This window comes from Mixophyes fleayi, chromosome 4 (genome assembly GCF_038048845.1).
Source record: "Mixophyes fleayi isolate aMixFle1 chromosome 4, aMixFle1.hap1, whole genome shotgun sequence".
Classification (NCBI taxonomy): domain Eukaryota; kingdom Metazoa; phylum Chordata; class Amphibia; order Anura; family Limnodynastidae; genus Mixophyes; species Mixophyes fleayi.
In genome coordinates this window covers 136,094,688-136,208,869 of record NC_134405.1, presented here as the reverse complement: position 1 = coordinate 136,208,869, position 114,182 = coordinate 136,094,688, and the positions used below count along the sequence as shown (strand labels likewise).

Sequence of the window (114,182 nt, the reverse complement as noted above, 5' to 3'; positions counted from 1 at the left end):
TTTTACTGATATATAAATGATCTCAACTGATGTATAAGATAGAGGGCCAAATATATCAATCGTTACGGGAAGAACTAAAATTACCAAATCAAATAAGTAAAATGTGCAGCAAGTGACCACTTTTTTCATGCTGCGCTTTGACATATCTGCCAGTCTAACCTTGCTAATTAGAATCTACTTCCAGAGAATACTATTCCTGCAAGTTGCAACCCATAGTCTGGGAATTTACAGATGAGCCAGAAAAACTTGTGAGAACACAAGACAGCAAACGTGCATGGTAGAGAAGAAACTACAAATAGACTAAATCCTCAGGTTCTCCATATAATGTATTTGGACTATCCACATGTCTAGCCAAATTGTTTGTTGCTCTTTTGGTAGTTGAATGTCCACAACATATGTGGGCTTCTCTAGTGAGAGAAACTTTTTTGCAGTTCTTTGATTGGGTAGAGCATATTTATATAAAAAGATGTGTTTTGGATAACACATCTTTGAAAGCCTGTTTCCTATACACTCCTGTGGAATGTATATATGCATTTGTATAAGAAGAAGACCCGCTCTGGTGAGGAAATTATATATTATGCTTTTTATTAAGATAGATAACTATAGAAACCCAGTTACTAACATTTAATCCACACCTGTGCTGTTGGTGTACTGGAGAAAGCATTTTTTACACATCTGGACACATTTAGTAACATTACATTGAAGTTCAAAATATGCAACGAATAACAGAATCCACTTGCTTGCATTGTCCAACTTACATTAGACAGGTAAAAGCTAATTGCTGATTGGGTGCTGTCTCAACATACATCAGGACCAATAACTAGGAGGAGAGGGAGTGATACTCATAAGTTTCAGTCTGCTGCTTGCTCGTTGGTAAGGTGAAGAGCTGTCATTATGATCTTGCACATAGATTGGTAACCTGATATACTTCAAGGGCTGCATGTGCGTCCCTCAAACATTCAGAGTCCGCACATTAACCTTAATTTCAATGACAAAAAAATCAGTCAGAGAACAACCACGGCAACCTCAGCCTTACATGTCCTCAGGCTACACTTGCCACAAAATGCACTCAGATCCCTACAAACCCTCACATCCTACATGTACTTTCTGAAATGCCAGTCAGACCTCCCTACATGCCCCTCAAACCTCCCCACATACCCATCAGACATCCCCTCATGCTCATGAGACCTACCTCACATACCCATCAAACCATTCGACATGCCCATCAGACTTCCCCACAAGACCCTTACATGCCCATCAAACCTCCTCACGTGCCCATCAGAAATCCCCTCATGCTCATGAGACCTACCTCACATACCCATCAAACCATTCGACATGCCCATCAGACCTCCCCACGTGACCCTTACATGCCCATCAAACCTCCATATGCTCTTCAGACCTCCCCCAATTTACCTACTTTTACAGCTAGTGCTACTAGCTTTTGCTCTCGATCTTGCCTGCAGTGGAAGGAGGGAGAGCACTTTACACTCATTTCTACTCCCCTCTGTTATTCTCTTATCCTCTGCTTTATAACAAAGCAGAAAATAAGTCAGATTGGGACAACAGGCTGGGGGCCGCAGGTGAATGCTTGCCGGTTTGCCTGTTGCCCATCACTGGTCTAGCAGACAGGCCCTGACATCTCTGATTAATTCATAACCACAGACAGAAAACTATTTGTACAGTGGATTCCTATTGGCTGTTGGAGTCTACTGCATAAGTTGCTTCCACTTCATGGTACTTTTAACAAATCAGAGCTAGAGGTCTGCTAGACACTAATGACAGCCTCCAGCGGCTCTTCCCTGTAACAATGAGTAAGTGACAGATCAGGGGACCAGGCCAGAGTGGGCTGGGAAGCTTATTACCAATTAATTACCCGATTAGAGGGCCTCCAGATTAGAGGTCTGCTGTATGATAGCAACCAGATCAGAAACCTTTTATAAATTATATCCCAGATTGTAGATCTACTATTAAACAGGCTAACAGATTGGAAGTATGCTGTATAACAGTAAACAGATTATAGAGATCTGCCTTATCCACCAACCACCGGACTAATGGACTGATATTCTAGATTGGAAGTCAGAGTTATATCCCAAATCCAAGTACCAAGACGAGCCGGTGCAGTACTTTCCCACATGCTCAGAACTGAAATTGCGGCAAACGTCATTGTCAGATCTCGCGGGTGTCACGGGCACTAGGAGTTCTGCCCAGGATTCACCAGTTGATAATGCTTACCAGAGGGGCGGGGTTTACACAGCGGTCCTCTGGCAGTAGGGTGAATAGTAGGAACGTATATAACAGCAGATGGAGAGAGAATGCCAATGGAATAGATGAGAGTCAGTGACTTGCAGCTATACTGGTAGGAGAGTCAGCGACTTGCAGCTGTACTGGTAGAAGAGTAGAGTGGACGTGAACAGGTGAAGGAAGGTAACGGGAGAGTCAGTGGTCTGCGGATAGCAAGTTGTACCACTGCTGTGAAAGGAAGACTTGTCCAGGTGCAGGTAGGTAGCGGGAGAGTCAGTGGTCTGCATATAGCAAGTTGTACCACTGCTGTGAAGGGAAGACTTGTCCAGGTGCAGGTAGGTAGCGGGAGAGTCAGTGGTCTGCGTATAGCAAGTTGTATCACTGCTGTGAAGGGAAGACTTGTCCAGGTGTAGGTAGGTAACGGGAGAGTCAGTGGTCTGCGTATAGCAAGTTGTACCACTGCTGTGATGAGGTGAGGACTTGTCCAGGTGCGGATAAGTGGAGAAGTGATAAGAGTCTATAACTGTATAAATACAATTGGAGAGCAGAAGAGCTAGTCCCAAACAGATATGCAGCGTCACAGCTAATAGTTTATAGCGGGTATGTATACCGCAGCTGAGTAGAGAGGCTTGTCCAAAGCGGATATGCAGGATAACAACTGATAGTCAATAACAAGTATGCATATCGCTGTTGAGTAGAGAAGCTTGTTCAAACAGATATGCAGCGTAACGGCTAATAGTCTATAGCGGGTATGGATACCGCTGCTGAGTAGAGAAGCTTGTCCAAAGCGGATATGCAGGATAACAGCTGATAGTCAATAACAAGTATGCATACCGCTGCTGAGTAGAGAAGCTTGTCCAACGAGGATATGCAGGCACAGCAGGAGAGCTGAGAGACTGTAGCGGGTATGGGAACCGCAGGTGAGCAGAGCAGGTAATCCAGCAGACAGCTGAAGACACGAGCAGGACACGGGAGTCAGTAGCCGGTATGGGAACCGCCGATGAGCAGAGCAGGTAATCCAGCAGACAGCTGAAGACACGAGCAGGACACAGGAGTCAGTAGCGGGTATGGGAACCGCCGATGAGCAGAGCAGGTAATCCAGCAGGAAACTGAAGATATGAGCAGGACACAGGAGACACCTTCAGAGACTCACAGGGAATGAGACTCAAGATCAGGCAACGATACCATGGCCACAGGTGCCTTAAATAGGGAGAGGTGATTGATCCACCAATTAGGTTAAAAGCAAGGTCATAAGAGTTCATGGATGCTGCGCATGCGCAGTCCATCAAGATGGCGGACGGCCGCGGCTCAGGACAGGTGCCGGCAGGAAGGATAGAGAACTACGCACCAGCGCAGAGGCACTCACGGTCCGGTGAGTGACAGTACCCCCCCTTTTAAAGGTGGGCACAGAACACTTGGAGTCGGGTTTGCCCGGAAACTTGGAGTAAATTTTTTTTAGAAGAGCTGGAGCGTTGAGATCATCTGCGCGGATCCAAGAACGCTCCTCTGGACCAAAGCCCTTCCAATGCACTAGGAAGCGAAGAACTCCTCGCGAAATTTTGGCATCCAGAATATGAGTAATTTCAAACTCCTTCTCTTGATGAACTTGTACTGGCCGAGGTGCTGAAGGAGGAACAGAGAAACGGTTGATGATAAGAGGCTTGAGTAATGACACATGGAAGGCGTTGGAGATACAAAGGTTCTTAGGTAATAGTAGTTTGAAGCATACCCGATTTATCACCTGAGTGATTTTATATGGACTAATGAAACGGGGAGCGAACTTCATGGATGGAACCTTCAGGCGAATATTTTTGGTAGAAAGCCATACGCGGTCTCCAACTTTAAGTGGTGGAATAGCTCGCCTCTTTTTATCAGCAAAACACTTGTATCTGGCAGATGTCTTCTTCAGGGAGGATTTAACCTGAGACCAGATAGTTTTGAAACTCTGACATAAACTCTCCACTGCAGGAACTTGGGTGGGAGGGAGGGCAGGAAATTCTGGGAGAGATGGATGGTGACCGTATACCACAAAGAATGGAGTTTTTGAAGATGACTCGTGATACATATTGTTATGGGCGAATTCAGCCCATGGAAGCAAATCTACCCAATTGTCTTGGTTGGCTGAGGAGAACATCATTATGAAAGTCTCAAGATCTTGGTTGACTCTCTCGGTCTGTCCATTTGATTGAGGATGGTAGGAGGATGATAGTGACAATCGGATACCCAAGGTCTTGCAAAGGGCTCGCCAGAATCTGGAGACTAACTGCACTCCTCTATCCGAAACAATCTCAGATGGACATCCATGAATCCGAAAGATCTCCTTTATAAAATGGTCAGCCAGAGTAGATGAGGAAGGTAATCCGGTCAAAGGAACAAAATGTGCCATTTTCGAAAATCTATCCACCACTACCCAGATGGTATTGCAACTTTTGCTAGGAGGAAGATCGGTGACAAAGTCCATACTAATATGGGTCCATGGTTTGGAAGGAATGGGTAGTGGTTGAAGTAATCCCGCCAGTGTTCTGCGGGGGGTTTTAAACTGGGTACAAACCTCACACGCGGCCACAAATTCTTTGACATCTCTCCTCATAAAGGGCCACCAGTAGCTTCGAGAAAGGATTTCTAATGTCTTACGTTCTCCCGAATGTCCAGAAAAACGGGAAGAATGATACCACGATAATATTTTTTTACATAGAGATGGAGGCACGGGGGTTCTCCCAAATGGTAGCACCTTGGTGGAAGAAGTGGCCAGAGTCACACATTTGGGATCCAATATGGGATGATTAGAACTATCCTTGGTGTCAGAGGACGCCACAAACGCCCGACATAAGGCGTCTGCTTTTCTATTCTTGGAAGCTGGTTTGAAGGTTATGATAAGTTCAAAACGAGAAAAGAAAAGTGACCATCTTGCTTGACGAGGATTCAAACACTGAGCTGACTGCAGATATAACAGGTTTTTGTGGTCAGTAAAAATAGTTACAGGATGACGAGCCCCCTCCAGCAGATATCTCCACTCCTCTAATGCTGCTTTTATGGCCAACAACTCCTTGTCCCCGATGGTATAGTTTCTCTCCCCAGGTAGCAGACCTCGAGAGTAGAAGGCACAAGGAAGGAATTTTTGTTGCTCCGATCTTTGAGATAGAATAGCCCCTAGACCAACATTAGAGGCGTCTACTTCCAGAAAGAAAGGAAGGGTCACGTCAGGCTGTCGAAGAACAGGAGCGGTAGAGAACGCCTTCTTGAGGAAGTGAAAGGCTTGAAGGGCCTCGGAGGACCATTGTTTAGTATTAGCGCCCTTACGGGTCAGAGCCACTATTGGAGAAGCAATGGAGGAAAAACCTTGAATGAAGCCTCTGTAGTAGTTTGCAAACCCTAAAAAGCGTTGGATTGCTCTGAGGGTAGTTGGCTGGGGCCAACGTAGTACAGCGTTCACCTTCTCCGGATCCATCTTTAGACCTACCCTGGACACAATATATCCCAAGAATGGAATCTGGGATAACTCAAAGGAACATTTCTCTAACTTGCAGAATAATGAGTTTCTCCGGAGTCTGGAAAGGACCTCTGCCACATGTTGATGATGAGTGGGCAGATCCTGAGAGAAAATTAATATGTCGTCCAGGTAGACGACGACACAAACATACAACAAGTCCCGGAAGATCTCATTCACAAATCTCTGGAAGACAGCTGGGGCGTTACATAATCCGAAGGGCATAACTAGATATTTATAGTGTCCATCCCTGGTGTTAAAAGCTGTCTTCCATTCGTCTCCGGACTTGATGCGGATTAAGTTATTAGCGCCTCGGAGATCAAGTTTGGTGAATATCTGGGCTCCCTTAATGCGGTGAAAGAGCTCGGTAATTAGCGGAATAGGGTACCGATTTTTAATGGTAATGGCATTAAGTCCACGATAATCTATACAGGGTCGTAATGACCCATCTTTCTTCTTAACAAAAAAGAACCCCGCTCCAGCGGGAGAAGTGGAAGGTCGAATAAAACCACGATGGAGATTCTCCTTGATATAATCAGATATTGCTTGGGTCTCTGGTAGCGAGAGAGGATACACACGACCCCTAGGAGGGTTCTTGCCAGGTTGTAAATCAATCGGACAATCCCACGCCCGATGGGGCGGAAGGCATTCAGACTGGATTTTATCGAACACATCCGCGAAGGAAGCATACTGTGGAGGAAGACCTAGTGGACAGGGTGTAATAGAAGCTTGATTAATTTTGAGTGGAACAACTTGAGACAGACATCTATGACGACAATCCGGACCCCAGGAAGTGACTTGAGGAGTGTTCCAGTCAATCTGAGGAGAATGAAGTTGAAGCCATGGAAGGCCAAGTACAATGGGACTGGTGGTAACAGGAAGGACCAGCAAAGAAATTTTCTCCTGGTGTAAGGCTCCGATTTGAAGGGACAATGGAGTCGTACATTGAGTGATGAGTCCATTAATTATGCGAGAACCATCGATAGCGGTGACAGCGATCGCTGCTTTTAAAGGAATCACTGGTAGGGACCATTGATTCACTAGAGAACTCGAGATAAAGTTTCCAGCAGCTCCAGAGTCTAGAAGCGCTTGAGACATAAATGACTTGGTAGCAAAGGAAACAGTAACATCAAAAGCACAGATTTTAGAATCCATAGAACATGGAGAGGACTCCAGGGACCCTAACCTTACCTCTCCAGAACTGGTTAGGGCCTGGCATTTCCCGACCTTCTAGGGCATGAGTTCAGCATGTGAGTAGAGTCAGCGCAATAGATGCAGAGTCTATTTTTCACTCGTCGCTCCCTCTCTTCAGATGTTAGTTTAGAACGTCCTACCTCCATGGGTTCTACTGGAGGTGGAAGATGACGAACTTGAGATGCTGAGCGAACAGGCGCTTTGGAAGAAGTTACTCTTTCGGAATCTCTCTCATGAAACCTCATGTCTACACAGTGGCATAGAGAAATCAAGTCGTCCAAGGAGGAGGGTAACTCTTGTGAGGTGAGTGCGTCTTTGATCTTGTCGGCAAGACCCTGCCAGAAGGCAGCTATCAGCGCCTCAGTGTTCCATTGAAGCTCGGAGGCAAGAATCCGAAATTGGATGATGTACTGGGCTACTGACCGGGATCCTTGGCGTAGTCGGAGAATACTGGTAGCCGCAGAGATAACACGATCAGGTTCGTCAAAAATTATTCGAAACGTAGAAATAAACATGGCACTATCTTCCAATAAAGGGTCATTTCTTTCCCACAGAGGGGAGGCCCATGCGAGAGCCTGTCCGGAAAACAAAGAGATGAGATAGGCCACTTTGGAACGATGAGTAGAAAAGTTGTGAGGTTGAAGTTCGAAATGAATGGAACATTGGTTAAGAAAACCCCTACAGGTTTTCGGGTCTCCGTCATACTTAGAGGGAGTAGGCAGGTGTAGTGTGGAAACGGTAGACACCTGGGATGGCACTGGGGAAGAAGAAGAAGGTACTGGAGGGTTAACAGTAGCTGCTACATTTTGCGCAGGGATTCCTCGGGAGGCTAGAGCCTGACAACATTGGAATAACTGTTGCTGTCGAACATCTTGTTGTTCAATCCGAGTAACCAGGTACTGCAGCATCTCTTTAACTGTTGGTTCCGATCCTGGGTCTGTCATGGCCTGATCTTACTGTTACGGGCACTAGGAGTTCTGCCCAGGATTCACCAGTTGATAATGCTTACCAGAGGGGCGGGGTTTACACAGCGGTCCTCTGGCAGTAGGGTGAATAGTAGTGTCACGGTTACAAACAGGAGTACAGCTAGGAGTCACGAATATGGTGAAAACACTCTGTTTATTTGCAGAAAAGTATAAATAGCAGGTAATCGAGAGCAGTAGTAAATACCAGGTGCAAGCTGATGCAGGAAATAATAAGAATGTTCAGAAACCAGCAGGTAAACAGCTAATGCAGGGAAGCAGGAGGAATGAACAGGTTCCAAGCAGGCATGAACCAGAGTAGCAAGGCAGGAGGAAGAATCCACAGGTTGCAACAAGGATATGACATCACAGGATGGGACAACAATAACCAGCCATGTGTGCTGGGAATGACAGGTATATAAAGGGAAAACCACACCCAGGTGCATGGGATAATTGGTGAACATGAAGGTTAACCCCTAATGCACACAATAAGGCACAATAGCAGCACCTTTGGTGAATGGAGGTACTGCCAATACAAATACAATAATAAGGACAAAAAGGCAGGAGCTGCCGTGCAAAGCAGCATGTAATGCATAAGCTGTAGGCAGATCGTGACAGTACCCCCTCCCTTAAGGGCGGATTCCAGATGCCCAATTACCAAAAATGTCTGAATTCATCGGAATCATAGTCCAGAATTGGGGGCCTGGCAGAAAAGTCCTCGTCCATGGGTGGACGGGCAAAGGAGACTATGCCAGCTGCCAGTTCAAGCTCCGTAGACCTTGCTCTCTTCTTTCGCTTTTTCTTCTTGCGAGAATTCCCTGGAACAGCAGTTTGAACCAATTGGGTGGAGCACAAAGGAATCTCTAGGCCAGGTGAGATGGGTGGAACTGCTGACAATACGGAGGCCCCGTAAGATGGCATAGCGGGAGGTGTTGGTGAAAACTTGTTGATCACTGCCTCGACAAATAGTTGTAAGTCAGATAGAATGGGGTGATTAGACTCAACCAAATGGTTTGCCCATTCCATAGCCTCTCCTCTAAAATGTGTTAACAAAAACAAAAATTGCCTCTTTGGGTCACTGGCAATGCTAGGTACTGAGGGGAAATAAGCACAAAACCTCAGTAGAGCACTAAATTGAGAAAGGTGCCCCTCAAAGATAGATGACAGCTCACACTTGGCACCCTTGGCAACGGATGGTTCGGACTTGGCAGCAGGCTTGACAGGAGACCCGGACTGGGCGGCAGGCTTGACAGCAGGCCCGGACTGGGAGGCTGGCTTGGCAGCAGGCCCGGACTGGGCGGAAGGCTTGGCAGCAGGCCCGGACTGGGCGGAAGGCTTGGCAGCAGGCCCGGACTAGGCGGAAGGCTTGGCAGCAGGCCCGGACTGGGCGGCAGACTTGAGAGCAGGCCCGGACTGGGTGGCAGACTTGGGAGCAGGCCCGGACTGGGCGGCAGACTTGGGAGCAGGCCCGGACTGGGCGGCAGACTTTAGAGCAGGCCTGGACTGGGCAGAAGGCTTGCCAGCATGCCCGGACTGGGCGGCAGGCCTGGCAGGGACAGCACTTTGAGAATCCTGAGGGCAGACAGCACTTTGAGAAGCCTGAGGGCAGACAGCACTTTGAGAAGCCTGAGGGCAGACAGCACTTTGAGAAGCCTGAGCGCAGACAGCACTTTGAGAAGCCTGAGGGCAGACAGCACCAAGTGGTAACTTGGGCTGAACCGCATGGACTGGCAACTTGGGCTGGACCGCATGGACTGGCAACTCGGGCTGGACCGCATGGACTGGCAACTCTGGAGTGGCCTGGAGGGACAGGACCCCCTCTGGAGTGGACTGTAAGGGCAGCGCCCCCTCTGGAGCAGACTGTAAGGCCAGCGCCTCCTCTGGAGCGGACTGTAAGGGCAGCGCCCCCTCTGGAGCGGACTGTAAAGGCAGCACCCCCTCTAGAGCAGTCTTTAAGGGCAGCGCCCCCTCTGAAGAAGTCTTTAAGGGCAGCACCCCTTCTGGAGCAGACTGGAAGGGCAGCGCCTTCTCTGGAGCAGACTGTAAGGGCAGTGCCCCCTCTGGAGAAGACTGTAAGGGCAGCGCCTCCTCTGGAGAAGACTGTAACAGCAGCGCCCCCTCTGGAGAAGACTGTAACGGCAGCGCCCCCTCTGGAGAAGTCTTTAAGGGCAGCGCCCCCTCTGGAGAAGTCTTTAAGGGCAGCGCCCCCTCTGGAAGAGTCTTTAAGGGCAGCGCCCCCTCTGAAGCAGACTTTAAGGGCAGCGCCCCCTCTGGAGCAGGATGAAGCTCAGGAACAGAGACAGCGGCTGAAGACTCGGAACTGGAGACAGAGGCTGATGACAGAGGCAATTTTGGAATGCGGAGAGGAGATAACGAGATGGTTCAATAAGCTGACGTGGTCTACGGACAGGACAGTACTGCAAGAAATGTGCATTGCTGGCACAGTAGAGACACAACTTGTATGTTATCCTGCGTTCCTCTTCGGTCAGATGGGGGCGTGGACCACCTGTGTACTGGGAATTTGTTACCCCATAGTTCATAGAAAACAGCAAATTTGTAGAAGTACTTTTAAGAGGTGCTGTTTGCACAGGTTCATTAGCAGAGAAGGTGGATTGAGACAGCTCAGCAGCTTCTGAATTAAGAGAGGCAGAATCTGACAGTCTCCTGAGTGGGTCCACAAGTAAAGAGGAAAATCTAGCAAGCTGAAAACGTAGCAATATAATGTCCATCTGTAAAGTTTGTAGCAGTGGCAATTCCATGATTGGTGAAACAGACATGTTACAAAAAATAAATGAAAACTTGATTGCAGAAAAAAGGTCCCAGAATAAAACAAAACTTTCACCTGACTCCAAAGCTGTTTTGTAGGCTGGTTATACTGTCACGGCTACTGGTTCTTTATCTTGTATATATGATTACCTTTCTTCATGACATGAAAGGCAGTTCAGAGGGCACCTTGCGGCTCTTGGGGAAAACCAGGGTGCTCGTTAGACTCTGGACCTCTGTTCTGCTAGCTAAAATTCTAGATGACAATTAAAATCCTCCCTATTGATAAGGCCAGTGGCTATAGATATGAACTTCCAGAACAGGAGACAGAGGTATTCAGCTATAACAGCCACCTTTCCTGTAGAGCTCTATATGCTCACAGGTACTTGGATGCCACCAGGTCTTAAGCTCATGTGTATTGGAAGTTTATATAGTATACCGCTGCTGGTGAATTGGAGGCGGTACCCAAAATAGGAGCAGATTGTCAAAAAGGCCGGGGTCAAGTGTCCGAAGCAGGCAGAGTAGTTAGGTACAGGCTAAAGGGTCAGGACTAACAACGAATAAACAAGTCCAGTATTCAAGCAGAAGTCAGGGCCACAAGCCAAATAGCAAAGTCCAATATTCAGGCAAAGATTGGGGCTACAGGGAATCAGGCAAGGTATAAAAGTTCAGGCAAGGATCACAACAGGAGATAAATCAAAAGTCAGAAGACAAAATAAGAGGTCAGCAAAAACACAGGTAATGAATATATAACCGGCAGGGAGGCTAAGCCCACCTTGCCTTAAATACTTAGACTGCCCAACCAGAAATGAGGAAGCACAGGAGGCTTAATCAGCCACATGAGGCTGTTAATTAATTGATCTCTGTGCATGCACCAAGCTGTGTCTAATACCGGAGCGTGATGCTGTCAGGTCAGGACCCGGAAACCGGAAGTGACGTCCCGGATGTTGCTATGACAGCCGGGATGTGACTAGGAGAGCCGAGTGGCGGGTCGCCGCAGCTCATAACACCTATTGGCAATTGTTCATGACACATGGACAAAATCACATACAACTCAATGATACATGACATTTGTTCTGGCAGGTCTGAAAGCCAAACCCATCATACTTCCCATAGTTATCATCATATTATACTCATTATCAAGCCTACCAGCTGAACATTGACTTTCTCTATTCCATCCCAAGTTCTGTATTATTTCTCTCTCAATATAATAACTATTAACCTGTGAATCTTTTACAAAACTTACAATTATTTTTAATTAATCAATTAATCCTGCTGCATTTCCCAGCTGTTAATGAGCTGCACACTGTCACGAGCTGGCGTGATCTAGCAGCCGGGCGCTAAATCTAGTTTCTATGCTCTTATATTATTCTTTGGGATTATCCTTGTGGCATAGATGTAGGAGGTTATAGGGACATCCTCCAACTCCAGAGGGAGCTCTCATATGATTTAAACTGGTTCATTTATATTTTTATACATGCTTCCTGGTTATGTTATTGCCTATGCTAGTTCTAGCTAGTAATTAATTAGCTGCCTCCTGAGGCTGATTGTCAGCCCTGTCCTCCTCTGTCCTGATTGGCTCTTAGTACTATTTAAGGCAGTGAGGACTGAGCCTCACTGCCAGTTATAGCGTTCGGTTCAGTTCTGCTGCCTTCTCCTGTTCCTATCTGTGGTGTTTAACCTGTGATTGATTAACCGTGTATGACCTTTGCTTGTTCCTGGATTCTGAACTTGTGCTTCTGACCCTGATTTATTGCCTGTACCTGGATTCTGAACCTCTGCTAGTGACCCTGACTTACCGCCTGCCCCTGGATCCTGAACCTGTGCCTGTGACCTTGACCTGCCTGCCTGTACCTGACATACCCTCAGGTGTCCTGTCCACTCTGCTTATCTCTGGCCTGCCGCTACTCCGTCTGCAATTCCTATACCTGTGCGCTGCCGTGTTAACATAAACCCATACTACTCTGAGTATAAGACCTAGGGGCATCTGAGTACCTGTGAGCACAACCAGTGTCTACGGGAAAGGCAGCTGCTAAAGGTGAAGACCTCTTCAACCTGTTCTATGAGTTTATGTTGCACTGGTAGCCATAACACACTCATGGTCAAATTATTGGCGAGCTTTTCTTGTCACACAGTTAAAGTTCTTATAATTTGTTCCTGTTTTTGCTAACTCCAGTTACTGATATCCTGACCCTGGTATCCTGATTCCAGTGTGCAATTCCGAGTTTCTGGCATCTTCTTTCCAATATGCAATCTGGAGCTCGTACCACCTGTTCCCAATGTGCAATACTGAGTTCATGACATCCTCTTACCAGTTTGCAATCCTGAGTTCCTGACACCCTGTTCCTGGTGTGCAATCATGAGTTCCTGACATCTTATTTTCAGTGTGAAATTCTGAGTTGCTGATATCCTGTTTCCAGTGTGCAATTGTGAGTTGCTATCCATGGGCAACCTGAGTAATCTTGAGTTCCCGACTGTAACGCTTGTACCTGTTCCCTGTTCCAGCACTGTCTCTCGCTGCAGCGCTCGGCACTTCAGGGTAGCGGGTCACATGACTGGGCTGCTGGGGCAGGTTATTTGAATCTCCATTATATAACTCAGCACTGACACTTGCTCTGTGTCAGTGCAAGTTGGTTGCTAGCGTCTGATTTCTGTATCCTCTGGGTGCCCTGCTTTCTGTGAGTTGTGTATTGCTGAATTCTCTGTGTACCATTCCTGGATTGTCTGACTACGCTTTATTGGATCATCTGTAGCATGAAAAACCCAGCATCTGTGACAGTGGAGCAACTGCACCATGCCAGAGATGAGGCATGATTTTAAAATCTTCCTACCGTAAGCTATTTACTAAGATTCTAGCAAACAGATAATAGAGGATAGTTAGCTCCTTGGTTCATCCTGACCAAGTGGGATTAATTCCATGACGGCAGGTCTTGCATAATACACTGATTGTATCCATATGGAAAACAGTAGAGGACTCCCTGCTTTGGTGGTGGCCCTCAACACTGAAAAGGCATTTGACATAGTGGTCTGACTGTGCAGCGAGTTCTTGCTCACATGGATTTGCAGGGGGTGTCATTAGGGGTGTTGTGGCTTTATATTTTAATCCATCCCCCCTCCTAGACACTCCAATACTTGTACTCTTTAGGATAGCTGACTTTGACTCCATCCCTATCTTTCCTTAGTTTTCCAGCCCCATTACCCCCTCTACTCTATACGTTTCATAGACTAAAACTTTGACTCAGGAATGTCCAACTGCTATTTGGTCTTCTCAGTAGCATGCACTATTTAAAATGTAATTAAATACAAACAGCCCTCATCCCTTTTATACCACTTTATACATCCAATAGGAATCTTATTTTCTGCAGTAGTCCAAGTGGCCAATAAAAATGCAAATAGACAGCCACAACTTAACATAATATAGTAGTGATGGAAACGAATGTAGTACTATCAGTTGAGTAGTCAATACACAAACAGACGATCTGATGCATGTAGATCAGGGTTTCCCAAACCCAGTGCAGGTTTTCCATATCTCCTTGCAGGAGCACAGGTGTATTCATTAGTGACTGACACATGAAACAGATCCACAGGTGGTACTAATTATGTCACTTGCCATCTGGAAAACCTGTACTGTTAGGGAGCCATGAGGACTGGGGTTTGGAAACCTTGGTATAGATAGTGCTGCTATCTTTCCACAAGACCTCCAGTACCCGTAAAAGATATGTCTCCTAAGAAGCTTATCTGGGGATGTGTCCAAGTCTTGTTAGGTTGCATGTCAGTGGTCATGCTACATTTATGTGTACATGCCCCTTACTGTACTCAGTTAACCCTTGCTTGTCTCCGTTCTGCCTCTCCAGGTATAAGATACAGACAAATCTATATTTCATTGCATTTTAGTGCATATATTTATGGCAGAATAATTGTCGTACGTCCAACTCTAAATTAAGTCCTTAAATTACACAAAACACCAATGTATTATATATTGTTTTATGAAAATAAGGAATAAAGCTAGAAAAATAAAAACATTACGGTGGTAGATTCAATCATTTATTATTTAAACCTCCTCTAGCCAGCACTATAGAGGAATGCTACTAACAATTAGCCCTACTCATTGCTATGATAAAACTTAATTAGATATATTTTTCATTGTTCTACATTGTGGTTCCACGAGTAATGCCTTTACCGCAGGTGATAAAAATCTTAGAATATTGCCATTTAGCACAGTAATGGTGCAATAATATAGTAATTAAAAAAGATATATAAGAAAATGTATGATGATTATATGACTCATACATGTGTCTTGCTATATTGCAGAAACCTTGCTGTTACAGGAAGTAATGACTATCCACATATTCTGAATACTATACCTGGTATAATTGAAGGGTTTATACTTTACTAAATAAGTCTTTAGGGCTTTTTTGTATCTGCAGCAGGTTGTCATGCTAGGGGGAGTTGTTTATCTTACTAAACTGGCATAGAGAGATATGTTTGCAGGAGGCTCCTTTATAGTTGGAGGCATTTGCATCAAAAGTGCAGGCATAAATTACGTTGCACAAAAAAAGCATTGCGCAATTGAAAATAAACACATAAATGTTTCCGTAGAAACATATGTTTAAAGTGTATCATCATGCAGCGGCATGCATGAGACACCATTTACCATCATCATCAATTTGATGATGATAAATGATGTCATTGTGTATAAAAAAATGCTTTAACTATTTTTATTTTTATTTTTTTTGCAATGCAGCGTTCATAGCCTGGTTTGGTAGCAGTAAATGCTGGACGAACAGAGCGAGTTCCATGCAAAAGCTGCTACTAGCACTAGGCTATGACAGGCTGGGCTGGTGACACTAAAACAGAGAAACACCACAAGGGGCTGAATCAGGCTCGCGAGAAAAAAAATGTTAGGCCGGTCCACTGCAGAAAGCGCTAGGGCTCCTCACAATATTACTTCCTGGTAGTTCATAATGGCTAAACCCCACGTTCTGTTTGGTAAGTTACTGAAAAGCTGGGAAACTTATCATTCGCAACGTGGCTTCTGGCGGAGCAATACAAAATGCCTGTAGCCCCCCCCTTCCCCAATTGGATTAAACGCTGGAAGACAGAATCCCCAGGACCCCATCCATGGATAGGGTGTGGGGGGAGTTTTAATTTTAATAAAAGATGTTATCACTGTGTGTTCTTATATAACATTATTTTGTTGCTGCTGCATTAAAGGAGAGCCCTGAATGTAGGCCATTCTGGCACTTGTAGTTCTGACTAAAATGGCCACTACAGGGGCAAAAGCAGGATCTCAAGAGGTTTCAATGCCAGAGAGTGGTTATGACCAGCATGCAAGTGGTGTGGCTTTCATTATACACAGTTCCAGGCTTCTCTCCAACCCCTAACGATTTCCTTAAAATACAAGGTGAATGCTGTCAGTGGGACAGTCATCCCCTAATCACACTTCTGTTTCCCCTCATCACATCTATGTCCCACTCATTACACAATACCTACCATTCTATGGTCTGGTCCCCTCTTCTGTCTACAGTTCTTCCCACCGAGGCTAGAAGGAGGGAGCCAGGCACTGGGCTAGAGGGGGCAGTCGACGCAGATCAGCCCTGGAAAAGAAGCAGCTGGTCTGCTTATCTAAGAGTCGGTACTGTGCCCGCGCAGCACTGACTGTTAGATCGTATTCACCTACTTTTTAAATCTGTACTCCGGGAGAACGGAGTACAGATCACGGGACAGAGGCTAGGAGGGAGCATGATGACGTCATTTCGTCACTATAGCCCTGGCCCCTACCATAAAATACAGACATTCAAGGTATTGAATAGCGGGGGACGGGGCTTAATTACGTGATTAAGCTCCACCCCCGCTATTCAATGGCGTGAATTTCGGCACTTTACAGGGTCTGGGAAGTTTGCCTACTCTTCCCCGAAATTCGTGAGCCTCCCGGAAATTCCGGGAGAGTAGGCAAGTATGTGTTAGATGTGAAAATGAAGCCCAGGATTGCCCAGGATTAAATTAATAGTGCCATCACTGCACTATAATACCACTCTTATATTAAATCAATGATGGACAACCAGATACACTTCGGGGGCCGCATGGTGTAACCCTCTAACATTCAAATATGCCACACATTACCCTTAATCTCAGTAATAAGTTAAAACAATACATTTAATGAATTAATGCGATACCTATACCTATCTGTAAATACATATCACCTGGTGTTTTAAACAAGTGTTACAAGTTATAGCAAGCAAATCTGACAATAAAACAAGAAGAAGCCTAGGGCCGCAGGTAAAGGCTCAGAGGGCCGCCTGTTGCCCACCGTTGTATTAAGTAGTCCCCACCATAAAATAAATAGCCCGGACCACCAATATATTAATTGTTACCATCCACCATTAATGACTAACCCCCACTTACGATTAAGTTAATAGCCCACGCCCTAGCCTATGCTAACACACAGGGATACTAAATAATAAAAATGTTTTACTCCCCCATTGTAAAAAGTATGAGTCATTTAAATGCAATATACTGTTAAATTAGTTGTCATCATATAAATAGAAAACTTAAAATAACATTTGTAAAAGTTCATTTTCAACAGATGTATTTAATTCTACCCAGTTAAAAAAAAAAAATATACAGAAAGCTTATGCAAAATGTATCCTTGTTACTTTCTTTTATTTTCCATCTTTTATAATCCAGTATAACCCCACTGAGACTGAGCAACATAAAAGAGCCGCAAACAGTAAGGTGGCAGGTTCTGGAGGGGGTTGAGCAACCACCACAAAGAATATTGGGCCCTGCTGAGGAATCTGGTGGCCAGGAACAGGGGCGTTTCAGCTCCAATATGGTAGGTACTGATGTGAATGACAAATATTTTCTCTTTCATCCATCTGGGGGACACTGCTTAACCATGGAGTTGAGTAGGGAAGGGAGGAGTCTGGCACCTAAACAGTTAACTTTTTTTTCTGCTGACAGGCATATCCCCCCTACCAATTCCCCACATACCTCAGTTTGAAGTAGGTGCCCTAGGAAGTAGGGCTGAACATCAGAGAGCTCCACAGTGAACAGGGTTCACTGTTAATAGTCTTTTTCTTTTCTTTACAAAGTTTTCTTCTGTTGACTAGCGGCGAGAGGCGCTGTTGTTAATAGAGCTGGCTCGTGGGAGAAGCGCCTGTCAGCTGGGGGCGGCCCCGCAGCCAGAGGAGGTAAAACGCTTCTCACAGCGGAAAGCAGTCGGCAAGAGACTCTCCCCGCTGATAGCAGGGTCAGGCGCTGCTATAAGGCAAAAAGCGCCAGTACTACTGCCGTTCCCCGGGGCCAGGCTGGAGCATACCAAGTCCCCTCCTCCAAGAGGAGGGTAGGGGGAACTTGAAGGATGGCCGCGCTATGGAGAAAACTAGCGCTTTTTTGCGGGGAACATAATCCTAACAGGATTTCACCTAATAAGAAAGGGGAAATCGCTGTTAGTAGAGACACAGAAGGAGATGCCAGCGGTAGGGGAATGTGTTTGAGGAGCACCTCTTCCCCTACCCCGCTGAGTGAGCAGGTGGAAGATCCCTTTTTGGTGCCAAAATACAAAAGGAGGACAGATACAGCAGTCATTTTTAGAGAAGTGCATTGCTGACACATATCTTCCCCGCTAAGTATCACTATATTTCTTCTGTGTATGCATATGTATTGTAAGACAATAATGTTTTGAGAGAGTTTTAGGTTAAAAGAAAACTATAAGCTCCCCAACCTGTCTTATTTAATCAGAAATACTATGATATGTTTAAATAACCTAGTCAGTATTTTCTGATAGACATTGTGGAAGTGTTTGTGCGTATGAAATGTGAGTTTATTTTTTTCTTATCTTGTGATGGCTGATAAAAGTAAAACAACACGTGCCAAACATATTGTCTGTTCAAAATGTAATGTTAAATTAACAAATGAACGGCTTGATCAGGGGGGGGGGGGGGGGGGCTCTGTGCTGGCTGCGCTGTGACGCCTGTAATGCTGCAGCCTAAAGACAGCTCCATTTTGACAGTAGAACCTCCCGAATGGGCGGCAACCTTGTCACAACAGGTTAATACCCTTTTAAAACTGTTATCTAAACCAGTAGAGATCCCATCTACATCGGTGGCATCTCGGGGTATAACAGGAGGTATGACTGAGGATTCATTTTCCCCAGGGGTCGGACAATATCCATCCCCGGCTCTCCAGGAGGCACCCCAGATAGGGGAGGTTGGATGGTCGGCAGTGGCTAGAGGCCTAGACCGACTTAACCAGTTACTGGAGAATCCCAGACATATACGCAGTAATAAAAGACGTAGATCAGCTAATGCGCTGTGGTCTGTGTCTGATTCAGAGGGTTCCTCGAAAGAGGAAGGGGAATTGTTGGACGATTCGGATTTGTCCATAATAGAATCAGAGGAAAGCTCTAGACACCAGGGTATGGACGATCTGGTAAAAGCAGTTCGTCAGACCTTGGGGTTTATTGAAGTAGAAGAGACGAGGTCCTTAGACCGGTCTCTCTTTAAGAAGGCTTCTAAGCGGGTGGTCAGGTTCCCTCCCTCAGCAGAATTGAGAGGTATTGCAGAGGCCTCTTGGAAGTATCCAGATAAGGGGTTCACTGTGCCAAAAAAGTTGTAGCGAAATTGGTTCGCCAGACCACACTACCTGTACCAGGGTCGGCAGCCTTACAGGATGCGACCGACCGTAAATTAGAATCCCTGCTGAAATCGGTCTTCTTGGCCGCTGATACAAGCCTCAGACCAGCATTGTCTTCAACCTGGGTAGCTAGGGCTATGGAAGCCTGGGCAGGGCAGTTAGAGTCCGCATTGCAGGATTCGGAACTACTACCCCTGGCCATGCACCTGAAGGAGGCAGCGGGTTATGTATATGAAGCGGCCCAGAATTCGGCCTCCATATCATCGTCTATTTCTGCTACAGCTGTAGCAGCGAGAAGGGCATTATGGTTAAGGACTTGGAATGCGGATTCAGAGTCAAAGAGGTCGTTAGAATCCATCCCGTATATGGGTGGGATGCTATTTGGTCCGGAGTTGGACTCCTGGATTTCACAGGCTTCAGGGGGTAGGAATACGTCCTTGCCTATGAATAATCCTAGACCTAGGGCTCCTAGGTTTAGTTCTTTCAGACAGCCCTTTTGCGGGGGCAGGTCTGGCAGAGGCCAGACTGCCAGTTCAAGGGCCGTGGGAAGCATGAGACAGTCCCGTAGAGGAAGGTCATCCTTTGCCTCTGCAGCAGGAAGGGCCTCTTCCGCCAAGCTGCCGGATAGACCAGCAGCATGAGTACCACCCGCCTCTGGTTACAGAGGGTGGGGTGGGAGGACGACTGCTTGGGTTCGCCCAGCAGTGGACAAAGTCCTCGGCGGACTGGTGGGTCTAGGGTATCATGAGAAGGGGTTACATGATAGAATTCATGGGGCCAGCTCCTCACAGGTTTTTTGTAACCGGGTTACCCCGCTGTCCTCAGAAAAGACAGGCAATGGTCACGGTTGTCGATTTGCTTCTTTTAAAGAAGGTTATTATACAGGTTCCGGAGTACCAGAGAGGGAAAGGGTTTTATTCAAACCTATTCTTGGTACAAAAACCAGATGGTTCGTTCAGACCAGTGTTGAACCTCATGCAGCTAAATCTTCATCTGAGGGTAGACTCCTTTCGGATGGAATCCTTGAGATCGGTCATAAATGGCCTGGAGACAGGCCAATTCATGGCATCAATAGACATCAGGGATGCCTATCTCCACATTCCGATCTGGGAGGGGCATCAGCCTTTTCTCAGGTTCACGATAGGCACAGCTCACTATCAGTTCAAAGCTCTTCCGTTCGGGCTGGCCACAGCCCCAAGGGTGTTTACAAAAATTATGGCAGTTATGGCGGCACTTCTTCACTCCAGAGGGGTGCAGTTAGTGCCTTATCTGGACGATCTGTTAGTCAAGGCGGCAACAGTTCAGTTGTTGGAACAACATCTTCGCCTTACGGTGAGGGTGCTGGAACAGCACGGCTGGCTCTTGAATATAACAAAGTCACAGATGATCCCTTCTCAAAGAATGATTTTCTTGGGACTAATAATGGTGTCACTCACCGGATCGTGAGTGCCTCTTCCCGGACATTTAGGAACCGTGGCCGTCCACCATCCTGAGGGTCTGCGCATGCGCAGCCCTTTTCTATACTTCAGTGTATACTCCTTTAACTTAATTGGCAGATCAGGCAACCTCCCTATATTAAGCACCTGTGGTCACCACCACGTTGCCTGATCTTGGAGTCTCATTCCTCATGAGTCTCTGAAGGTGTTCCTGTATTACTCGTGTATTCAGCGCTGCTGATTCCTGTGGTTTCCAAACCACTTCTACTTCTGTGGTTCCATACCACTTCTACCATCAACTGTATCATCATTACTGTTTGCTCATTGCTATCCGCTGCCTCCGTGCACTCCAGCTTTTACCTCACTCACCTGCTTCTCATCAAGTCTGTTTGCTGATTTCTATTCGCTGCCTCCGTGCACTACAGTCTCCTGCTTGCAACTCGCCTGTGTTCAACATCGTGACTGCCAGCTGACTACTATCCGCTGCCTCTGTGCACTACAGTCTCCTGCTTGCAACTTGCCTGTGTTCAACATCGTGACTGCCAGCTGACTACTATCCGCTGCCTCTGTGCACTACAGTCTCCGGCTTGCAACTCGCCTGTGTTCAACATCGTGACTGCCAGCTGATTACTATCCGCTGCCTCTGTGCACTACAGTCTCCTGCTTGCAACTCGCCTGTGTTCAACATCGTGACTGCCAGCTGATTACTACCCGCTGCCTCCGTGCACTACACTCTCATCTCATCTTTGCTGTGACTTCCTCGAGTCTGCCGCTTTTCATTACCATCTACATTGCTCTGGTAAGCCTACCATCTGGTGATCCCTGGGTAAAGACTCCTAGTGCCCGTGACAGTAAGATCAGGCCATGACAGACCCAGATGTGGAACCTACCGCCAAAGAAATGCTGCAACATCTGGTTAGCCGTGTGGAGCAACAGGATGCCCGCCAACAGCTGTTACTTCAGTGTTATCAGTCATTAACCTCCCAAGGAACATCTGGACAGACTGTGACAGCTACTACTGAAGCTCCTGTGCTTTCCTCCGTTTCCCCATTGCCATCCCAGGTGTCTATAGCTTCCACGCTTCACCTGCCTACTCCGTCAAAGTACGATGGAGACCCCAAAACTTGTAGGGGTTTCCTTAACCAATGTTCAGTCCATTTTGAGCTCCAACCTCAAAATTTTTCTACCCATCGTTCCAGAGTGGCCTATCTTATCTCTTTGTTTTCAGGACAAGCCCTGGCTTGGGCCTCCCCTCTGTGGGAGAGGAACGATCCAATATTACAAGATAGTGCCAAATTCATTTCTACATTCCGAAGTGTGTTCGATGAACCAGGTCGTGTGACCTCCGCTGCTTCCAGTATCCTCCGTCTGCGACAAGGATCTCATACTGTAGGCCAGTACGTCATTCAATTTAGGATCCTAGCCTCTGAACTTCAGTGGAACACTGAAGCCCTGGTTGCCGCCTTCTGGCAGGGGCTTTCCGATAAAATTAAAGATGCACTGACTACCCAAGAGCTTCCTTCGTCACTTGAAGATTTGATCTCTCTATGCCATCGTGTTGATATGAGATTTCGTGAAAGAGAGGCTGAGAAAACGACTTCTGCTAAAACACCTTTTCGCTCTAACCCTCAATTTTGTCCAGTGTCACCCGCTGTGATTCCCATGGAGATAGGATGTTCCAAGTTATCTTCTGAGGAGAGGAAACGAAGAGTCAAGAATAGACTCTGTATCTATTGTGCTGATTCCACTCATGTCCTCAGCTCCTGCCCTAAGAGATCGGGAAATGCCAGGCCCTAACTAGTTCTGGAGAGGTGAAGTTAGGGTCCCTGGAGTCCTCTCCATCGTCTATGAAATCTAAAGTCTGCGCTTTTGATGTGACTATTTCCTTTGCTACCAAGACCTTTGAGTCACAGGCATTGATTGATTCCGGAGCAGCAGGAAATTTTATTTCCAAATCGTTAGTTAATCAATGGTCTCTACCAATGATTACCTTAAAAACTCCCATTACTGTGACGGCTATCGATGGATCACGTCTCATCAACGGTCTCATCACCCAGAGTACGTCTCCAGTAACCCTTCAGATTGGTGCTCTGCATCATGAAGAGATATCGTTTTTAATTCTTCCTGTTACGACAAGTCCGATTGTCCTAGGCCTTCCATGGCTTCAGTGTCACTCTCCCCAGATTGACTGGCGCACCCCTCAAGTCACGTCTTGGGGGCCTGAATGTCACCATCATTGCCTTTCCCAAGTCATTCCTCTCAAGGTACAGCAAGCTTCCATCTCAGCTATTTCACCGGGACTCCCTCCTCAATATGCTTCATTTACCGATGTTTTTGATAAAGCTCAGTCTGAACGTCTTCCTCCTCATCGTTCTTGGGATTGTCCGATTGATCTTCTTCCTGGCAAGACTCCTCCCAGGGGCCGGGTCTATCCACTCTCGTTACCTGAAACTCAAGCTACATCTGAATATATACGGGAGAACCTCCAGCGTGGGTTCATTCGACCTTCCACCTCGCCCGCTGGAGCTGGGTTCTTCTTTGTCAAAAAAAAGGATGGATCATTACGCCCTTGTATAGATTTTCGTGGACTCAATGCCATTACTATCAAGAATCGGTATCCCATTCCGTTGATCACTGAGCTATTTGACCGCATCAAGGGAGCCCGTATTTTTACTAAGTTGGATCTTCGTGGTGCCTACAATTTAATCAGAATTCGTTCCGGTGACGAATGGAAGACGGCGTTTAACACCAGAGACGGGCATTACGAATATCTGGTAATGCCTTTCGGGCTATGTAATGCCCCCGCTGTTTTTCAGGGCTTCATCAATGAGATTTTTCGGGACTTATTATATGTATGTGTCGTCGTCTACCTGGACGACATATTGATTTTTTCACAGGACCTGCCTTCTCACCACCAACATGTGGCAGAAGTCCTCTCCAGGCTACGGAAAAATTCATTGTTCTGTAAATTAGAAAAATGTTCATTCGAATTACCCCAGATTCCATTCTTGGGGTATATTGTTTCCGGAGTTGGTCTGAAGATGGATCCTGACAAAGTAAATGCTGTACTACATTGGCCCCAGCCAACTACTCTTCGTGCCATCCAGCGTTTTTTAGGTTTTGCCAATTACTATAGACGCTTCATTCAAGACTTTTCTTCCATTGCATCTCCTATTGTGGCCCTGACTCGAAAAGGGGCTAATCCTAAGCAATGGTCTACTGAGGCTATTCAAGCCTTTCAAACATTAAAAGAGTCCTTCTCTTCGGCTCCAATCCTTCGTCAGCCTGATGTGACACTCCCTTTTTTTCTAGAAGTAGATGCCTCTAATGTGGGCTTAGGAGCTATTCTCTCCCAACGCTCGGAACAGCAAAAATTCCACCCTTGTGCCTTCTATTCTCGGGGTCTCCTACCCGCAGAGAAGAATTATACCATCGGAGACAAGGAATTACTGGCTATCAAAGCCGCATTAGAGGAATGGAGATACTTGTTGGAGGGAGCTCGCCATCCGGTGACGATCTTCACGGATCATAAGAACTTGTCATATCTCCAGTCTGCCCAATGCTTGAACCCTCGTCAAGCAAGATGGTCTCTTTTCTTTTCCCGTTTTGAATTAATAATTACCTTCAAACCAGCTGCCAAAAACAAAAAAGCTGATGCCTTATCTAGAGCCTTTGTTACGTCCTCTGAAATAGAAGAGGTTTCCAACCATACCATTCTAGACCCCAAATGTATCTCACTGGCTGCTTCATCCACCAAAACGCTACCATTTGGGAAAACCCTCGTGCCTCCTACTCTAAGGAGGAAAATCCTTTCGTGGTTCCATGCCTCTCGTTTTTCTGGACACGCCGGTGAACACAAGACTTTTGAGATCCTCTCTCGAAGTTACTGGTGGCCTTCAATGAGGAGAGACGTCAAAGAGTTCATTGCTTCCTGTGAATTATGTTCGCAATTCAAATCCTCCCGCAGAACCCCAGCAGGGTTGCTGCGACCACTACCCATTCCGTCCAAACCATGGACCCATATTAGTATGGATTTCGTTACTGACTTACCACCTAGTAAGAACCATAACACTATTTGGGTGGTAGTGGACAGATTTTCGAAGATGGCTCATTTCATCCCTCTGTCTGGTTTGCCTTCCTCGTCTATCCTGGCTGAACATTTCATTAAAGAGATCTTCCGTATCCATGGATGTCCATCTGAGATTGTGTCTGATAGAGGAGTACAATTCGTGTCCAGATTCTGGCGAGCCCTTTGTAAAACCTTGGGCATACGATTAGCACTCTCATCTTCTTACCATCCACAATCCAATGGACAAACCGAACGTGTCAATCAAGATCTTGAGACTTTTATAAGGATATTTTCATCAGCCAATCAAGACAACTGGGTAGAGTTACTCCCTTGGGCTGAGTTCGCCCATAACAACATGTACCATGAGTCATCATCCAAAACTCCATTCTTTGTGGTCTACGGTCACCATCCGTCTTTTCCGGAATTTCCTGCCCTCCCGCCCACCCAAGTTCCTGCGGTGGAAACGGTTTGTCAGACCTTTAAAAATATCTGGTCTCAGGTCAGAACCTGTTTAAAGAAGACATCTGTCAAATATAAATCTTTCGCTGATAAGAAGAGGCGGGCTATTCCACCACTAAAAATTGGAGATCGTGTCTGGTTATCCACAAAAAATATTCGTTTGAAGGTTCCATCCATGAAATTCGCCCCTCGTTTTATTGGTCCATATAGGATCATTCAAGTTATCAATCCAGTATGTGTGAAACTCCTTCTTCCTAAGAGTCTTCGGATTTCTAATGCCTTCCATGTATCTTTGCTCAAACCTCTTATTATCAACCGTTTTTCAACTCCTCCCTCAGCTCCGCAGCCAGTTCAAGTTCATCAGGAGGAGGATTTTGAGATTACCGAGGTACTAGATGCAAAAATTTCGCGAGGAGTCCTCCATTTCCTCGTTCATTGGAAGGGCTTTGGTCCTGAGGAGCGCTCTTGGATCAAAGCTGAAGATCTTAATGCTCCTGCCCTTTTGAAGAAGTTTTACTCCAAAAATCCGGACAAGCCCGGTTCCAGGCGTTCTGTGCCCACCTTTAAAAGGGGGGGTACTGTCACTCACCGGATCGTGAGTGCCTCTTCCCGGACATTTAGGAACCGTGGCCGTCCACCATCCTGAGGGTCTGCGCATGCGCAGCCCTTTTCTATACTTCAGTGTATACTCCTTTAACTTAATTGGCAGATCAGGCAACCTCCCTATATTAAGCACCTGTGGTCACCACCACGTTGCCTGATCTTGGAGTCTCATTCCTCATGAGTCTCTGAAGGTGTTCCTGTATTACTCGTGTATTCAGCGCTGCTGATTCCTGTGGTTTCCAAACCACTTCTACTTCTGTGGTTCCATACCACTTCTACCATCAACTGTATCATCATTACTGTTTGCTCATTGCTATCCGCTGCCTCCGTGCACTCCAGCTTTTACCTCACTCACCTGCTTCTCATCAAGTCTGTTTGCTGATTTCTATTCGCTGCCTCCGTGCACTACAGTCTCCTGCTTGCAACTCGCCTGTGTTCAACATCGTGACTGCCAGCTGACTACTATCCGCTGCCTCTGTGCACTACAGTCTCCTGCTTGCAACTTGCCTGTGTTCAACATCGTGACTGCCAGCTGACTACTATCCGCTGCCTCTGTGCACTACAGTCTCCGGCTTGCAACTCGCCTGTGTTCAACATCGTGACTGCCAGCTGATTACTATCCGCTGCCTCTGTGCACTACAGTCTCCTGCTTGCAACTCGCCTGTGTTCAACATCGTGACTGCCAGCTGATTACTACCCGCTGCCTCCGTGCACTACACTCTCATCTCATCTTTGCTGTGACTTCCTCGAGTCTGCCGCTTTTCATTACCATCTACATTGCTCTGGTAAGCCTACCATCTGGTGATCCCTGGGTAAAGACTCCTAGTGCCCGTGACAAATGGACACAGCACGCAGCAGAGTGTTTCTTCCACAGGACAAGATAAGGTCCTTGATGGAGTGGATAGGCAAGGTCCTGTCAAGCAAGAAGCTGTCAGTACTCATGTGTATGAAGCTGCTAGGAAAGATGGTAGCATATTTCAAGACACTGCCATACGGAAGGATCCACTCCAGATGTCTTCAATGGGGAGACGTATGTGGGGTTAGACGTGTGTGATTTCTGCACTAAGTGGGATTTTCTCACAAAGTGGACGAAAATGCACAGTTAGACAACACAGCAACTAATCCTCATCTTTCTCTTCTCTTTTCATCTTCAGGTATGTTCATCCATGCTGCTACTACTACTCTGATCATTATTCTGTGAATTTCATCCCTGCAATCTGTGTTTAAGTATGTTCATCCATGCTGCTACTACTACTCTGATCATTATTCTGTGAATTTCATCCCTGCAATCTGTGTTTAAGTATGTTCATCCATGCTGCTACTACTACTCTGATCATTATTCTGTGAATTTCATCCCTGCAATCTGTGTTTAAGTATGTTCATCCATGCTGCTACTACTACTCTGATCATTATTCTGTGAATTTCATCCCTGCAATCTGTGTTTAAGTATGTTCATCCATGCTGCTACTACTACTCTGATCATTATTCTGTGAATTTCATCCCTGCAATCTGTGTTTAAGTATGTTCATCCATGCTGCTACTACTACTCTGATCATTATTCTGTGAATTTCATCCCTGCAATCTGTGTTTAAGTATGTTCATCCATGCTGCTACTACTACTCTGATCATTATTCTGTGAATTTCATCCCTGCAATCTGTGTTTAAGTATGTTCATCCATGCTGCTACTACTACTCTGATCATTATTCTGTGAATTTCATCCCTGCAATCTGTGTTTAAGTATGTTATAGGAAGCTGTTATCTGTTTAAACTTAGGTTGGCACAGTCTTTTATTGCTGCCTAATTTATGATAGGTATCTGGCCTCCTCTATCCTTTCCCACAAATGTTTCTTTTTCTTTGATTAGCTGACCAATTAGCACATCTGTAGTGTATTCCTAAATTAGACTGACTACATCTTAGTTTCATTCTATGGGGAGACGTATGTGGGGTTAGACGTGTGTGATTTCTGCACTAAGTGGGATTTTCTCACAAAGTGGACGAAAATGCACAGTTAGACAACACAGCTGGACAAACATTGGACTACATTTGACTTGCTTTAACTCCCAGCAATAAGCAACATCTGCCACAGCCTATTTCTGCACTACTTGTCTATTTATATGGAATACTGCTAAGAGGTAATTCTTAAAATATCCTTGCTTTTTGCTTTTACCCCTTTTTTCACAATGTTTCACAAATTGCTTTTCTTAGTCTCATTTCATGGCATGATCTTTAGGACTGTGTCATCTTTCACCCCTCCACCAACACACAAATTTGTTCATATTGCACCTGCATTACTCCACTCACCTCTATTTAACACCCATGAACTGTTGTCCTATTTATTATCTCTAACAAGTACAGCCTCCACCTGTCGCCAGAAAATAAAAGGCCACACATCTTACAATCCCCTTGCCTATCTTTCGCTCACTCTGCTTCTATTAGCTGGTGATATATCACCTAATCCAGGTCCCCCACACTCCTCACACACACATACATCAGAACACTACCGTTCTATAGCAAACCTCAAACACATCACCTGTCTACCCTCTCTTCCCAAGTCATTTAAATGTGCCCTTTGGAATGCACGATCTGTTTGTAACAAACTTACCTCCGTTCATGATCTCTTCCTCTCAAAAAACCTCAACCTTCTGGCAATAACAGAAACATGGCTCATGCAATCAGACACTGCCTCACCTGCAGCACTTTCACATGGTGGCCTCCATCTCACCCACACCTCCAGACCTGAAGGCAGACAAGGAGGTGGGGTTGGACTACTTCTCTCCCCACAGTGCACATACACAGTTCTACCAAATGTCCCATCACTCACGTTCACATCTTTTGAAGTACATGCTATTCGCATTTTTAATCCATTCTCCCTACGTGTTGCGGTGATCTATCGTCCCCCTGGAGCACACCAACAATTTATTGAGGATTTCTCTGCATGGCTCCCTCACTTCTTATCTTCAGACATCCCCACCATCATCATGGGTGACTTCAACATCCCCATTGATAACCCACCTTCCAAAGCTGCTTCCAAACTACTCTCTCTAACATCCTCACTTGACCTCTCCCAGTGGATTGAATCATCTACTCATAAGGATGGCCACTGCCTTGATCTTGTTTTCTCTAGACTATGCTCAGTTTCTAACTTTATTAATACACCCTTCCCCCTCTCGGATCATCACCTTATCAGCTACACTCTCACCCCCACTGCTCTAACCTCTCTACTGTCTAACTCAACCAAGCCTCCTCATACTCGTAGAAATCTGAATTCTATTAATCTTCAACAGTTTTCCACCTCTCTCCAACACCTTCTCTCCCCTATCTCTACATTCTCATCCCCTGAGATGGCAGTACCTCATTTTCACCTAACCTTAGCAACGGCCCTTGATCAAGTGGCTCCAGCGACACTTCATACTACACGTCGACTTCGATGTCAACCGTGGCACACCAAAGCAACACGAAATCTTCAAAAACTGTCCCGTAAAGCAGAACGTCACTGGCGTAAATCTCGAAGCTCTAATGACTTCTTCACATATACTTCTGTCTACCACTCCTATCGAAATGCTCTGGACACTGCAAAACAAACATACTTTCAATCTCTTATCTATGCTCAGGCTTCTAACCCCAAACGCCTTTTCAATACATTTAATCATCTTCTCAATCCTCCCACCCCGAACCCTCCATCTACTATCAGTGCTCAGGATCTTGCTACCTACTTCAAGGACAAGATTGATAAGATCAGACTAGAAATGGTATCCTCTTCCTCAACAAGCCATCAGCTCATTTCCTTCCCACTACCCTCTGACACCCTCTCTTCATTTGACCCCACAAATGAAGAGGAAATTTCTACGCTCTTCTTATCTTCCTACTCTACCTCCTGTCCTCTTGATCCTATTCCCTCGCAAATTGGTAGATCCCTGTCTTCTGTGCTCATTTCACCTCTAACTCAAATCTGTAATCTCTCACTCTCTACTGGCATCTTTCCATCACTATACAAGCATGCAGTGATTACTCCTATTCTAAAAAAACAAAACTCCGACCCAAACTCTCTCTCAAATTACCGTCCCATCTCTCAGCTCCCTTGCCCCTCCAAGCTTCTAGAGAGACTTGCCTACACTCGCCTCACACGCTTTCTTTCCGCAAACAACCTGTTGGATCCTCTTCAGTCAGGCTTTCATTCTCAACACTCCACAGAGACTGCGCTGACCAAGGTTGTTAATGATCTGATCACTGCTAAGACTGAACGCCATTACTCTCTCCTAATTCTCCTTGATCTCTCGGCTGCATTTGACACAATTGACCACTCTCTTCTCATACAAACGCTGCAATCCCTAGGTCTTCAAGACACAGTTCTATCCTGGTTCTCATCTTACCTCTCTAATCGCTCTTTCACTGTTAATTTCTCTGGAGCCACATCTGCTCCGCTTCCCCTATCAGTTGGAGTACCACAAGGCTCGGTGCTAGGTCCTCTGCTGTTCTCTATCTATACCGCTTCTCTTGGAAATCTAATAAGTTCCTTTGGCTTTCAGTATCATCTCTATGCAGATGATACCCAAATCTATCTATCCTCTCCTGATATCTCGACATCTGTGTTGTCCCGTGTAACTGACTGTCTTTCTGCCATTTCATCTTGGATGTCCTCTCGTCAACTCAAACTTAATCTTTCTAAAACAGAGTTAATAATATTCCCACCCGCCAACAAGAGCATACCTGACATTTCTATCTCTGTTGATAACATGACCATAAATCCCACCCCACAAGCTCGCTGCCTAGGTGTAATCCTTGATTCACGCCTATCCTTTGTTCCCCACATTGACTCTATATCTAAATCATGTTACATACATCTAAAGAACATTTCCAGAATCCGCACATATCTCACACAAGACACTGCTAAAACCTTAATTCATGCACTAATCATCTCCCGCATTGACTATTGCAATTCCCTCCTTACTGGTCTTCCCAAAAACAGACTCAAACCCCTAAAATCTATTTTGCATGCTTCGGCAAGACTGATTTTTCTTGCAAATAGCTATTCCTCTGTTGAATCACTCTGTATGTCTCTACACTGGCTGCCTGTCTTCTACCGAATCCAATATAAAATACTTTTACTAACCTACAAGGCCATCAACAAGGCTGCACCAACATACATCTCCTCTCTTGTCTCAAAATATCTCCCAACTCGGCAACTCCGTTCTGCAAAAGATCTGCGTCTCTCATCCACCCTCATTACATCCTCCCATTCCCGGTTACAGGACTTTTTTCGGGCTGCACCCACTCTATGGAACTCTCTCCCTCGCACAATAAGACTCTCCTCTGTTCTACAAACTTTCAAGCGTTCTCTGAAAACCTACCTATTCAGACAAGCGTATAATATTCCTCAACCACCATCTTAACCTCACTACCTTTAGCCTGTTACACAATTTCACACAAGACAACTACCCCCGGACCAACATTATTGTGTGACAGGATCATTTAGCTTATGAGTCACCCTACCTTTGCAGTCTGGCTGGGCCAAGATGCAAAATGTATACTTAACCTCATGTGTCAATCTCCCATTGTCCCATAGATTGTAAGCTTGCGAGCAGGGCCTTCTCACCTCTTTGTCTGTTTTACCCAGTTTGTTTATTAGTTTATTACGTTTGTCCCCAATTGTAAAGCGCTACGGAATATGTTGGCGCTATATAAATAACTGATGATGATGATGATGATGATGACATTCTGAGGAAGTGGTCAGGGTCCTTCCTTGGTTTAGAGTGCCAGTGGATGAGGTTATCTCTAGGGGCGAGAAGGTCCCTCAGCTGGTGGTTGTTGGAGGACAACCTAACAAAAGGCAGATTCTTTTGCCCCGTGGGCGTGGGTCCTGGTATCCACAGACGCCAGTCTGAGTGGTTGGGGGGCAGAGGTCCTTAACCTAAGGATACAGGGCCTGTGGTCAGAAAGACAGTGGGGTCTTTCCATAAATGTGCTGGACCTCATGGCCATCTTGAAGGCATTACAGAGAGCTCAGAGTGTTCTACGAGGAAGGCCGATCCGCATCCATTCCGATAATGCCACGGCAGTGTCATACATAAACAAGCAAGGAGGCACCAGGAGTGCAGGAGCAATGAAGGTCACGTTTAAGATTTTTGCCTGGGCAGAAACGTCCCGGCACTGTCAGCAGTGTTCATCCCAATGAGACAGAACGTACAGGCAGACTATCTAAGTCGGCACATGGTTCTATCAGGGGAGTGGGCCTTGCATCCGGAGGTGTTCCAGTTGCTAGTAGACAAGTGGGGACTCCTGGATCGAGACCTGATGGCGTCAAGAGCCAACAGGAAAGTCCCAGAGTTCTGCGCAAGAACAAGAGATCCACTGGCAGTGGCAGTGGACGTCCTAACAATGCCTTGGGACTTCAGGTTAGGTTAGCTGTTTCCTCCCATAGCAATGATTCCCACTGTCCTTCGGAGGGTCAGGCAGGGGGATCGACCAGTCATTCTGGTGGCTCCAGCGTGGCCACGAAGAGTATGGTTTCCGGAGATTCTTCTGGTGGCAGTAGGTCAAGGTTTTCGGTTGCCCCTACGAAGAGATCTGCTGACCCAGGGACCGTTCTTGCATCAAAATCTGAACCGGCTGAATTTAATGGCGTGGCTTTTGAATCCAGTCTGTGGAGAGCGAGAGGGTTCTCGGGGGGTGTAGTAGGCACTCTCCTGAATGCCAGGAAGCCAGTTTCGGCCAGGATCTACCACTGCATTTGGCATGGATATATAAAGTGGTGTAAGAAGAAATCTTATAAATCAAAATCCTTTTGTCTGGCTAGATTTCTCGCCTTCTTACAGTGTGGTTTAGAGGCGGGTCTTAAGCTGGGAACCTTAAAGGTTCAGGTGTCAGCATTGTCAGTGTATTTCCACAGACGGCTGGTGGAGATTCCGGATGTTAAGACTTTCCTACAGGGAGTGCTTCACATCCAGCCGCCCTATGTACATCCGACGGATCCTTGGGATCTTAATCTGGTCTTTAGCATGTTGCAGGAGCCTCCCTTTGAACCTCTACTCTCAGCAGAGTTGCGGTTCTTGACCTGGAAGACAGTCTTCCTGCTTGCTATTGCCTCGGCTAGAAGGGTCTCCGAGCTGGGAGCTCTATCTTGCAAAGAACCTTATCTGGTCATTCATGAGGACAGAGCAGTTTTAAGGACTATTCCGTCCTTTCTCCCTATCAATCAGGAAATAGTTGTTCCGGTGTTCAGAGAGGAGCCTCAGACTCCAGGAATGAAAACAAATAAATGTTTGGACGTAGTGAGGACATTACGTATATATGTTAAGAGATCTGCAAAGATACGTAAGACAGATTCTCTATTTGTAATATTTGACTTTTCTAGGCGGGGATGGCCAGCGTCTAAGCAAACTATTGCCAGATGGCTTACCCTGACTATTAGGGAGGCTTATGTTCGTATTAATCTTCATGTGCCGAAGCGTATTGTTGCCCATTCTACCCATTCGGTTGGAGCGGCATGGAATGGAGTCACGGCGAACCAGCTATGCAGAGCAGCCACCTGGTCCTCGGTCCATACCTTTACGAAATTCTACCAATTTAATGTATTTGCGTCTGGGGACGCCTCCTTCGGCCGTAGTGTTTTACGTGCGAGGAGATCAGAGCGGTCCCACCCTTCAGAGGGATTGCTTTAGTAAGTCCCCATGGTTAAGCAGTGTCCCCCAGATGGATGAAAGAGAAAAGAGGATTTATACTTACGATAAATCTCTTTCTCTGATTCCATCTGGGGGACACTGCGGTCCCCCCCTTCTCATTGTTTTTCTTTTCTCTCCGCTCCCCCCTCCTTTTGAGTGGTGTATCTTGGTTGATTGGCCTATTGTCCTAGGGCTTTGGTAATCAAACTGAGGTATGTGGGGAATTGGTGGGGGGGATATGCCTGTCAGCAGAAAAAAAAGTTAACTGTTTAGGTGCCAGACTCCTCTCTTCCCTACTCAACCCCATGGTTAAGCAGTGTCCCCCAGATGGAATCAGAGAAAGAGATTTATCGTAAGTATAAATCCTGTTTTCTCAATAGCTCTGCATATTATGATGGTGCTATAGAAATATATAAATAAACAATAAAAATGAAGTAATAATATTGAAATAAATACACAGAGCGCAGAGGAGCGTTTCAATGGCTCTCTGCTTGCTACAATTTGCAGAATTATCTATAATATAAATGTCTAGTGGCGTGTTAGTTTGTCTGTGTGTGGAAAAAATAAAACCAAGCTGCAGCGCCACCTGCTGGGCGGAGTTATACACTGACCTACTAAATTCTTAGTGTGTGTGGGAAAAAAAAACTCAGAAAGGGCTGAAATTTGGTATACTAAGATGTTTTTAATTTGTTAATTTAATTTGTTAATTGTTAAAAGTGTTTATAAAGATTTAAAAAATATATATATATATTTCTTGAAGGAGAAGTGACAGTTGGGAGTGGTTGGTGGTTGCCGGGGGTGACAGTTGGGAGTGGTTAGTTGTTGCCGGGGGTGCGTGGGGTGACAGAGTGAGAGGAGTGTGATACTCAGGACCGCTGAGAGAGATCCCTGTGTCTGGATAGACATCTGGATAGATGTGGCGATGAAAATGAAGGATGAGGTGATGGAGAAGAATGATGAGGTGGTGAATTTTGGACAAAACCACGTTAAAAAATGGCGCTTACGTCGGGAAGTAACGCTCTTCCCCTGAGGAGGCCTGGGCTATGGCCCAAATGCATGACAAGAACCTTTTTAACACCTTAAGTAGCTTGATTTGACTAGAATGCATGAGTATCATGCACGGGTTAACTTGTAAATCATAAAGAAACAAAGCAGGGAAAAGTGGTAAATTCCAACATTCTCCTTACAGCCTGCCACAGTGATTTTTGTTAAATAAAAGTTCCCATATTTTTATTTGATTTTCGCTTTAATTATTTTTTACCCAAACCCCCCCCTCCCCCCCAACATGGGTGTTATGAGGTGCTTTAGTGCTTGCAGCATGGGTCTACTTTTTTCCTAGGGAAGGGAGCCCACGATTTTGTTCAAGGTCAGATTCCCCTAGGGCTGGAATGGCCAACATGTGCCTTTCCAGGTGTTGTGGAACTACAAGTTCCAGCATGCCCTGACAGCTATCAGCTGACTATCTAGGGCAAAGCATGCTGGGGCTTGTAGTTTCACAACACCTGGAAAGCCACAGGTTGGCCAGGCCTGCCCTAGGGATTTCAGCCCTATGCTGAACAGGCTAGGGCTGTGTGACATTATGACAGAGGGACCCCACACTGCAGATTTTCCTGTTATAAAGCCTGAGTCATTAAAAAAGGAGTAAATGTTCCCTGGGACAAACTATGTTACAATGCCAGGGGTGCAAATTAGTTTATTTTTTTGCACGTAAGTTAAATACTGGCCGCTTTTTCATATAGCACACAAATAATTAATAGCTTTATTTTTACACTGAAATTTAAAGTTAATCTAGGACATGCCCTACCCAAACTATAAATCTGTCCCTACATTTTAAATTTATCTCCCCCTCCAATGCAACATGGCTTTGCCCAGGTACAAACTTTTTTATACTTTGATCTCCTTAATGATTCAGGCCCATAGTGTCACCAGCCCAGCTTGTCATAGCCTGCTGCTTGTAGCCGATTTCGCGGCCATTTGTTCCCCCCAAAATTGTTGCTACCAGAACAGGCTATGATCACTTTGGGATGGATAAAGGGGGACGTCCTTTATTTTTATTTTTAAAATAAGTATTTATTTTAAAGCTTTTTTGGTAACTGCAAAAGTCAGGATGGTCATCAGCACAGTCTTTTTTTCAAGGGGTAGAGCAGTTGCAGCAGATATGCCGCAAACAGTAAGGTGGCAGGTTCTGGAGGGGGTTGAGCAACCATTACAAAGCATATTGGGCCCTGCTGAGGAATCTGGTGGCCAGGGACGGGGGCGTTTCAGCTCCAATATGGTAGGTACTGATGTGAATGACAAATATTTTCTCAATAGCTCTGCGTATTATGGTGTTTGCTATATAAATATATAAATAAACAATAAAAATGAAGTAATAATAATGAAATAAGTACACAGAGCTGACAGAGCGCAGAGGAGCGTTTCAATGGTTCTCTGCTTGCTACAATTTTCAGAATTATAAAGCATAAACAAAGCAGTGAAAAGTGGTAAATTCCAACATTCTCCTTACAGCCTGCCACAGTGATTTATGTTAAATAACACTCCCCATATTTTTTGTTTTGGGGTTAAATAGTAATTTAATGGCACCAACACACATTGTCCTGAGCAGCCAGATCAAAATGTGTAGAATCTACTTTTACATTTCTGTGTCAATCAGTTAACTAGAAACTTGTGACATCCCTAAGAGATAAAGCACAAAAGAAATTGTGGTATAGGTTCAGCCAACAAAATGGCTGCCTCTGTTGTTACTAGGCAACACATACACTTTATATGTATTCATTTGAAATTGTTACTCCAGGCAAGGTCCCAGGGATATTACCCATACTTACCAACTGCGGAGGAGGTGGGCGTGATGGGGGGGGGCGAACCTCCAAAATGCGCGTCATTTTGGCCCCGCCCCCCGTGACGGCATTTGACAGCAGGGGGCGGTGTCATATGCCGCGATTCACCGGGAATCGCGGCGTTTGGGACCTAATTCTGCCGAAGTAGGCACTTCCTAGTGAAGTGGGCAGATCCGGGAGATTGCCACACTCTCTTGCAAAATGCGGGAGTCTCCCGGACATTCCAGGAGAGTTGGCAAGTATGATATTACCTACACTATTCAGGTGTGGAAACGTAGACATGTTTGACATCTAGGAAAAAGAATATCAGGTAAATGAAGAACCCAGCACTGTAACCAGCAATAGTGGTAGGTCTAATGATTCATGGGGAGTGTTCTATTGACAAAAATACTTACCCACACTTCCCTTACAGATATAAACAAAAATAATTAAAGCAACCACCACTTAATTCCATGTCAAGTACAGATGAAATCTCAAGTTTTTTCATTGCTTGTGGATTTTTAGTGATTTACTTTTTAACAGATATTTTTCATATTGAGCAACTTGTACTTTTAGTTAGCCATTAATCCCATAGATTGTAAGCTTCAGGCAGGGCCCTCTTACCTCTCTGTCTGTCTGTATTACCCAGTATTGTTTTTTACTGTTTGTTCCCAATTGTAAAGCGCTGCAGAATTTGCTGCATTATATAAGTAAGTACATTTTGATGATAATGGGGACTAATCATTTAATCAATTAAAGTATTAGTGGGGTGGTGGTTGGGAGTATTTATTTGTTGTTGGGGACTAGGTAATACCAACAACTGAATATTGTGAATGCGCATGTGTATTGATGTTACCATACAAGGAGGGTTATAAATCCAGGGTTTTAAAACAAAAAGCTGAGTTGGTTAAAAGTCATGCAGGAAAGTGGTTTAAATGGACATTTAGGGAAATATATTTTTTATAAGTAAGGGCCTAAATTTAGATGGAAACATGATACCAGTTTAATAAACCTTGTATAATGGTTCTCAAGCCAGACCTCAGGGAATTTCCATAAATGGATGATTAATATTTCTGCTGAAACAGAGATAAATAAAAGGACTGCAATTATTTATTGTACAAATGACAAATCAAGGCCATCCTAAATTCTGGAATGATTTTAAATACTGCTGACCTAAATGATAGGCTGTTTGTTACAGATTTCCATATGACAGCACAGTGGTTTCCTCCGGGTGCTCCGGTTTCCTCCCACACTCCAAAAACATACCTGTAGGTTAATTGGCTGCTATTAAATTGACCTTAGTCTCTCTCTGTCTGTGTGTGTATGTATGTTAGGGAATTTAGACTGTAAGCTCCATTGGGGCAGGGACTGATGTGAATGTTCTCTGTACATCGCTACGGAATTAGTGGCGCTATATAGATGATGATTTAATGACTTTACTGACATGTTAGGATAGACATTTTGGCAGTAGGGGGCTCCAAGTGTCTGGAATCCCCACTATGGTTTGGAAGGATTAAATAAGATTTTGTTTTATTTTTTACTATAAGAGTTAATATTTTAGACAAGCAGTTTCTGAAATGCCATCAGATCCAATCTGAAATGCTAATGAGACGCTGAAAGAATGATATTGTCTGCAGCTGCTTGCGTCCGTCTGATGTGACCGTGGTGAGGTTAAAATTTCTCCTCCGGTCAGACACGTTTGTAATGGCTGATATATTCCTGATATATCTGACTATCTTACAGCTTCCTCTTGAGACATGCAGTGCTGAGAACTGACTCAGAAGAGAGTCACAATAAGGAGTGTCAGAGGGGTGTCAGAGGATTGGCATGAGGTGCCTTGTAGGAAAAAAACTCAACAGATTTATCTTCTGTGTTGCATAAGAGAATTATAGTATTTATCTGAGTATCATTTTCTCTAATATCATAAATGTTCCATTCAGCTCGTAAGACATATAAAGTGTCATGACAGGAGGGGTATGGTTAGAAAATATATGTCATCAATAAAAATATTCATTATTAAAGCCATAACCTCAGAAGAAGTTCTGATTTGTTCAGCTCACAACATATATAAGTACTAATACAATTATCAAAAAGTCATTCTGTTCAACTAGTTTTATTAAGGCATATTAACAAATGGTATGCATAGAAAAATAAAAACCGGAAACTTTAAAGTCTGAATGTACTTTCAAAGCAAAGTTACCAACAGCCCACAAGGAATTAGTAGAAGGTATTTCAGAATGTGAGATCAAAACTGAAGAAACGTTCTAGAAGAGACTGAACTAATTGGAGAGCTGTCAGTGCTGCCCAATACAGCTTCTTCTAGACGTTGATGTTTCTCACTTTGGGAGGTGGGGGTGCACTGGATGATAAACTGGGTGGAAAGAGATATTGCGAAGCATTTCTCTTCTCAATGGTTTTCTGAAACAAATGCCAATTTTAATATAAAGGGTGATGAGGTCATCAAGTGATATTGGAACATATGGAAGGTGGCTGCCAAGGCTTCATTATTTAAACCAAGATCCAAAACCAATGTGAGAAAACATCTAGCATACTGTCATACTCCTGGCTGTATTTACCCTTCTATTTGAAAATGCTAAATAATCACAGTTTTATCAGGCATTTCTGGGAATGTTCTTTTGCTTCTACAAACTGGACAGGAAAAAGTACTTGAGCATGCTCAGTGCATCTCCCTTCTGGGCATGCTCAGTGCATCTCCCATCTGGGCATGCTCTAGGCTTTCCTCCAAACCACAGCTGCTCATGTTTTAGCAATGTTGGGCCAAGAAATGAGATATGAGGATTGAGGATTTGCAAAAGAACTGCAACAATAGCCGAAGTTTTAGCTTTCAACTACTGTATCTTGATTCCTGTGTTTTGACCCGGCTATTATGTTGCTGATTTCTCCACTCATTGACCACAGCTAATCTCCCTGTACTGTGTATATTGCTACTCCCAACTGAATTTGTTTACAGAAACGTAACTAATCCTCTATCTGCCTGCTTCCATTTAAACATCCACCTACAATCTCTGGTAAATACGTTTTTGAGAAACTTGTGCAGGTGAAGCTACTCTGCCTTCAGAGGGTATTGAACTTGCCCATGTGCTGACACCAGCAGAGGTAGATGCCCGTTTTGTCAGATGATTTCAGGCCTGCCCTGCCAATGTTGCCTGTCAATCATGCCTCTTATACTCCCAAACAGGGTTAAAAAATTTCTTTGAGGAGGGGACTGTGTTTATTTCTATTCCCCAGCAACAAACCCAGTCCCCTGCTTAACTGGAACTCAACAAACCCTGGACTTACCTACTCTCTGTTATGTATCTATTCCTAAATGCATCTGTATTATTCCATCTGTTCCCTGTGTTTTACGATATACACTTTGTGGCTGCATAAATTTTCCAAGATCCAGTCTTTTGTTTCTGAGGTATTTATTAATCTGCTATCTGCTGCAGTGTTTATTAGACGAGTAGCATTGATGTCCAAATTATGTGACTTGAGTGTTCACACATAAAGTGTGGATTTTGCACAATTCTTACTGTTTCTGCCTGCATTCAATGACACATACCAAGCAACAGCCATGATGCCCTGTTGTGAGCTTAAGAAACTCATTGAGGCAGAGGATGTCAATATGGAGCGCTATGCTCCATCTCCCATCTTGGTAGTGGTGTCCCCTGTGGTCTAGTGAAGACATGAAGTGGGGCAGCCTCCAGCCATTCGCATCACTCTACTGAGCATGCACAGACAGGAAGTTGGGCTCTCAGCAGGTTCTTCCAGTGACAGTTGAACTAAAAGACGTGATACCTGGAGCTGCATACCTTTTTTGTCCTCATACTTATAGATATATAAAGTGACCAGAGGCACAAAAATATATATGAGCAACCTGTTCTCTGACATTGCCCAGAATATAAGCTCATTACCATCTGCATATATCAAGGTTGTTATACTGTCTGTCTTTGCAGTCAATGACGGGGCGGGGAAGGGGGGGTTGCGAGATTCAGCTCAGCAGACTACTATGCACATTTTAAAGGGAAATAAAAGAGGTAGCTCAGTAACCCTGCCCAAGGTAGCCCACTATGGGACTGGACCAAGTAACAGATGCACCCCCACCCCAGCCAGCCCCTGTTGATGAACCAAAGTTTGGGCCACTAAAATTGTCATTGAGCACTCTTTTTTGCATTAGTCCTTGAAATATCAGTATTGTAGAATCCATAAGCTTTTTGAAATATCCTATCACTGTTACTTATTATATGTTTGACAAATAAAACAACCTGATGGTTCTTTTTTTTATACAACCTCCTGTATAGTCTGTTCATTTTTACTATACTGATCTGTACAAAATGAATGCTGAGCAGTGCCCCCCAAGCCTTGTAAATATGTTTTACTTACAATTTCATAAAATGATACTGCCAAATAACATTTATAAGACACACAACTTAAGCATTATGAAAATTCATTAAAAAAAATTGTAGCAATCTAGAGAGGACAAGAGAATTCAGAAATCAGTAAATGAGGTTCACAAATCTGTGTCCACAAAACATCCCTAAGGGGCTGATGCAATTAGTGGTGAAGGGCTGCGGAAGCACCACAGAGAGTGTCACCGTCTGATGCTTTAGTAATCATCTTCATTCTTTTTTTCTTTGAACCTCATAGGTCTCTATAGGCATGACAGAATTAAAGTATTATTATTCAGCCCCCAATGCCATGGTGTGCGTTAATGGATTTCTTTTCCAATCTCTCTATTAACAAAGGCTCATGACCGGATCGCCTGCTGTTCCTCTAGTTTTCTATTATTATAGAAATATAGAATATAGATGACTATAAAGAAAAATTGGGCCATGCAGTTTGCCTAATGCTACTTTACTTGAAGCCCTGCCGAAACTATCTGAGTCAGCCCTAGCATTTATGACATTATGCTAGTTAAGCAATCTCATTTAATGGCTGCATTTACAGATGCATGCATCTTATTATTGCATGACATGAGATGTCATTGCCTAACATAATCTAAGAATGTGAGCTGCTTGGGTATTTGTCCAACTAAAACTAATCTGAGTAAATCAATATTTTAATATGATTCTTCTAGTTAGATGAGGTCGTCTAAAATCAGCTAAGTTTTAAATGGCCAAGGAGTTTCCTTTAAATGCATTGTCTATTTGGTTCTGGACCAGTTGTCTACTGATCCTTAATGTTGGCATCCCTCATTTTCACATGGTTGAATAGTGCACCAACCAGATTTTTTTTAAAAAAATGCCAACTCTGCCATCATTCGTTGTTCATTTTGTGCCAAAACGAGTGAATAAATTAATTTAAATAAGTAAAAATGTGAGACTGGATTTTACAATTACATAAATTTCCCCCCTCATCTGTGCTCTCTTGTTGTATCTTCTAGGGTGTGCCATATGCTACTTGAGAATGGGAGAAACAATGTGGGCAGTCTGTGACTCCTGCATACAAATTATTGGAGTTTCTCATTTTTGTTTTATTAGTAACGACATCCAGGAAAACTATATAACTATATAACGACTATATATATTTCTGCCCCATTGGGGCTTACAGTCTAAATTCCCTAATATAGACACACACTCACAGAAATATGCATACAGGCAGGTAGAGACTGGGGTCAATTTTTGATAGCAGCCAATTAACCTACCAGTATGTTTTTGGAGTGTGGGAGGAAACTGAAGCACCCGGAGGAAACCCATGCAAACAAAGGGAGAACATACAAACTCTACACAGATAAGGCCATGGTTGGGAATTGAACTCATGACCCCAGTGCTGAGAAGCACAAGTGCTAACCACTAGGCCACTAAGCAGATCCATCTGCTTCAACATACTATATAGAATGTGTCTTTTTTTTTAGATGCAATGTACACCTATATTTTAGACAGAAATTGCTTCCAACGCTACATATGCCTTATATGTCAAGGGAAGCTATGTTAAAGACTGAGAGGCTGGGACAACATGGGTCACAGATGGCAAACATGATATATTATGAAATGTATCATTAGACAGTAGATGGTGATTGTTTTCCAATAAATTATTACGTAAATGAATTGCAAGTGTTATACAAATTGAAATAATGATTACATTGAGATGTTATATGCAGTAGTTAGAGTAAAAGAAATAATTTCTATTTATAAGAAAAAAAATTGTGAAGAGGTTTTAACCCATATTATGAAGAGGTTTGTCAGAGGAAAGTTTCAGTGTGTGGGTAAATATTACATCTGGAGTAAGAGATGACATATTTTGAATTAATGCATTTGCCTTTCACAAGATACCTTTTTAATGATTAAGCAAATGATAATTAATGTGACTTCTTTTAAGATCTGACTTAAGATGAGTGTGATTCAGAATACTGTATGAACTAGCATCAAACAAGGCACTGGAAAAGTCCCAAATCTCCTATATCAAAGCTGGCCTAATAGCTTCCTATGGTTAGTCTGTGATCTGAGTGTATCTGAGGTACCCAGACTAAATGCTCTGTTTACAGCACATTACCTCTAACTGATTTACTTCTCTCACAGTCCTGCAGGTATACTAAATATACAACAAAGCAAAACATCCATGTAATTGTCTGTAACTGTTTGGCGCCTGGTCCCACTGCCTTCAGCTGTCATTGCTGTGACCATCTCCACTTGGCTGCTGGACCCAGAGCGGAACTGTCATTGTTTCCATATCTGTTTAGCTGCCCAGTGAGCATCCTCGACAAAGAAAGCTGTAGAGACTGCCTACTCTATTAATCTCAGCCAGGGGGCAGCTCTACATGGTGGATATTTCCCCGAGACTGGTAAATTTATTGTGGGACAAATTTTGAAGAATTGGAGAACATGAGTAATAAAACGTTCTTCTAATGGACCCATAAGTACCAGATGCTATGATTCAGATATTATTTTGATTGGCAGCCACCTCATAATGAAAGCGGGTTTAAGAAATTAGCACTGACAGCACTTTAGTGCCGCCCCCCTTAGGTAGTGTGGGCTCCTGATAAAAGGGTTACCTGACACTATAATACTGTCCAGGAACATAGCTCCTGTCCAGGACAGTGTGAGTTTGGGCCGCGCTGGGATTCGCAGCTGCAGGACTAGTCTTCCCTTGCTCAGTAGAGACTGTGCTGCCGGCGGTCTAAGCCCGCACCTGTTCCAGCGACACTGCTGAGGACAGAGACAGCGACTGGACATGCAGGTAGCAGGAGCAAGTTTACTGGTAGGGAACTGTTGTTATCACAGCTCCCACCAATTTTTCTGTATACAGGCACCATTTTGTGAAGCTGACTAAGGGGAAGAAGGAGCTTAATTGTAGATGTATCACTCACTGTTGCCTGGCTTTTCTAACGTTTTTTCTAACATTACAGCTCTCTGTGAGTCTTAAAAAAAAAAGTACCTGCAAAGATTACCCTGCGGAGGAACTATTAGATATCTTCATGTATATCTAGTTTATATGCATACACATTTGTTAGACAGTGCTTTCTAATAGTGTGACTGTTACTGTCTCTGTTGCATATTTTATTCTTTTGTACTACTCTTGTCATAAGTGAAGTACCGTGGGTTCCTGCATAGGTCAATACAAACTAATATATTCACATAATTAATGGTATTACCTCACAGAACATACATAGATTGTGTTTACAGTAGATCACTCTCTTTGTTGGACTGTTTCCTGCAGTGTGTGTATTCTGCTGTTTTCTCTTTCTGTATCTATTCATCATGTCAGAAAGAGGGGCAAGTTCCAGGTCTAAAACTGACGAAACCGGTTCAGTAACGTATTTCACTTGCTCCAGGTGCCAATCCAAAATTCCTGATGAACGGTCAGACCCGGATGGTCTCTGCATGGCCTGTGAGTCTGAAGACCTGAGTCAGCGTTTGTCTGGGGGACATCGCTGATGTGGTGGTACCAGCCTGGGCTAGAGAACTGGCATGGTCCATTGCGGATCTCTACAGACATGCTGCATGTTCTGAAATGGTTGGTGCTGATGTTTTTCCTACCATTCCTCATCACACACATTCCACAGATGCCCTTCCTTCGGGACAGGCATCGCAGTGACATTTAGACACCTCAGGGGAATCCCACGAACCTGCTTGGGTGCAAAATCTAGAAAGAGCTGTCCAGGGTTTGTTCAGGGTATATACTCTCTTGAGAAAATGTTGCAGCCCTCTGCTGGCAGACAGTGTAAATGTCTGACACAGCCCCAGATTCAGGATGTGGGGGACTCTGATACAGATCCATCCTCTCAGGAGGACAGTGACATTCTGGAAGAATCTGATATTGAGAATTTGTCTGCCTGGGAGGAGGATCCCTCAAGTAGGCAGGGGGTGGAAGATCTGATTGTGGCAGTTAGACAGGCCCTTAATATCACTGACATTGAACAGGCAGCACCACAGAGTTTCCTGTTTAAATGGGTAAAGAAAAGAGCAGTGTCTTTTCAATCCTCTACTCAATTGTCAGAAATCTGGCAGGAGGCCAGGCTCAAACCAAATAGTCGGTTTCAGATACCAATAAGGTAACACCTGTTTTACCCCTTTCCAGGACAGGAGGTTGCATCATGGGAGACACACTCAAGTGTGGATGCTCCCATCATGCATTTATCTAAGGCAACCATTATTCCTCTTCACAGACAGAAGATCTAAGGGGTTGATAAAATCCATTTATTTAGCATCTGGTGCTTCCCTCCTCCCTATTATGGCAGTGACATGGGTGGTTAAAGCCGTGGAAAAATGAGTCCTCATACTGGGCTCCAATCTGGTATGGCCAGGTTCAAATTATCCCCATTAGCAGCTCACATTAAGAATGCTGCTGATTTTCTGGGCTATGCGGTTTTGGACACAGGTCAGGGTTTATCCAGGACTTTCTCATTAGTTGTGGCGACCAGATGCACCCTCTGGCTTCGATCTTGGGAGGCGGACGCGAATCCAAGATCCCAGTCTTGGAAAAGTTAATCTCCCAGGCCACGGAAGGTAAGAGTTCACTTCTGCCGGTGGCCGTTCCCAAAACAAAGGGCACAAGATTTTGCTCCTTTCGTTTTGTTGGGAAAACAAGAGATGCCTCATCGAGGCGATCAGTCTTCTGCCCTGTGGGGGGCAGCTCAGAAAGGTAGACAGGCTTGGACATGAGGATGACCTGGTGCCAAGCAGACTGACAAGCAATCAGCAAGGCTACTACACCCCCCACTGTAAACTTCAGTGGTGGAGGCTCAACTGCTAATCTTTCGGGATCAGTGGTTCAGTTCTACCACAGACAACTGGGTAAGTGGGGTGGTGAACAGAGGGTACATGTTAGACCTCCTTGGAATGCCTCCACAGCATTTTCTGTCAACTCCTTTACCAAGAGACGAGGCCAGGAGACTGGCAATCCTGGGGGCCATTCAGTCCTTGGTAACAGCAGCAGTCATTGTTTCAGTTCCAGAGGAGCAATGGGGATTGTGTCACAGATTTAGGGTATTTGCTTACTGATTTTTGCACTACTCACCCAAGAGGTGCGGAGTCTAACGTGTTCCTGGTTTTCACCAGGGACCCCCGCAAGGAAGTGTGGTCTTAGCTGCGGGAACACGCAGGTCGCGGTCCTCTAAGGGAGTAATCAGTGAAGCAGTAGATGAAAGCGGTGTCGTACAGGCCCAGTCCAAACCGTGAATTCAGGAGATGTCCAAGGGATAGTTCAAAGCCGTAGTCAGGGAAGCCGGGTCGAGGTCAGAAGCACAGGAGGAAGAGTCAAATATCAAGCCGAGGTCCAGTTCACAGGGAGCACAGAACAGGGGTAGTCAGTAACAAGCCGGGTAATACACAGGAAGCGCTGGAAACGGTACACAGGAACGCTGGAGCTAGGATGAGACCTAATACTCTGGCACTCTCCATGTGCCAGAGTGAGGTTTTTATACAGGTGCAGACCAATCACTGGCGGTGGTGACGCTAAACACCACCGCCGGAGTTACTAGGAAGCGTTCCGTTGCCTAGCAACGGAACGCGCGACCGCTGACCCGGAAGTACGCTCGGTTGCCTGGCAACCGAGCGCTCAGTCACAGAAGCAGACGTCCGTCTCTGTGCGGCAGGCATAGCACGGAGACGGCGTCTGACAGTACCTCCTCCCCTACTTTGTTGGATAGATCTTTGTTTGAAGAACTGTTTCAATAACCGTGGGGCATGGAGATCTTCTTTTTGCACCCAGGATCTCTCTTCTAGCCCAAAGCCTTTCCAATGTACTAAGAATTGGTGTCGTCCATGAAGGATACGGAAATCCAGGATACGACTAACTTCAAATTCTTCACCTTCCGTAGTACGTACAGGAGCTGGACGATGAGGTGACTGATGAAATTTATTGAGTACAAGTGGTTTGAGAAGAGAGATATGAAAGACATTGTGGATCTTCAGGGAAGAGGGTAACCGGAGTCTGTAGGTTACAGCATTGATCACATGTGTTATGGAAAAGGGACCAATATAACGGGGAGCCAATTTTTGAGAAGGTACTCTTAACTTAAGGTTACGTGTGGATAACCATACTTTGTCGTGAACCTGTAAAAGAGGGACCAGTCTCCGATGGCGGTCTGCTGCTTGCTTATAGCGTAGGGAAGTCTCTTGGAGTCTAGCTTTTGTGTTAGACCAAATCTGAGAAAGGTTCCGCATGACATCCTCCACTGCGGGGACTGACAAGGAACTTTGGCTGGAAAAATCTGGGAGGGTGGGTTGGGAACCATAAACAATAAAAAATGGAGAGGCACCAGTAGACTCGTGATGATGGATATTGTGAGAAAACTCCGCCCAGGGTAAGAGATTAGCCCATTCTGCTTGATTATCTGAAGAAAAACATCGTAAGAAGACTTCGAGATCTTGGTTAACCCGCTCTGTTTGACCATTGGTTTGTGGATGGTAACCTGATGAAAACTTGAGGTCAGACCCAAGTATTTTACAAAAGGCCCTCCAGAATTTGGAAACGAATTGCACTCCACGGTGAGAGATGATCTCACGAGGACATCCATGAAGTCTAAATATTTCTTTAATGAAGATAGAAGCTAACTGAGAAGCAGATGGTAGAGCAGACAAAGGTACAAAGTGGGCCATTTTAGAAAATCTGTCCACAACAACCCAAATAGTGGTGTATCCATTGCTGGGGGGAAGGTCTGTGATGAAATCCATGGATATGCTTTGCCAAGGGGAATCTGGAATGGGAAGTGGTTGAAGGAGTCCAGAAGGGGCCATTCTGGGGTTCTTACAACGGGCACATGTATCACAAGAAGCCACAAAACTTCGTACATCTGAATGTAGTGTCGGCCACCAATATCTCTGACGAAGAAATTCAAGAGTTTTCTTAACACCAGCGTGCCCTGCCAATTTCGAGGAATGCGCCCAGCGGAGGGCTTTAATTCGCAAATTAGGCTCTAAGAAGGAACAGCCCCTTGGGGGTGTCTTGGCCGTGGTTTTGGTAAGGGCAATAACCCTGGTAGGATTTAGAATGGGTAGAGGTTCCGAGGAAGTACAGAGATCCGTGTTGTCAAAAGATCGAGATAGAGCATCAGCTCGGATATTCTTGGATCCTGGGTGGTAGGTCAGGATGATATCAAAACGTGCGAAGAACGATGCCCATCGAGCTTGGCGTGGATTAAGGCATCGAGCCTCGCTAACATAAAGCAGGTTTTTATGATCGGTAAGAACCGTTACTGGATGACGTGAACCTTCAAGTAAGTGTCGCCACTCCTCTAGGGCAGCTTTGATAGCTAGTAACTCTTTGTCACCAATTCCATAATTCTTCTCGTGGGATAAAAATTTTTTGGAAAAGAACCCGCAAGGTAAATGAGAACCGTTTTTGGATTTTTGGAAGAGTACTGCCCCCACACCTATAGCAGAGGCGTCAACCTCTAGAAAAAAGGGTTCAGATTGATCCGGTTGAGACAGGGCTGGAGCGGATGAAAAGGCCTGTTTCAGGAGATTAAATGCCTTTAGGGCTTCTGGAGACCAATTCCTGGGGTTGGCTGATTTTCGTGTCAGCGCTGTTATAGGTGCAATAATGGAGGAGAACCCTTTAACAAATTGTCTGTAATAATTGGCGAATCCAATAAACCTTTGGATGGCCTTGGTGCCCTGGGGAAGAGGCCAGTTGGTAATGGCAGACACCTTTAGTGGGTCCATGCTTAATCCTGCTCCGGAAACAATGTACCCAAGGAAAGAGATTTGTTCCACTTCAAAGATACATTTTTCTAATTTGCAGAAGAGTTGATTAGCTCGTAATCGGAGTAAGACTTCCTTCACATGGTGTCGATGGGAGGCAATGTCTTGGGAAAAGATTAGAATGTCGTCCAAATAGACAACGACGAAGTGATATAAACAGTCTTGGAAGATTTCATTAACGAAGGACTGAAATACTGCGGGGGCGTTACTAAGCCCGAATGGCATGACTAGATATTCGAAATGTCCGTCCCGCGTGTTAAACGCTGTCTTCCACTCGTCTCCTTGACGTATCCGTACTAAATTGTATGCCCCTCTGAGATCTAGTTTGGTAAAGATGCGGGCTCCACTAATCTTGTCGAAAAGGTCCATAATAAGGGGTAATGGATAACGGTTCTTGACAGTAATTTTATTTAGATGCCGATAATCAATACACGGGCGTAAGGATCCGTCTTTCTTCTTAACAAAGAAAAATCCTGCTCCGGCTGGAGAAGATGATTTTCTAATGAACCCTCGGGCTAGGTTTTCAGATATGTATTGGGACATAGCTTGGGTCTCCGGTAAGGACAGGAGATACGTCCTACCGCGAGGAATTTGTTTTCCCGGGATTAATTCAATCGGACAGTCCCACGGGCGGTGGGGTGGAAGAATCTCTGATCTTTGTTTGGAGAAGACGTCCTTAAAGGCTAAATAGACCGAAGGTAATGTACAGGTTTTAGGATTCGTCTGAGTATGACAGACTTGAAAGCGGTGTGAGGGAATACATTGCTTATGACACTGCGGGCCCCAGGAAATTACCTCCGCACGAATCCAGTCAAATTGAGGAGAATGGTTCCGGAGCCAAGGAAGGCCTAGTATCAGTGGATTGATAGACTGTGGTAATACTAGGAATTGGATCCACTCTTGATGTAAGGCTCCTACCAACAATTGAACCGCACTCGTAATGCTGGAGATGACACCGTTGCTGACACGGTTACCATCCACGGCAGTGAGGGTAAGCGGTTGGGGCAGATCTTGAATGGTTAACTGGAGCTCTGAAGCAAGAGAGGCCGAAATAAAATTTCCTGCGGCACCGGAGTCCACGAAGGCAGAGATTAGTTGGGGTCCTTTAGTAGTCAAGAGCTGGACAGGCATGAGATTGGAGGTGGAGTAGGGAGTGGAAACGGTGACTCCTAAGGCGGCCTCCCTCTTACCGTCTAGGAGGAGGCGTTTCCCGGTCTCTTGGGACAGAGACTTAGAACATGACCAGGCTCTCCACAATATAGACATAATCTCTGTTTGAACCGTCTCTTGCGTTCTTCAGACGTTAGTTTAGAGCGGCCAAGCTGCATAGGTTCTTCAGTGGAAGATATTGGGTTTTGAAATTGGGGAGCCAAACGGGGAGTCCGTCTTGTAGAGGACCTTTCTGAACTTCTCTCTCTGAAACGCAGATCGATCCTGATACATAATGAAACGAGGGCGTCCAACTCCGAGGGGAGTTCTCTGGTAGCCAATTCGTCCTTAATTCGATCGGTAAGACCCTGCCAGAAGGAAGCAATGAGGGCTTCATTGTTCCATCGAAGCTCAGAGGAGAGAGTCCGAAATTGTACGGCATACTGCCCGACAGACATAGAACCTTGTCGCAGGTTCAATAGGCTAGATGCGGCAGAAGAGACTCTGCCCGGTTCGTCGAAGACCTTCCTGAACATGTCAATAAAGGCTGCGGAGTTCTCCAGCAAAGGGTCATTGTGCTCCCATAACGGGGATGCCCAGGCCAGGGCTTGCCCACTAAGTAGCGAAATTATGAAGGCTACCTTGGTACGTTCCGAGGAGAATGCTGTAGAGTTACACTCGAAGTGAATGGCACACTGGTTAAGGAACCCTCTACATCTTTTTGGATCCCCGTCAAACTTATCGGGGGAAGGTATTCTTAGTCCAGTAGTGGTGGCTGGAGGGGCAGCAGGAGCCGCAGGGGACACTGCAGAGCGAGACGGAGCCGCAGATGGTTCCGTAGGAGGGGTTTGTCCTGTCCGTAGAGAGTCCAGGCGAGATAGGATTCCCTGCACACATTGGAGTAAACGAGCCTGGTCCGCCTCCTGTTGTTCCACTCGGCGGCCCAGGTGGATAATGAGGTCCCGAGTTGTAGGTTCACCTTTTCCATCTGACGTCATGGCCAGAGTATACTGTCACAGATTTAGGGTATTTGCTTACTGATTTTTGCACTACTCACCCAAGAGGTGCGGAGTCTAACGTGTTCCTGGTTTTCACCAGGGACCCCCGCAAGGAAGTGTGGTCTTAGCTGCGGGAACACGCAGGTCGCGGTCCTCTAAGGGAGTAATCAGTGAAGCAGTAGATGAAAGCGGTGTCGTACAGGCCCAGTCCAAACCGTGAATTCAGGAGATGTCCAAGGGATAGTTCAAAGCCGTAGTCAGGGAAGCCGGGTCGAGGTCAGAAGCACAGGAGGAAGAGTCAAATATCAAGCCGAGGTCCAGTTCACAGGGAGCACAGAACAGGGGTAGTCAGTAACAAGCCGGGTAATACACAGGAAGCGCTGGAAACGGTACACAGGAACGCTGGAGCTAGGATGAGACCTAATACTCTGGCACTCTCCATGTGCCAGAGTGAGGTTTTTATACAGGTGCAGACCAATCACTGGCGGTGGTGACGCTAAACACCACCGCCGGAGTTACTAGGAAGCGTTCCGTTGCCTAGCAACGGAACGCGCGACCGCTGACCCGGAAGTACGCTCGGTTGCCTGGCAACCGAGCGCTCAGTCACAGAAGCAGACGTCCGTCTCTGTGCGGCAGGCATAGCACGGAGACGGCGTCTGACAGATTGGGTATTTACTCCCACTTCTGGTACAGAAACCCAATCTGTCTTTTCGCCCCATTCTGATCTAAAATCCCTCAACACAAACTTGAGAGTACCCAGATTTTGGTTGGTTATCAATTCAATTGAAAAGAACGAATTTCTAGCATTATTGGATATCAAGGATGCTTATCTTCATATTACCATATGGGCCGGCCACCACAGCCTCCTCTGGTTTGTGTTGAACCAGTGCCACTTCCAATTCAGAGCGCTCCCGTTTGGGCTGGCCACAGCACTAACTTACTGCAGACATCAATAAAATGGTTTTAAAAGGAGAGGTAATAATCATGGGAGACTTTAATCTACCTGATGTGAACTGGGAGGAGTCTTCAGCAAGTTCCACTAGAAGTAGGGACATTTTGAATTCCTTGCAAGGAGCATCCCTCAAGCAAATGGTGAGGAAGGTGTCGAAGTCAGCAAATTGGATAAAGTCATTTCAATTAATATCGAGCAAACTTGATTGTCTTTGTCTGAAATTATGCATAGAGCACGCTACGGCGTGGAAGGGCGTATCCAACCGCAACACGTGGCAATAACAGTTTTTACACTTTAGTATACATTCGCACCAACACACACATTTGTAAATAGTACACATTAATCATAGTTGCAACACATAGTTATTTATGTCGAAATATAGTAGTGTTTATATGTAATAATATAAGTTATATGCATATTAGTGATACATATGGTTCAGGTTAAAGGACATATGTCATGTCTGATATCATATTAATCCCCTTTACATCAGCAGCTGTTCGGTGCCTTCGGCGAAGAGATCGCACATTGCATACTCTAGTTATTGATGTTAGGGAATAAACCTTTAATATGATATTGACTGTGAAATGCTAATGGACTGATTGTAATTGGAGTTTTGGCGGGTAGAACAGAGCTCATCCCCTGGAGAGAGGACCCCTACCTTTGGATTTCTTAGATTGAATCAGCCTATGATGTGCAACCCCCCTGGACCCTCCTGAAGCCTGGACCAATAGAAGCAAGCTATACCATCTGCATTGTTTCACTGTATCTCTGTTTGCATATAAGCAGTAGTTCTCATGTAGTGTTCAGTCACATTGACCACAGACTTCAGATCTGAATGACTATACACTGGATCCAGAGCGCTTGCGATAAGTAACGGCTTTACTTACTATTATTTCGCTTGAATTATTCTGCTACTTATTGAGAATAAATATTTGTGCATTGGAAACACAAATCGAGATTCGACAATAGTTATTGGATAGCGACAAAACGCTCTTAACAATTTGGGGGCTCGTGGTGGAGGTTTCGTTGCCGGACGATATGCAAGACCAACGGATTTCGGTTCCTCAACAAAGGGTGGAGACGCGTCATATACTGGTAAGAACGCAATGTGTTCAAAACCTGAATTTTACTCTGTGTTGTGAAACCGAATGTCCGTTTTGCATAATCTGAAGGTGTGCTAAATAGAATCTAGGGACAAAAGAGAAAACTGTTTCTTTTTCTGTCATATTGCGTTTTGATATATTGTATTGCATAGCGTATGTGTACTTCCTGCTTAGCATATGTGAACTTCCGGTAAGATTTTCCACGTGGTTAAACAATCGTTTTGATAGTTATTATATGTACTTAGATTCAACAGTACTGACACCTAAAGGGGTAATGGACAATTTAACAAAATGAACACTGGCATGAAGGAATTGTTCATAAAAGACCATGCCTGCTTAGATCAGTGGTGAGCAACCTCCATGATATTGGGGGGCCTTATATTACAGTATAATTACTTGTGAAAGCCTCTGAGACATTATTACTATTGTTGGGAACTTTTGATTTTCTGCGCAGAAAAGGTGTATAGTGTGTGATTTTGTAATGTAGATACACTGTTTATTGTTGAGGTGCTCAGTTGCTGTCTGATGAGGCAGGTTGCCCAACTGAAGCACGGTATACGGGACAGGTATATCGGGAGCGAAAACAAAAGAAGTTTTTGCGCGCGCTCCCAATAGTAATCGCAACGTTTATTTATAGTTAGTATTTGTAAGCGTTGCGATCGGACCGGACGGCAAGGAAAGCCGTGATTATAACTTGGGAAGGCAGCGGGGAGGAATTACATTGGAAAGGCTGGTTGATTGTATCGACTTTGTGCTACCAGTTGTAATAAACTCAACAGATTTTTGTGGTTTAGCGAGGGTATCGAGGAGCTGATAGCCCTTGGGTCCCACAGTGATATTTTCTGTGCTAGGGGTCCTCGTTTGGTACGAGAGGAAGCGAGTGGAAGCGGCTTGTGCAAATACGTCCACGGCCAGTAAGAGATCTCTAGCGGTAGAGTGTTTGTAGCAAAGGGTTGAAAGTGTTTGTGGAAGTGTGGTCTGCATAGACTGGTACTGTTCAACATGGGTGCTAAGCATACGCTAGAGATGGCCAGTGTACTGCCTAAGGAAGGGCCTATTGGTTCAGCACGGTTCCTAATGTGCAAGAAATATGGTGCATACGCAACTGCGTATTGTGACACGTGGGTCGAGATGACCAAAGAGTGTGTTAGGCCTTTCCCAACAACAGGGAGTTTTAATGCAGAGGTACTAAATAACGTAAAAGATAAAGTGTCGTTAATTAAGTCAACAAAAGTGAGGAATAAACATAATGATTGTTTAAAATTGTGGCAAATGGAAGGCAACACGTGGCAGAGTAGCCGTTGAGAAGCATGGAGAACTCAGCGCAAGCGTGCCCCCACCACCCTATGTGGCGGGAGGAGTATGTACAGCCGTTATTAAAAATGAAAAAAAGGAACTTGCTAAGTTATATCCTGTTTTAAGTCAGTTTAAAGCAAGTGTTTCGGAAGAAGAGGATGAACCCACGGTAATTTCAGCCATTGCCCATGCTGTTAATATGTTAGAGGTTCAGCGTAAGTATGGAAAGGGGGCAATAGCTGAGATAGGTGAGAGTAGTGTGACCACTAGGAGAGATAATATTCAAAGTACTGAAGTAGCTAACCCTGAAGATAGTGAACCGGTGGGAACGTATCCAGTCCGCACAATATCAGTTCCCAATGGGAAGGCGGATAAGGATGGTGTAGTTCCTTTAAGAAATGTAACAATGCATTGTCCCTGGACTAGATCAGAGTTACGTTCCATTATGACTGAATTCCCAGATCCTAGCCAAGAGTTGGCTAAGTGTCAGAAGTTTGTTAAAGACTTAGGAAATGCACACGAACCAACCGATAAGGATTGGCGTGTAGTGTTGAGGGTGTGTCTTCCTCCCAATACTAACATACAACAATTTATTAAAGATTGTTCGTTGGAGGAAGACGACACCGTGACAGATGAGATTAATCAAGAGAATGTAGAACAAATTGTCAAACATTTAGCCATCTATTTTCCAGTAGTAGTAAATTGGAGTAAGATTTTCACCATAAAACAAAAAGATAGTGAAACAGCATCAGATTACTTTATTAGAGCTATAGCAGCGATAACACGGTTCACTGGGATATCAAACATAGGTGAGGACCCACATCACAGGGAAGTAGCTGTAGGAGTACTAATGGATGGTCTTAGGGAAAATTTAAAAAAAACAGAGTACAAACCTCATTACCTAATTGGAGAGGCATCACAGTAGATTCCCTTAGGGAGTCTGCTGTGGAGCATGATAAAAATATCTTTAGGAAAAAGGAAGAGAAGAGTAATAGGTTGATGATGGTGAGTATACAGGCTCTAGAGGGGATGCATACACGACCACCAGCATACAACCCACATAATAAGAAACATAGATTGATCAGATGTTTCAACTGTAATGAAGAAGGACACGTTAGGAGGGATTGTAAAAAGGACAGATACAACCCTAGAGGTGGGACACATAAATATCCTCCAAGGAAGAATTCACATAGATTAGAAGACTCACACCTACCCGCGCATATTATAGCAGCAAATGTTGTGCGGGAAAGTGATAGTCAGCGCTAGGGGTCAGGTCATACCTGTAGTCTACAGCCAGTGAGGTTAACAAAGAGTCTGAGAGAAGAACCAACAATGATAGTTGACATAGCTGGTAGGAAACAAACTTTTCTTGTAGATACAGGGGCGGCCAGATCTGTGATAACCTCTCCTTTCAATCTACAGGTGACCAGTAAAACTATTCCAGCTATGGGGGTAACGGGAAGAGTGTTACATTATTCTTTAACTAAACCCACTGAAGTTACTATCGGGCCCCTGCATACTAAGCATTCGTTTCTCTTAGCTGCAGCGGCTCCTACTAACTTGCTAGGGAGAGACTTGTTATGTAAAATGGGATGTGTCATATACTGTACCTCAGATGGTGTGTTCTTAGATATACCAGAGAAGGTCGCGCATAAGGTACAGGATATATTGGACACCCCTCAAAGGTTAATGTTACACTCTACTGTTATAGAACAAAGTCCATCCCAAGTAAAGGGGATGTTGCTGGAAATACCAGGTTCACTATGGACCAGAGATGGACAGGACACTGGATTGATGGCAAACGTTGCACCTGTCATGGTAAATCTAAAAAGTGGTAGGATAGCTCCAAAAATCCCACAGTATCCATTAAAACCAGAGGTGGAACTAGGGGTATATCTTGTTATTGAGAGGCTGTTGCAACAAGGGATTTTAATTCGTACCTCCAGCACAGCAAATAGTCCCATTTTCCCTGTGAAGAAGAGTGGGGGGAGGGGATATAGATTAGTCCAGGACTTAAGGGGAATTAATAAAGTTGTTGAGAGCCAATTCCCCGTAGTGCCGAATCCAGCTGTCATCCTTATGCAGATTCCACCGTCTGCTAGTCATTTCACTGTCATTGATTTATGTTCTGCTTTCTTCTCAGTCCCTCTTCACCCTGACTGCCAATACCTTTTTGCATTCTCCTATAGGGGGTGAAATACACATGGACCAGACTACCCCAGGGGTTCATTGACAGCCCCAGTATTTTTTCTCAAGCCTTACATGACTGTTTACAAACTTTCCAGCCTAGCAATGGGTCTGTTCTAATTCAATATGTGGACGATTTGTTGTTGTGCTCTGATCCTTTTACGTCATGTTTACATGTTACTAAATTGTTGTTGCTCCATCTCTCGCAACAGGGCACAAAGTGGCAAAGGACAAGTTACAGCCATGTCAGACTAAGGTCAAATGCTTAGGACATTGTCTCACCCAGGGGCTAAGACATTTGATGACCGACAGAATTGAGCCATACAACACATGACTCTGCCACAGAGCCAGAAGAAAATTCGTACCTTCCTGGGGATGTGTGGATACTGTAGATCCTGGATCCCAGGTGTTTCTGTTCTGGCATTGCCATTGCAAGAGCTAGTCTCTTCCTCGAAACCAGAAAGTGTCGTACACACAGAGGAGTCAGAACAAGTGTTCTTTAATCTTAAAGATAGTCTGACTAGAGCACCTGCATTGGGAATACCTGATTATGAAAAGCCTTTTGAGCTATACTGTACGGAAGCTGATGGTTGTGCAGCAGGTGTCCTCACACAGAAACATGGTGACGCTAGCAGACTGGTAGCATACTACAGTGCACAATTGGACACTGTGGCAAGATCACTCCCAACATGTCTCAGAAGTGTAGCAGCGACAGCTCTACTGGTAAGTAAGAGTGAGGATGTAGTATTTGGACATGATTCAACTGTCTATACACCCCATGCTGTATCAGCTCTGTTAAACTCAGCTCAAACCAGACATGTTTCCTCAGCTAGATTCACAAAATGGGAACTAGCTCTGATGGCACCCTCAAACATCACCATCAAACGATGTAGCACCTTAAATCCAGCTACATACCTTCCATATGTGTTTCGAGAGACACAAAGGGTGGGAGGCGAGGAGACCCTGGGTGATGATGAGTTTGGCAAGAGTACTGATATGCACGATTGTATGGTAAACCTGAACCAGACCTTTACTGCCAGGCCCGACATACGTGACACCCCCTTAGAAAATGTCGATTTTACGTTTTATACAGACGGGAGTTGTCATAGACAGACAGAGACGGGAGAACTATGTACTGGTTACGCTGTTGTAGACGATCAGGATGTTGTAAAAGCTAAACCCCTTGGTCCACCTCACTCAGCCCAGGTGCCTGAACTAGTAGCATTAAGGAGAGCTTGTGAGTTGGCAAAAGATAAATCAGCTAATATATATACTGACTCTAGGTACGCCTTCGGGGTAGTGCACGATTTTAGGGCCCTTTGGCGTCTTAGAAACTTTACGACAGCTGCAGGCACGCCAGTGGCACACTCACAACACATAAAAGGACTTCTGACAGCGATACAGTTACCCAGGACAGTAGCCGTCATAAAATGTAAAGCCCATACCTCTGAAGAAGACCCGGTGTCATTGGGCAACAACAGGGCAGACGAAGCTGCTAAATGGGCGGCAGGGCAACCTATGACTGTATCGACCGAGATTATGATGGTTTTTCAGACAGTAGACATGCAGAAATTAATTGAAATGCAAGATTTTTGTTCCCTGCAGGAAAAGGCGGTCTGGAAGGCGAAGGGATGTGGTCAAGAGTCCTCAGGACTCTGGAGGGATGGACAAGGTAAGCCTGTAGCTCCCCGAACATACTATCCAAGCCTGGTTGAAGCAGCACACGGTCTGACTCACCTGGGTAAAGAAGGTATGTGCAAACTGGTGAGAGCATACTGGTGTGCTCCTGGATTTTCCTCTCAGGCTGGTAAGAAAGCAATGTCATGTCTTACTTGTTTGAGGAAAAATGTCGGGAAAACTATTCCAACTAAGCCATCCCACATCATTCCTACAGATGGACCTTTTCAGATAATACAAATTGACTATATCCAATTACCACCTTGCAGGAATCTAAAGTATGTGTTAGTACGTATTGATGTGTTTTCCGGTTGGGTAAAGCATATCCGGCAGCCACTAATACTGCTGTGTTCACTGCAAAGAAAATTGTACAAGATTTTGTATGTAGGTTCGGTATCCCTAGAATCATTGAAAGTGATAGGGGTACCCACTTTACTGGTGATATCTTCCGAAATATGTGTAAACTCATGGGAATCAGTAGCAGACTTCCCTTACCGATCACAAGCCAGTGGTAAGGTGGAAAGAGTAAATGGTACCATTAAGAACAAGCTTGGTAAGATAATGGCTGAAACTGGGTTAGCGTGGCCTGAAGCTTTGCCACTAGTCCTCCATAGCATCCGAACCACTCCTAGACCTCCTCTTAATCTGTCCCCCTTTGAGATACTGTTCGGCCGACAACCTCATTTGATCGTGAGTCTGCAAGACGACTTAAAGTGTAATAATGAAGTGACTGTGCAATATCTTATAAAAATGAGCAGACAGCTGAAACAACAACAAAAACTCAAAATGCTGTTACCTGGTATGCCAGAAACGAACTGTCATGATGTTGAACCTGGGGACTATGTTATGATCTGCAATTTCTTACGCTCAGGTTGTTTAACAGACCGTTGGGAAGGCCCGTACCAAGTGCTGCTGACCAGTACCACATCACTGAAGGTTGCAGAGAGAGACACTTGGGTCCATTCCACCCACTGCAGGAGTCAGTAACCCGGAGAAAGTGCGAGATAAAGCTGAGACCGACGACACTGATCTGTCACTCGTAAACCTGTTCCAGGAGACCTAAAGCCTGCAGTCAAGACACCTGAACCAGAGACGTTGCCTCAGAACTATCTTTCCAGCGATGGAGTGGCAGTTTTTGTTTTTCTTTTGTTCCAGGATTTTCTTTGTTTTTACTTTTTCTAGAACACTCGATTTTTGTGAAGGAGAATGGAGGACAGAGGCAGGTTTTGGTAGTGATACGGATGAGATGGAGTTAGTAGAATACCCAGAGCAGCCCATTATCAAGCTTGGTCCAGGGGTTATGAAAAGGTCTGCTAGCTCGGGAACTCGGAGAGAGTGTGAGGGGCTATTGTCTGATGAGTATTGTATCTGTAAGTTCTGTGACTCCCTAGTTGAAAAAAAGTGCATCCAGCGATGCCAGTCCACCAGTACCCTGGACATGGGTGGGCATCCTCTGGAGGATTATCACTCCTTAGTGGGTAAGGTTCTAAATCAAACTGAGTGCTGGGTGTGCTCACATGTGCCTCAGGGACAGCATAACATAGGACTAGTACCATTCCCACTAAACATCTCTGAGGTACTAGAATTGAAGGGAGGGAGGCCCATAGAAGGGAGGTACAATAACACTAGGTCCCCTAGTCTGAAGCTTCGACAATACTCCTTAGACAGATCCTTACTGTGCCTAAACATCTCTCATGCAAAGCGTCTGGAGAATTGGGAAGCTGACCTATCCGATCAGACAATGGCTCGCCACACTCATTTTGGAGGGAGACTTGTAAGGTCACCAATAGGCAGGACTGTTGATGCACACCACAAATTAGGGCGTGTAACTAAACATAAGAAAGTATCCATTGGAAAGGTCTCTATAGGTAATTGTAAGAATATCATCCATGCTGACACGTGTCTCGAACAAATGGAGGCACTAGGCATGGGTAGTTTTGTCAAAACCTTATGTGATATAATTAATGGGCATACTGTTCCTTATGTTCTCCCTGATGATGTGTACTTTGTTTGTGGGAGAAAAGCTTATTCCTGGGTGACTCCGAGTTCCAAGGGTTTGTGTTTCTTAGCTAAACTGGTTCCTGAAATCATGACTATTACTCATGATGAAATGGTTGGTATTCACAAGACTACATCACCACCATACATACACACACAGTATGAACACCGTGCCAAGAGAAATATGATTCCTGGTGAGGAACCCATAGCTACAAAATTGATTAGTGAAACCGCGGGTTTCCAAGTTATGGTTGCTCTAGATCTCACCAGGACCGCTCGGGGAACATTAAACTTTAAATATATTCAAGACCTAGCTAAATTGATAGATAATATCACAGAGATGTATGATGACACTTTCAGGTATACTGGAAGGGAGCTACAAGCGTACAAGAAGGAGTTGGTGCAACATAGACAGGTACTAAATTATCTCACCTCTATTACTGGTGGGTACTGTGTGACACTGGCCACCCAGTTCGGTGTCAAATGTTGCACGTACATCACCAATAATACGAATGACCCTAAGGAGGTTATAGACCGAAAGATTTATGAAATTGTGCAACTGAAATGGGAATTTCGAAGGAACCATAATTCTTCGTTATATGAGGTCGGGGAAAAGGTGGCAGGTTGGTTCTCGTGGTTGAACCCTGTGAAATGGTTCTCTGGTTTGGGGGAGTGGGTACAGGAAATGGTTGCTAGTGTAGGTAAGCTCCTTCTCCTTATACTGGGTGCCATCTTAGCAATTGGTTTATGTGTCAAATGTGTTCCTACTGTGTTGAAGTGTGGAAAACAGTCTTCTGGGAGAAACACTGAGAACGAGACTGAAAGGGTGGTGAGAGATACCGAGATCATGGTCTGTGAGGAAGTGTTGTATAATCCTGAACTTGAGACGGTGATTAGGTGATAGTTTATAACACTATCAAAGGGTGGAGCTGTCGAAGTCAGCAAATTGGATAAAGTCATTTCAATTAATATCGAGCAAACTTGATTGTCTTTGTCTGAAATTATGCGTAGAGCACGCTACGGCGTGGAAGGGCGTATCCAGCCGCAACACGTGGCAAAAACAGTTTTTACACTTTAGTATACATTCGCACCAACACACACATTTGTAAATAGTACACATTAATCATAGTTGCAACACATAGTTATTTATGTCGAAATATAGTAGTGTTTATATGTAATAATATAAGTTATATGCATATTAGTGATACATATGGTTCAGGTTAAAGGAAATATGTCATATCATATTAATCCCCTTTACGTCAGCAGCTGTTCGGTGCCTTCGGCGAAGAGATCGCACATTGCATACTCTAGTTATTGATGTTAGAGAATAAACCTTTAATATGATATTGACTGTGAAATGCTGATTGTAATTGGAGTTTTGGCGGGAAGAACAGAGCTCATCCCCTGGAGAGATGACCCCCACCTTTGGATTCCTTAGATTGAATCAGCCTATGATGTGCAACCCCCTGGACCCTCCTGAAGCCTGGACCAATAGAAGCAAGCTATACCATCTGCATTGTTTCACTGTATCTCAGTTTGCATATAAGCAGTAGTTCTCATGTAGTGTTCAGTCACATTGACCACAGACTTCAGACCTGAATGATTTTTAGTGCCATTACTTCTACATCGCCCTCTATACCCCAAGGTGAGCAGTGTCCCCCAACTGTGTTAAGAGAAAGAGATTTTACATTAAGTACAAAAATCTTGTTTACCTCTGTCTCCCAAGACAGCTGCCTTGGGGTTACACTTACTATGGCAGCTGCATTATTTCTGAAATCAAGTCACTCTCCCAGTCCAACCTTAGAAATATTGCAGAATACATTTCTTCTTACCCAGTATGCTAACAAAATTATTATCTACACATCTTCTCCTGTCTTGACTACTGCAACCTCCTCCTATCTGGCTTCCCCTCACCCATCTATCCTCATTTCCATCCATTTTAAATGCTGCAGCTAGACTGATCTTCCGCTCTTGTTGCTCCACATCTACCAAAACATTTGTAAATCTCTACACTGGCTCTCCATGTACTCCAGAATCCAATTCAAATTACTCACCTTTACCTATAAAGCCCTCAACACCTCTTCATAGATCTCAAAATACTCTCCCTCTCTTAGATCTACCTCTGACCTGTGACTCATCTCTGATAACCACCTCTCACTCCCACCTACAAGACTTCTCCCATGTTACTACCTACTTATGGAATTCCTTACCACATTCGACCAGAATCTCCCAAAGCCTTCAAATCTTTAAATGCTCTTTGAAAGCCCATCTCTTTATTAGAGCGCACACTACTCCCACCTATACTACCATCACTAAAGCAGACTCATTACTGCTCCAATCTCCACTCTGAGCCACTCAATGCTCTTTAAACTCTCTCATGAGCACTGCTCTCCCTACCCTTTAGTTCATGCCTGCCTTTATTTTGTCTAACTTGTATGTCCGTTTTATGTATGTCGTTTTTCCCACTGTCTGACACAGTTGAGCCATATAGCCCCTTACAAATCTACAGTAATAGTAATATACTGTACAACATACAATAGATACAAACAAAAGTATGCTTCTCCTTGTAAATGTTTCATTATTTATCTTACAAAAACACAAAGAGCAGTGGAGTTCATCCTAAACAATATCTACAATAACAACATAATTATATATTTACCAATCTGTCACAGTTGCCCGAACCATGTATAGATTGCTTTAATCTCACCATAAACTTGAACCAAAGGGGGCCAAGCCCATATTTCTAGAGTGGTAACCTAGGTAAGTGCCTAGGATAGAGACTGACTACGGGTCTAGTAATAAGGTTATGGCTTGGGGTCTGATCTAGTTATCACACATCTCACAACAGACTTGTGTTTTGCAAAAGTCCAGCTTCCACACATTGCAATAAGTGCGTGCTTATGGTTTTGTCATGGCCAAAGCATGTACAGTCAGGAGTTCATGAAAGTAGATCGGGATGTGGCCAGCTGTGTTCTGCTTTTTTTTAATTGTGAATTCTGACAGAATGATGCATCCCATCACAACAAATATGTAAGCGAAAATGGAGTGGCTGGCTTAGCCAGAAAAAATAGTAGCTCAGAACGAATACCATGACTAAGGCCCAGTCTTCCTGTAACTCTGAAAAGAAATATGGGAGGGCTAAGGAAACATTAACACTGATTCTTTGTGTTCCATTTTTATTACTCATGGTAATATTTACATTAACTCCACACATGTTCAGATAATAGTTTATGTGCAACTGCTTTTATGGAAACAGATGGTTTTAGTCACAAACAGGAAAACAAAACTACTTTTCATCACTAAAATAAGAGATTAAAAAAACACTTTAGGTAGCAACACTTTGTTAGAGAAACTAAATGTACTATGATAAATCATTAATGCAATATATTACATACTAGCAATAATCAGAATAATTACCTGAGTCTAATTTTCAGTATAAGAAGTCTTGCCAACGTTCTATGAAATAAAATAAATTTTTTTCAAATAGTGTCCTATTTTAAATAAAGGAATTTTTATATCGGTTCTCATTAGCATTGTCCCCTACAATATAACAAGTCAGTTTAGTGTATAAGTTTGAGCAAATCATATTCTATGACAGATAAGCCTGCAAGAATATCAAGGGTCATGTTTTCCTAGTAACATTCTACATTCTGTTGGATGGCAAATGAGTCACACATTTCCAACAAACACAACCAATGTGTCAGTTAACTGTGAGTAATAGTACAATATCACCACCAAGTGGTTATACAAGAGAAATGCAAGTTACAAATCATTTTCCTCATGACACCCATTCATGTTCAGATGATTGTTGATAAGAAGCAGGGACAAGAGTATGATTTTGAAGGAGAGTGGGGGTGAATTTCAAATGTAACATGTGTAGTAGAATACATACATCTATATGATAACTACCACAGGGGCAGGATTTACTTATGGCAGATAGTGATATATCTAGAGCCTGTTTATAATATACACAGTTATATATAAATCTCAAATGTATATAGCAATTGTACAGTGTACTCTAGACGAATCCTGCCTTAGTACAGTTTGATAATCTACAAACTACATTGCACAGTAAATATACACAAAAATATGTATTGATGTATACCCTCCGACACAAAACACCTATTAGTTCCCATTTACCATGCAAGAATTTGCTGAGATACTTTACCATTTTCTGATCAATACAAAGTGTAATTAAAAAAAAAAAAAAAATCTCTAAAGATATGATTTATATGTAATTCAATGATTCATGTATTTCAGTTATACAGCATGGTTCATTTTTATCCATCAAATGTAATTTATGAAAGCAAGAAAAAGAATTCCAGAGGCATAGCACAAAACGTCCTCTTTTATATTTATGCATCGGATTTTGTGAATTTGCAAATTTTTAATGTGCATAAACATAGGTTGGCATGTGAAATAGTATTGTCTACTGTGAGGAGAGCAAAGTCGTGTTCCTCTTTATGATGGGAGGAAATGGCCAGGTGTTCCGTGGAGAACTTGTGCTTGCGGTGTGCCTGGGGTGTTTTGCAGGACAAAATATTCTAATGAATTTTGGGAGGAATTTTAGCAAATCGACATGTCCTGACAAAGACAGTGGTAATTGGTTCTTAAAAACTATTTTTAAAGGCCCACCTTTTGAGCCATGGAGGTATATGTGGAAGCACATTAATACATATTGCTTTACATGTGCATATTAAACATCAACATGTATAATTGTGATACTATAAATAAAGAGAGCCTTGATGTTGCCCAACTCTCATAACTTGATTAAAGCATAAATGCAGTATTATAGGAGAAAAGGAAATCTGTAAATAATTAAAGGCGGATCCAAAAGTAATAGCAGGAGGGTATTGGAGAGATTTACTTTTGCTGACATGCGCATTTAGTTCGCGGATTTCAAGCCGACAAAACTTTCTGTGCCTCAGCATTTTTCCACATCTGTCTATATAGTCAAGTCATCTCCTGGTGTGTCACTCTTCTGCAGTTTTGTTGCATACCAGACACTGATCATGTTTAGTCTGCTTGCTCTCAGCCTCTTGTAAAATGAGAAGGTCTCTGATGCTGGTCACACATCTACCAATGCAATGATTTGTCAGGTTCACAAAACAACCAGATTTCTGATCAATTTAGTCACATACAGGAAGGCCAGGATTGCACAGATTCAGCTGCTCCCCCCAAACACCTGCATAACAAGGGACCTGTTCATATTTACAACATGCCCACATAAATTTAATCATGACTGAATCTGGTTGTTTGCAGCACACGTATATTGCAATGTCAGGCCAATTTAGTCACAAAGATAATAAGTCGTCAATCATATCAGCATGTGTGTGGTCAGTGTCACACTTTTAGAAATACTCTGTAATTATTTAATTCCTTAACATTTATCACATTTTACAGTTAATTACTGAAATTGTCAAAGCACATAAATCAGCAGGTTCCATAAACAAAATGATGTGATACGTTGATGTCACTTCCTGTTCACAAATGTTTTCTGCAAATAACTGCTTAAGAAACATTTATGCTCAGATATATATATAAAATGATCCATTTCTCTGCAAGAGACAGAACTTTTCATTCATTAAACCACTTTTTTCCAGTTTTTCCATAAATGGTGTCAGCATCGTGACGACGTGTGTGCACCAGGAAATGTGAGTAGTTTTTCTGCTCTCTTAAACCATACAAAGTGTCAAACAATAATAAATTACTACAAACCGAATAATGAGAACTCTTCATTTTTAGTACCAAGTGCCTTTTTTGGTGCTCTGGAAAAAGCCTAAGGAATAAAGTTCATAGTTGGAATACTAATGACTTTCATGGTGGGCTCAATGTTATTAGTGCTTTTGTGCTGACTGTGGTATCATTAAACAATATCATCCTTGTAGAGTGAAATGTCCATTCGAACACTTATTTAAAAGTATATAAACTTTTCAATTGAACGCTGAACCACATGGAGATCTTGTAGGCATGTAGTCACCAGGAGTGTTTCTGATCTTGTCCTACAGCTTACATGTTTGCCAGTAGAATGTTGTTTTTAGCACAGACCACAGACAGAGGGGTTGTTAAAAGAAGAAATATCTAAAACTGAAAAGGTTTGAGAGATGATGAAATGTCATAAAAGAGCATGCCCCTTCAAACTTGCAGTGACATTACTAGCAAGACCATTGTATTTACCAACCAATATATAACTTTTCTAATGCATCTGAACATGACAATCTTCCAAATTGACCTGCCTCTCCTCTCATTCACCATTCTAGATTCATCCACAAAATAGAATTAATGAGTTTCCTCTGTCTATGTAGGTAGAAATGGTTTTTAAATGTTAGCTTTCTCTAAGCTGTAGAACAGACAGCAAGCTTGACAAGTATAAACTGCCATTATTTCAAGTATATTTTGTTAGCTCAGTAATGGACATACTTTGGTATTGCTTGCTCTTTAAAGTGCACCTGTTAGCAGAGGACACGGTGCTATTTTTACATTTGCAAAATACATTTTTGTTGCACATTAGATTAAAAAAATAAATACTTGTTGTCGTCCCCCATTGCACCATTGGGAGATACCTAAATTATTGCAGCCAGTATGCTAATGCTCAACTTGTCTTTCAAGGTGTGTGTATAGCAAGCGGAGCTGTACTCTCCTTCCTCTCTCCCAGACTGGCCCCCGTAACATACATCTGGGCACTGGGTCCTAGAAATCCTGTGCATATTCACTGAAGTCGCATATGCAAAGCAGCACAATTAGTGTGTTGCTCCTGCGTGCTGGGAGTCGGAATGGGATAGCCTCTTGTGTCTCGCCTCCTCTCTGAAAAACCATCTCTCACTCTCACTGGCAAGACTGCTCCTGTGCAATTACCTAGCTATGGAAATCCCAACCATGCCTGGTTAGACTACTGCCCAGCCTTCAACTATTGAAACACTCCCTGAAAACCCACCTCGTTACTACAGTGTATCCTATACTACTCACACTGGTACACCCTTACTGCTGCTCCAATGTCCACTGTTACACTCGCTCCTCTTGTCTCTGCTCTGCCCTTTTCCACTAGATTGTAAGTTCTCCAAATAGCAGGGCTCTCCCCATCCTATATTTACTTTGTCTTCTTTTATAGTACATTGTCCAAATTTCTTATCTGCTCTGTTTTCCCCCTTGCCCGTCACTGTGATGACAAGACAACAGTAATATGCCGGGGATGAGGCGCACAGCCCTCTTGCTATTAGCAAATCCTGGGCATGCTAAATTTGTTGTCCTCTCCAGGGTGAATACGGGGAATATAGACAAGTATTTATTTCCTTCATTTTATGTACAAAACACATTTATTATAAATAAAAATAATAACAAGCAAGTCCTGTAACCATTCACTTTAAAGTGGTAATACAATCATAGCTTACCCCGTTGCTCATTCAATACACCCATGGATATATAGATATATAGAACATTACTATCCTATTACTTATTTCTCACACAGCCTACAAATCTAATTTGCCCCTCCCACGCCTCCTGTATTTCATTTACCAGTTAAACGTAGTAATGCGCACCAGCTAAACGTAGTAATCCCTCTCATAAGGCTGAGGGTGCCTTAGCTTGGCGTCTGCACCAAAAACAACAATACTGTATAGGAACATATATATATATATTCCAATCTCTAGCTGTTCATTCACTTCAAACGTAGCTCCGATGACATATGCAGGATTGTTATACTTTGACCATCTTTCCTGGCAGAACAGCCAGATAGCTATGATAAGTGCAATCACCTTAAGTGGAATACAAGCATTGATCTCCCTCGCATCCATATACCATGTGAAATGTGAAGGTTCATCCAGAAAGAATCCAGCTGCGAGATAGAAGCAGAGAGCAAAATTCTCCTTACAAGACAGGTAATATGTCACTTTCATCATTTTCCTCTGGTTCGCTAATTGATTTAGACTGACCACTAAAAGGCATTTCTCCAGCATTTGTGAGGTGATGTGCTCCAGGCTGTCTGTTTATGGAGTTGGTGGTAAGTTGTGTTTGCATGATGGAATTGCAGATAGGTGCTGCAGCTTCATCTCTCTGGCTTCTCTCCAAACAAGATGTGCTTGTCCTGTTCAATAACCTGGCTATCCATGGCTTGGGGACCACGTTCTCCAAACTCTCCTGAACTCTCACACTGCTATCTACGTTTGTATAATGGAGGTCAACTATTATGATGATGTCGTTCTGTACATAGACACAAAAAATACATACATATTCTAATTAGTCCTGAGCATTTGATGAAGCCATGACAACCAGCAATTGCTCTGTCAGTCAGTGATGGTGTAGATTTCCTTACCTGGCACTTTTGGAGGCTATAAAGCCTGAGCATATAATCCACTTCTTCCCCATCATTCTCCATGGTCAGCAGAGAATCTACCGGGTCAAGTTTGCAGGTGTTTGAGAGTCCTGCCATGTCCTAACGAAAACACAACACAGAAAAAAATACTCAGACAAGCCCAAATGTTGCTCATCAGCATAAGTATTTGGCAATCGAGTGTTGCGCCCATGTATTAGTTTAATCCATGGATGACCAGGAGATGTCCCCATCCAGTAACAGACTCACCTGCTACTTGGACTGTGTGAATACACTGCTCCCACTATATAACAGCAACATAACTATAAGAGTGTGGACAGTCATTTGGTTAGGAGAGCTGTATGTGGCCCTTGCTCGGACTGCTGCTTATTATGGAGCTAGAGGATTTTTTTTAAGACAGTGATGACTCCACTTGTCAATTGGTTGTTCAGAAAACCATAAAATCTGTGCATTAATGTAATGTGCTTTTATAAATCCTGGTTCCTGAGGTGGAAGCCCTTCCTGTCCTGTCCAAGTTTTACCTTTAAATACAGAAGTATGTAGTATTATTTTGAATCATCTTTAAAAATATGGGATATGGGAATCTTTAACAGTGTGAAAACATGCTGTCCTTTCAGATAAATTCACCTTGGCATTTATACACAGGAGTGATGTCATTAAATTTAGATCAAAAGAACCAACGTCATAACAGTGTAATAATGGTGCTTCATCAGGATCATTTTAATACCAGTGTTATTGTTGGGTGGGGGGCAGTTTCTTAACAATGGTAAAAATAACAACAAGCACTTTGCACTGATATGTAAATACAATTAACAATTTGTTAGCACGTCTTTTGATCAAAAGTATTATTATAAGTAAAAGAATGGCTTTATGGCATTCTGAAAAGACTTGGACGGGTTTACTAAAGTGCGGTTCACCAAACAGCAGACTTTCGTGCTACTTGATGTGTGGCTATTAAACTGCGCTAATCACCGTAGTAATTGCACATCAAATTGCAACAAACAAAACCATATGGTCTCAAGCCTCATTTGCGAATTGGAGACCTTGCTGGGATACAACTGTCCTATTTCTCAAGCGCCCGTTTGCCAAACTGCTGTTGATTGGTTAGATTAAAAGACTTGGTTGTGATAGGCCATATAGCACAAACTGCAAGCTATTTGAGCTCTATCGCCTGTTATAATAAGTAATATTCTTTAAGAAAGTGTGCCCTCCTGACAATTAATACACAGTACAGCACTATACAACATGTGCTGTTTGCCATTAAAAAAACTGGCCAAAAATTGTGGGATCCCCCTGGTGCAAATTGCACCAATCTATACAGAATGGACTGCTTTAACACTATTAGCCAGAAGATACTGTGCATGTGTCCCCTGTCATAGCATAAAACAGGCCAGTCTAGTCAGCATCGGGCTTGGTCCTCTGGGGGTAAGACCAAAAAAATGAACAGGCCCCCTCACCTAGAGAGTATCGCCCCAATGCTGAATAGCACTGGGCCTCCCCGGGCACCCCTGGCCGTTGTGCACAGGGGTAATCTGATTTACATGTACCAAGATCTCATGACTGCTGTTACATGAGAGCACTTGGAGAACTACAAGCATCGCCATGTACATGGATGCCCCAATATTCTTAAAACAAACACTCACCTGAGGAGCATTGATCGCAGAATGAGGTGAACTCTTTTTATTTGAAAACTTTATGAATATATCACGATTTTAGAAACGTTCCTATAACTGCTGTACCCATGCTCCTCAGTCGCAAAAGTAGATAGGGTCCACAGAGCTCCTGCTTATTAATTTAAATTAGACAGATTAGACTCTACTCTGTACATTAATACCAAGTAGTTCTCATAAAAGACGTGATTGGCATGGCTTCCAAACACATGTAATGCAAAAAATAATAGATTATACATTATAATACATTATACTTTATAATCTCTGCTGGCTTAAGCCTCTTGGAACAGTACAGAACTGTAATCTGAATTTTCAAAATGGAGGAAACTGGTGGCAATTATCAGGTAGTAATGGACAACCACCACTACCAATTAGCGGGCCCAATCAGCATTTTGAGACCTCTCTTCTCTGGCCATGAATTACTCAAAACGATAAACGTCATTTGCTTCGCGTTTACCATGTTCCACTGATTTCAGAACTAGATAGTAGCAGAGAAAAGCCTCAGAATCCAATATCTCTGTGATGAAAGGGGATTGTGGAAATCGGAAAGAGATTACTCTAATGGTTAAATAGCACCTGTCACCTACACACCTCATCAAGGGCTACCAACAGTCCATGTTTTCAGGATTTCTGTCTGTGGAAACCGGTGGGATAATTACTGACCCAGCCAAATAGATTAACTTACCTGTGCATGATTAAAGAAATCCTGAAAACATGAGCTGTTGGTAGCCCTTGAGGACTGAGTTTGGACACCTCTGCTATATAGGATAGAGAGAATGTGGAATTCACCATCCAGAAGATGACAGCAGAACTTGGATTGGATGCATTTCTTACAAGGAATAATATTGTTTATATTGTAGCAAATTATTCCGACAGCTATTATGGGATCAAGGAAGGAAATCCTCTCTCTGTGAAGTTAAATCATGGTAATTGCACTCAGTAAATGACACTAGGGGGTAAATGTATCGTACTCCGGTTTCTTCAAGTCGCCAGAAATCGGCGAGTTGACAGCTAAAATTTAAAGCGCTGGCTTGTGAAGGCAAGTTTCCCTTTACAAGGCAGCGCCGCTTTAAATTTTAGCTGTCAACTCTCCGATTTCCGGCGACTTGAAGAAACCGGAGTATGATACATTTACCCCTAGATGCCCATATTCATAGGCCACACCATATTTACTTTTGTTACAAATAATTGTTACCTAATGTACTCTGTATTTAATTTAACATGTTTCATTATTTTACTTGAAACGGTCACTCACAGTAGGTTTGTAGAGAATGATCCTGACATCCGATAGGTGAGGAGGGGTGTAAGTCAGTTTTGCAAAAGTGTGGATGAGATTTGAGAACACAGATTTGAACCTCAATTCCACTTCAACTCCGCATGAGAACTTTACCATTTGTTTTGGGATCTCTGGAAATATGCAAGAACACATATTGTTATAGGTTGTAGAGCAGTGATTCATGACAGTAAAACACAGGCAGACATAACTTTAAATATGTACCCATGTTTCACTAAAACATATTAAACTATCAACTACTAACAAATATATTACAATAATCCCCTAACAACTGTTTTTGTTTAAGATATATAAACCTCAATCAGAACACAGAAAAATCCAACAAAACAGAACTAAAATTGGGAATTACAATAAAGTCATGTTGTTTTCCATTAGTGCAGGCTATCATCATTGTAGGAAGTCCATGTATTGGAAAATGAAAGAACTGGTTGTTCTATATAAGGTGCAATAAGTTCCTGTGGTTTATACTAGCGCACATCATATGAGCATAGAGGATACAGATATGAATATTTATTTGAGGAACAGAATCTGCAAGTCCAATTTTTAAAACCTTCTTTTCAGGGGAAAGATGTCAGATGGAATGCATGTTCTCCCTTCTCCACTCTTATACGTACAAATGAGGCTGACACTAAGAAATAGACTATCTAATGCTGTAGTTCCTACATCCAGCATTGCACAGTCACTGCATATAAAATATTAGACATACTGAATCCGCCAGACCAGTGGAACAATAGATGTATAGCAATACAATATTTTAAATACTCTAAAAGGTAATGTACGAATTGAAAAAAATGTGCATCTAACTCCCATGTGAAGGAGTAATATTTGAATCTCTCACAGTGGCTTCCATTTTTAAGCATGCTTTTACCCATATAAATGTGAGTAAATTTGATCCAAAAAGGAGCATGATGTTAGGGTAGTGGCTCAATTAGACTAAGAAGTACTTCCTGAAGTGATTGATGCTGCATCTATCCAATTATAACTAGGACATCAGTAGCCTTCATGTACAGTACGCCATCAGAGTATAATGTTACTATAATGTAACACATCAGATATAAAACGAACACACAGTGCTCACAGAACACATGCAAACTGCAGGCACACACTAGAGGACATCATCTGTCCTACTTACTGCTCTGCTGATCCCACACACTCCTGTTCAGCTGTTCACTTCCTGAGGTGTCCATCTTGTCAGTCAGAGCTCGACACTCTTTCAGAGAGTGACTTATTTCCATAACTTGTTTGCCAGTTACCAGAGGGTCTCTGCCAATATCTTCAAGTGAGGCAGAGAGATGTAGTTAGAACATTGCAAATTCTACCCTTTTTAAATCCAGCTAACAACTTTAAAATCCATGGACAGATTTAAATTTGGGAGAAGGGAGCATCCTAGCTCAACTCTAATTTGCAGTGTAAAACTAAAGCTGCCCAGTATTTGCTTGCTACATGAAACAGCAGGTAGTATTTTCCCTGCAGGCGAAATATATTGCATTTGCAACATGTATGCAGAATTGCACACGTTAAATAGATTTGCTCCTAACTTCAAATAAAGCCTTAAGACTCCATACGTCCTCCCAGACCTGACTTTTTTCCGATGTAACCACCCAATGTCTTTGCGCCACAGATAGATAAGGGGATTTTTGTACTTCCTGTTAAATCCCTGTTTCTGAGGCTGTAGGGGGACACAGAAGGTGTGTTGTTTTTTACCATTAGGAGACTGGAAAAAAAACACCTCCTCCCCCAAATAATTTCCCTATTGCTCTGCTCTTCCTCCGTATATACAATAAGCCCAGCAAGGAGACAAGAAAGTGAGCAGAATAAAACAGAGGCAGACATTCCTGACATGCCTTCCTACTAAAGGTGCCAATGAGCAAGCCCCCTTTGTAAAATTCTGAAAATGTATGTGGCAATGACCAGGTAGTCACTCTGCAAAACTGGTCCCCCGATGTCTGATGACATAACACCTAAGAAAGCTCCACCTTGGTTCAGTGTACCGACATGTTAGAGGAGACTGGTGCCCTGTGACAGAATAGTCCCATCCTGATTCAGAGGGAGATTGGTTGAGTGAGGCATTGCATCCCTTCCTGGTGGTCTTTGAAAAAAACAAAAAGGGGGCCAAAGTGATGGAACTGAGTATTAGACAGATAGATCCGTAAATAAACGCACCACTTCCAAGGAGTGAAGTGCTATTACTGTGGGGTTGTAATGACACAAGGTTGAAGTAAGGAACCCATATGAAGGACTGCCTTGTTTTCTTGGGAAAGCTGGTGTGGAAACCTATGGGAAAGAGCTGCCAGAACAGAGGCCCGTCTAACCAATACAATAGCTAGGAGAAAAATGACCTTTCCGTTGAGAACAGAGCAAGGGAACAGAACAAAGGGAGAATCCTTCAGGACCTTCAGAAGCAAGCTCAGGTTCCAGTTATGGAATTTATATGTTATATTTATAAAGATAAAGAAGAATGGAAAGGTGGATGTTGATGATGATGATGAACATGGCCTGCTCTTTATAAAAACACTAGCATATTGAAGCAGTGCCAGCTGATGTTGAAAAACATCAGAGAAACCTGCATCTTGAGAGAATTCAGGGGTAGGACTATTTCTGTCCCCTGTGAAGAAAAGAAGCAAACGAGAAAAAAAAACCCCACCTAGGGCAGAAAATTCCAAACTTTACACCAGGCCAAACAGGTTTCCTTAGAGTAGACACGTGAAGAGGGCTTTCTTGTTTAGAAGGGTCACCCAATAAAGAAAGACACCAAACTTGACTGATTGAGAGATTAGCTAGATTAGTGTATCAGGACCACCTAGACAAATCGGGGGTGAAGTACAACACCCATCCTCCTTTTTGTCTGATCTTCTGTATGATCTGAGCAAACAATAGTGTAAGGGGAGAACAGGTAGACAAAGTAGAATAGTGATGGAACTGCCTGTGCATCATTGACAGGGTGTTATCTGATATAGTTGCAATACCCACACTTGAGAGCGATGCCCAGTTGCTCACAATCAAATAGATAGCCATGCGTTCCAGGAAATTGATTAATAAAGATGGACTCCTAATTATCCATGTACCCTAAGCACGATGATGAAGGAAAACTCCCACTTCCGCAGGCTTCTTCGGCTGCTGCCATCTTGAAATTGTGAATAGGGTGTTTGGCTGTCCCCCTGTTGGAACCCATTGTGGGGCATTCCAGTGTGAGAAATAACCCCCTTCTGCTGGGTTGAAAGCAGTCACAATACCCGCCTTGGACACAGGCTGGTGGCCAGCGATGCTGTAGGGTTCCACAGCAAAGACTGATCAGTCTTCACCTTTGGTATCTAAGGATGACAGAGGTGGGAGTGAGGGACTCCCACAATGGAAGTGGATGGATATAGGGGGAGGAAAAAGACATCCTCCTGCCACACTACAGGGAACAGCTGATTTTATGTAAAAATAAATAACTAAAAGCAGCTGGAATACAGTAATGAAAATTAAAACAAATGAATGCAAGTAAGGAAAAAAGTTCTGTGCCCAGCTCCTATGAGGACACTGAAAAAGACGTAAGCTGGTGCAGGGGCATAGTGGGGTCATAGGAAGGAGGCAGAGTAGTTTCTTTTTTTCAGTGCGCTCCCTCCAAGGGGTGGAACATAACCCACTATCACTATCCCTCTAATGCTGGAGGAGAAACATGTGTTGGCTGTGGTATCGTGAGAGCTCATTCCCACATATGCACTTTAGCTGCATGAAATGCATACTGAGCACATGTATTGGAAACTAAAATGGTTATAGTGCAGTAAGATCTGTCTCAAAAGAGCATTCAAACCTGTCATCAGTCCCTAGCACAGGTAATGTTGGTGAGGCCTGAAGACAAGTTTGAAAAATATGTCGATAGATTCCAGCTCAGTTTCCAATCCTGATTGCATGTGCATTGTAACCGGTGAACTCTGAAAGCCCATCAAAGAACATGACAATCCATCCATATATTTAGCTGTTAGTATGTTTGTCATGTATATTTTATGTTAATTACCCTTTACAAATTGGTAGTCTCTGTAAAGAAAGTCATTTTTCTTACATAACTACTCAGTGTACAATCCATTTATGTAAACTGGAACACTGTGTAAAAAGGTTCTTTTAGCGCCACATTTAAAAGAAAAAACAATAGCCGCCAATACAATTTTTATAAAGGCCTCCCAATAGCACATTTTTAATTACCGGTAAATGAATTTAGCCTGTTGTGTTTCCACCCCCTGTTAGTTTCTACCACCCTCCCTCTTGCTGCAAAGTTCAGGGAATGCAAATTGCCTGAGATGCCAACCTTTAAATGTGCCTCAAAGGTAAAAGTGCAAATAAATATATAGACCAGAACCTGAACTTTGTTCATATACAGCTCATAATGTACAGATGTGTAAATTGCAAGAATGCAATAGTGAGTCCCTTCCTGGCAGGTACTATACAACACGGGACACCTTCCGGTAACTAGTGCACATTACAGACCCTGTTCTTAGTGGCTAGTGTACCATACACATCTCCCATCCTGAGTGTCTAGCATACGCATCTCCCAGAGCTGCCATTATTGGCTGATATCACTTTTTTTCCTCTCCTGAGATCCAATCGCTGCTCTGGGGACCCTGTAACAGCATAAAATGGATGGTGGCTATGGGAAGTGACTTCATTTCATGAATAGAGTGCAGGGCTCAATTTGATAGATCTTTGTTACCGTGTTGTTCATCGCTGTCTTGCACCCAATAAGATTTACCTTCGAGGACCTCATCTAGCATATGCGTCACTTTCATTTCTTTCAGAATGTGCTTTTTCAGATACGTCATAAAGATCCCAGAGCTAAATTCTTCATCCTGAACTTCATATGCTTCAGCATTCTCACTCCTGTTTGTGAAAGGAGGTGGTGGATAATTACATTTTAGTCTACACAGCATGTCTTCCAGGTCGGATCTGTGTGAGTGTGTGCAACCAAACTCTAACTGAACCAATTTCTAGTCATTGATACACATTATATGGCAGGGAAAGGACCAAAACTTAAATCACTATATCAAAGACAAAGAACAGAGTGAAAACTGCCTGATACTGTCAAACACAAACATGATTCATTTGACTTTCCTCCCTCACTTTTATTGCTAGGTCCCTATAAGAGAGGAATTTTAAGATGGCAAAGACCAAATAGAAAGAAATATAAGGAAAAAATAAAAGAATCATAAAGCCAATGAAATCTAAATACTCTTCCTCATGCCTTCATAGATCTAGTTCTGACGACCTGTGCTTCGCCTTGTCTCTGATAACCACCTCTCACTCCTGTGCCACTACTCACTTATGGAATCCTTACCATGCCTGATCAGACAATCCCTCAGCCGAAAAATCTTTGAACACTCTCTGAAAACCCATCTCTTTATTAGAGCTTACCCAACTCCCACCTTTACCTTTACCCACACTTGTACACTCTACTGCTCTAATCCCCACACTGGACCACACTCACTCCTCTTCTCTAAGCTTTATCAATAACTTGTAAGTATGAACCCTACCCCTTGTTTTCATGTCAGCATTTATTTTTTCTATCTTGTATGACCCTGTCCCATGTATGATCTGTTCTCTACATGGTCTGGTGTTGATGACAATAATAATATATGCTACTTCTTGAGCAGTACCACCTTAGGAATGGGTATAGTTTGCCTACACACTAAATAAAGCCCTTTGTTCTTTATTAAGGGACATTGGCTGTTGTCACTGTTCTTTTGAACTGCTAAAACATACCACTTGTAAATCCCTTTAGATGTCCCACTTTGTATTACATGAGAGCCATTAAATCACTGCTTAACCAGGTGGAGTATTATCTAGTCCATGCCTGGTCTCACTGGAACCCTATTAACAAGACTCATCTTCCTCACAGGAGAGCCTAGGGCAGCAGATCCTTCAGCCCAGGGAGATTTGTTTGCGCCCTGCCTCGTATGGTGGCACACAGCACTCATACACAGTAGAAGTGGCATGCAGTGTTAATTCTAACTGATCAGGGTGAAAATGAAAAACTAGCAATTGTGAGGTCTCAGAGGGAGAATTAATATTATCGTATGTGTTCGGTATGAACTGTACAGCCATAGCTTTCCTTAGTTTTCCTGGCCAAAACTGCTGAAGAAACAGAAGTTAGTAAATGTTGCTAGTTTGCACTTACAAACACATGATTGCTGTGTTTGAGAAGCCTCTAATCTACTTTTCAGAAAACAATGTCATCTAAAACGTAACGGAAGCTTTCACCACAAGCAAACAGAGGAAGCACAACTTCCACTTAGCAGCAACAAACACTAGTGAAACTTCTCTGTTGTTTCAGGTTTAGACTTGTGGTAAGAGCTGTGTCAATGAGAAATGTGTGATAGCAGCCAGATTAACGAATTTAAATATAAAACACACCCTTTGTTAAGCATGATTTATATTGATGTTATGCAAAATGTAAGGGCAGGCGTTAAGGCGTATACATGGGGTGTTTCTTCACATTGCCCGTTTATTAGGATATTTATAAGTATATTTGTTTCATATGGCCTTGACTGGAGTAGCAATGCACCTCAGACGGGGGTTCATCATCATCATCATCATCATTTATTTATATAGCGCCAACATATTCCGTAGCGATTTACAGTTGGGGACAGACATAATAAACTAATAAACAAACTGGGTAAAACAGACAGGGGTTTCAGAAGGGATCATTGATTTAGATAGTGAGTGCAATGGTAGCCATACAGCTATTCTGTACAATTCAAGTGAAACACACAAAACAACAAAAGCACCAATGGTTTTTGCCATCTAAATTTTGCCCTCTATTGACCTTGGGGTATTAGAAGCTTTCTCCGAGATATATTTCTGTTCCATACAACTCCAGAGGGTATATTTACTAAACTGCGGATTTGCAAAAGTGGAGATGTTGCCTATAGCAACCAGTCAGATTCTAGCTGTTATCTTGTAGAATGTACTAAATAAATGGTAACTAGAATCTGATTGGTTGCTATAAGCGACATCTCCACTTTTTCAAACCCACACTTTAGTAAATATACTCCAAGGTGTTTAGTGATGGTTTCTATTCTGCTTGCTCTGAAAAGGTAAAACCAATAATTACCCAAAGACTTCAGGGAAATTATTAAAATGTAAATATAACATGCTAGCTTCTGTCTATGAAGCAATGACATTCATACATATATCAGAGCAACAGTAACAATTTATGAGTACTGCATTATTTCATAATGGTGCAAAGACAGATGAAGCACTGTAACACATAACACCCACATGTCAGCTTTAGCCTCCTAATGCAATCAGACTAATGAAAGCTACTGACTGGACGCTAAGGGGTTTATTTACTAAACGGCGAGTTTGAAAAAGTGGAGATGTTGTCTATAGCAACCAATCAGATTCTAGTTTTTTTTAGTACATGCTACAAAAATGACAGCTAGAATCTGATTGGAACATCTCCACTTTTTCAAACCCGCAGTTTAGTAAATATACACCTAAGTGTTTCAACAAATGTGTCCTACTTTCCCTATGTCAGGAAGCAGTGTGTTAAATTAACCCCATGTTCTATATAAAAAAATATATCCAGCACTTATCAGCACTATTAATCAGAAAGTAAAATTTGTAATAACATTTGTAGCATGTAGTTATATTACCCCCTGCAACCCTCCCCCCCCCACTCACAATGTGCTAATGAATAAACTGGAATGATGCAAGCAGTATTAAAAAACATGTATTCTGAGAACAATCTAACAAGTCATCACACTACATGACTTACGTGGCATATCCATACACTGTGTTACCCCATGGTTTGAGAGGAGCCACTTTAGATAAAACACAATCCGGATTATACCTAAAGACCAGAAAAAAAGTGATATTAAAAATGTGCTACATAAATTAGAGAATGCTTGTAAATACATGTGTCTGTTATATTGTGAGCTTGATAGTGACAGCTTGTATCCATTTGCTCCAAGTTTACTACAAGGATCTGTGTTTATGACAGTGAAGTAGACTTGTTTAGACTCTCTTTACATATACAGCTATTACATTATATTATATTATAGCCAGGAGACAGTCCAGCATGGTCATTGCAAGCTGATAGTGGTTACCAGATGATACCAAACAGACGTGTTAACTCTATTAGGCGAGGGAATGACAGTATTTTTCTTAATTTTTTATACATGAACCAATCTTACTGTCTGTACATAGGCATCATATAGCCCACTTGACTTGGGGCACCTGAATTTATATAAAGCTGTATGAATGAATGTATTAAGTGTAGCGGAAAGAAATGTATGTACTTATGACCAGTGAGATGAACATGAGAATACTGTAGATATAAAGTGTATATAAGTAAAATGAAAAGAGGCCGTATGGATGATCTAGTGCATGTTAAATACTTAATTACATGGTCACATTGGAATTGTAGTTTTCCCTGACAATTGGATATAAAATATTTGGGCACTGTAGTTGACAGAACCTATTTACCTGTGTGTTACTAGGCTGTGTTGTTAGCAACATACCTTATGCTAATATTTGGATTAATTACAATTTTGCATCAATTGCAGCAATATTTGATCCATTTGAGATGTATGGGACACATTTCTTATAATAACATTTTATCGTGATCTTTAGATATGGCATTAATACAATTTTAATTTTATAACTGCGTTCACAGAGTGTCAAATGATATTTCTTGGTGGTACTCTGACCAAAAATTAAATCTTCAAGCAGTAGACAGTTCACTTTTATATACATTGACTATTTAGAAAGAGTTTTAATACAGATTTATTAAGTGGGGTTTTTATTGCACATTTTAATAAAAAGTAGCATTTTTTTTATTTTTATTTTCTGATATATAGTTATCCTTCACTGACAAACCACAACTTTTTTGCCCCCAAATAAAATCTGTGTATCCGCAGAAGGCTGCATGTGGTAGACAAACATCTCCATGCATCGTATATATTGTCAGCCTGACAACAAGTTGCTGACAGAAAAGGCACTCAGGCATATAAGCCTGTGTCACAACTGCTCTCTCAGTAATGACTCCTATATATTGTCCATATCTCCCTTGGTAAATTCTTCTCAACACGACTTTATCACAAACCTCTACATGCAGTTTTCCTGCTTTAACTGTCAATTATTAATTGCACAATGCTAACAAGTGGAATACGGACAGGCAGGTTACCACGAGAGGCCTACCATTTCCTGCAGGTATCTAGAAGAACCACATTCAAGGCTGTCCTCCTGTCTTGCATCTTCTGTAGGATTCTCTGTACACTGATACAGTTTTCAGGCCTGTAAGGCTGAGGCGCATCAATAGGGACCATATAATTTCTGCCAGAACGTTCATACCCGTGGCCGGCATAATAAAACAGCCCTGTGTGTGGAAGAAAACAAATGTGGGTTGATTGTGTACATTTGTCACAGCGGCATAGGTTACTAATATAGTATTTCATGCACAAATGTAATGCAACTTTGAGTATTTTAAGGAAGGTGTACATGCACTGTACAATGGAAATGAAAACATTAACACAGAAGTTCTTTTGTTCAACTTAAAAAATATAAATAAAAAAAAGTCAGATCTATAATAAACAAGATTTTAAAAGCTATGAAGTCTGATGGACGTAACATGTAGCGTAGAACCTAGAAAAAACATTGGTGGTAAAAAGTGGCTGTGCATGAATGATATCTACGTCATTCCCGCTGCATAAAATAGCCATCTTCAATGATACAAATATACTTTAAAATTAACTAAATGAACATTAGACAAGCAAAACAGATCGATCTGTCTGTTGAACTTCATACTGGTTACAGAGCACAATTCCGTGACTTTCACTACAAGGTCACTGTGAACTGGCAGTAGCTGATTCTGTGTATTATTAGCCAATGATGCAAACATTCCTGGAAGGGAGATATATATCTGCATCAGCAACAGGACAGAAAGCATTAGAAGTCAGCACATGAGATTATAAGTATCCTGCAAGAAGAAAAAATATTTTACACAACTTACTTTGAATATAAAGCTAATATTTACCAGTAACAAACCTTGGTTGGATTAGCTGGTTTTTAAGTGCTGTCATGAATATGAATTCGACACAGTGCAGACTCACCATAAACCCCTTTGCCCAGGAGTTCCAGAAAGTGATTGACAGATGTCAGCATTTCTTCACGTGTCAAGTCCACAAGTGAGATCACACAGAAACCCAGTCTCCCGAGAAGGACAGACAGCTCAAACACATCCACCATAGGGGCCAGGAGATTGGGGTGATTCAGGTAACCGTTATTGCCAATCAATAACGCCACTTTTCCAGCCGCTGTCAAGTTAAAAACAAAGCATATCAAAAATGCATAGCAAATATCTGCTGTCATTGGTTTCTAAGAATCACAACACAGATTTTGACATTTCTCTTTGCTACTTCAAAATGTGACTGATTGGTTCTCTTGAACGGGACCATCCAATCAGTACATACGATAATCTTTCTACTTCAATGAGTTTATTGAAAATTTTCAGTTTTATTCATGGCTTCTAGGAGGAATCCACTATTCCTGCTCATGATTATTCCATCATTCTGAGATAGATAGATAGATAGATAGATAGATAGATAGATAGATAGATAGATAGATACTCACCAAAGTACCTGCTTGGTGGTCTTGGAACTGCAAGCATAAAACAGTAACATTATTTTACATGAGTAAGAGTGACCTCCCTATTTGCAAACCATGCCTCACTGCCTGTCAGAAACACTCACAGTAATGAAACAACTTTGTAAATGTACTCTAGCCCGCTGCAAGCTGGGATCACTTCTATCTATATTTTTTATATCCAGCATGTAAACAGTTCTGATATCAATAAAATCAAGAAGCATCGCTCACGCTAGAACTGTGCAGGTAATGTTGTGAATTTCAGGTCACAGCTCCAAATGTCCTGACCCAGGAAGACAAATTCCTCTTATATGAAAGTTCAATCATAAAAGGAAAATCTCCTCAAACTTAAGGCCCAAATATTCCAGAGACATCTACTTTGTTTCTCATGTGTTAAGCAGTAAAGTGTGATAACTAGCTTTAATCCGAGTAGTGCTGCCTATGTGTGGTTTTTGCTTTGCTTACCTGGGCTTATTGAAGGCTGTGGGGATTCCTGTAGAATGATGTCTTCCTCTGAAAGACATAGCATTTTATTGTGAAGAAAGCTGCATGCACTTTCACAACAACTATAAAACAACAAAACTATGGGTATGTAAGGAAACTATTATTTACCTAAGGTGAGCTCAGCAGGTTCACTCCACCTTTCTCCGTGGGCATTAGATACACAACACAGGTAACTACCGCAGTCGGGGGGCGTCATGGACTTGATCTATATTCAGATATACACATTATTGCCCTGTAAATATTTGACTTTTATATAAGTAACCTGGTAAAGGGAAGTGAGTTAAGGAATGTATTTAATTTATGTCTCAGATATTTCAATTATTTCAATTTTAATCATTAACTTGCATTGATTGGGCGTGTTAACTGCATGTGGCTTGAATTTGGGCTAAGTAAAGACAGGCACTTACCCCTCCACCACCAACAAACCTAAACAAAAAAAACAAGCCCAAAACATATCCCTTTGGTTACCTGAAAACCTTTGTGAGCAGTCAAAAAGGAAATACATTCAAATATGGTAGGTTATCTCCACTTCTGCTTTAATTTAAATACATTTTTTTATATAAAATGAAACAGGTACATTCATAAATAATTATATATAAATACCTTACTTTGAATGCTCTTTTAAACACTTGTGTAACTGAATGTAACCTGCATGACCCTGCCCCCAGGAAAATCACCCTGACATACATATAGGTTTATCCTGTGTCCAATCCACACCATGTTCCAAGCTAGTTACGTCTACAGTCCTCTCTGATCTGCCCACTGTGCAACCAAACTCTCAGACTATTCAACAAAGATGACATCTTGCAATGCTGTGGCTACTGTCCCAAACCCAAAGGCAGGCACAATAATCTTATTAATTTTCATTATATGGGCAACACAGTGGCACGGAACTAGTGGCGCTACATAAATAGCTGCTGCAGCTGCTGATGACAAATTGAATTTGAATAAAAGAAAGCTTTTCCTTGTATCTAAAACTTCAGTATGTAATTTATTTTTTAAATAACTATTGCACTAATATTTTCCATGACGCACTCTTCTAAAATATGTGAAATAACACAAATAACTGAAGACATTCCATTTTTATCAGCAGGTTCATGTTACCAATGCTTTGCTTCTTAAACCTACAACACATAGGCCAAACCCACCAATCAGTACGAGTGATGAAAAACAGGATTACACATGTGGGTGGTCATATCGGACAAAATCCACTTAGACAGTCCACTTCTGACGTGAATGGGCCAGCTACTGCAGTCAGAATATGAACGCACAAATAGGCCAATAGTGATGATCTGTGGTTATCTTTCATCTGCATTTATCCACATGTCCAATAATGATCCACTCAATTTCATTCAAATTATTAAGGGACATGACAGTTGTTTTCAGGCCATATACACTGCGATATCAAGCCAATTGCGATATCACAGAATGTATACTAATCTTTAGTGTGTTGCTGCTATAAAATGAATATATGGGCAACCACACAAATACCTCACACAAACACAATGAATATGATTGCAAATTAATTTATTAAGAGCTAGTACATTGCTGCCATTCAGTACTATATGCATGTATTAAATGTGTTCGGAATATACATATTTTTCTACTTAAACTCATGTTTAATCACTTCCACAAATAATTTAATTCATGCTACATTACATAAAGGGTTTTAGAGATTTTACTGCACTGTTCCGCTGGGGAGAGTCTACCATTATCCATATTGAAGATGGCTCGGTTGTGATGTAATCAATTCTGCATGAGATTGCTCTTAAGGCTGTGGAATATCACTTGGATAGGTAGAGTGGTTATTCAGATTGCCGGAAGAAGATAATTTTAGAAGAGGTCCACTATCTATGTGGTTGGGGGTCATTAGTTCCAGAGGTGCAGAGTTTTGATGGGGATGAAATCTGTGCCGTGTCTTTTTATCTAAATCTTTTTACTAGTTGGTGGAAGGATCTCCACATTTTCAGAGATATGAATCCCTTCAGGAGTTCTACCTATTGGTATAAGGGGGTGAACTGAAGATATCTGACTATATGAGATATATATAGGTATACTAATTGAATGGATCCACATATAGTATTTAGTACTAATTAATGTGAAAAATGAAATAAAGTTTCATATTTTATAAGAATTTACCTGGGTATTATAAATATTGAGGTTTGCAGGCAGACTTTACAGAAAATGTTTTGTTGTAAATTTGTTTCTAAGGGAACTTCCACATTGGGTCAGAAGTTATCTTGTAGATAGGAATAATGTTAAAAATTGTTTCATGAATTAATTATAAACGATCATTCAATAATGGTGCAATGAACAATGAGTTGCATATCTCATCAGGTGTCCTCACAAACTCTTTCATATGCATTAAAAAAAGACATCAAAATTCTGGAGATATAAATTGCAAATTAAGTTGAAAATAATGAAACTGATAAATCCTCTATGGCACCCAAACAATTTATTGAATTGCATGGTGGCAATAAAGCCAAATGTAGGTTTCATTGTATTGGGACAGTGATGCTCCCACCAAGGTGCAGCTATTTATTTAATATTTTGTCTAAAAGGTCTATGGGATATTGAGTTAAGTACATACAAACTAGCAAGTATAAATGATAGCTGTGATGTTACTTTGAATGAATGATTAGATCTTACTGTTCACATGTGTTCAATTATCTGTTTTTTATGGTGATGTAGTATTTTTATGTAGTTATACTTTAATTGAGTGTTTCACAATAAGGATATTCTCCTATGGGATGAGGTACCTATAATAGGGTTAATTAAAGAAAGTGTCCTTTTATTATACATTGCGAGTAGGAACATGCGTTTATACATATCATTAGGACTCCTGGGCCTTGAAATGCATAAGGAATTGCAGTCTGTCTCCATTGTGCCATGTTTTTCATGAAGCCAAATGAAATAAACTTTTATTGTAGTATCTTCTGTATTGTGGACATCCTCTTTTAATTACTTTTGGATATCAGACTGTCTGCTGTTTCTGCACTCAGAATACATAGTCAACCTGACCAATGGTTTTCTGGTTCTAATGCTCATTTCCATAACACTCCCTGTTTTTCTGTTCACTTGGTGGAAAAAAATAACCACTAATAAAACCATTAGCATAATCTCATATTTCATCAAATCTTAGGGATCATATTTTACAACCTTTTAGACTGAAATAATTTGCATAGCCCTCCAAATGATAACCTTAATTGGTGCAAAACCTTAAATATATCAATTCAACCTTCCAATGTAAAAGTAGACCATGTGACCTGGACCTTATTTCACACACAAAGCAATAAGAACATAAAACATGTATTAAACATGGCTAATATTATTTCCCTCATTTATTATAATCTTCCTAGTTTGTTTTTAAAATTGTACTTTTCTGCAAATTACATTTTTGAAGTGGTAAGATGGAGTAGTGACTGAGGTAAATAAAGATGCTTTCATACAATTATATTGCAATGACTTATTTTACCTTGATCTGCTTTTCCCTTCCTTGTGGCAGACACAACCCATTGTGGTACCACTGGTATTCAGGGGCTGGGATTCCGAGAGCATAGCAACAGAGCCGAACTGAATGATGGGATTTCACACGTTTAGAGAGCGGTTGGTTAACCATAATAGGCATGCCATTCCAGTCCTGTGGGATGTATCCTGGAATACATTAAAAGTTGCATTACTTCTGATACACGTGTTAAAGATAAATTAATATACCGGTCAAATCAATCGATCTGAATTGTTTAGAAATTGTTTTTTTCAGTGTGTATTGCAATTCGACAAGACTAGTTATTATGGGTCACCGCAAATGCGATTGCGTGTAATTGCTCCGTAACGGCGAGAAGTAACTGCATCACTTGTTGTATTAATATCACTGTTCCATTATATTTCCATAAAGATCCATTGTGAAATAGGATATGCACAGGCTTTGCGAATGACGGGGCTTCCATTCATCAAAGAAGTCTGAGGACAATGAGAGTTGATCTCCTATTGAAGGGGTCAATAACAATCAATACCAATGTAATACTAACTTTAGACATTAGGTATACTTAAGCTGTAGCAATATTCATTTTCTCAGTCTTTGTCCAGAGTCAACATTACCTTAGCATGTCAAACATTGTTTATTTCGCCTCACCATTCTAAATTCAACATTCCATTTGTTAAAATGCAATTATCATTGTCCATGTCTGTCCACAATTCACAAGTTCTTGTCCTAAATTCAACATTGTAGCAATGACCACTGATCTATGTACCTGAAATATGATGTTAGCAATAATGGCATTTATGATCTTATCTCTATGAATATATTGTACTACTCTGACCCTTTGGATGGCAGAGTATCCCATAGAAACTCCTGTGCTAGACTAGCCGCCCTTGCTACTCATTTCAGCATCCATTCTCTGTATATGCCTTAAAAAACAGTACATCCTAATTGGAAATCTTACCATCGGGAATGTTCTTCAGTACTTTCACCTTCACCCAGTGGCTGAACAAGATGTGGTGATTTTGGTCATTTACTCGACAAATGTACAACTGGGTTTGCCTGGCCTCAATGTGCAGTTCTGGCCGTGTGGCCCCTGGAATTTCTGTACAGGTGGACTGGTAAAAAGAAGAAACCCAGTTATTGGGGATAATAACACCCTTAGGTTAAAGGTGAATAATGCATATTCTATCATATAATTTTATTATGTAATATACTACTGTTGTTGGACCCAATTAGGATTTCCACTGCTTTTGGCTAAAACATCATGAAATATATTAAAATAACTTTTAAGCAAGTCACCTCTCACATATTGGATTCCTCTAGTTTAACTGACAAAAACGGCTCAATCGAACATACTGTTTTTAGAATAACAAAAGTTTCTGAATAATATTCCCTTCAGAAATGATCATATAAGAAACGCTTTGGTCACCAGCTGTTTCAAAATCAAAATTTGCATAATAAATAAAGTAAATAAGTAGACCCTATAGTCTAAAGCGCTACGGAAATTGCTGGCGCTATATAAATAAATGTTGTTGATGAATGCACACCAGTAAAATAATTTAGAAAGTCCTTAGTTGTCACAAATGAAACATTATACATTAGAAAAACTACTATTGCAATATACAGTTAAATACTTAAACCATGGTATACAATACAACAAAAATGTAAAAACAAACAAACAAAAACAAAACAATAAAACAAAACACACTAAAAAGCCAAATACACTCCAACTGGAGGTTCAGGACTGTGCAACTATTTAGAAATCAAACAATGCAATGGCAAAAAGTTAACCACATGCTTGATTACATACCAATGCTTGCAATTGTATAATTAATAAATCATCAATAGAGTGAGAGTGTTAAGTAATATAAAGTATCCAAAAATAAAGTACTGAAAAGTATGTGTATGTGAAAATAGAAAACAAATGCAGAATAAATAAATAACTGTACATAAAGTCACCAGTACTTCCAGCTACAAGGGGAACCAGTTGCCATATAAGATCTAAGGCTAGATTTACTAAAGGGCAGTTTGGTGAAACTGACGTTTTTTGGCTATGTTTCCGGCGGTTAAAAAGTGGATCAAAAAAAAATAAAAAATAAAAATCGAAATTTTGGGTTCATGGCCAGGAAACTCCCCTGACCTTAATCCCATTGAGAACTTGTGGTCAATCCTCAAGAGGCGGGTAGACAAACAAAAACCCACAAATTCTGACAAACTCCAAGCATTGATTAGCGAAGAATGTGCGGCCATCAGTCAGTATGTGGGCCAGAAGTTGATTGACAGCATGTCAGGGCGAATTGCAGAGCTCTTCAAAAAAAACCACTGCAAATATTGACTCTGCAAAAACTTAATGTAATTGTCAATAAAAGCCTTTGACACTTATGAAATGCTTGTAATTTTACTTCAGTATACCATAGCAACATCTGACAAAAAGGTCTAAAAACACTAAAGCAGCAAACTTTGTGAAAACCAATACTTGTCATTCTCAAAACTTTTGGCTATGACTGTATATAATGACTATAATGCCCAAGAATGTTCAGTCACTATTTAAAGATCAGCAAAACTATGCAGAGCAAATGGAAAAGCTGCACATTTTATATTAATGTGACTGTTATTGTGCATGTTTGCCCACAGAAACAGACAGTCTATGTATAGACTGTACAGGGTGTGCTTTGAGGAATTCAAGTGTTGTGCAAACATAAACTTACAAATCCAATATGTGCAAGTATTGTATTTAAATTGAGTAAAATAGGAGCTGATTGATCATATTAGGAGATACCCTGTGTGAGGGTTGACAAGCTGTTCAAAAAAGTAAATGTGCTAATTTTTTCCATACTGGTACAAAAGGTGCCAATAAACCAGTTATTCAAAGGGAACAAGTCACATTCCCTGCACATAAAACAAGTGCTAAGCTTTCAGTTAAATGTACACATATCTGCCAGTTATAGGCACGTACACTATGTTATTTAGTCATCACATTATAAGTGATAAGTTGTAACACATAATAATTTCCTGACACCCAACACAGTGTCTTCTAATCACAGTGGTTACCCATCTTGCTGGTAAATGCCTTTTGGTATCGCCCTGTATATGTAATCATCTAACATTCCCCATCACAAGCTAGAAGTGATCTGTCTGCTCCATCTGATCTTACCCAATGTGGCCACCAACATGTATGTTTTTCAAGATGAACAGGATTGACCCAACTGTGGCTAAATTTACTCAGCAGTTCTCTTGTCTCCTAGCATAGACAGACAGTCTCTTCCATGTCTAGCTCTCTGTTATGCAGCACCAGTGTTACTTCTGACCCAAAAGCAGACAAGATGACAGCAATTCTTAACAGAGATGCCTTTGTTGGTTTCTTGGCAAATGTACACAAAAAATAGAGCTTATAGTGTGTGTTTCAGGGAGGGAAATTGTCATAGCTGGCTCTCTCTTTCTCTCTATATTATATATAAGGCTCTCCTTTGAATTGGGAACATTTGCAGCGCTGGCACCTAGGGAAAATGCAGTAACTTTTTCCAAATGGTCCGTTGGCTGGCCAATTCTCCTACTAGTTTAATATACACAACACTTGAATGAAGCAAGTATAAGTTTTAGAGTTTTTAGAATTGGTCCAGCAGCTTCATGCGGTTATTTCTGAACATACTATAGTAGGCAGATATAGACAGTGATGGTATCTGCCAGTGTGACCCACTGGTACTTGTGTGACTGCTAAGGCAAATCACTCAAGTAAATGCATCCCTCCTTTATTCCAGATTAAAGCTGGGTACACACTACAGTTGTTTCAGCCAACTACCGGGCCAATCACCCGATAACCGACTGTTCGGCTCAATATACATTAGTGTGTACACTGCAACAATGAGCAATTATCATTCCAAAGCCCATCGCATCGTTTCATTTGATATTTAAACTGAACTAAAAATCTCGTTCAATGATGGAACGATGTTGTTCCAATCCTGCAGTGTATGCATGCACTCTCGATCAGGATCTCCATAGAGTTTACAGAGTCACAATCTTTTCAGCAGATGGATAAGACTGATGAAGAGCACAGATCTGAAGTTAAATCTTGTAAAACGTGTATAGCGTGTACACATGAATCAGCATGCTGATCGGGACTTTTTTCTTTTTACCAGTCATTGGTAAAATCGTTGTAGATAACATATCGGTAGATAATTTCTGTAGAGTGTACCCAGCCTAAGTCACATTAGTAGGGGATGCTTGTAAATATCTGAAATGGATCGGCTGCCCTCGCTTGATTTTCTAGACACGTGGTTGCTCATATTAAGAAAGACATTGTTCTACTTTGTCACATGTTGGAAGAAGGACAGTTAGATTGATTACAATGGGAAATCACCCTCAACTACTACTTTTTCACAACATGCTGTGTGTGTTGCAATATAGCCATCTTTGTTATATATCCCTGTCTTTTTTTTTTTTTAAGGATTACACCTATGGGTATAGAGATATGCGTACATATGAATTAAATCAGTTATATGTGCAATGGCATATTTTGTCATTGCACATATAAACAGTGTAACTCTCAGATCTGAATATAAACCAGAATTTGTAAGAAATTCTCAGTAGCTAGCCTAAGCAAATAGACTGTGGTATATGTGGTAAAAAAATATTTTGTTTTAGATAAGCACATTGAAAAAGGAAGTGTCTTTTGCACACACTTATTCCGTGAGGTAAACTTTCTATAAATATACACTGTACCACTTATACAAGTAAATGTAAGTGTTGAAGTTACCTGCCCCTGCATGAACCACTGATAGTGCAACGTCATGGGTCCTTGGGCTCGACAGCGCAATGTGAGTGGAAAGTCTGGGGGGACACAGGCAGACACTGGCTGCTCTGTGATTAGGAATTCTACAAATAAAGAAACAGGCCTGTTATTTCCACTGACACAGCTAAACAATAGTCCTGGTATCTGACAATGCATTCAAATGTTCCAGTGTTTTATCTCTTCTAGAGCAAACATATTGTCTATTTATAAGATATACAATTGTATTTCCACTCATCTAGGACTTATTTTAAAAAATATAGTGTCAATGCCCATCTAACAGATTCAGCTGAGTTCACTTGATGACAAATTTCTGATAACCTCTTCCATGGGAAAAACACATTACTTTCAATGGAGCTAGTATGAAGCCATTAGTTTCAAAACACTCATTTTCAATGGAGCATTGACATCAATGTGGGAATAATGTGCACACTGGAAGTCCTTCCTCTCTTTTAAAAATAGGAATCAATAGCTAAATAATTTCCTGAGCAATTGACAAATTAAATCTTAATTGTACCAGTCAATGTTCAAAGTTAATAAAGAGGCTGCTAATAGCCTTCCCTCTTTTACTCTCTTTTTTACCATCTCTCTTACGTTGTAGCACACAATAAAACCATATTTCCAAAGACACTATCACCCATTTGTTTGCAATTAAACATATTTTTTACGATAGCCGTAGACAATTATAAGTCCCACCTTTCAGCATGGCTACACATCCGCTGGGCCTGTGGGCATATGGGAGACATCATAGAAGGGACATTGTGCAACCTTCATCCATCATTAATAGTCAGCTGGTGAGACAAAGCACACAGGTAGATCAAGGTTCATAAATAAACTAGGATATAATAATAACAATAAATGACAAAAAGGGGATCATTTAAAACTAGACATACAGTACATCATTTTATTTTAGTAAGATACTCATTTCTGTACTGTTCATGTGCACCAAAAACGCCTCAGTTGCTGGTGTTGAAGGGCTGGTGCAATGATGACTGTCAGACGGCGGAATGCAGTAAGTGGGGTAAGCGATGGGGGGGGGGGGGGGGGGGTGCTTGAGAGTGTTACGAGCCGCGGCTCCCCGACGGGCCGCCGCGACTCGCTTCCGGCTCTCCCAGAAGCCCCGGCCGTCCCCATGACGACCGGGGTGTCACTTCCGCCTCGGACGTCCCGGTTGCCTAGACAACAACCGGGACACTGTAATCCGGAGGCCGCAGCGCCCGGCCAGCGGGCTGACACCCAGGGACATACCAGCAGGGAAAGGTAGGGCTATTTATGCTTATGGTGTAGACTCTGGTGAGAGTCTTTCTGATTTTTATTTATTGGTGCTGTCTTGTGATTGCCAGTATTTTCCTCGGGGCAGTGATTATGCAGTGGGAGGGGTTTTATTACTATGACTCCTATTGGCTCTCCTTGCTATTTAAGGCAATGAGGACTTAGCCTCATTGCCAGTTATAGCTTCCTGGGTAGCTAGGCTCCTGTTCCTGTTTCCCTGCTCCTGTTCTGTATTCTAGTTTGGATTTCCCGTGTATGACCCCTGGCTTGTTTCTGGACCTCGTTGTATTGCCTGTGACCCCTGGCCTCGGCTCGTTATCTGGTATCGCTGCTTGCTGCCGGCCCTTGACCTTTTGCCTGGATCTCTCATTGCTGTGTCTACTTCGTTACCTCAGGGTTCTCCTCAGTCAGCGCACACTACACGACCCTCCGTTGTCTGCAGCCAAGTCTGTCCCCACCACTAGGGGCTCCAGCGAACACCAGACTTCGGAGTAGACTCCGGGTTTTGTCGTGCTGACTGAAGGAGTTCCTAACATTATAACTGGCCCAAAATAAAGACGATCCTATTTTCCACCGATGGAACCCAGTCCGGCTCAAGTCCTAGCAGGGCAGATCCAAGTTGTGTCGCAGATGGTTCAGGATCTTTCACACAGGCTTTCTGCTCAGGAAGAAGCCGCCAAGGCCTCACAAGCAACTCCGGCACCTGAGCCAAAGTTAAATCTTCCGGACCGGTTCTCTGGAGATAGAGCCTTATTCCGAAATTTCAAGGAGGGCTGCAACCTGTATTTCCGTCTCAGGCCCAGCTCCTCGGGCTCGGAGCAACAGAGGGTCGGCATTATCATCTCCTTACTCCAAGGCGATCCCCAATCCTGGGCGTTCAGTCTGACTCCTGTTAATCCAGCTCTGCAGTCCGTAGACGCCTTCTTCAACGCACTTGGTCTCTTATATGATGACCCAGATAGGGTGGCCTCGGCCGAGTCCCACCTAAGAGCGCTGAAACAGGGACGTCGGACAGCGGAAGAATATTGTGCAGAGTTCCGATGTTGGTCGGTCGACAGTCAGTGGAATGACCCCGCACTACGGAGTCAGTTCCGGCTTGGGCTCTTGGAGCAGATAAAGGACTCCTTAGTCCAGTATCCTTCATCATCTTCCTTGGAGGCCTTAATGCAATTAGTTATTAAAATTGACCGCAGGATCAAGGAAAGAAGGTCCGAGAAGGAGGCCGCCTCACCATCCTGGTCCTCTCCAGCCGTCTACCCAGTTCCTCAGGATTTACCAGAGCCCATGCAGTTAGGGGCTTATCGCCTGTCCCCTGAGGAAAAATCCAGGCGGCGGTCACTGGGGCTATGTCTCTATTGTGGCAATAAAGGCCATCTCCTGCGTAGCTGCCCTAACAAGGCGGGAAAAGACCAGGCCTAGGAGTGAAGGAGGAGGTATGCCTAGGTCTCCAGATGGTCTCTTCCAAGAATTCTGTCTTAATCCCTGCTCGGATCATGTATGGTAATCAATCCCTTTCTATCCCTGCCTTTCTTGACAGTGGGGCAGCCGGAAATTTTTGGGATATAAACTTTGCCAAGACTCTTGGTATTCCGTCCGTAAACTTGGACTCGAAAATCACGGTCTGCGGACTGGACGGTAGACCGTTAACTGACGGAAGGGTCTCAAATCAAATGTCTCCTCTGCAATTTACGGTGGGTGCTCTCCATTCTGAAGTCCTCTCGTTCTTTCTGATTCCCTGTTCCTCCGTACCATTGATCCTCGGGCATCCCTGGCTTCAACTTCACAACCCTCACATAGATTGGAGCACGGGGGAGATCATACGATGGAGTAAGGCTTGTTCCTCAACTTGTCTTGCTCTTCCTCTCCGGATTGTTCAGCCTTGTCCTGAATCTCTTCCATTGCCTTATCGTGAATTCCACGACGTGTTCTCGAAAAAATAAGCAGACTCTCTACCCCCACACTGTAGCTACGATTGCTTCATTGATTTGGTTCCGGATGCCAAGCTTCCTAAGGGAAGATTATATGCCTTGTCCATTCCTGAGACTAAGTCTATGGATGACTATGTGGAGGAAAACCTACGTAAGGGATTCATTCAACCATCCAAATCACCCGTAGGAGCGGGTTTCTTTTTTGTGGCAAAAAAAGATGGGAGCCTCCGGCCGTGCATAGACTATAGGGGTCTAAATGGGATTACCGTGAAAAATACCTATCCGTTGCCACTCATCTCCGTGCTTTTTGATCAGCTCAAATTAGCCACGATATTCTCCAAGATCGATCTGCGGGGGGCATATAATCTGGTTCGAATCAAAAAGGGCGATGAGTGGAAGACAGCCTTCAACACTCACTCAGGCCATTATGAATATCGGGTCATGCCCTTCGGCCTATGTAACGCCCCCGCAGTGTTTCAAGATTTTATTAACGATGTCCTGCGAGAATTCCTGGGGAGATTCGTTGTAGTGTATCTTGACGACATCTTGATTTATTCCCAGTCACTGGAGCAACACCGTACTCATGTCAGACAGGTACTTCTGAAACTCCGCCAGCACAGCCTCTTCGCTAAACTCGAGAAATGCGAGTTTGAAGTCACTCAGGTCACGTTCCTCGGATATGTCATCTCTCCTCGTGGCTTCTCCATGGATCCCAGTAAAGTACAGGCAGTTCTCGATTGGATCCGGCCAAGCAATCTTAAAGCCATTCAGAGGTTTTTAGGATTCGCTAATTACTATAGGCGATTCATCCGGTCATTCTCTGTATTAGTGGCTCCAATTACAGCCCTTACCCGAAAAGGGGTCGATACCGTTAATTGGTCCTCTACTGCTTTAACGTCTTTTCAGGAGTTAAAAGAGGCTTTCATCTCTGCACCTGTCCTCCGACACCCCAATCGAGTTACCCTTTATTATCGAAGTGGACGCCTCTGATGTCGGGACCGGTGCTATCCTTTCTCAGAAAGATCTCAATGATCACTGCCTACACCCCTGTGCATTTTTCTCCAGGAAATTTTCCTCCGCTGAGACCCACTACGACGTTGGAAATAGGGAGTTGCTGGCAATCAAGTGGGCATTTGAAGAGTGGCGCCACTGGCTAGAGGGAGCTAATCATGTTGTTACAGTATATACCGACCACAAAAATCTACAGTATATTCAATCTGGCAAGATTGTGAACTCCAGACAAGCCCGGTGGGTCCTCTTCTTCTCCCGTTTCAACTTTACCATTACCTTCCGGCCCGGATCCAAGAACATTAAGGCGGACGCCTTGTCTCGCAGTTTTATCGCCTCTCATCCTTCCCTCGCAGAAACCACTTTCATTATTCCGGCATCCAAAGTAGTCCTTGGCCTAACTCAGGATCTTGGCACAACCCTCCGTGGTCTCCAACAGTTGGCACCATCAGCTACTCCCAGGGGTAAATTATTCGTACCAGATTATCTGAGGAGGACGGTCCTCACCGAATGTCATGATAATAAAACTTCAGGTCACCCTGGAGTATCCAAGACATTGGAACTTCTGTCTCGTTCCGTCTGGTGGCCTTCCTTGTCAGCGAAAACCAAAGAGTTTGTGTTATCTTGTGAAACCTGTGCCAGGAATAAGTCTTCTCGCAAACTTCCTGCAGGGCCTCTTATGCCACTATTTGTTTCAGCGAGACCCTGGACCCACATATCGATGGACTTCATCGTGGAATTACCACGCTCATCCAGCTTTAACACCATCTGGGTGATAGTAGACCGATTTAGTAAGATGGCACATTTCATCCCTCTTGTAGGATTGCCATATGCTAAAACCTTGGCATCTCTATTCATTCAGCACGTTTTCAAGCTCCATGGACTTCCTGTTAATATTGTCTCTGACTGCGGCTCCCAATTTGTAGCCACATTCTGGAGAGCATTCTGTGCCCAATTAGGATTCAAACTCTGTCTGTCTATCTTCAGGGTATCACCCACAGTCCAACGGACAAACGGAGAGGGTTAATCAATCCCTTGAGCAATTTCTCTGTTTATATGTAACTAAATGCCATAGTGATTGGGCTGCTCTGCTTCCATGGGCAGAGTTCGCCTACAACAACTCGTGCCATTCGTCTACTCTGGTATCGCCATTCTTCTGTAACCTCGGATTCCATCCTCGGTCCAACTCGCTGGAAGTCTCGAATCAAGCTAAATCTAGTTCTTCGATTTCTTATCTGTGCCGGATATGGAGAAAGGTTCACCTTGCCCTCAAACAAGCTTCGTTTAAGTCTAAGCATTATGCTGATCAGCATCGTGGACCATGTCCTTTCAAGGTCGGGGACAAGGTGTGGCTGTCTACCCGCAACATTAAACTTAAGCAACCTTGTAGGAAGTTAGGTCCTAGGTTTATTGGACCCTTCTCCATTATTAAACAGATTAATCCTGTGGCTTTCAAGTTGAAACTTCCTCCTTCACTCAAGATTCCTAACACATTCCATTGTTCCTTGTTGAAAGCAGTCACATGGTCTCATAAATTCAGACCACGTCAATTGCACAGACCTCGTCCTGTCTCAGTCAGAGAACACCAAGAGTTTATTGTTGAAAAAATCCTAGACTCCAAAAAGGTGCAAAGTCAAATCCACTTTTTGGTCCACTGGAAGGGCTACGGCCCGGAGGAACGGTCTTGGGTGCCGCAGAAGCATCTACATGCTAACCAACTCATTAAGAACTTTTTTAAAAAGTATCCTGGGAAACCTGGAAGTCGGGGTGCATTGACCCCTCCTCAAGGGGCGGGTTCTGTTACGAGCCGCGGCTCCCCAACGGGCTCCCAGACGCCCCGGCCGTCTCCATGACGACCGGGGTGTCACTTCCGCCTCTGACGTCCCGGTTGCCTAGGTAACCGGGACGCTGTAATCCGGAGGCCGCAGCCCTCGGCCAGCGGGCTGACACCCGGGCACATACCAGCAGGGAAAGGTAGGGCTATTTATGCTTATGGTGTAGACTCTGGTGAGAGTCTTTCTGATTTTTATTTATTGGTGCTGTCTTGTGATTGCCAGTATTTTCCTCGGGGCAGTGATTATGCAGTGGGAGGGGTTTTATTACTATGACTCCTATTGGCTCTCCTTGCTATTTAAGGCAATGAGGACTTAGCCTCATTGCCAGTTATAGCTTCCTGTGTAGCTAGGCTCCTGTTCCTGTTTCCCTGCTTCTGTTCTGTATTCTAGTTTGGATTTCCCGTGTATGACCCCTGGCTTGTTTCTGGACCTCATTGTATTGCCTGTGACCCCTGACCTCGGCTCGTTATCTGGTATCACTGCTTGCTGCCGGCCCTTGACCTTTTGCCTGGATCTCTCATTGCTGTGTCTACTTCGCTACCTCAGGGTTCTCCCCAGTCAGCGCACACTACACGACCCTCCGTTGTCTGCAGCCAAGTCTGTCCCCACCACTAGGGGCTCCAGCGAACACCAGACTTCGGAGTAGACTCCGGGTTTTGTCGTGCTGACTGAAGGAGTTCCTAACAGAGAGGCACTTGTCCAATCCACGTACTCAGTAAAAAAAAAATATTGGCGGCTACATTCACCACTGGCGGTGCTCTCCACCCTGCTCCCTTCTCACTGACTGTCGAGCGTGACGTCATCACGTTTTGACACAATCAGTGAGGAACAGCGCAGAGAGGAGCTATAAGACAGAAGAGAGGAAAGCAGAAGAGGAAGAGAAGACAGAAGAAAAGAAAGTCATAGATAGATATGTAAAGAACGGAGGGGGCGCAGAGGGATGACAGGGGCACAGGGTGATGGAGGGGGCAGGTTGATAAAGGTGGCATAAAGGGGAAGCAGTATGATGGAGGAGCAAAAGTGTGATGATTAAGGGGAACAGTGTGATGATGATGAAGGGGCACGGTATGATGATGAAGGGGGCACAGTGTGATGAGGGGGGATGAACAATGTGATGATGATGAAGGGGCACTGTATGATGATGAAGGGGGCACAGTGTGAGGAAATGGGGGGCATTTTTTTCACTTCTATACTTCTCACCAAACTACTTTACAAAAGATATAACATTTTATTACAAAGAATACATATTGATCATTTATATAATTCATATAGTAATACATATTTGCTGTTTAATGTACTTGTATTACTATCTTTAATAAATCTTATTATATGATTTGCATTAAAATAAGAAAAGCAATATTGAATGAACAAATAATTTATAAAAGAGGGGGGGACGTAATTTTTTTTGCAGGGGGGCACCAGACATACTTGTACCGACTGTCAGCAGCACTATCTTGCCACTTCTTATAGGCTGATTGAGTACTGAAACCTCCAGCTGATAGTACTTAAATCGTTAGCATTGCAAAACTTAAAAAAAAGTCCACTTACCTATCTGACAATCCAGCGTTACAGACTCTACCCCACACTTATTTCCCTGCTCCAGCCCTCATGGTATCAGAGTAGGTGGGTTGTTCACCTAAGTTTCCATGTAGTTCTTCTATCTCTTTAATACACTGTAATGTGAATATGCAACAGCACATCATCACTATGCCGAGGACAAGAAGGTCTAGACATTATTTTATTGGCTGCAAGACATTAAAACGATTATCCAGATCAGTCCATATTTCAGGGTTTTTTTTATGCACATATAGTTTAAAAGATGTGTGCTACAGAAAATATATAATGTGCAACTCTGTCCTTTGCAGCTCACACATTACCACTTTATAAGGAGTGAAGAGGAGACACTTTGAAATGCAATGGGCAGACCAATTCATTGCACTGCTGTAAAAATCTAACTTCTATACATGCTGAGACTTCAAATGACATATTCTTATGTAATAAAAACAAAATGTTAGCAAGATGTGGGAATTTAAAATACAACAGTTTGACTCAAATGTATTAGCTTATGGTAATGTGTTTATGAATAATATAATATTGAGCAGAATGATCATAATGTAACATTTCACCTGTAGAAAATGTATTTTATTTGCTGCATACCTGGCTATATGCCCTACTTAGCATTATCACACATATAGTCATAGTACAGGAAATTAGACAGATATTCTACAGGCTGGATGTGTTGTGTAACTTCATGATCTTTAATGCTTCTACTGCACCCTAGATGATTTTTGCAGTCTGTGTTTACAAATCACGACAAATTAAGATCAGATTTTGAGGGTGTCAGGAGGAAGTCACATGGGACTAAAATATATTCTTTGTACTTGTGAAAATCCATCTGTAATCAAGTATCTCGGGGTTTACCTAACAAAGATTATTCCCAACTATATTCAGCCAACTTTCCCAGACTCATCAATACAATAAAATCTGATTCAGAACAATGGAATAAACATTTATCTCCTGGATTGGCCTCTGTTAAAATGAATATCTTGTCTAGTCTACTTTACTTGTGGCAAACACTTCCAATCCAAGTTCCCACAGACATACTGAAACACCTACAAGAAATGCTTTCCAAATTTATTTGGACAGGACATAGACGTAGAGTACAAATGAGAATTCTCTCTAAACATAAAACTGCCGGAGGTCTAGGCCTCTTAAACATATTAAAATACTATCAAGCAACACACGTGTCCCAAAGCATTCTTTGGCACGCGCCCCCCATATCTGACACTTATTGAGTCAGATATGCTACAACTATACTCTTCGTATTCACTGCTCTGGATCCCGCCAGCACAGAACCAGACGCTTAGGTGAAATCCCCACAGCAACGATTTTCTGTTTCCACATTGGACTGGGTAACCCTTGCCTATAAATTACAATCCAAATACCCGTTATTAGACCCAATATGGAACAATAAAAACTTTGCGCCAGGCCTAGACCATAACATTTTTCACCATTGGACTTCACATAATTTTATACTTTTTATATGGGATCTAGCCCCGATGAGATTTTTCCTTACATTCTATGATCTTCAATCACGATTAGATTTGCCACACAAAATATTCTATCAATATCTCCAAATCAGACATTCTTACCGTTCCTTACAGGCACCACTCGTATAGGACCAATGCTCGGCTCTAGAGTCTCTGTCGCAATTCTCCCACTACAAGGGGCCTAATATCTACCCTGTATCAACTGATTAACAACTACAATCTACTATTTCATGGGGATCTACAGATTTGGTGACTTATACCTCACCCCTCCAGATATACACATTACGTACATACTCTTCTGCATTCCTGAATATCAATGCATTTGTTCCTCAACATTACTTTATCATTCCAAATATAATAAACCTCCCACATCTGCCTATCATTCCTCCCCTATCCTTTTCTACCCGTTTGTTTTCCTTAAAATACATCTCTGCTCTAGTAACATACCTACTTTCTTGTAACAAATCAGAGATTCATTCAATGTTTATTTCCTTCTTTATTGTCAATTCACTCTGTCAATAACATATATTGTATGGTATGTATTTTATATGTTGACTTGTAAAAATGAATAAAATATTTTTTTTTTTTAAAAAAAAGAAAATCCACCTGTAAAATGGCTAATGCTGAGTAACTAATCAATATTAAAATGTCTGAAAACAGAAACCTTAAATGTAACAATACATTTTCTTTGATAAGCACAAACAGCATAATAGAGAAGGCCTGTACAACCTGACCATTCATTCTTTGGAACACAAAGACGACAAGAAACACATTTGTAACAATTCCACATAAGTTCCACGATTATGTTTGCTATAAATGTCTGTGAATCTGGCAAAGGTTTATCTGAATTATTCTACAAAAATTCTCTCATTTGTCTGCCCACCCCTTGTTGTGATGTACTCATTGTGGTCATTTTAACACGGGAAAAAGGTCATTATAGTTCACCTTCAGTTTCTTATCTACCAATCACACTTTTATAATGACATTACATTATTATATCTAGCACTTGAGCTCTTCAGATCAAGATATTTACATGTTTCACTTCTTAATTAAAGAACTATAATCCAGGCTGGACAAATTTCAGGGCAAATTACTTCAGGGCCTTCTCACCTTTGTCTGTTTTACCCAGTTTGTTTATTAGTTTATTACGTTTGTCCCCAATTGTAAAGCGCTACGGAATATGTTGGCGCTATATAAATAAATGATGATGATGATGATGATGATGCTTTACCTTTTGGGAGTCATTGCTGTTAATGTTAATGGATGCACATATTCCTTGGTTTCCTTAAACAGCCTGTTGATGCTTAGAATTGACGGATTGGTATTGAGTTTCTGCATTATGTTTTCCGCAAATACTCTAATAATTTCAGATATCTACTAGATCTACCAATCTTGAAGAGAACTCGCTAAGAGCTATTTATTGTCTGCAAAAAATGCAGATGCACAACAGCAGAGGCGGATTGGGAACTTAAAGTGGCCCTGGAAAAAATTCTGGAAGTGGGCACACATGGGTGGGACCAAACAAACTGTGGGTGGGACCAACACAAAAGTAGGCGGGGTTAACTCAATTATCCATAACCACATCGGTCATCAGTGGCAGGCGAGGCTAATGCAACACGCAGTGGTAGGAGGAGTCACAAGTAAACCAACACAGAAAGGCTACAAAGTATTGTGCTATACCCCAAGTATTTAATGGGGGGAATTAAATTCCCCCTGAACAGCGCAGCTTTAGGTGTCTTACCATTAATACAGTAAATTCAACCCGGCTCAGGAAGCCGCGAGCAAAAACCAGCGTTATAAATTTACCGTACTAACAGTAATTATGCACACTATTACCGTAATATCGGTAATAGTGCGCAGGCCGCGTCCAATTGAATTCTCCCCAATGAATGTAAAGAACTGAAGATTGGGATGCGAGAGGAGTGTGACTACATTGTGTAAACAAAAAGACATTTAACACACCGCACAGGCAGGCCATGCCAGTCTTCTATCTCATTCACTTCAGAGATCCCTCTCCCCTTCCTATAGCCCCCCATCAAGCATTTAACACTGACTAAGTTGCTCCTCACGTGTGCGAGTATGAGGTAGGCAAATTATATTGTAATCTTCACAGGGACTGACGTGCATGAATAAATGCCGGTGTTCCACACAGATGTAATACATGTTAGTAATATATAAATAAAGAGTAATAATAATAAGTAAACGCTATGCAGAAGAGTAATTGTGGGTTTCCAAATTTACAGGATAATCCATTCAATTCCTAATGAATTTACTTGCAATACCTACTTAAAAGTGACCAGGTAGAGAAATTAAGAAAGATGCCAGTGATGGAATATTGCAAGGACAGCAGCACTGTCAGGTGTGAGAGTACCACTGTTCTGCAGTAGAATCAAATCATAAACATGTAACATGGTCTCATAACAAGAATAAAAACCTCAAATGCTACCAAATAATGAGGTTGAAATACAATTTCGGATGTTAGAAGACACAGGAAGATGATGCAGTAGGCTGGAAGCAGAACTATTCCACAAGAAAATTCTGTTGCCAATGATTGTCTGATATTAGCTCAGTACTCTCTCAGAGTGTTCAGTTCAGGTCACTTAGCCATGGGAGTGCGCAAAACCCTTCATTAGGAGTGTGCACCCCGGGAAACCGAGGGATACTCTGTGCCGCTGATCGCTGCCGGAAGGGCGTGTACAGCAATGTCTAGGGGGAGGGTGCCTAATGGGGACCCCAGTTCATATAACACCAAACAATAGTGCCTCCAGTTCATATAATGCTTAACACCAACAGTGTCCCGAAAGCAATCACTTTGCACCAAACAAGTGCTCCAAGATCATATTATGCAAAACAATGGAGCTCCCAGATCATATTATGCCACACAGTAGTGCCCCCAGATGATAATATGCCATACAGTAGTGCCCCCCGATGATAAGGTCACATAGTAGTGCCCCCCGATGATAAGGTCACACAGTAGTGCCCCAGATAATATGCCACACAGTAATGCCCCAGATAATATGCCTCACAATAATGCCCTAGGATAATAATATGCCACACAGTAGTGCCCCAGATAATATGCCTCACCGTAGTGCCCCAGATAATATGCCACACTGTAGTGCCCCAGATGATAATATGCCACATACTTTTGTCCCAATTCAAATTGTGACACACACTACAAACACTAAACACTGCTCTGTAGTCCTATATGTAAGTCAACTCACCTCTCACACTGATAGTGTCCATTCCGCATTGGTTAATGGAAGAGCTGTGAGCACGCCTTCCTGAGCTCCAGGACACTGCGCTACATAGGATAACTCCTTCCTGCATGTGGTGACCCTGCAAGCTGCTGCCCACCCTCAGTGAAAGGCAGGCTGGCGATTTACTTCCAGGACTGCTTCACTGTCGGCCGGCGGGGCGCCCCCTTGTGGTGAGATTTTTAAAAAAAAACGAAACCCCCCCCCCTCCCAAATGAATGAAAAGAATAGCAGGCGGTCTCAGAAGACCACCAGCCTGCCAGGAAAATTCCCAGTAAGGTCTATGGCCAATCCGCCCCTGCACAACAGAATTAATTGTGTACAAAGGCTTCTATTTCAATACAGTGCACACCCACTTCCTGCTTTTGGAAAGTGCCTCAATGCAAACAGTGAGCTACCAATTGCAGATATGCAGTTTATGAAGGGACCACACTTTGCGGCAAAAGTAGAAACATTACTTTGTAGAACTGCCTGCTATTACTTTTGAATCACCCTTTAAAAGGAAAGTTCAATCTTTAAATAATATATGTAATAAAGCAATTGACCAATAAATGAGTGTGAACCACAGCAGCAGTTTTCTGCAATGATATCTCTCCAAAATGTAGTACCAGCAAGGAAAGTGTAGTTTTCATAGCAGGATACCACGCGACATGCTATGTGCTACGTTTGTGCTAGCAAACTACCATTCAGGTAGTCCATTGTGAAAACAAGCATCAAAAGCAGTACTAAACACTGTCTGCATCTCCTCTGTGACATCATCACCGTCCTGCATGTAGCCTGGCTGCAGGCGGCCAGTGACATGCACAGCGCTAACATCTGCAGCGAAAGTAACACAAATGGATTTTGAAGCGGGAGAGTGCAGACATTTCAAAGGCTACATAGCAGTTTTTGATAACCAGAGCAATACAACTAATACATATTACTTCACATAAGGCCAGGCACTGCTGGATCTTAGATGATCCAACAGTGCTTACAGGTACCAGGTTGTATTTTCGAATATGTATCTTTGGGCCTAATAAATTGAATGAAATTAACATTTACTTAATTACAAGTTGTTGTTTTTTTACTAAAATACAGCTTGTTCGAGCCTCATTTATCTTTAATAAGACATGGCAAGAACCATCTTTGTTTCATGTATCACCTTGGTACATGTCAATGTTTTATTATACATTTATTTTGCAAATAAAAATCCACACTGGCTCACTACAAAATCTGCTTTGCTCCATAAAAAAATGCAGCCGGATTTGAAGTTGGGTGCCAAGATAATCGTAGGATTTGAAAAATAGATTAAGCACTGATGTGGAACTACAAGACCCAGCAAGCTATGGTAGGCATTGGCTGCTTGGAAATGATGTCTTAGACTCATGCCCAAACACTTGCCCTGCCTTGATACTGAATTTCAGACAGCAGTGTCTTCCTGGCAGTTTTGTTTATTTCCATTGCTTTTAGATATAATACCAAATATGCTATGTAGGTCTAGTGAACAGACCTGAGCTTATCCATACCTCTCAACTCTCCTGATTCAGCAGGACAGTCCCGAGTCGTGGACTTCAAAAGAGGTGGAGCTTCTACAGAAGTTGGAGTAATTTTGATAAATGTGGGCGTTCAGGCATACCAAGTGCAGGATTAGGGTGAATGAAAGGCGAAGTTTATTTTGTCCAGGGTTAGCATGTATAAATGTTGACAGGAAAGTCTCGTCTGTTGCCATATTGAAAGCCTACTTAGAAAATAAATATGACTGAAGGTGGAGTTGTCCTTTAAAGAACGGTAGTAGATCTTATTTATCTTGTCTAGTCACCTCACCACTAACATTTTTATCTTCCCTTCTCACAATAATCAGGGACATCAAATAACCCATTAATTCTGCCAATTTTCCACTGGTACTTAAAATAACACAATAACACAACTGCAAACGCCAGTGTGTATACGTGTTTATTCATATAGCAACACTGAGCATGCCCCTCTTTACAAAGTCAATAATGTTTACTAGAGGGATTCATTTAATAATGAATAATAATTAAAAAACGATTTCACAAATTAAAAAAAAAGTGTATTAAACAAGAGGAGGCTGCACCAAAGACCTTACAATCTAATTATTAACATAACAAAGAGAAACAGTAAGTGACAAACATAAAAAAAGTCAGTTACATATGTTTTATGTAAGCGTTCAAACACAGACCTTATGGGTGTGGGTGCACATACTGGAGGTGTGCCTATCTGCGGACACCACGCATATACTGCTGATACTGTTAATCACAATGTATTTATATGGGAGTTACCAGGAAATAGTTAGATGGATAAAAATAGAAACAATCCTTCCCATGGATCAAGATGTATTTTTATTACAATGATTAAATTAATAAAGTAAAAATTGCACTAGCAAACAAGTGTCTATGTATTTCACATAGAGACAGTTAAGGCTGTCCCCTAATACACACCATCTGCATATGAGCACTTGTCAACATCTAGGTGTTTTTGAGGGACAAAAAACGTTATTTTACAGGTTGATTAGATATGAACTCCAGCTACACGTTAAGAAATGCGTAGCTGATGACACGGATTCAGGTTAATTTCCTGATATTACACTTGTGTGCTGGTGTGTGGGAGCACCTTGTCAGGGCAGATACCTGCAGCATTGTTGCAGGATCTGCCTGGAGACAGAGTTGCAGAAGATGCATGAACTATTGGAATCTTTTGTGGACAGTTTTTTCTTTAGGAAGTGCTGATCTTATCTCATTGTTTGAGTTCTATTTGTATATGGGGATTAGGTTATATATAGCAGAGAACAGATTAATGTACTAAAACTTATACTACACCTATATATTTAGCATGTTAACTCTTTAAGTAAAACTTCCTATGGCAATGAGACTTTTGTTAGTTTGTTTACCTGGAAGGTGAGTGCATATGATTTCAACTGCATTTTAATGGTGTTTAATGCATATAGGTCAGTGAAGGACCTGCATACAATGAGGTGCCCTTGACGCTGGGATGCAGGCTTAAATGTTTTGATCAAAATATGAACTATTGTTTTCATTTTGCTAGATACACACAGATATGCAGTGTTCAGGATAAGCACTGACATCAAATGTATTTTTATTTTGTATACCTATATTTTTAGCATGTTAACTCTTCAAACAAAACTTCCTACGGCAATGTTAGTACAATCAAATTAAATTACAACAATGTTCAAAGTTTATAACTTCTTGAGGGGGTGTGGTTTTAGTTCTACATAGACAACAAAGGCTTTATATGCTTATGTCTAAGGCAACTATAGATCTGTGTAAAAATGGTTAGGGAACTAGAATGATGAAGGTTATTTACAGTACGATACAGTCTACTTTATGTCACTGATGAACATATCTATGCTTGGTAACCACCTTTTAAATATAACTTCAGCAAGAAGGACATTCCTTACAACAAAGGTTAACAAAACAACTTATTTAAGTGGCTTAGAGGAATGAATATGTCTAGTGCTGAGTGATTTAGATTAACAAGGGTAGTGATAGGGATTAACAAGGAGAGCAGAGAGATTAAAATTCTTGTAATTGCTTGATGTATTTCAGGTTGCCTTGATAACCTTGTGTATTGACTGATGACCACACAATACCAATAATTTACTGTTGGCCCTGGTAGCATGCAAGCTTTCAAACCTTCAGTATTGCGTGGGTCCCATGAAAAGCCCTCATCATCTATCACAGTACTGATAAATTTACTTCCTCGAGGCAACAGAGTAAGGCTGGGTACACACTACAGAAAATTTCTCCTGATGCCACATCTTTAATGATTTTATTAATGAGAGGGAATAAAAGGTCCTGATCAGCATGCCGATTCATGTGTACACACTATACATATTTTACACAATTTACCTTCAGATCTGTGCTCTTCATCTGTCATAACCATCGGCTGAAATGATGGGGACTCTGCACACTTCATAGAAATCTTTGGACACTGCCGATCCTGAGTGCATACACTCAGGACTGGCTTAAAAACCAAACCAAACGATACCATGTGCTTTGGAATGATAATCGTTCACCGTTGCAGCGTACACACTAATGTAATATCGGGCCGAACGGTTAATCCTCTTCATGCATAAGTTAGATGAAGCAACTTAGTTTCATACAGAGTTGACATTACAACTTCTTTACACCAGTTTGCTAGGTATACCACATTACCAAGACTGAGAGAAACAGAAAAGCACGCAGCACTCCGAATAGAAAGATTGATATATAGTGTTTATTTATGATGAATTCAGTTAAAATTAATCTTTATTAAGTAAATAAAAAAAATCTAGAGAGCAGCGTCCTGTCGACGCGCGTTTCGCTATTAGCTTTGACAAGGCAAGTCCAAGTACCACTTCAGCACATGAATATACAAGTATTTACTAAGTTGAAATACTTTGTGCTGCTGCTAACAATCTGTTTACTTCTGTGCTAGCCCCACCCATTTTATCTTCTGCATAACTGTGAGTTTGTTATTTTGAAGAATTAATGCAATAAGCACTTTGACCTTAATGAGGCTATGGAAAACAATACCTACTGCAACACTAAAAGGGTAGCTTGGCTTTTACTTCTATCAGCAAATCATGGCTTTGGATAACTATGTTAAAAAAACATCAACGTTTGCATGCTGTACATATTCAAAGTATGTATTGCACCAGACCACTGAGGATTAATACTGAATTTTCCCTATCTACCATTTGGATTTGTATACATTGGCAACCTTTTTATCCTGAAAGGAATATACGTCAGTGTAGACAAAACACCTAGATATGAGGATGCCCGTGTTCAAGAACATAGATCAGAACCCGTATGAGTACTTCCATGTTGAGCCCTGCACCAGCACCTGCCTGATCAGAGAGGAACAAATTAGTTCAAGTTTTAACTTACTGCTCCAGAATGTCAGGACATGTGAACAGCATTATAAGAGATCGATAGCATGCTGGCATTGGCAGTCATTACAGAGCTCTGCTGCACTGCTCATGTGCACGCACGATTGTGAAGAAAAAAGTCAATGTAAAAAACTACTGTTATTGCAGTCTATGTGATGTTAAATACTTTTCTGTCAAAAAAGACATAAGAATTATAGGAGTGGCTAACCAATTTTTTTTTTAATTATATTTGCTAGCTTTCAGAGCACAGAGGGCCCTTTATCAGGCAAGTTTACAAATAAATGACTGAGGAAAAGACACAACATTTAAGAGCTGTTACATCAAGAAATTTGTACAGGGGGTGGTGATACATCATTAAGATAAGCTAAGGTAATAAAACAAAGGTTTTCATTACGGATGGAGAAGTAAAAGTCTTAAGAGTTCAGAGATTTGGAGTCACTTTGCTGTGGGGTGTGAAGTGTGTCCATGTAGTGGGTCAAAAATCCTGGTGTTAGATTGAGCCCTTGAGTTAATGACTGGATTGTTCTTCTCAGTTTTCTTCTCTCTCTACTTCTCTGCTCTTAATTTCCACTCCTCTAATTATGAGACTCATGTAGATTTGGTTGTATGTATCTTTTTTTGGGTAAAATATGCATTTCCGTACTGTGTGTGCACAAAAAATACACACACTTGAATCCGTATGCAGACTCGGCTGCATCTTACACTAACTACATCTTACTCATAGAGAGGTTGGATGGGGGAAGGAAGGGGCGGGCAAACATAGGACAAGTTCAAACAAGACATTCAGACAGGGATTACACCTCTCTGGAGGTGAATCCGTTAAGGGTGCTCAACCCCTGGTGCAAGATCCGTGCTGCTGCGGATTATACCTTTGCAATATGTAAAACACAAAGAACTAAATGTAAAAACACAAAACAATGTCCATCCCCACCCCACACCCAACAGTGATCTAAGCACTTGTCTTTATGCGTTTCATTTGCTTTAAATGTATGTTCATGCAGCACTCATTTAACATAGTAACATAGCATACACATGTACGTGTTATGTTTTCAGACGTGTCACACATCTGCATTTTTTACATAAATGTGTCCAACTCTACATGAGGCCGTATCTAGCTTTAAGTCCAAGTTGAAATCTCACCTTTCAGGTTGGTAGCACAACTGCAATCCCTGTCTATGCCTGTGGCACTCAGAACCATAACTTCAAGATAGAGCTTTCAACTTGATACTTGGATACCAAACTTCAGCACTTGTTACCTTGTCTTTTTCTTGAAGTACAGTCACCCATTTAACTCTAGGGGCATAAATTCTAACATGTTTTTTCCTGTTGCACGTGTTATTGTCATCCTATAGTGTTTGCTTCTTGGAATTGTGTAAGGTGCTGTGTACACTGCATGGTGCTATATGAATAAACATGTGTATACATACATGTATGCTCAGGGATGATCCTCCTATGATCAGAGCGACAGCAGAGACTAGGTTCTTGCCTCACTTCTTGGTCTGCAAAACTCCACTTACCAGTCACACTCTGTAATAATGTGCAGGAAAATGCGTGGTGACAAAAGTCAGCTAATGGAACCATTGTTATAGATGTGTTAGTGTAGTAATAGCAGCACGAGAAGAAGAGGAAGTATTCTCCATCTCACGCCCTTACACCATTAACACTGGAAATGTGCACTTCTGCACGAGTCAATACAGAGTATGCTCTCTACACTACAAACTGGGGATCACATGATCGACTTAGCTGGAAGCAGACATGAAAGGGGATAGTTAAAATTATGTCAAGCAGGGATATCAGAGGGCACTTGATGAATTAAGCTATAATGTGTGAGCTATTTAAGGTTACACTGCTGGAACAACATATGGAACCATGATGACATAATGGGTGTAAGGCACTGCTAAAAAATGTAAATAAAAATCACACAGATATTTTCAGTTACTGTATGTGATTTGCAAGATTGTTTTTCTAGTAAAACGGGGGCACTATGATTTTATATACTAGGAATGGGGGCACTACTAAGTTATTTACTAGGATTTTATTAATATTGCCCTGGTACACACCTGCCAGGGTTACCAGCATAGAGTCGGGGCTCTTTAGGTGAGGGAGGGCCCTGCAGGACTGGCCCAATGATGAAATACAATGGGCTTTTAGATAATGTAAGGGAGGGAAATATTGTACTTTATTTAAATGTTTACCTATTTTTATTCTGATAGCTAAGATAGCTCAAACCACATGCGGCAATGTTGTCAAGAAATCCTCGCCAAATTTACCCTGTTCCCTAGAGGTGCACACAAAAATGAGCGCAGATTCCTTACCGCAATAGGCTGCAATGTGCGCAGCCAGACATTGTGGTGATGTCCGTGGGCACCTTGCGTTGACCTGAATTCTCAATTAAAAAGTATTTTTAATTGTTTGATGATCGCTCACTACTTGGAAACTATTATATTGTGATGTGTGAGGCCACAATGAATCACTTGCTCAGTTCATTAGAATTAGATTGTTCTGTTTGTGTAGAAAAGCTTCCAATCATTGTGTTTGCAGGTAACTAATACAACCAGGGGGTAAATGTATGAATGTGCGGGTTCTTCAACACCCGCGTGTTCGGCGATTAAATTTCAAGCGGCGCTGCATTGTAAAGGGAAACTTCCCTTTACAATGCAGCGCCGCTTGAAATTTAATCGCCGAACACGCGGGTGTTGAAGAACCCGCACGTTCATACATTTACCCCCTGATGTGCTTTCTAGGTGATTTATGTAGACATTTTGAAAAATGAGGAAATAATTAGCTTCCTGTTTTCCAGAGAAAACTATTACAAGATTAAATTACCAGTTTAGTATTCAGCACAGCAAACAAGGCTATAGACATTTCTGAAGATCACATGTATCATTCATTTTGGTACTTGTTAATTATACACAAGTGACTCTCACTATAAGCAGATTCCTCAAATGACAGGTGGACACACATTCAAAACTCCCCCACTGCCTCTCATACTCCAATCAGAAGCAGCAGTAGTCAAAAGGTTAACAGAATAATAGCCTGGTTAAGCGCTGCCCATATACTGAAGTACCTAATATTTGCTTTAAAAGAACTGAAATTATTTACTGCATTATAATAACTATTATGAGCCACAGTTCTAAAGAACAGGCATATATAATGTCAAAAGAAAGAGAGTGGGGAATTTTCACCCTTAAAGGAGTAGGTGTGAAGGGGAAATTCTTTCTACATTTTCAACATTAGTTATTTATTTTTACAAAGAAAGGTTTCCATGAAGACAGTGATACTTCCTTCCAGACGGTTTTTTTTCCCTTTCTTGAAGCAACTAATTTGTTCCAGAAAAATTGCATATTAGACAGTCTTCATTTTCCATGTCTGTAACTGAGAATTTTCACAAAACATGTCTGTGTGATATTGAGACCAGAGTGCTCATGTTGCAATCTATTTGGAAAACTGCTTCTCTAAATGTTTGTCTGAACTAGCCCTAGTAACCTGGCTGCAACTAACTGAAGTAAAAAAAAAAATGAGGCAAAAAAAGCCACAAAAAAAAATCATACACTCAATTTATTGAAATTTGGTTACTGAAACAGACATGTTCAATCTCCTCCACAGAGGTTCAGGAGCAAAGTATTTGTATTGGCTGAGATTGTTATATATAGTGGATGGGAGGTTTAAACCTGGTACTGAAGGCTGTAGCAGTGTTTGTAGCACATCATATTTGAAATGAGAATCCAGAAAATGAGACTTTTTCAGTAAGTCACAGTTGCTATCCATTTTAGACAGTGTGGCACAACACATATTTTGTTACTGATCTGTATATTAAAAATATATCATAAAATAAGCATCAGTTTGCGTTGTACAACATCTGATTTTTCTTCCATTTAAATTCGGTCACTTTGATCAAGATTGAATCACACTATTTATCTAATATGAATCTAGGGCCTTTGATTTTGTCTACAACGGCAATAATTAATATATTGGTTTCTGATGTACACTTTATCTAAATCAAAGGCCCATTGCACAGTTTTGGTTGGCAGTGCTTTGGGGCTAGGTGTCATTTAAATGTATACTTATGTGTGAATGTGGTCTATTCTCCCTCCTTCTGCCTTTTTGCCTGCTCCCCCTCATCCAGCTATACATCTCTGTATCTTGCCTCTTCTATGTTCTTTAAAGAACTTGCTATATACCTTGCCTATTACATCTTACGTAGAGTATTAGGCCTCTTAGTCCTCTACATCTTTGAAATATGCTCTATTTCCCCAGTGTGTTGTTTTTAGATTCTTGTGGTGCTTTATAAACAATAATAATGATATTTTGGTTCCTAAATATCTGGTACATGAATTGCATTTATTGGGAGTCCTTTACACTACCTACAATTTGTGAAACTTCTGCATCAATCCATTACAGGTTGCTAAGAGTTCTTCTGTATTCACATATTATTAGTTAATGATTAGCCCTCATCAACTTGGCTCCCCTCTCTCTGATTTAGTTTGCTGTCAGGTTTTCATCGACTTGCATCTAATTTCTGTCTGGCTAAGGAACACTGTAGCTATTATAGTCTTCAGCCTCCAGGTATGCTTGCTCTGAAGAACAGCTATTAGGTGGACTTGTCACCTGATCGGTACCATTTTTATACTTTAGCGAAATTCTGCCTAACATAAGCCCTGTTCGTGTTTATGTAAAGTTACCACAGTATAGGAGACCTATGTTTACCACAAGAGATCGGTGTACTCACCCTGGGAAAGATCCACCCGGCAGAGCAAACAGAGAGCAGCTCATGATGACACTTCCAGCAACAGACTGACTTCCTGGTCTGCCAGCCCGGACTAGTCGCCCCATCAAGCACCAATAACCGTGCAGCAGCCTGAGGTGAAAGTGAAACTGGACAGTAAGCATGTGATCCAGCGTGAAGTCCCTGCTGAGGTTTCAGCGCAGTACGAGGCTGAGGTTAGCTACTTATTCAGCCAGCTTCTTATTCATTTCTTACTCCTGCTCCAGCTTCTTATTCATTTCTTACTCCTGCTCCAGCTTCTTATTCATTTCTTACTCCTGCTCCAGCTTCTTATTCATTTCTTACTCCTGCTCCAGCTTCTTATTCAGAAAACTTTACTTTTACAGGATTAAATCAAGTTTGATCACTGGTTTCACATTAGATTAACACTAAAGAGGGTCCCTGACACAAATTGCAATATTATTTAGCCTGGCCCAACATGAATTAGGGCATGAAATCAGGTGGCAAAGTGGGCACAGATAGCATATTGATCATTTTGAATAAGTAGCTGTAGTTTTGCAAGGATTAAATGATGTTGGACCACACATTTTATAATGGGAATCAACAGAGGATGGTCAGTTACATATAAAACACTTGGATTTTGGCTGACCCAACAACACTGTGGGTATGAAATCAGGTGGAAAAATGGGCACAGATAGCATTTTGATTATTTTGCATAATTAACTGTAGTTTTGCAAGGGTTATATGGCGTTGGGCCACACATTTGATAATGGGAATCAACACAGGGTGGTCAGAAATCAATCAGGGGCAGGGGGGCATCTGCCCCCCAGGCTGGTCCCGTAGTGGGCTACCTTGGGCTGGGTCACTGGGCCACCTGCATTTTTTTCCCTTTAAAATATTCCTAATAGGCTGCGAAGTCGAGTCTTGACCCCCAGGGTAAAATTTTCCAGCCCTCCCCTGATCAGGACCCCTGGAGAGGTCTTCTCCAAGTACACTAATATAGTACAAAGAAGTAAATGAACACAGACATATATTTCTAAAAATACAGTTTAATTAGACACTCCTTAATACCCCTGTTCTACACCTTAAAATAAGTAAACTTTCTTCTTCTTCCTCCACTGTCAAATGGGAAATCTTGTATTTTTTAATTCAAAGGGAAATGTCGTTATTTTACTGCCTCTTGATATAGATAGATAGATAGATAGATAGATATTTCTATTTGTATCCAGTGCGGTGTGTGTTGTATCCTAGAGCAATGAAAAAAAAAAAGAAACCCATAAATTGAAGGCACAGAATAAAGTTAGGAAGAATTAGGTAAAATTGCAGAGGGACATGTACTAAATTGTAAATTTGCCTCCTGGAAAATTCTTTCCATATTAAACTACAATGATGTCTTATATTGGAACTGAAATCATTTTCTGGAATTAACAGGATGTATAGTATAATGTATTAAGGTCCTATCAATTTAATAAGGTTATTGCTAGCCTTGTTACCTTTGATATGTTGGACTAATATAATCTGGGGCCCTGTGCTGTACGTTTGCCATGGTCCCCTACACCACATCATGCAGCCATCATGTACGTATGACTTGCAGTCGGTAGTTGCTGGGGTAACATAAGGTAAAATCCCGTGTGCTAACCAGTGATATCACACTGTCACCTGTCCCTTCTATTTTTACTGGGATTTTTTATTCATTGCAGTTCACTATAA

The 114,182-nt window shown here is 42.4% G+C and overlaps 1 protein-coding gene across 2 annotated transcripts; it reads right to left on the bottom strand.

Moving 5' to 3' along the window:
* Window positions 1–62,989: 62,989 nt before the first annotated feature.
* LOC142152112 (mucosa-associated lymphoid tissue lymphoma translocation protein 1-like) lies at window positions 62,990–112,586 on the bottom strand. Of its 2 annotated transcripts, none has more exons than XM_075208408.1 (17): window positions 112,476–112,586; window positions 98,103–98,299; window positions 91,208–91,302; window positions 90,479–90,597; window positions 86,687–86,840; window positions 85,720–85,898; window positions 82,353–82,449; window positions 82,206–82,253; window positions 81,729–81,755; window positions 81,209–81,412; window positions 80,298–80,475; window positions 78,874–78,948; window positions 75,850–75,977; window positions 72,253–72,393; window positions 71,082–71,233; window positions 68,139–68,258; window positions 62,990–68,026 (listed from the first exon to the last, which is right to left on the bottom strand). In XM_075208408.1, the coding sequence occupies exons 3-17, from the start codon at window positions 91,215–91,217 to the stop codon at window positions 67,694–67,696; spliced, it is 1,965 nt and encodes a 654-aa protein (XP_075064509.1). In that variant the 5' UTR covers window positions 91,218–91,302; window positions 98,103–98,299; window positions 112,476–112,586; the 3' UTR covers window positions 62,990–67,693. The 2 variants fall into 2 exon arrangements, with proteins under 2 accessions (XP_075064509.1, XP_075064508.1); XM_075208407.1 differs by having other exon boundaries at window positions 98,103–98,227.
* Window positions 112,587–114,182: the final 1,596 nt, after the last annotated feature.

Coding starts and splice junctions, on each gene's coding strand:
- LOC142152112 (XM_075208408.1), bottom strand. Junction 81,756..82,205: donor ACAGCCTTCAATAAGCCCAG/GTAAGCAAAGCA, acceptor TTATGCTTGCAG/TTCCAAGACCACCAAGCAGG. Junction 78,949..80,297: donor CTAGATACCTGCAGGAAATG/GTAGGCCTCTCG, acceptor TCTGGTCTTTAG/GTATAATCCGGATTGTGTTT.